Here is a 144179-nt window from a genome sequence, read left to right as displayed (position 1 = left end):
CTTTAAAATACGATAGTAAAATTATTTGGGGGGAAAATTGGTCTTTTTTAAGTCTTTTTTAAAAAGATGGGTTGATTTTTTTTAAGAGGCCCTAAAAATACCTGTGACTGTATTTATCCAGACAGAAAATAGTGAATATGGTAACCTTGATCAGGGAAACAAAATTAGATACTTCACATTCAAAATACATGTCAAATACTGCTGTTCATTTATCCTTCAAAGCATAGGATTAGAATCTTGGGAGCAGTTTTACCAAAATGAATTTGAATTATTACTCTGTGTGAACAAAAATGGGGTTTGATAACATCTTTTCTTTTATCAATCATTTCAGAATAGGTGAGAAGGGAATACTAAAATTCTCCTGTAAATTTGGAAAAAGCAGCCTCCTATTGCTTTATAACAATCACTGGTTTATATTTAGATTTATAATATATGAAGTGGAATCAGCAGGTCTTTCCTATGCAAGTTCCATGGCCCAATGTAGGTCAAATGTGGTTCTCACACCTTTAAACTACATTCTTTTAATATAAAGGAAACATTCTTTTTAAATAAGGAAAAAATATTTCTATGCACAAAATAGTGCTGAACTTGTGCATTTCAATAAAGAAACTGCTTGAAGGAGGATAGCTAGTAAGACTGCATAGTCTTTTACCTGCAATAATGTATTTAGGTTAATCATTAGCCATTTAACAGACTTTAAGTAAAGGGAGAAAGAGCTTTAACAAATCTAAGACTGGCAGAGTAGTAATGAGAAAAAATGGATTTTCCTAGTCTGTGGAAAAGAAATAATTCCTTTTTCCAGGGCTGCACAGGTTTACAAGAGAGGGAGGAATGTCAAAGACAAGGATTTTTGCACCCATGAACCTCACATCTCTATCCATTTGCAGTCATACCAACACATGAAAGCATTTAACTGGCAGCTCCAAATAGCCTTCTCACTGTAGCAATTGCTCATCTCGCCCAAACTGGAGGAACAATCCAGTCCCAGAAAACATGCTTAAATGTTTCCCTGAATTACTCAGCTTCCAGTCTATTGCACATACCTGAGAAGTATATTGGACAAACATTGGGCATTGTTTCTGTTTTTTACTTTTTGTGTGTTTGTTTTAGAGGAAGTTCAAATGTGTGTAATGATCTCTGCCTGGAGCAGTTTCTCATTTGGATTCCTGACCAATAAAGCAGTAACAATACCTCCGAAGACAAATATAACTGAAGTTGCTAGATCTATCTAGGATAAAGAGAAGAGGAAATGAGATGTTAGCACAAATGAAGGCTGAGCCAACATAACCGCCCAGTCTCTTGATTTTTCTTTTCCAGGCTATGCACCGCAGTGTAGTCAGAGAAGCTAAATCCAAAAACATTTCAAGCAAAGTAGTTTCAGACAAAAATAAAGGACATATTGGGGCAAGTCCACAGCCACAGATAAAAACTACTCTCTCTCCTTCTCAATGCCATGAGGTATCTGTTTAATTTCTCTTGCAACTGTTCCTGTGCCTAGCATTGCTTCTTTCTAGATGGAACCTGAGAACTGTGGTTTGTGTTTTTAGAAGAATTTAGGATGAAGAATTTTTGGCATATGAGTTATTTTCTTTCATTGTTTCTTAGCTGGATTGTGTGACTAAATAAGTTGTAAGTTGATTGTAAATTCAGTTGTAAGTCCTGAGTAAAAGAATTTTCAAAAGGAGCGCTTCGAGTCATAGCAAAGCTGAGATGTACTGTCTCAGGGACAGCACATATTTACAACATTCATCAGACTTTTCAAACTTTGAAGTCTTTTCACAGATTTCAGCACCTGGAATGTAAAAAACAATGTCCTAGTACCAGCAAGACACAGGATGAATTTCATGTCAAGAAAATAATTTTAAAGAATTGTTGAAAATTAAAAACGCTGGTTTCTGTAAATTTGTAATTCTACCATTCAAGCTAACATATAACTCACAAAAACACAAGGGTTAAAAAAAAATAAGACCCAGACTGTAAAATGGCTAAACAAGTAGGTCTGCTAATACAGAGATCCTGTAATTGTACTCCACATCCGATCCTTGCAAAAAAATCCTTGTAAAATTTGACCCATTTTTTGAGCCGGTATGACTAATCAAAATAAATTCACATGAAGGAAACAGCAGGAAAATTATGATCCCCAGTGAAACGAGGACCCTAACCCTTCTCTAACCCAACTGTCTATCTTCCATTGTCATAAACCCTTTAGAGGATTACCTCAAACAGTGCCTACCACACCATAAAAGTATTGCTCAGCAGGCAAGGTATCCTAAAATGACCAGCCTTACCTGAACAGCTTATTTCTTTGTATATACCTCTGCCATAAACATCTTTAGTTATCAGTTGTTCCACACTGCAGGTGTCTGTAGTGATGTATTTTGCATGAGATGTTTCATCCACAAGATTTCAACGAGAACTTTTAAGAGTAAATATTCCTATAAAGGAAAACATGCAGGGCAGTGCAGATCTTCCAAGTGAGTGTGAACGCAGTATACATGAAAAACCACGATTCTCCCCTCTGCTCCAGGGATGTGCCCAGGCTTTATTTGTCCATAAACATTCCACCCTTCTACAGCTGTAGATCGACAAATTGATGGGGGAAGTCAAAGGTCTCCACAGTCTCTTCCTTCTATGGAAAACCTGTGAAAGCAGCTGCTGTGCCCACTAGCCTGGACTATCTGGATGCACAGACACTTTGCATAGATCATAAAATGGGGAACAATGTTTTTTCCTTTCTCTCTGCAGCCCTTGAACTACTCCTCTCTTAGTAACAGAGTCACACAATCACTTAGTAGTATCAAATTTGTCATCAACTAGTTATCTGAAAGATGATAATTAGTTTTCACATTCCCTTCAAACAGTGAGGATTTGTCATGTAGCCTGCCCTTTGCACTGGCAAGGCCCTCTTTCTAAATGTCAGGTGGTTTACTTGGTGGAACAGAGCATCAGGAGTTGGGGTTTAGGGCAACTAGTAACAGACATAGTAGAGATGATCTCTAGCATGAATAAAATGGCAATTAATTTTATGAAAAGTATAAAGCACAAAATGCATTTTATAACAAAAGACACTGAGAAAGATAACTACTATTAGTGTGCAGCTTTCTAACAGGTCTATCAATTATATTTTTTTATTTTGTTGAGTGATAGATCACCATCTATGAGGGAAAACCTCTGTGGCGTTTTTATTGTGAATTTACTGTCATGAATAATCAGGCATGGGGAATGCTCTTGAGTTTACCTCCTGCCAGTAGTTTCCCACTTGGATTCTTTATTGGCAGCTAGCAGTTGAGCTAGTTCCTGACACTTTGGTCCACCTTCTGTTGCTCAAGGGGCAAAAATCAAAAAAGAAGAAAGGCTATATGAGGACAGATTGGTACATCGCCAGCATAAAGGAGCTCTGAAGTCATCTCCACCCAGTATGTGTGGCTTCCAGTCCTCATATTAGACTGCTCCCCAAAGTGTAACTGTCTTTCTACTTGCAACACCTCATGGCTTGCTCTTTTTGCTTATCTTGAAGCAGTAGTACTAAGCTGCTTTGAATTTTGCCTGAGCAGATTCAAATCTGGATTGAACCAAAGATTAAGAGAGTCAAAAATTGTTTAGAAAGTTCTTTCTTCTGCTGCTTCCTATACTCGGAATCACAGAATCATAGAATGGTTTGAGTTGGAAGAGACCTTAAATATCACCTAGTTCCAGCACCCCCCTGCCATGGGCAGGGGCATCTCCCACTAGAACAGGCTGCTCATGGCCTGGCCTTGAACACTTCCAGGGAAAGGCATCCACAACTTCCCTGGGCAACCTGTGCCAGTGCCTCACCACCCTCAGTGTAAAGAATTCCTTCCTTATGTCTAGTCTAAATCTGCCCCTCTCCAATTTATAACCATTTCTCCCAGTCCTGTCACTACATGCCCTTGTAAAAAGTCCCTCCTCAGCTTTCTTGTAGGCCCCCTTCATGTACTAGAAAGTCACAGTAAGGTCTCTTCAGAGACTTCTCCAGGCTGAACAACCCCAACTCTCTGTGGCTGAGGGAACCGGAATTGTTTAGCCTTGAGAAGAGGAGGCTGAGGGGAGGCGTTATTGCTCTCTACAACTACCTGAAAGGAGGTTGTAGAGAGGAGGATGCTGGTCTCTTCTCCCAAGTGACAGGTGATGGGACAAGGCGAAATAGCCTCAAGCTGCACCAAGGGAGGTTCAGACTGGATATCAGGAAAAAGTTTTTCACAGAAAGGGTCATCGGGTGCTGGAACAGGCTGCCCAGGGAGGTCACCGTTCCTGGAGATGTTTAAAAGACAGTTAGATGAGGTGCTCAGGGACATGGTTTAGTGGTAGATAGGAATGCTTGGACTCAATGATCTAAGAGGTCTTTTCCAACCAGGGGATTCTATGGTTCTATGAACTGGAGACAATACTCCAGGTGAGGTCTCACAAGAGAGGAAGAGAGGGGCAGAATCACTTCCCTCAACCTGCCAACTACACTTCTTTTGAAACAGCCCAAGATACAGCTGGGCTTCTGGGCTGCGAGGGCACATTGCCAGCTCATGTGGAGCTTCTCATCAACCAGCAGCCTCAAGTCATTCTCTGCAAGTCTGCTTTCAATCATGTCATCCCCAAACCTGTAATGAAAGCACAGATTGCCCCATCCCAGGTGTAGAACCTTGCACTTGGCCTTGTTGAACCTCATGACATTCACAAAAGCCCATTTCTCCTGCTTGTCCAGGTCCCGCTTGATGACATTGCATCCCTCCGGTATGACAACTGTACCACTCATCTTGGTGTGATCTGCAAACTTGCTGAGGGTGCACTCAATCTGGCCGTCAATATCATTGATGAAGATAGTAAATAGCACTGGTCTGAGTATGGGCCCCTGTGGGACACCACTTGTCACAGATCTCCAACTGGATATCAAACCATTGACCACTACTTTCAGAATATGATCGTCGTACCAATTTCTTATTCACCGAGTAGTACACCCATCAATTCCGCATCTCTCCAATTAAGAAAAAAGGATGTTATGGGGGATCATGTCAAAGCCTTTACAGAAGTCTAGATAGATCGCATCTGCAGGTTTTCCCATGTCCACTGCTGTGGTTACCCCATCATGGAAAGCCACTAGGCTGGTCGTACAGGACTCAGCCCTGGTGAAGCCATGCTGGCTGCCGCTAATCACATCCCCATTCTCGATGTGCTTTATCATAGCTTCTAGGAGAAACTGTTCCATGATCTTCCCAGGCACAGAGGTGGGGTTGACAGGTCAGTAGTTCACCAGGTCATCTTTTCTACCTTTTTTTAAAATGGGCACAATGTTACTCTTCTTCCAGTCACCGGGGTCTTCTCCTGACTGCCATGACTTTTCAGATATCATGGAGAATGTCTTGGCCACCACATCTGCCAATTCCCTCAGGACTCTGTAATGCATCTCATCAGGCCCCTTAGACTTATGTATGTTCGTGTTCCTAAGATGGTCACAAACCTGATCCTTCCCTACAGTGAGAGGGGCTTTATTCACCCTAGTCACCATCTTGTTGCCTATTGACCCTGTAGAAGCCCTTCTTGCTAGTCTTCATTTCCCTTGCGAAGTTCAGCTCCAGCTGAGTATTGGCCTTCCTGAACCCATCCCTACGCAGCCAGGCAGCATCCCTATGCTGTTCCCAGGTTCCCTATCTCTGCTTGTACTGCCTGTACAGTTCTGTCTTGCAATGTATTGTTCTGATAGAAACAATAATGAAACCATCAAGAAATAATGCAGCCAGCAGCTTTTTTCAATGTCTTTCCTGGGGACAGGGTTCAAGGTAGGGTCTTTATTACCAGACTTTGCCACCTGACTAGGCCATCTTTTTTCTCTCTTGAAGAGAATGCTAGCACTGACAGCTAAAGAAACATGATGCTCTTTTAATACCTGAAATTCACTTGCCGAAGAGATCAGCATCCCTTTACACCCCTGCTGCCTAAAACAGGCATTTGGATGAACATACGCCACTGGAGAATAATTTATTGCTTCATTTTTACACAGATTTTTTCTTCTCTGACTGTATTTGCAGCCACTGCTGTATTTCAGATTCATAATCTGTAAAAAAAAAAATTGATTCTCTGACTTTTACACAACACATCAATCCTAAGTACTTGTGCTTCTGCAAGGCATATTCAGTGAGTTGCCTTGCACAAGCAGCAGGTTCAAAGGTGGTCTTTACATCACCTTTTAGGTGTGCACATAAAGGCCACACTCCAAAGCACCCTGCAAGCACTGGGTGTGAGGTGAAGGGCCTTCAATAGGCATGGGTACTATGAGCAGTCTACCATACATCCCCTTGAGGGAAGCACATTGGAATTATTCCCAGAGACACTACAATGCATACAGATACAATGCCTTCGCATTTCCAGGGAAGTATTCCCTAGACTTCTTGAACACTTAGTACAGTGCTTCCTGCATCTGTTATACAAAATACTTGCAAACATTCTACTGTGCTTAGGTAATCTCTTTTTCTCATGTTTCCTAAAATTAAAATGTTGATTGTTTTTTCCAGTCTAGAATCTGAAGGCAGATGCACAAAATTAATGCTTTTTTCACAAAACTAGGAATTCCCAACTGGGATGATTTGGAGAGAGGGGGGCAGTTTTTCTTTGTGACATCGGGGCATTTTAAAAAAATACCCCAACTACTCATTTAAAAATGTAAAGAGAAAGCACCTGTTCAGGTGAGCAAGAAAAGGATAGACTTGTGGAGTGACTTCTCTCATGTCGTGGGAATCATGCTTAGTTCCCAGTTCAGACTTGCATCTGAAACTTGGATTTTGGCAGCTGAGCTACAGGCAATTGCCTGCCTTCATTAGATGGTTTCAGCAGCTGTCAAAAAAGGATTTGTGCTGTCAGTGTTTCAGGATAACTAAAACACATGAAAGGCAAGCAACTTTGTCAAGTACAAAAGAAAATTGCTCTTTTTTAATTTCTGCCTTTATTGAAAATAAAATGGCAAGAACTTGCAATTGTATCAATGTGTGTACATATATATAGAACATTTTATGTATGTGTGTGTGTACATATATATGTATATTAAGTCAGAATGTGCAACTTCCAAGAAGAGTTAATGGGTAAACACCCAGCACTCCTTAACTAAAGATACTTTCACTGAAGAGAAATAGCAAAGAACCTTTCTAGCTTCAGAGCTGCTGCAAGTTACCTGTAGGAATCCTTACTGTCCTGAGCACCCTCAGTTAAAGAATGCAATAACAAGTTACAGCTGCATGGGAGGTAGAAGTATTTGATCAGGAAGTTGAAGAGGAAGGTTTTTATCATTTCTGGAAATGCTGACAGCACCAGAGAAGAGTATAGCACTGTTCCTAGATGCTGAAAGGACACAGCAGCAGGATGGTTGCTCTTGTAATTAAAGAGATGTAGCAAAGAGAATCTTTCAATTGTTCCCTTGTGGAAAAACTTGGCCTTTGTAAGATGTGGTTGCCAGGAACCAGGGCTCCATCAGTGTGAATCCTTACCCTTGCCAGCATGACTCAGCATTAGAACAGGCATAATTGAGTACTCATGGTATTAAAAGTGAAAAAAAAAGAAATCATCTGGGATCTGATCTAAAGCACATTTAAGTTAATGGATAAAAATGTCTCTGATTCCAATGAGATTTTGGTCCTACCATAGTTCTCTTAGACAAGATTATTTTTTTAATTCTTTAACTGTGGAATTTTCCATTTACAACAAAAGACAGATCAAGGAACTAAGCAGAAGTGAAGCAGTATACAGGTTACGTTTTTAGTCCAGAGATACTAACACTAAAAAAACAGCTTGGTCTTCTAATGCTTGTGTTCATCCAGGTAATAAACTCACAGGGAAAACTGGTGAATCTTGTAACAGTGGTCTCTTCTGTTGATAAAAGAGCCATTAAGTGACTTATAAACACAGAATTCTTGTCAAGACTAGAGAATCTCCCATGGACCAAAGGGTGGGGGAGCAGAAAAAGGTTGTCAAGGTACACTTACGATCAAAATGAGACATCAATGAGTAGACAGGAAGATGAGAATAGAAAAATGTATTATTTGAGAATAGAGAACTGTATTATTTGAGAATGAAAAAAGAGAACAAAAAGGAAATTCTACAGAAATAAAAATGCATATGACATGCTTAGAGGAAAAGAAGGAAAAATGCCATGGAAAATTTTCCTCACATATAGTAAGGCTTTATAGGACCAGAAAAAGAAAAGAAAGCAATGTAGGTTGAAACAGCTGATCAACACTATCACAACATCATTAAGGAGATTACAGAAGATGGGAACACTATTAGCAGGGAAAATTCCACTAGATGAGGTGTTATGGATAAAATAAAGGCTTGATATAACAAAGCAAAACCTGTGCTGGCAAATGAGAAGATTGTAAGAGTTGTTATACTCAAAATTTCTTTTAGGCTCCTCTTAATTAAAGGAGACATTACCAAACTAGAAGTTCAGTGGTTTAAAGCTAAAGCTAAGTGGACACCTCGCTGTGCAGTGACATTATAATGCATCTAGTTTCAAGAATGCAGAAAGTAATATTTCAGCAGGATTGCTGAGGTGAAATCAAAACCAGGCACTACTTTACCCAGCTTGTTTGACACCTTTACAGTTATGAAACAGTCGATTGACCTATCAACAAAAATTGATCTAGGTCTAAGCCTTCTGTAACACCTTAGTTGCTAAGAGCCATGAACTGGTTCTACAATAACTGTACCCATCAATTGGCCAGCACAACTATGACAAATGCAAATAGAATATTCCTCTATGCCAATCTCTTTATCCAAGCTTAAGAAGGGAAATTGTCATCAGGTCCCTGTTACTGGGTGATTGCAGAAAATCTGCCTAATGCTACATTTTTTTCATAAATTTTCTGGGTCTCTGAATGGAAAAATGAGATGAAGGATAATATTTCACATATTGTCTTCAAGATTATTTTAGTATTTCTGTGAGATGTGAATTTCTTTACATAGCAAGAAGTAAACACGTGGCTGACTGCTGCTTTTACAAAGTGAAAGAATATCTCTTGTAAAAGGCTACTAAGTCAGAATAGATGCCCGAAAGGCACTGACTGCCAAGAGGCACAGAGTAATGTTAGGAGGTATTGAGTAAACATTCTTGTCATTACTTTTTCAGTCCTCTCTCTTGATCTCTTTGAAACTCACCTGTTTATAATTACTTTTTGGTTTTGACCAATGATTATGAAGTCCAGATTATTATCTGGACTTCAGCAAAGCCTTTGACACAGTTTCTCACAGCATTCTGCTTGAGAAACTGTCAGCCTCTGGGCTGGACAGGCGCACACTCTCCTGGGTGGAAAACTGGTTGGATGGCCGGGCCCAGAGAGTGGTGGGAAATGGTGTGAAATCCAGCTGGAGGCCAGTGACAAGTGGGGTTCCCCAGGGCTCAGTGCTGGGTCCAGCCCTGTTCAATGTCTTCATCAATGACCTGGATGAAGGCATCGAATGCAGCCTTAGCAAGTTTGCGGACGACCCTAAGCTGGGTGGAAGTGTTGATCTGCTGGAGGGTAGGGAGGCTCTGCAAAGGGATCTGAACAGGCTGGACCGCTGGGCTGAGTCCAATGGCATGAGGTTTAACAAGGCCAAATGCCGGGTCCTTCACTTGGGGCACAACAACCCTATGCAGTGCTACAGACTGGGAGAAGTCTGTCTAGAAAGCTGCCTGGAGGAGAGGGACCTGGGGGTGTTGGTTGACAGCGACTGAATATGAGCCAGCAGTGTGCCCAGGTGGCCAAGAAGGCCAATGGCATCTTGGCTTGTATCAGAAACGGCGTGACCAGCAGGTCCAGGGAGGTTATCCTCCCTCTGTACTCGGCACTGGTGAGACCGCTCCTCGAATACTGTGTTCAGTTCTGGGCCCCTCACCACAAGAAGGATGTTGAGGCTCTGGAGAGAGTCCAGAGAAGAGCAATGAAGCTGGTGAAAGGGCTGGAGAACAGGCCTTATGAGGAGCGGCTGAGAGAGCTGGGGTTGTTTAGCCTGGAGAAGAGGAGGCTGAGGGGTGACCTCATTGCTCTCTACAACTACCTGAAAGGACGTTGTAGAGAGGAGGGTGCTGGCCTCTTCTCCCAAGTGACAGGGGACAGGACAAGAGGGAATGGCCTCAAGCTCCGCCAGGGGAGGTTTAGGCTAGACGTTAGGAAAAAGTTCTTTACAGAAAGGGTCATTGGGCACTGGAACAGGCTGCCCAGGGAGGTGGTTGAGTCACCTTCCCTGGAGGTGTTTAAGGCACGGGTGGACGAGGTGCTGAGGGATATGGTTTAGTGTTTGATAGGAACGGTTGGACTCGGTGATCCGGTGGGTCTCTTCCAACCTGGTTATTCTGTGATTCTGTGATTATAATCCTGTTCCAAAACTTAGGATACAGGTAGTGTGTTAGAGTGCACCAAATTTCTAGTCTTTCAACTAACCCTTATCTACCTGCCATTTTCAAAGAAACAAGAAGCCATAAACACTGCGGGACCTTGCAGTAACGAAGCAGGGCTTGTTAGTAATATGGGGGCAGCCTTGTCAGCAGTGACTATAAGATGGTGGAGTTCAGGATCCTGTGTGGATGAAAAACAATAAGCAAGTTTACAACCCTGGGCTTCAGGAGAGATAACTTTAGCCTATTCAAAAACCTACTTGTTGGAATCCCAGGGATTTGGGCACTAGAAGGTAGGGGAGGTCCAAGAGAGCTGGTTACCATTCAGTCACCACTTCCCTCAAGCTCAAGGCTATATGGTATAAGAGTAAGAAAATACACCACCCAGTAGACATTATAGCTTCTTGTAACCTAAGTCATTCAGGAATCTGCCTTCCTAAAAGCTTTTCAAAAAGCAGTAACTGGGCCACTGTTCAATCTGCTTATTTATCTGCCTACTCATTCTTACATTAACCTGCATTTAACTTATAAGTCCGGTTTATCTTTTATTCATTCATCCTGAAAACAAACAATCTCTTTCTAAAATTGGTTCCTTGAAAATCCTAACTATATTATTTCTATTATTATTCAAGATGGTTTAGAAACAGGCAGGTAATTCACAATTTTAAAGTTTGCTTCTATTATTTACAGAGTGTATAAAAGAAATCCTTAGCCTTTAGCAGTTATGTTATTTTCATTAAGTCTACTTACATGGTTCTTAGAGAAATAAATGTTCATCACAGAAAAACTGAGAGTCTCAGTGGAAGGAGTGGTGAAAGCTTGAAGTTACAGATCATAAATTACTTGTTTTAACAAAGTGGAGGGTATATGTAGTAAACATCTTCAACTATTTCATATAACACTCTACAATACTCCCTAAACCTCTGTTGCTTCTCCTTAGATAAACCAAACATATCAAAAAAGACCATACAAAATTATTTTTATGCTATGAATTGTGCTAAGCATGAGTAGGTAGAAACACTATGGAATGTTCCTAATGGTCAAGACCTCAAAAAAACTGCCATCACAACTGACACTAATTGATGCCCTTACTGGCAGCTTTAGTAAAGAGACCATGGCTTAGTCAAGTGTAGCTACTGATCCTAGTCTCTGGAGAAAGTATCCTTGAGTCAATGTCGCTATGTTTCTGTTGAACCACATGGACAGGCTTGCACTGCCACTGCCTGTTTTACATCTCTACTTCCAGCATGTTCCTTTCTTGTACTTTTTAAAGAGCATTTATCTACTCCACTGAAAGTGAAAGCGTGCCCTAATCACATAAATAGTACTGAAACAGGAAGAGAGCAGGAATTTTTGAGACCATAACATTTAGAAAGATTAAATACTATTACTAAACATGACATACTCCAATAAGTAAGCAAACACTTTTCTGAAAATCAGAAGCCAAAGACTAGGTTAGTGTTGCGCAAAGAGTCAGGTATGACAGACAGGCATGGGAAATAAACTCCACTGGATGACTGGAATATACAAGTCGGGTTGCTGAAGTTTAATTTAGTAAAAACATCTGGAAATTCCTGTTATCCTGTAAGTCTCTAAAACTGCAATTTAAATAGGAACAGTTCAGGCACAAGGATTAAAATTGCGTTGTATATGTCTTTCAGCCACTAAGATGTCACCCACAGGAGATAGCACAACGCTGTCAGGAAGCTGCTTTACAATCTAATGCAGAGCATCTTTATGGACATTTTCTTTAATTTCTAACTCCATGTAAAGACAAGCATCTTAATAAACATTAGAATCCTCCATTCTACATTAAATAAAGCCCACTAAAATAAATCAGTTTGAGAGAACTGGGAAAAAACAGTTCAGGCTTTGCTAAGTTACAGTGAGATCAGATGTTACTTGAGATTTTCAAACATGTCAACACAGACTTTACCAAATTAATATTACATCTGACTAACAAGACCTGTGACATTCATCTCCTGAGCCTCTGGTGACATTCATTAGCTAAAGAGTGGATGCTGCTCTGGAGAAGCTTTGTGAGACAGCACAAAACCCCACACCACCCTGAAAGGAGTACATCATTCCAATATCCTGCAGACAACTCTCGTGCTCCAAGGCCAACCTTAATTTCTGTTTAAAGCAACTGATAAAACATTTACTTAATATAACGGAAGATATTATAATAAGCCTATTCTGCTTCTCATTATCGAAAAATATTTAGTGATGGAATCCCAATTATCTTAGATATGCAACGGATCCCACAAGGAATTTTAAATAATTGCTTCTTCGGTCATCCTCTCTCTCTACTAGCCCTTTAGGCATCATTTTTATTAAGATATTTACCAAAAACTGCAAAGAATTTCTGCTATTAGACAGCTTTCAGCTACATTAAGCCTCCATAGTTTAGCTTATAACTTTTAACAATAAAGATGTTGCATCTCTAAATGATGTTTGTATTTAGCCTTCTCATGCTTTAGCATCTTAATTTGGGCGTTCCTTTTTCTTTTTTTTTCCCCCTCCTTTTCTTTAAACAACACTTGCTCCACCTAGTGGCACTTTCTCAAGGCAGAAAAAAAATGTGAAAAGGCCATACAAAGACAATGACTATAAAATGCAGCATGTAGGAACAGAAATCTCACATCAAAATCAGAAATGTTTCCATTTAGATAATTTAGCCTGTTTCATAGCTTTTCCTCTGAACAACTGCACAGAAAGAAGTAAAAAACATGACAATTTTTATCCTTACCACAAAATAAAGATAAATCACTATGGAGTAAAAATTCACTGTAGTTTTTTGTACAGCATCATTAGCAAATACATGAAAACAAATACTTCAGTCTTTAACTCTGCAAGGATTTATTGTAGCTATCTTTAAAGAATTGTTTAGCATCTTAAAATAATCTGTTTAATCAACAAAGAACCTTGCCTTGCTGACCCATACTGCTCTAATCTGCTGGTAGTTTCTATTTAGCTGGGTCTATTGCCTGATAGCACTTTTCGAGATACACATTCTTAAACTAACTACACTGACTGCATGATAAGAAAAACCTCTCCTGGCCCAGCTTTGTCTCACAAAAATCTCTTCTTAAGTGGCTGCCAGATCTGTAAATTATTTTTTATAGTAATAACTGAAATGTTAATGCCTGGAGATTATTTTTTCAGCAAAATTTAATTTATTTTTTGAAAGAAAATGTCTTCCATATTAGTTATAATATGTGCTTTTTTCCCGTGTGATAAAAGTAGTCATTCTTATCAAAAAATTATCAAATGCTGAGGGCAGAGTCAGTATTTTTTTAGTATTTTTTGCAACAGCCCTCTCTGAAGAAACACAGGTTCACACTAGCATGTCTGTACTCTTCTCGGTCCATTGATTCTCTCATTTTCTCTGCTTCAAAAGCCAGAGAAATATTACCTACAATTCTAAACTTGAAATCAGGCACTGCATGTTATGTATTTTGACAAATTATATTTGTCGTTAAATTTCTCCATATCTCCTTTCGCATTTCTAATACACGCCAGCCATTGTAGAAATTAATGTTTGAACAACTGTTGCAACTAACTGCTATCAAGGCAACCTCTAGATTTCCTAAAGTAAGTCAGGATACAAGTTTGCCTAACCAAAGCTTTAAAAAAAATGAGAAAAGCTAATTATTCTAAGTAAAAACGGGATTTGCTTTAAGTTGGTTTCAAATAACGCCATTTTAATTTTACTTGTTCATAGGATATATTAAGTGAAAACCAAAACAAATCAGTTGAATAAACAGACTATTGAGGAATGTATACGTACACAATATACTGTTTTACAGATGTGATCACGACACTTCCTTATCACTCTCCACGTAAGCAAAATGTATTTTTCAGTGGGATTCAGTATCCTCACCCCACCAGGATGTAGGCAAGGACTTAAAGGGAAGCAGCAAGTGGAAGCAAGTCCACCAAAAGAGCAGAAAACTATACTCCTCCTTCCCAAACCTCTTTATGTGCCTCTGCACAATAAATATGAGACACTAGCTGTGGAAGGCCGACCAGAGGACAACATGGGCGCTGATCTGTTTACACCAGAGGAGGGTCCAAGACCAGAATGACACCCCCCCATATTACTACAACCACCACAAGGAATGAAAGATAAATTATAGATGTAGGAGACTCCCTGCTGAGGGGAACAGAGGTTCCAATATGTCGAGTAGACCCTACTGATAGGAAAGTCTGATGCCTCCCAGCAGCCCTTCTGATTCTCTCTGCCATCCCACCAGAGAAGAGGAGGGAGGGAGCAGATATGTGGTGCTTACTTTATGTCTGGAGTGCTAGAGGTATTGAGTGTTTAGCTGAAGTTTTTCCACATGATATAAAAAATAAAGTGAAAGATACTACATTCTCTAAACTCATTTCTTTATCATTTCAAAACTCACATCTCATTAACCAACATATACTCTTCCAGTTTCAGCTAAGATTTTATAGTTCAAAATAACATTTGTTTAAGTTTCAATATTAGTTGGGAACACGGTTGCAGGGAATAATAATGATGTTGGACTTGGGGATATATGCTGCTCCTATAACAAAAAAGCATAACAAAAACCTTCTTGAATTTAGTGGAATTCTTCACTTCAACAAGGCAAATTGTGTCACAGTATATCCAAAGCAGACAATTTTCAGTAACAAAACAAAATGATACTTATATTGTTTCTACTGCCCTACCCTGTGACTACATTACAGCACCAGGCTCATTAACAGGTTAAAAGTAAATAAATTATGTACATAATAAATCTAACTTAATGCTCAAACAAAATGATGATATAGGTTGGAAAAAACTTGGGATTATTTATTTTTTAGTACATTTGTGTGTGTTTATGTATGTTGAAGGCAAGAGAGAATTCTGTCATGTAAATGCCAGTAGAAGTATCAAATGAACAGGTGCCTGATCATATGTTCCATTTACTTAGGCTGTGTTTTGGAAAAGTTTAGTTAATAAATGCAGTAATACTCATGCTCAAACATTCTTGTTATACAAAGTTGGGTTTTTTTCAAATCTGTGTCATCTAGTAATATTTCAACTCTATTAATAAATACTGGTATATTAGAACTGCTAAAACAAAACCTTTTGTCATAAAGGAAACAAAGTGGTCCAATATATCACAACAAAGGACAGAAACAAACATTATTAGCACTAGAAAAATCTAGATCCTAGCTTTTCAATGCAAACATTTCTAACACTGATCAGCTGTGTAACACACAATAAAAGGAACTCTAGAGCCAATTGTGCTCAACACCAGACTAAGACTGATAAAATCTGGTGATGCTAGAAGCTAACAATAACTTTTGGAGATCATTCTTTACAGCAGATCTTCTATGTTCAAAATAAATTAAAAAAAAATTTCAGAGAAATTCAGAGGTTTTCTTTTTTGTGACTACAAAATATTTCCAGCACAGATGTAATTATCAGCAATGGTGTTGAATACCAACAATTTCCAAGCAGTATATTCTGTCACCATGGACACTAGGCAATCTATTATTGGCATAGTTTTCATGAATATGTGTATCAACAGGTAATAACAACTAACAGAAGCAGAAAATAGTGCACATGAGATTCACAATTAAAATAATAGCATTTATGTAGGAAGTGCCATACCTTGTAGCACTGTTGACTGCAGACAGAATATTGATGTGCAAAGGAGTAGAGTTTTCAGAATAATTAGAGGTAGAAGCAGAGATAATTGGCTGAGTTACAACAGAAACAGAAGAAAAATCACTGTGAAGTGGAAACCAAGAATATAGACTAAAGATTTATTCAAAAAGAAGAGATCAAACCAAAATCCTCTTAAATATCTTCTGCAGAGAGATGTTTTAAAGCATATGTTAGCAGGAGTTTTAGCTATATTAAATTGGAGAAAACTATTTTTACTTAACAGCCACAAAAACTCACCAAACCCACACATAGCTATACACCTTTTCTTGATTAAAATTATTTGATGTGCTTTTCCTCACTGTTTTTACATTCAACACAAGAAATGTAAGAAGCAGTGTAGAAACTTCTTTTTTTTAGACTGAATCGAAAATAAATGTAAGAATGTAAGAACTCAAGTATCCTTTCTAAAATTCTGTTTAAAAAAGGTTCTTTTTCTACCGTTGTAACACTAAGGCTTGCCATACTTCTCCTCTCATTATGAAGGACAGACTTAAAAAAAATACATCACACAGTAGTGGTATTGCTAATAGTTCCCACACTACTTTTTCCAGGGAGAGGCTCTAGGCTGGATTTCCCTTTAAAAGAGTTAAAATTAATTTCAGGGTCAGAGACAGCAATCCTACCATTCATAGGACTGAATCATATTATTCATAAACTTGTCACAAATATTCCTCAGCCCATCACTTTTTAAGGCACATTTATATCACAATAGTACTCTCAGAAAAGATCTCATTAGATGACCTCCTGTGTCCTGAAAGAACAGGTTCAGTCAAGTAAATTGTCTAAGCAGCAAAGGACATTACCCAGAACATCATGCTTGCTAGAACCCAGTTGTGATATTCCCATTTCCAAGACTTTAGATTAGAAGAATCTTTTCTTACTTTTACCCCTTCCCTGTAAAGGCAACAACTGGTTGGTATCAGAATTGTTAAAATAATTTCTTCTAGAACCAAAAGCAGCCGCTATCTTTAAAACATTACTGATTCGGGGATCTAAGTGGTTTCTGAAGTAGACAATATACTGATAAGTGCCTGCAGCCCAGCAAGGCTTCACTTTGAAACGGAGCAGGAAGAATCACACCTGAGGTAGCTTAACATGGCACTTACCAGGAAAAAGCACTTGAAAGAACTCTAAGAGCCTGAAAGAACTTTAAGAAATTGTAATAAATCAAATTTCTTGAACAAACAAGGTCTCTACAGAACAACATATCAAAGCCTTTATCCAAACTAACATTTTGGATAAAGCAAAATACACTCAAACTTGGGATAGAGTCACTCACAGTGTTGGAAACAATTTGTAAATAGTCAGGAAAAAAATACAGAAAAAGATAAGGCATTGTTGACAGTCACAAACTCCGAAGGATTATAGTTTCAAAAATATTCCTTCAGGAAATTAAATTTCAGGGCCACAGAGGACCTTACAATAGTTATAATACCCTCACATTCAGAAACACAAGTCTAAGAAGTCTTACCCAGTCTCATGAGAATCTGATTTTATGAGACAGATTCCACAGACAGCAGAAGTTCTGCTCAGGCTCTGTTTTGTTAGTGAGGAGTAGATCTCCTGAGATTCACAGAACAGACCCTTCCCATTAATGCTTCCCAAGACAGTAGGTATGCTTGTCTGTGGTGAAACACACACATAAGTCACAGCAGGTGGCTTTGTAATCCATCTTCAGGGTGAAGTGGCTTTTCTCCCTTTATATAAATTTTAGCAATAGGAACATAGATTTGTAATGTTATTCACTCTACTCAGATATAAGCACTGGAGCCTACTGTTCCCAGAAGTATCATCCCAAGTCACAGGCTACTGTAAAATCCTGGGAACAAAACATGAGTCCTTGGCCATGTTATTTGTTTTAGTACAGAACAGTTCAAATGTCTGCAACAGGGTAAAAGAGCTCTGTATCCTCCCAATATTGATTTCAATGCCAGTTAGGGTATTAAAAGAACAGCACTTGCAACTGAGCTTCACTGAGCTATTTCAGTGATGCAACAGTGTAATAAATTCAGCTTAATTTATTGCTTACATTTGGCTTGCAGCTAACACTTGTTACTGACAAAAGCTCAGTTTGTACTGCTCTACAAAGCTAGAGTCTATCTTTTCTACTACATATTTTTAATGTGCAGGACAAAAAGCTTGAGCTCCAACAGAAATGACTGCAATAACAGCAGACAGAGCCTACTTCTGAATCAGCTTGATATTTGCTCAAGACAGCTGTTTCAGAGAACTGCCATTCTGTTTTAGGCCACATGATTGGACTCACAATAAGTATTTGCAGAGGAAGCCTCTGTTAGCTTTACATCATGTCCAGAGCAGATAAGTGACAAGTATTTCTGCATCAAATTTGCCAATGAAATATTTTCACAGTCTTTGGAATGACAAGGGGAAAAATGAACGTGCCCATTCCCAACCAGTATCTCCAATCTTGCTCTCAATCATTTTTGAGAGTTCAACAGTTCATTATCAAATATGCCAACTATGATTTTATTAGTCAGCAAAGCTTCAGACAGGAAAATCAGTCTGGCAAGCTTGGCATTGTGAAGAGTGCTTCACCTTATGGAGCTATAAATATCACTACTATTCTTGCCAGTCTTTTCTAAAATGACTATGACAGATTTGATTCTTCATATGAAGTATAATACAATGTTAGATTGAGCACCTGGGTAGGCTAGAGCTTCAAATGCTTACAAGGTTTCATGAAATATTAAATCAGAAACTTATTTTCAATATACACTATTTTCTTTCCTGTTGTAGTCAAAAATGTAAAACCTTAAATAGAACTCAATTTAAAAATAAATATATATGTCTGCATGTGAGTGTTGTGTACGTATGTGTATACTCATTTATAACATATGAGGGAGGGAGTATTACATGTATCCATACATACCCGAGTGTGTGTGTTCGTGCACATATAACCTTTCTTGAACACATACACAGAAATTACTGAATGGGGTTGTTGCTGGGTTTTTTAACTTCTGCTAGGATTCTGGGTGCCCATTAAACTGCTGGCTCAGCAGTTCCATAACTTTCTATAAATTATTCTCAAGTTACATCCTGTCTGAAATCAAACACAGAACAGAGCGGAATGGAATGGAATGGAATGGAATGGAATGGAATGGAAAAAATTAGATATGAGCTGCTAATGTGTACTTGCAGCCCAGAGAGTCAGCCGTGTCCTGAGCTGCATCAAAAGGATTGTGCCTAGCATGTTGAGGCAGCTTATTCTTCCTTTCTGCTCTCAAGACCCTCATCTGCAGAGAGCCATGAAAATTATCAGAGGGCTGGAACATCTCTCCAAGGAATAAGGGCTGAGAAAGTAGGATTGTTCAGCCTGGAGAAGAGAAGTGCCTGGGGAGACCCTATTGCAGCTTTCTAATATGTAAAGGATGCTATGGGAAAGATGGAGAAAAACTGTTTACCAGGGCCTGTGAGAGGACAAGGGGTAATGATTTAAAACTGAAAGAAGATAGAGTTAGAATTTTTTTTTTTTTTTTTTTACGGTTATGCTTGTGAGACACTGGAACAGGCTGTCTAGAGAATTCATGGGTGCCCCATCACTGAAAGTGCTCAAGATTAGGCTGAAAGGTACTTTGAACAAGCTGATCAAGTGAAAGATGACCCTGCCTGTGGCAAACTGGTTAGATTGGATGATGTTTGAAGGTGCTTTCCAGCTGTGATTCAAAAGCAAACTTTTAAGAAAGAGTTTTGAAATTCAAGAACACTAACATAAATAATTTTCCAATCAACTAGTGAAACTGCAAAAATCTATACTATTACAAATTTTCTATTCATTTTCCTCTTCTCTCCAATATGAAATTAGTCAGCCTAAAGAAAACAATTTAACGTGTAACTCTGGCCTAAACAGGCCAGGGCTAATTTTGCCTGTGCCCAAAGTCCAAGTAAATTTTGCCTAGATCTTCTAGGTCTGCAAAGACTCCTCCACATCCTTCAGGAAATGTATTTCTTTTCATTCCTTTGGGCCCAGAGGGACCTGCTCTCACAACTGGGAAGGCATCACATGATGCATTTGGAGGAGTGGCAGCCTGCAATTTCCGTCCCACTGAGCTGGATTCAACAGAAGTTATAGAACCATAGAATCATAGAATAACCAGGTTGGAAGAGACCCACCGGATCATCTAGTCCAACCATTCCTATCAAACACTAAACCATGCCCCTTAGCACCTCATCCACCTGTGCCTTACACACCTCCAGGGAAGGTGACTCAACCACCTCCCTGGGCAGCCTGTTCCAGTGCCCAATGACCCTTCCTGTGAAAAATTTTTTCCTAATGTCCAGCCTAAATCTCCCCTGGCGGAGCTTGAGGCCATTCCCTCTTGTCCTGTCCCCTGTCACTTGGGAGAAGAGGCCAGCACCCTCCTCTGTACAACCTCCTTTCAGGTAGTTATAGAGAGCAATGAGGTCTCCCCTCATCTTCCTCTTCTCCAGGCTAAACAACCCCAGCTCTCTCAGCTGCTCCTCATAAGACCTGCTCTCCAGCCCCCTCACCAGCTTTGTTGCTCTTCGCTGGACTCGCTCCAGAGCCTCAACATCCTTCTTGTGGTGAGGGGCCCAGAACTGAACACAGTATTCGAGCAGCGGTCTCACCAGTGCCAAGTACAGAGGGAGAATAACCTCCCTGGACCTGCTGGTCACGCCGTTTCTGATACAAGCCAAGATGCCATTGGCCTTCTTGGCCACCTGGCCACACTGCTGGCTCATGTTCAGTCGCTGTCAACCAACACCCCCAGGTCCTTCTCCTCCAGGCAGATTTCTAGCCAGACTTCTCCTAGTCTGTAGCACTGCACAGGGTTGTTGTGCCCCATGTGCAGGACCCGGCATTTGGCCTTGTTAAACCTCATGCCATTGGACTCTGCCCAGCGGTCCAGCCTGTTCAGATCCCTTTGCAGAGCCTCCCTACCCTCCAGCAGATCAACACTTCCACCCAGCTTAGTGTCGTCCGCAAACTTGCTAAGGGTGCCCTCAATGCCTTCATCCAGGTCATTGATAAAGACATTGAACAGGGCTGGACCCAGCACTGAGCCCTGGGGGACTCCACTTGTCACTGGCCTCCAGCTGGATTTCACACCATTTCCCACCACTCTCTGGGCCCGGCCAGACAACCAGTTTTCCACCCAGGAGAGTGTGCGCCTGTCCAGGCCAGAGGCTGACAGTTTCTCAAGCAAAATGCTGTGAGAAACTGTGTCAAAGGCTTTACTGAAGTCCAGGAAGATACATCCACAGCCTTTCCCTCATCCAGCAGCCGAGTCACTTTGTCATAGAAGGCGATCAGGTTAGTTTGGCAAGACCTGCCTTTTGTGAACCCGTGTTGACTGGGCCTGATCACCCGGTTCTCTTGCATGTGCTTCATGATAGCACTCAAGATCACCTGCTCCATGACTTTCCCTGGCACTGAGGTCAGACTGACAGGCCTGTAGTTGCCTGGGTCCTCCCTGTGACCCTTCTTGTAGATGGGCACAACATCAGCCAGCCTCCAATCCAGAACAGATTTCAACAGATTCAGCCTGCCACAGGAAACACACATAGGTCACTTGGACAGTCTATTCTTAACATTTTTGTTGAGGGATAGGGTTATTGAAAACAAAGAGAATGACCAAAGCTGTAGACAACTTCCTCTTCTACAAGGCAAAGCAGCACATCTTTATGCCAATGCTGCATCATGGAAGCCCTGTATGTATCATAAGAGCTAAGTAATGCATGATCTCACCATCAAAAAACCTACACAAGGTGTCTGCAGGGAAAATAGAATCTGTATTGCACTCATAAAAAAATTCACTGCTTATAGGAATCTTGCACAGAGGTATAATCTTTTACCAAACATCTGTACACCCTGCTAATCTTAGTCACATTTACCAAGGATGATCATCATACGCACCTCATAAATGTTTACATTATGTATAGAAATGTGCCTATTCACACCTCATCAGTAGGTTGGAAAGTTTAAGCATAGCCAGTCCTGTAATTAACAAGCACAGCAATCATCCTGCTTTTCATATTTGTTAGAAGATACATTCCAGATGGGCTCAAAATTAATGAAACACTAGTTAGTAAGTATACATCAATGAACCCTTCTAGACTATTTTTTTTATAATATCTCAGCCTTTTGCTGTATTCTTGCATCTTCCACTGAGCTACTGGGACCTATTTTCACAGTACAAGCTGTCAATATCATCTTAAGACTTTTTTCTTTGGGCTGTGAATATTATTCACAGTTTCAGTTCAGTGCCATCTGCTATGCACCTTAGAACTCCCAAACAAAAGCCATTTCCTTCGAAAAAAAACAATCATTTGGAGGCATAAAATCCCCTGCTGCATTAGTCTAATTTGGAAAACATCACACAATCACAAATTTCATTTACTGTTTCTCCACTGCCTATTTTACTTACTTTTTTTCCTTCATTTTTATTAGTATTTTGAGCCAAAGCACACTAGATAGAACTGCTCTCTCTTTTCCTGCTGATTTGAAAGTTATAAAAGGTGAAGAAGAGATAGCATAATGACAACATGCTAGATTTTCTGCACCATTGATACTCTGTTTTCAGAAGTCTATGAAGAATGTCCTCTTTTCTGGAAACTGTGGTCTCCAGTTCTCCACTTTTTAAGGACAATGAAAGAGGTAAAGGTAAATTCTGGTGCTGAACTGGCAACTGGTTTGAAGACAACTAGTGAAGACAAGGCTGGATAAATTATTTTTCACATCCTTTGAAATATTTAAAAATATACTAAGGTTTGATTTGATTAATGTGAAAGGAAATTAGTTGTTTTGGGAAATTTCCCTGAAGTTTTAGAAAGACATTTCAGAGGCCTCTAAATATTCTAAATTGAAGAAATAAATTATAGTCATACTTTCAAAAATGCCTCCAAGACAGCTTTATCTTGGCTCTGGGCTAAGATAACACTAAGCCTTGAGATGTGTGTACTTTAGACAGTTGTAAAGATACATAAATTAAATCTAAGCAAGTGAGTTTGCACCAGAAACATGTAGCAGTGATGGCACAGAGCTTCATGTGATAATCAAGGCAATCCAGCCTATAAAGGTAAATTAGACTGTGAAAGAACTGATCCCAGTATCCAAGGTGCCTCAGCTAGCTTTTTTTTCTTCTACATTCTGCACTGTAATTCATCTGCAGACAAACTGAGGACTTGGGAGCAATGTTCAGTTTTTGTTAATACCTAGTGTTGTATCTGTGTGCATACAGAGTTTTTGCCTGTTCCACAGTTCAACACGACAAACTACAAATACTAGACCAGACTGTACTGCTGCTGAATTAGCATTGTTGCCAGTGTATGACAATTTAGTGTGGCCAAATATCCCATGCACTCACAAAATTTCATTTTCTTATTTATGCAGGAAATCACTAAATAAAAAAATTAAAATAAAATTGGATCAAGCCTAAGTTGAAAACATAGCTGGATTCCTGACTGTTTTGTCATTTCCTGACTGAAAGTACTCTGTACAGTTTGTACATTTTAAAAAAGGAACAGCATAACCTGGTTATGAATTAACATGCTGTTTGAGGAGACACAGCTGACTAAGGTTACCTTGTCTACTTGAAAATAACCAGAGAAGTGTTTATGATCCAGCAAACATACTTCCAAAAAACCAACAGGAGTCAAGTATATTTGGATACAAAATACATAAAATTGCAATAGTGTAATGTACATCAGGCCTTTTATTGTTTTTTTTAATAGGTACTATAGAGGAAGGATGCTTAACTGAAAAAGTCAATTAAATAAAATTCCAGAAATCAATACATAGTAACTAAACCTCCAATAAGGTTAAACAGCTCTGTTTGAAATGATTGTTTTAGATTTCCCAAAGTGTCATGGTGTAGAAAAAACAAAGATATTCTTCACTGTTTTTTGTCCTTTTTTTGGTTGGTTGGTTGGTCAGTTTTTTTTTTAAACAACATTGCTACAACACAGAATTAAGAGTTTTGTACCTCATCTTGATCTGTGCCATGTTACATAAAGGCAAGTAAGTTCGAATAAGAATTGTAGAATTACAGAATCATAGAATGGTTTCATTTGGAAAGGACCTTCAAGATCATCTATTTCTATACCTGCCTTCCATGGGCAGGGACACACATGCTGCTAGATTAGGTTGCTAAAAGCCCCATGCAACATCTTGAACACTTCCAGGGATGGAACACAACCTCTGCCACAACCTCTCCAGAAAGCCTGTTCCAGTGTCTCACCACCCTCACAGTGAAGAATTTATTCCTATTTTTTAACCTAAATCTAACTTCTTTCCATTTGAAACCATTACCTCTCATCCTATCACTACACTCCCTGATCAAAAGTCTCTACTCATCTCTCCTGTAGGCCCACTTTAGGGGCTGGAAGGCTGCTATACGGTCCCCTGGAGCCTTCTCTCTTTCATTTTTCTAAATGCCAGAAACTTAAACACAGCAAAGCAGAAATTCTCTGGGTTAGACATGCACACATAGCAATACGTTATACGACCAGTTCTGAAAACAAAAAGCCATTTTAATTTCAGCTAGGTTAGAAGTAAAATAAAGATCCTTTTGACTAATGGCTCAATTTTTATCAGGAAATTTTAAGGCTTAAGAAAAGTAATTTTGTAGCAAACTAATGAATTTGACAGCTTAGCCTTCACAAGAAATATGACAAGTGTTTCCCTTTATCCTTTCCAAAGGAGGCAGAAGTACAAACAAGAAAACATTTTGTTGTCTGCCTTTTCTCTGCCTTTCCTGTGCAGGACATCTCTAGCATATAATCATGAAGAGGAAGAAGAAAGATCTCTAATAGTATTGAAACATGACTTACCTGAAAGCACCACAGGAGTAGTTTCTGTCGTCCCATTTTTTCTAAATTTTCTGTACGTACGAACATTGACATTCCTGGATTTTCTTTTCTTCTTTTTGCTAAAGATCCTGCTACATGCCAAACTGTTCCACAGAGCGTCCTCACTTACACCCAATATTTTTATACTGATTGAATTATCTCTGTATATTCTAGCTTAATTTTTCCTGTTAAAAGTTTCAATCTATAAAACAAGAGCATAATGGACTACAGACTTGTTTCACTAACAAAATTTACCCAGCACCCTTCCAGAAATTACTTCCAGAAATTTTCTGGACATACATATTTCACTGCTATTTCAGGCTTTCCAGTTTGGATTTATTCTTTTTCTAGCTTGTTTTTTTCCCAGGAGATTCTTCCGGACTTTTCTGAAAGGAAACTTTGGGCTAATGACAAGGAAATAAAAATATAAACACTGAAATATAGCACTATCAACAACTGAAAGCTTGTGGAATCAACAATAAAAGATAAAGAATTTAGTTCCTAATTCATTGTTTCGCTTGCAAAATCCTAGTCCTCAGCAAGCCAGGAAAAACTGCAAGAAATAAGCTTATATTAATTGTACATGGGTTACACAGACTGTTTCCGCACAATCTAGTCAGTGCACAGTAGACAATACGCCTATGTGGTACCCTAACTGAAATGTGTACCCTTACTGCAGCTTGAGAAAGATTGCTGGGCAGCAATGAAGGATGGCCACTGCTAGAGCTCGATTCTCTGTGACAGAGTCAAGATCCTACAGAAGCTTGTGGTCTGTACATTTTGTGTTAAAAGGAAGACATGGGGGAAGGAATTATTTTAGATTTCTTATAGCTTTCAACAGAAGAGGGAAAATCAAACATTGAGGGGATTAATCGCACGGGCTTCAATCTGATGGATCAAAGACATTTTATTGAGTCAGCTGTTTCTTTATATACACTTTTTAGTTACATAACTGGGTGGCCACAAGGGTATCTATAGCGTATTATTGGCTAAAGGTAACTGTCCATAAAGCTATTACTAACATATTATTGGCTAAACTACCGCACATGCTAAAAAACCAAGTTACACTAAAATTAACTATGTTGATAGTTCTCTTCCGTTGTTTTTCTTTCAGTTGGTACTTGTTCCCACTGAACTAGCTCTTGTATTCCTTTTGGCTGGCCTTTTTTTATCAGAAGGCTGTCTTTTCTCCTCACTGAACTGGCCTTTGTTTACCTTTCAGTTCTCTATTTCAAGGCCTGGTTAGAATTGCTCGGTATCAATCGGTCCCACAGCATCCAGGCCTTCTTCTCTGTAAAATGTCTCCACAAAACATGGCTACATTTGTATTATTGGTGTTTGCCTTTTGAAGTTGAGCTCAAGTCTGTAAAAGACGAATTCGAATTCAGCATTCATAAACTAAAATTTCCAGAAATAGGTGTGTATTTTTTATTTGACGGAAGAGCTCTAAGTGTGTGTTTAGGTATCATGACTTTTCAAAACTTGTTTTCCTTCAGCAGTGAGTTTTACAAAAAGCTTCAGGACTTAACAATTCAGAATTTACCTTAAAGACTCTTGAGAAAGTGAATTGCTGCCTTATGCTCCTGAAATAACTTGCAGGTTTTTTCTCTTGGGCAATTTCATAGGCATTTATAGCCATTAACATCACTTTCTTCTTCCAGGCCATTAATACGCATCGTATTGGCTTGTATCAGAAACGGCACGACCAGCAGCTCCAGGGAGGTTATTCTCCCTCTGTATTCGGCACTGGTGAGACTGCTTCTCGAATACTGTGTTCAGTTCTGGGCCCCTCACCACAAGAAGGATGTTGAGGCTCTGGAGCGAGTCCAGTGAAGAGCAACAATGATGGTGAAGGGGCTGGAGAACAGGTCTTACAAGAAGCAGCTGAGAAAGCTGGGATTGTTTAGCCTGGAGAAGAGGAAGCTGAGGGGAGACCTCATTGCTCTCTATAACTACCTGAAAGGAGGTTGTACAGAGGAGGGTGCTGGCCTCTTCTCCCAAGTGACAGGGGACAGGACAAGAGGGAATGGCCTCAAGCTCTGCCAGGGGAGATTTAGGCTGGACGTTAGGAAAAAATTTTTCACAGGAAGGGTCATTGGGCACTGGAACAGGCTGCCCAGGGAGGTGGTTGAGTCACCTTCCCTGGAGGTGTTTAAGGCACGTGTGGACGAGGTGCTAAGGGGCATGGTTTAGTGTTTGATAGGAAAGGTTGGACTAGATGATCCGGTGGGTCTCTTCCAACCTGGTTATTCTATGATTCTATGATTCTATGTTGATTCAGTAGTTCTTTCTTTTAATGTCATGAATAAATTTTATTCTCTGAAGAGAAATACTTCTTGTTCAACATTGTGATGTTCATATTAAATAAAGACACAGCAGAATATAATAGAGAAACAGTGAAGCTGCATGTTAGAATCAACAACAAAACAAATTTTCTTTGGTGTCTGCAGTTGAAAACAATTTCCCCATAACACGTTAACCTTTGTCAGGTTCAGATGAAACTTCATAAAACTGCATCTTACTTTCAGCCACAATGCTAGGAAGAAACACGGGATGCTTCAGCAATGCAAGTTGTCAGTTTAAAGCAATAAACAGACTTATTATCTATAATTCTTCCCTGGAATATATGATGTTCTCATATTTAGCATCTGAAAGCCACTTCATAAAGCAAATATGCTAAAGTCAATTTTAATTTATCTGAAATGGAATAAGTGTTAATCTTTTAATCTCTTTATAAATAAAACAGCCATGTTTATAAAACAGTCGTGTTTTAGGTGGTAATTCTCCCTGACCTCAGAGATCACAATCACCCTTGCATGAAAAATGTACATGCAGAATCCTGTACAGAATAAGGCAAATCATCATGCTGATAAAGAACCGGTTTCATCATTGCATTGATGGAGACCATAGGAGCTGGCTACCTGATGAGAAAATTGCACAGAAGAGTTTGAAGAACACTTTGGAAACAAAAATTAAAAAAAAAAAAGAAAACCTAACAAATTACAAATGATAGCTATGTTAACCTATGACTGTAATTAATGCTTGGAAGTATCAATTACCTTTTCTAGGATGATAAAAACATGGAAATCTTTTCTAAAAAGAGGGTCACCAGCAGAATAACCAATTAATTTTATCAATGAATTCTGCTAAAGAAGTAATACTTAAAGCAGGAAATATTTACTTTGTGTCACCTTCAGAATAAAACTGCTCTGTCACATGCCATTTGTTAGTCTAAGTCCCAGTACAAATAATCATTTGTTGAAAGTGGAAAGAGGAGGGAAAAAAAAATCCTCTTACTAATTGCAAACAAGTTTCTCTCTCTGCTCAGTTAAAATTTAAATTAAGTGGAATAATTGTATATATGGCATGCATAATAATGACAGCGATAACATACTGTCAGTTCACTGTAATGGAAATCTGCTACTGTTGCTAATGGTATGTAATAGCATCAAATTAGAATAATTTAATTAAATAACAGTTTAAAAAAGGCAGTCCTTCAAGAAATCTGATGCAAGCAGAGAATTAGTACCCAACAGGACCTCAGAAAATAAGCTTATGACTGTAAAATAGGTAAAGGTTTAACAAATAAGGACAACATTAATTGCACAGGCCTCCTTACTAGTCTTTGCAATAAACTTCTCCCAACACTTAGAACCCAATTACAACACTGCCAGATTCTAAACTTCATTCTTTCATGACACCAACACTGTAGGAAAGAACTACAAATTTTGAGTCATACCAGATTACATTGAGTATCATGAACTCTATGATTAGAAGACACATAATTCAAAAGGGCTTCGTATGAGAATCTGAGACCCTTGTTGACTGGCTAGCAAAGATAGCTGTAATTCTGCAACAGATAATATAATGGTTTTGATTATTCAGAACATCAGTATGTATATCAAAAATTTCAACCTATTTTGCAAACCTGGGCAGTTAATTTCCCTACAAAAGATTTTAATTCCTTGTCAATTAAAATGAGCTGAAATGATACTCACTATAAAATTAATGGATGTCATCAATGGACACCTCATTCTTTAGTATATGATAAGCTGACTAGCATGATAATGTATCCTTTGCCATTAGGACTAGGGATGTCAATATAGTCTTCCTTGTTGCCCATTCTCTCTGATTTTTTTAATACACGATTCAAAAAAAATCCCTGACAGTCTTTACCTCTTAAAACAAGTTTCAACTGATTTAAAACCTACTTGACTGTGTTTTTTAACAGAAAAAAAATATTCTAAGCTACCAAGACACTATCCTATCCATAAGACAATTGAGACAACGATGATCATTATAGTCAATGTTAGATGGACTATGAAAAACTATGAGTTTAAGCTTAGCTAGATGTGAAAAAGAATAAACCATTTATACAGTATTTTTATTAGATTTTCCTATCATTTTTTTCACGATGTGACCAAAACCTTTTTATCTGTTTGGTGGTTTCAAATGCTCAGGCTTACAATCACATCAAAATTAAAGACTTCATCTTCTGTGAAAACGATTTTGTTACAGCTCATAGCCAGATAGCATCCCTCCTGTAATTTGTCAGTTTAACAGAGTCCTATTTTTAATACTGATTATATAACCTTGATTCTCTATGTACAAAAACTGTTGCCCTAGATTTCTTTTTCTTCTTATTGCCTTAGAGAATTTGTTCTAAAAATCATTTTTTATTTTATTTGATACCTTTGACATAGAAAGCAGTTGTGTTTCATCAATGGAGAGGAGAGGAGAGGAGAGGAGAGGAGAGGAGAGGAGAGGAGAGGAGAGGAGAGGAGAGGAGAGGAGAGGAGAGGAGAGGAGAGGAGAGGAGAGGAGAGGAGAGGAGAGGAGAGGAGAGGAGAGGAGAGGAGAGGAGAGGAGAGGAGAGGAGAGGAGAGGAGAGGAGAGGAGAGGAGAGGAGAGGAGAGGAGAGGAGAGGAGAGGAGAGGAGAGGAGAGGAGAGGAGAGGAGAGGAGAGGAGAGGAGAGGAGAGGAGAGGAGAGGAGAGGAGAGGAGAGGAGAGGAGAGGAGAGGAGAGGAGAGGAGAGGAGAGGAGAGGAGAGGAGAGGAGAGGAGAGGAGAGGAGAGGAGAGGAGAGGAGAGGAGAGGAGAGGAGAGGAGAGGAGAGGAGAGGAGAGGAGAGGAGAGGAGAGGAGAGGAGAGGAGAGGAGAGGAGAGGAGAGGAGAGGAGAGGAGAGGAGAGGAGAGGAGAGGAGAGGAGAGGAGAGGAGAGGAGAGGAGAGGAGAGGAGAGGAGAGGAGAGGAGAGGAGAGGAGAGGAGAGGAGAGGAGAGGAGAGGAGAGGAGAGGAGAGGAGAGGAGAGAGGAGAGGAGTTAACCAATCAGTCTGAATTCATTTCTTCTTCCTCTACTAACATAACTATTTCTTATTGAAAATAAGTTGCATTTAAATTTTTAAGGCAAAGAAACACATAGTAGGCATGGAAACAAAAGGTTTTGGCCTGGCTTCAGAGGAAAGACTGTCTTATGGCTGTGGCCGTTAAATGTGGACAGACAACTCATGGTTATTTTGAAATAACTATCTAATAATTATGCAAATCAAACCTTCTTTAGTCAGAGTGCAGAGATTTGCATAACTGAGAAATAAACATACAGTAACGGGTCAGCGATGGCCTAGCATCAGGGTATTTGAGAGGAAGTATTTCAGTATCAACTGTATTTAAACTGAAACTGTGGACTAATTAAAGAGAATAAATGCTGCCTTTTAAGCTTAAGTCTACAGCAATATAAATGCTATGTAAAATTTAATTCTATACATCAGAATAAAGTACCAGTCCTCCACTGCAGACAGCCTGCATGACTACACTGATTTCTATAGCTAGAAACAGAACACTGGTAGAATAAGTCAGTGTGCTGTAAATCAAGAAGATAAGCATGTGAAACCAAGGAAAGAATTCTTAGATAATTACAGATTTTTTTTATTTTTATTTTTTTACTTCCCCTGCAGTATGAAATGTGTTTGGAATTGGGATTACCTTTGATCTTATGGAGACATGATCAGTTCCCTACCAGAATCAAAACTGCAAGCACTGGCAGCATCCTGACCTCTCCAGTTCCCTGCTTGTGCTCTACACCAGCATCCACAGGACTTGTATGGTTTGGGCTTACTGGCATATGTTTGGGCAAATTTTTTTGTCTTCAGAAGACAGCATAAATCATTTTAATGGTGCTTTCTGGTATAATATTTTTCCAGTTACAGTTTTATTTTAAGTTTCACAAATGCATAAAAAGAAAGTTTGAAAGATAACTTTTTTTAACTGCATATTGGTATCCTTTCATTAACAATAAAAAAGAAAATGAAAAAGCACAATAAGCATGCCAAACTTGTCTCAACAGTAATTCACTTTTTTTTAAGAGACTAAAACATTCCTTGGTACAGGTCTTACAAAACTGCATGAGATAATTTTCGATGAACTGCTAAAGGATTGTATGATCTTCTACATATTTCTTCAGACCCTGAAAGTTTGGACCTCAGTTCCTGCACATGACATTCAGATTTGTCTTTTCTTTCAGCAAGATCTTCATTAATTTTTTGCAACTCAGATATCCTACTTTCTAAATTACAAACATTGTTTCTATCTCTCTTTTGATTTTCATGCTGGAACTGATGCTACCCCTTGAATGTCAAGCAGGAAGAAGGCACTAATGAAGTCACATAAACACATCAGGTTTTGCAAGCAGTTTTTAAACCATCTAGCAAAAATAAAGGAAAGCATGCAAGACCCAAGACAGAAACAAGATTTAAGAAACACACATACAGTTTCTATTTATTCAATCGGACAAGGATCTGACAAGACAGGGAAAGATCTCCTTGAATGAAAGATGACAATTAACCTTTTTTGGCACCTCATACAACATATCGCAGAAGATATAGGGATTCCCTGCATGATAAAAGTGACTTTGTCCTTACCATCAACATTTTCTACTTTTCTGTTGAAATTTCTTCATTGTACTTAGCCAATAAAGAGGCCTAACGTTTTGATCATTTGTTTACTTCTTTGTTTGCTTGTTTGCTTTGCAAATCCTAAATAAACACACAGAATTATGTCTGTTTACAAAATTGAAATAGTTTAAGGGCAACTGAAATAACATTATCTGTCAATTAACAACATAATGTCAGCTTAACCTTGTTTATTTACTCTATGAAGGCTGTTTCCTACCTGTTGGTTTACAAGAAATTATTTGAAAGTCTTTACTCTGCGCTGTGCATTCTCTCCTCTAATACACTGTTATTACACCAGCATTTGAAAACGCAACATAAAAGCATGACAGAATCTACATTTGTTGAACAATTCAACAAAAATGTCTGAGTGTTCTTGTTTCTCAATATATGACTCATACACTTCACAATTATTAAGTATTTGTTATAATACAAATCCACTATATCAAAATATATCTGTAAGTCATGCTTAGAAAATATAGCAAGTGTAAATCACAGGAATGGTATCATAAACAGTGCCACAGAATGTGAACTGTACGCCATATAAGTTATACTTTATATCAGCTCTGATTTTGAAATAAATACATTTTCTTTTTTTAAAATGAAACAACTGGTTTTTAATAGAAGAATTTAAATACAAAAAAAATATTGATCCCTATTACTTAGTACTGTCATAGCATCTTAATTTCTCACTGGCCTCATACTTGCATTTTCCACTTCATGTTTTCATTATACTAATAAATCCTACTATGTGAAATGTTCCTATAGTAAATTCAGCAGAAGCACTAAAATCTGCTTTCAGAGTTATCTGTAAGCTACTACAAAGCACTGGGCCATGGTTTCCTTTCATTTAAGTTGGTTACAAAACCAAACAAGCATAAAAATAAGAACTAAATAGAAAATACCTCCCTTCTTAGTCTGGTGACTTGCATGCAGTGGCATACAAACTCTGTAGTTCACATATAACCACACTAGCAATGGCAATGTAACAACATGGCTTAGCTGCTATGCTAATTAAAAGCTGTAAACATTCTTCTCCTTTTGCTTTTAACATTGCAGCAGATTTTGCACCCACCTCTATAGTAAGTATACTTCATTAGCATCAGACTGCCAGACAAAAGGAAGGAGAAAACCTCCACAACTCCAACATTAGAACCAATCCAGACCTTGACAGTAACATATGGCAGAAACAAGCGCAAGTGCTGGAAGCTAACCCTAACAAAGGGGCTTTGAATCACATGGACAATAAATGAAAAGGGCAAGCTGCTTTTCTACTGTGGCTTCCTGGCTGAAGATTTCAAGACAAGCAAAGTGTGTGAGTGTCTAGGTTTTACCACATTTAAACATGCTTACCTGTTATTCAAAACAGGCAGTTCTATAAGCTGAATTAAGAACCCACAGCACAGCAATAAAAGATAAGAATTAAGTGCACATTATTAAATGCTCTTAAAGATATTAAGATAATCTCTGGAGACAGAATGTCACATTTTGAACAGTAAAGCAGAGGTGTCTGCACAATGAGTGTCTGAAGTCTCACAAAAAAACTCTCAGTTTTCCACCTGCAAATATTCTGCAGTAGCTGCTGTTTGTACAAATCCAGGGCTGTTTAGACAAGCTAAATTCTAAGTGTCTCTTCTTATTAGTAGGAGACGTTTTTCCAGAAAGCACTCTACTGAGGCTGAGCAGGCCTGTCTTAAGTATACTTCTGTGCAGCAATTTGTTCAAAATGGACCCAGCTATGTGAAAAATAAATTCTGAGAAAAGACTATTTTACCTAGTTAAGATACTCTGAACTAACATTTGGCACATGGAGTGCATTGGGAGATGAATATTTCACTGCAAATATAAGTTTGCAGCCCTTGCTTCAGTAATTAGGAATATTTCTTAAAGTTTAGGAAATAAACACTGGACCATGCACAAATGAAGGCAAGGCAAACTACATCAAACGTCACAGGGTAATGAGATGTAAACAGACAGAACCAGTTTCACAAGTGCAGTGCACAGCTCCACATGTGTGTATTAGGGATGACTTGAGAGTCTCGAGCCTACAAGGAGTATTTTAGCAGTGGCTGAAATAGGAGAGGCTTTATTTTGGTGAAAGCAGAAGGACAGATGAACCCTCAGATCTTTCCTAAGTATTTTTGTTAACCATTAACTCAAAATCATTAGGACAAGCATAAGAGTTCTTCCTAAACATCATAATTATGACACTCAGCATCCAATTGTTGTACATCTACGATAGAAGCAACTATCAATTAATATAAATTAATTGATAATTTATATAAATTAATATAAACAATAAATTAACATAAAACATTTGTATAAATTAATATAAACTATTAAACAATTAATATAAACAGGTCACCTGAAGAGAATACAAATTCATCTGTCAACTGACAAAGAAGTGTTACGGAAAACTGCAGTGGTTGCAAAATAAAAGCAAAAGCCTTCAACCTTTGGACTTCAAGAAAAAAATAGCTTTATACTTCATTAGTAGAAAGCCTGGTTGCAATGTACAGTAAAGCACTCTCTGTACAGGCACAGACATTGCAGATGACCAAAAAATTACTGCCTGTTGCCAAAAGGGCAGAAACGAAGGAGTTGAGAAAAGAGATGTGTTAGCATATAGAAAGACAGAGAACAAAGGAAAAAAAATCAGATCTTTAGCACAGCATTAATATGAGACAGAGCAAGTCAATGCTGCAAACCTGTATTACAGGAAACTGAAAAGAGAGAGGAACACAAATGTGAGGTTGCAATAATGGATTTGCCTGCATTAACTGAGTTCTCTGTTCTACATGACCAACGTTTAAATGTGGTATCTTCAAAGAAAAAACTCCATTTCCTTTTCGATAACAATTACCAGAAAAATAATGAAAATAATCTTAACAAAGATTATTATTATCTTGTTCTAAAATGCATTGTTGTAGCAAACTGATGAATTTCTGAGAAGCAGAAAAGTGCACTAGCTGTCCTTTTAAGCTGGAAAGGAAAAAATAATCTGTGACAGACTAACGAAATTCATTCTGGATTAGTGAGAGTCCATAAAATTAATATTTCTAAATAGCATTTGTATTTATCATTGTACTGGATCTGACCATAATGAAATTAACTTTCTACACAGCAGCCCTTAGGGAGCTCTGCTTCTGTGGCTAGAACAGTGTTAATAACACACCCATGTCTTGGCTGTTCCTGAACAGTGCATGCTTGCACAGCATTAGTGCTTTTTCTCTTCTCCCCCTGTGAATAGGCTGGGTGGGCAAAAGGGGCTGGGAGGACATATAGCCAAGACAGCTGACCTGAACTAGCTGAAGAATTATCTCATTGTGCTTGGCAATAAAAGCTCAAGGAAATGAGGAAGATGCAACATTTGTGGTTCTTCCTTCCCTAGCAACTATTGGCCTTTTTCAGGCCCTGTTTCCCAGAGAGTGGCATCTGCCAGTGATGCATGAATTCCCCATCTTGTTTCCCTTACACATGTAGCTTTCACTTTTCTTTTTAAATCATCATTATTTCTGTCTGTGAGTATTCTAGTATTCCTGATATTTTCTTCCCATGCTTTAGGAGTGAGAGGGAAGTTTGGTAGGTGTTTGCTGGCTAAGGTCAACTCACTACACTTACTCTATGATTTAACATGACTTTTTTTGCACTGCTCATTTACTTTAATATCTTGTTGCTGCTGTTTACTTTCTCTGATTAAATATTCTCTGGAAAATCTTGAAGATAGGTTTTTTCCTTCCTTCCCCTTTTTAGTTCCCTGGGTAAATTTTTTTTTAAAAATTTAAAAATACATGATCATTCAATGAGACAAATGAAATTACTACATATATCTTTGCCCACACACACACACAAAAAAAACCCCACTTGAACAGAATTATAAGAAGTTTTATTTTGACATGTTTTCTGTTTTGAGTATGGAAGAAAGTATACGTTTAAGGTTTAAGAAACATTTTAAATCATCCATACAGACTCTTTACAGCATTATAAACAAGCACAAGGACTTATTGTTGACCATAATTAAAACCTTGTTAGCAATGTCATCTGGTTTTAAAGTGGAATGAGGAGAACATACTAAACATGAATAATATTTTAAAAGTGTTTTAGAGTATTTTATTTTTCATAAAAGCTTTCCTTAAGCAAAAAGAGCTCCTTCAAAATGGAAAAAGTTATTTTGCTTCATTGTAAATGAATGGATGAAGCACTTGTGGAAAGCTGAAATCAAGAAGACAGAGACTAGCACAAGTTCTGCAAGGTAAGGACTTGTTTAAAATGAGAGTCAAGTAGCTTCTTTTCAATCATTTCCAACTTGATGAGTAGAATCCAGATTCATCAGCAAGCAACAGCATGATGACAAGCAACCAGTGCAGGACAGCAAAAAGAAAACACATTTTTCTAGGTGCCTGGCAAAACATTAATGTTGCTGCAGGCAGCAGTGCAGAAACATATGTGTCATTTAAGATGTTAGTTTAGTCACCAATGCAAAAAAATAAAAAATTGTTATTCAGGTTAGTCACACAGAATAAAGCTCCTAAAACCAATGCAAATAGCTTGAAGGGAGAGCAACAACAGATTTTACCAGAGAAAATAAGAATGGTTTAAGAATGAAAAATGCTGCTCCCAGTACACATTAGACAATTACATATAATGACGGGAAAATAAATCTGTTTAAGGCCAACCTTCATACAATATCATCATACAATATCAAAAAAACTACTCACTGGACAGAAAGATAAGCAGAGAGAAGGAAGCTTCTAATTGGCAGAATACAAGGCTTGAGAACAGCATTTGAAAGCACTGATAACATGTCAAACTTAGGAAAAGGGTAAGGAAAAGATCTTCTGTAATTTTCAGCTGGAACATTCCAGTTTGTAGAAGAGCATTATAAGCATTAGTCAAGAGCAAAGTCAGACTGAACTTGAAGGATACGCTTTCCAGTCCTATGTGTCAAAACACAAGACTGCCTGCAACACAAAAACTGTAATAGTCTTCTAAAAATAACAAATATGTCAAAGTGAGTAGCACTTCACTCAATTTTTAAATAAAATAAATATAAACATTTTACTTTTGAAATTTTCCTGTGTAATTACAAATAAATATGGATATTCATTAGCTGAATATTGAAGTTATTATCAGTTAAATTCTATGCACCTGGCACTGGACAGAACACTGCCTCAGTTATATTAGAAAATTAACATGTAATAAAAAAGAAGCCTGGACTAAGAAAATATACTACAGTGTGAATAGGAGATGCTTTAATTCATATCATAGTGATAGTTTCAGCTGAAAGAAAAAAAAACATGTCATTGTAGTAATAAGGAGCACAATAGATAAACTTTAAAAGAATTAACCTGAAAATATTTCTCAAAGACTGAAGTATGAGAAAGAACATTAAAAACATAAATTTTATGTCTGTTGAATTGTGTCTATGCACTAAGATGTTATAGTATATCATACTATACTCGGCCAAGGAAAAAATGCATTCTCTGGTTTTGAAAAAAGTTGTACCAGTCAGAAGGCAAACTGATAAAGCAATTTTTATTATAAGATATATCAGTCTTCCTGCAACAAGAACGTTATTAACAAATATGTATAGTAATATGTTAGAAAAATATAATCATGTAATATTAAAAAACTATAAAGTGCAGCAATTTCAGGAGTATTTTGAATGCAATTTGTAAAATGTTAAAGATGTCACAATAGGCAAATCTTTCACAATGGTCTATGAGCAGTTAATTTATTCAACACTCAGTTAAGACCAAGAAATGGAGTCTAGAAATACAATGAAGAATACGGAGGATCAAGTTCAAACTTCATCAACACATTCTCTTAATGTCTTGAAAGTTTCAGATGTATCTTAGAGGATTTTTTTTTTAAAAAAAAAGGCATTTGGTTTTAACACCAGTGCTGGTTTACAAAAACACAGAAAAGAAAACAATTCCAATAGCTAGCCAAAGTCAAAAACAGGAAAACAACAACTGCTGACTTCGTATTAATAGGGCATTTTTTTCTGCTGCTATCCACACATCTAATTTTCTGGATGCTTTCTTTTGATATCTGCAGAATATTTCACCAAATGTATTGTTACATAGAGTATATATTAGTAATATCAAATGATCATTTCTTTTGTCAGGAAGAACTACATTGCAAACATTACAAACTGGCAAGAAAAAATAATGGATTTCTAAAATAGTTACAAATAAGCTGAAAACATCTGTGAACTTAGCAGAAACTAAAAATAGATTTGGTCTAAAAGCTATGGTTGAAGCAAAGAATATTTTAAAATAAATATTTTAAAACAATCAAGAAAACTAAAATGATAATCTTGTGAAATTTATATACCCATGACATAAATCAGGCTATATCCTATAAAGCTACATTAGCAACCACACCATACTCCCGTATCTTTTTACCATCATGCTATAATTTCTACAAAACTTTTGACATAACTGGTGTGAGGAGTCTCAGATTTGAAGTTAAATCAGCAAGCTTCAAAACCTCATGGAAAAAAAAGTCACCAAAACTAGTACTTCCAGTATTCTAACAAAAGGCAGCTTCAACAGTAGGAGGCACTCCACAGAAGCAAGAAGACACAGACAACTACCATTTGTTGGTCAGTGAGGTCTGTAAGACAGTTTGGTGGAAATCAGTCACAGGGTACTTACAGTAGAAGTTACAGTCACTATGAACCAAGAAAGAATCCAAAGTCTGCAGAATATTCATATCTTATGAATCTAAAGACATTATCCCGTAGATCTGAAGGAGACAGTAGCAACAAATGTGAAAGCTAGAGGGAAAGTGGAATATTTATCCAGCTTCAGTATGTTCTAAATTATCTGATCAATTGCATACAATGTCACAATGATACTGTGAATTTACACTTAATTTTTAATTTTGTCATTTTATATAAAAATTCTGGGGGAAAAGAAAAGCCTATTTATCATCCTACACAGTGCATTTGACAGTCTCTTTCACAGTGATGGATGTTCCATTTAGATACCTTAAACTTATTTATGTTGCCAAATAGTCCCTTTCAATCAATTTCATTCCTATAGTGTACTCACTGCTGCAGCCTTCTTCCTTCAACGGTTCCACCACAAAAGCTTGAATAAAAAAATATATGCAGACATAAAATTAATGCTATTTTATTTAACTAAACTAATCTGGACAGGGATTAAAATGCAGAGAAGTGTCTAGCTAAGGCTTGTTAAAGCAGAATAAATTAATATATATGACTGTATGTAATTTCCTGAAAATTTCTACTATAACTTCAGAAGTCAAAGTAGAGATCTTTGGAACCCTTCTCCATTGGAAAAGAGCCATTGATTTCTGAGGCATATAGAATCAGAGTAATCGCCCCAATGCCAGATAGCTTTCCTTCTGATAAGTCTTTCTGCATCTAGTGTCTGACAAGGCTTTAAATTAAATTGCTAGATATTACAGTAGTCTTCAGCTGCAGTAATACTGGACAGGAAGGCTTCTGTGATGTACAGTGTACTTATTAAACATGATTCCTAATAGTTTGATCAAAGCATGTCTCACAAGGCTGTGAATTAAGGAATTAATATACAATACAAATTTGTATATCTCTAGGTCCTAATACCAACCCTAAGTATAAAGCAGATGGTAATAGACCTAGCATGTGTGCTGCACAAGGAACTTTCAACAACTCCATGCCAGACTTTTTTTTTCTCTAGCCAGGCAAAGAAAAGACATGAAATGCCGAAGAACTGAAGTGCCAGCAACCTACTCCCCCCAGCCTGCACTACCACTAGTGCCCATTGCAGAGACTCAGCAAGCAGGATAAAACAAAAGATTTTAGGATTACTGGGTGGGCTGAAGCTCTACTTTGTGGATATGGGCAGGTGATTATGGACAGGTAGCCAGCCTTCTACAGCAAGGAGGAGACAGAGCAAGACAGAGAGTGGGATTGAGGAAAGGGGGCCAGAGCCTGCTACCTGGCTTCAATACTCGGCATCAGTTTTCAGCTCCAGCTCCTTGAGCCTCTCTTCTTTGTCCATGCCAATTGCACTGCCTATATATGTCATATTTAGGAATCTCGGGACCCAATCAAAAAGCAAGTTTCGCCTGCACTCAGCTGTTGTTTCCTCAGTGCTCCTCTGTCAGGCTGAAGACAGGAGAGCAGCCAATTTTCTTGTCACCACAGAAGTGATGCATGCACAGCATTTCTCTTACTACTTGCCCTTACAGTCAGACTCTGCACTCCCCCGTGTCTCCTACAAACCTGGAGCAGGCTGCATACAGCTGAGCTGGAAACAGTCCTGTGTTCACTGTGCACAGATGCACTCTCCTCATTGTGCATCTGTGTGTGTGGCATGGATACAGTAGTAAATGTCCTATTCACATAATGAAGAACAGAAGAACTGCACTAAGAAACTGGAACTAACTACCAACAGGTATAGTTGCCGTACTTTGTGCATACAAGTACAGCCTGTTTTAAAATTAAACTGGAAATCTTTTTCCTATAAAGATGGGACCACAGCAATTTTGGATAGATTTCCTTCCTGATGCCCAGACTGTACAACTTCATAATATAAAGATTATTGAAAGACAGTAGGCTAATACGTATCTTGAATTGACATAAAGAAGAAGTAGCAGCTGAGTCTATCTAAAACCTCAAAAAGCAAATCTTATACTAGTTTGGAGGCATGTGTTTTTATATAGACCACCAGAAAATGCTAACTTAAAAATTTTTATGCTGAATGTAGAGTTTAAGCTACTACACAACATCCCACCATTCATCCATTGATATCATTAAGGTTCAGCTTGTCCTCCATCTGCTCAGCATGGAAGTCCCAACATGTAAATTCTGGGTGGATCCTTCTCTCCTTCACATGTACTTCCTTGATCATGTTTGAATCCTTGGGGTGCTGCTGCTCCCTGTCCAGCTCAGGTGAGTAGATGGAAGACATTGACTGCTGGTTGTCATTGACCTTGGTCTGTGAGATCTGGTCAGCTGACGTGTAATCTGCTTTTTGTTCAGCGCCAGCCCAGACTTGCAGATGGGCCCTTGATGGTCTGAGAGATCTCTGTCTGACTGTGAGTGCCACAGTTTATTGTGCTACTGTTTTCTGGCCAGCAGGATCCCTTGGTATTCCTCCAGCTGCCAGATAAATCCGGGGTTGGGCTTGGTGATGATGTGGCTACGTTATGTAGTCATAAGCCCTGTCCAGGTTCCAGTCATACTTCTTCATGGCATAGGTAATCACTGCAGATGCCAAGCAGCTCACTCGAATCATGCAGTGCATCAGGCACTTAGAACCATTTTTCTTCACCTTAGAGATGAAGTTGTAGGTATCATTCCAATAAGCCAGAAGATCTGTCGCTTCTTCGTCATACACTTAAATATTCTGGTATTTGAAAAACCCAAGGAAGAAGTTATCTGTTTCTCAAGCCACATTCAAAATACACCACAGCCCTCTGTTCTGCAGGTCTTCCAGACTGGAGGCGTTCTATTCCAAGCCCAAAAATGCATGATCTAATATATGTGTTGAGCTGTCTATCTGCCCATTGATCACTATCATTTCAGTGTAAATCAGCTCCTTGAATTCCTGCAGTTTGCACAGCATCTGCACCTCCAGCTCAGTGTGTATCTCTTCTGATGTGACATTCTTCAAATCTTTCTGCATCATGATCTCCAATAACTTGGTCTTAATTAGCTGTTCCATGTGTTCCCACTCATTTGGGACTTGTGTGAAGAGGACAAGTGGTTTGGGCATTGGGACTGGACATCTTGCATGGCATTCCACTGACTGACTGAGGACTGGTTGGAGTGGATATAGCTCTTACAGTAACTGACCTACATGAGGAAGAGGCTCCCTGGGTAGTAATTGTTACACTATGACACCCCACAAGCCTTATGTAAACTCTGTGGAGCAGACCACATTGCCTGCGCAGACACAGGATTGAATATATGAACCCTGCTACCTTTTGAGCTGCTGAGCCCTCCATCCCTGTCCAGGTGAATCAAGGTGTCACTCCACAGCACCAGCACAAATCCCGTGGCACAGGTACTACTGTCAATGGAAGAGAAATCCGCCTCTAGGACAATGCTGTCTTTGTTATCTTGTCTGCCATTGGTGGACACTACCGCCACGGTACTTTCCAGTCTTACAGCCAGTCTGATGTGGTCTTCTGGGCAGAGCAGTATGAACGCAGCCTGCATATACTGCTGGAGGTCCCCTGGATGCTTGTTGCACCTGTGACTGATCCAGGGAGGATCAGTCCTCACAGGAGGAGCAGTGCTGCACCTTTCACAGCGAGGAGTCTTTTGCCGATGAGCTGCGCAATGATGCCCTGGGAGGTGACGACATTGTCAGAGAAGCAGGGAATTATCGCTGCAGGAGGTTGAGGAGAGAACTTATTACTGTATACAAGTTCCTGAAAGGAGATTGTAGAGAGATGGGTGTTGGTCTCTTTTCCCAAGTAATTAGTGATAGGATGAGGGGAAATGGCCTCAAGTTGCACCAGGGGAGGCTTAGATTAGACATCAGGAAAATTTTCTTCATCAAAAGGGTTACCGGGCACTGGAACAGTCTGCCCAGGGAAGTGGTTTAGTCACTATTCTCGGAGGTATTAAAAGATAGGTAGATGAGGCGTGCAGGGATATGGTTTAATAGTGGGCAGGAATGGTTGGTCTTAATTATCTCAAGGGTGTTTTCCAACAAAATGAGTCTATGATTCTGCTATGCCTAGAACAGATGGCATTTAGCCACAGTTCTTGCTGCATCTAGACATAGGCTTCCAGGATGCTCCTTTTGGTCAGAATGAAGACAAAACATTTACTCAGGGAGATGTTTAACAAATAGTTTTATCTCGAGTTTTGGTTTTGAAATATAGATGATGTTGCTACATTCTTTTATCATAAATTCAGCTGTATTTTAAAGCTATATAATAAACAATGTTATGCCAGAAAGGTAAAAGAAGGAAGAAAAATAGCTGATAAAGGTGTTTGATAAGGGCTAAACTTGACTGAAATAACCAGTATACCTTCAGAATATACTAGCTCCTCTAGCTTTCATTAAGCTGTTGCTTAATGAAAAACCATTTTTGTTTGATTTGATTTCCATAAAATTTACCACTGTTAGTACATTGAAAAAATAAAAGTTGTGCTTATAGTCAGAAAGACTTACGTGAGACATGAAGCTGGACAGCTAGAAAGAGAATCCATTTCTAAACATTAGTTTAACCACTTAGCCAGAGAAATTACAAGGAGGAAAGTGCATAATACACACCTAAATTCCAGCACATCTTTTAAATTAAAAAAACTTTTGTGGTATTCCAGTATGGACTGAGAACTCTTTGACTTTGGAAGAACATCTCTGTTTGTGTATTGCAACATTGACAAGAGCAGTAGGTCATAGGTTCAACAGCCTTCCAACATTCCAGGAAATGTCTCTTCTCTTTTATCAGAATAAAGAGTGAAGCATTTTCCCCATTTGCCTGAGGAAATTATATCCAAAGAGACTGAAAAAGGAAATGCTTTCAAATACAGTTTCTAGAAGCTGCAATACATTTTGAAATTAAAAGGTAGACCTGAGTAAAGATGTAAATTTCTGATACTCTCCAAAACTCCTTTCTCATGTGTCCTGCAGCAATTATTTCTCTAACACTTACAGTCACCTAAAATAACATCTGCCTACAAAACAATTTGAGACTTTGAAGCCTCAGACCCATGTAATGTCCAATATAAATTAAATCCTTTCCAAAATACTGAAGTGTACAGTCATGCTTTCCAAACAATAGAGGGATCATGCATTTTGTTCATAAACAGCAAGAGAAACACCAAGAGAAACACCTCTGTTTTGTAACCTTTTTGGACTTTTCACTCTCTTGTAGCCTCAGGCTTCCCCCTCCAGTCACATCCTATGTCCTGCAAGTACCTCATATTGCTCTGTAGAGATTTAGAAAATAAAACACCAGGAAAATGCAATAAAACTGGAAGATCTTAAGAAAGTAACCCTTGGACTTTGGATATAGTAACACATTGAACCATCATTTGAAAGTGCATATATATCAGTGTTTCCTTCCAATCAGTGCATCTTTGATGCTGTAGTAAAAATTAAAGCCTTGATTTTATCAAACAAAAATGTTGAGAACACTAGAATATTCACCAGTTTTCACCACATATAATCTACAAATTTAGTTTTGATTAAATTTGAAATTTTCATGGAAAACTTCTCCAGAAATTTTTATCTGTCTTTGAAACAAGTATAGGAACAATCACCAAATTCTATTCAGAATTATTATTGCTCAGCCAGTGGTTAGACTGCCTTAGGTTTTCTCATATTTTTATGTCTATGAGCTTTAAATAGGCCATAAAGTGTTTATAGTGAGCTTTTGAGGAAAGGAAGTAAAAGGATCAGTCAGATACGAAAACCCTCAAAATTAAGAAATGGACAGACAAAGAACAATTCCCAGAAGACTGCATGGAAAATGCAATCCTTAAGTACCACAGCTGTTGCTGACATTTTGTTTTCCAGAGTTCATTCCTATTCCTATATTACAGAGGTGCCAGTTATAATCGCCATTCTGACAGTTCGCAGCGGCACTTTCCATGCATATCTGCTGCATAGATTTTAAATATACTACATAATGTCGGGAGCCAGATCTAACTAGATAACCTACAACTCCTTCACAAGCTGGTTGCTTAATGCGGGAGATTGTAATTTGGTAAACATTTATTTCAGGGATAATGAGTTTCTTTTCAGAGGTAATGCTTTCCTAAGCCCCTTTGTGATAGCAGATACGGTCAAACAGACTGAGGATCTATTCTGAATTAAAAATAACCTGCAAAAAGCTCAACCCACACCAGCAACCTGAGGAGGCAGAAAGCAATATGAAGAACTAATTATGCTGACACCACCATGAAAAGAAATTACTGTCAAACTCTGACTTGGATATCTTATCAGTGCCTTCAGACATTTCTTCTGAAATTGTTCTCTCTCTCACTTAGTCTTTTATATTTAAAATTGCTTCACTTAATGACTTAAGCCTGTCAGTGTTCCTCACATTTCAGATTGGATTTTAACACAGCCAAACATTTCTACCATCTCCCTAGGCATCCTGTGCCAGTGATCACTAGCCCTTAGAAAAAAAAGGAATTCCTCATGTTCAGAGGGGCCCTCCTGTGTTTCAGTTTGTGCCTGCTACCTGTTGTCTTTTCACTGGGCACCACTGAGAACAGTCTAATTTCATCTTCTTTGCACCCTCCCTTCATGTATTCATACATATTAATAAGATACCACTCAGCTTTCTTTACCTCAGGCTGAGCAGCCACAAATGTCTCAGCCTTTCCTCACAGAAGGGATTAACTTTATTCACTTTAGTAGCTCATCATAGTTCCAGTGTGTCCATATCTCTCTTGTCATGGAAAGTCCCGATACAGTACTCCAGCTGTGACCTTACCAGAACCAAGGCCACGGGAAAGATGACCTCCCCTGACCTGCTGGCAACACTTCTTTTAATGCAGCCCAGGATATCATTAGCCCTTATCTCCTTATGGCAAGGAAATACTGCTGACTTATGTCCAACTTGGTGCCTACCAGTACCTCCAGGGCAGTTTCTGCAAAGCTGGCAGCCCCCAGCCTGTACTGTACAGTGCATGGGGTTATTCCTCCCCAGATGCAGACCTTTACACTTCTTCTTATTGAACTTCATGAGATTCCTGTTAGCCCATTTCTTCAACCCATCTCTCCAGCCCACTGAGGTTCCTCTGGATGGCAGCACTACTGTCTAGGTTATCAATCACTCCTAACAGTTTTGTCATTAACAAACTTGCCAAGGGTACACTTTGAACCAACATCCAGATCATTAAAGAAGATGTTAACTGGGATCAGACTCAGTGTTGGCTCCTGGACTACACTACTTGTTCCTGGCCTCCAATTAGACTTTGCACCACTGATCACCATGCTCTAGGCCTGGCCATTCAGCCAATGTTCAGCCCACCTCATCCAGCCCATATGTCAACAGCTTCATCTATAAGTATCTTGTGGGAGACAATGTCAATGATCTTATTGAAGTTTAGGTAGACAACATCCACTGCTCTCAACTCATCTACCAGGACAGTCTTTTCAATACAAAAGTTTATTAAATTGGTTAAGCATGACATCCTCTTGATGAAGCCATGCTGATGCCTCTTCATGATTTTTTGTCCTTAATGTGCCCAGAAATGGTTTCCAGGATGACCTGCTTCATCACCTTTCTAGGAGTCAACATGAGGCTGACTGGTCTGCAGTTCCCTGGGTCCTTCTTCTTGCCTTACCTGAAGATCAGAATGACATTTGTTTTCTGCTGTTCTTCAGGCATGTCTCCCAGTCACCATGATTAATCAGAGATTATTGAGAGTGGTCTTGCAACAACATTAGCCAGTTCTCTCAGCACTCGTGGGTGCAATCCATCAGTCCCAATGCACTTAGGCTTGTCATTTTTGAAGAAGTACTCCCTGACCTGATACTCATCCACCAAGGATACATCTTCCTTGCTCCACCCTTTCTCCAGGTCTCTGGGACCTGGGATAGCTGAAGGCAGTCTTGCTAGTAAAGACTGAGGCAAAGAGAGCACTCAGTACGTCAGCCTTTTCCATGTTTTGTGAGAAAGCCCCAACTCCATTCAGCAGTGGATCCTTATATTTCCCAGTCTTTCCTTTGACATTCATACTTTTACAGAAGCGCTTCCCATTACCCTTGATATTGGCCACCAGTTTCATCTGCGTGTAGGCTTTGGCTTTCCTAGCCATGCTTTCTTCTGTATGCTTGGGCAGTGTCTAGTTATTCCTCCCAGGCTATCTTTCCTTGCTTCCACTTTTTCTATACTTCTTTTTTCTCTTTTGAGTTTTACCAGGAACTCATTGTTCATCCACACAGGCCTCCTGGCACTTTTATTTGACTTCTTGCTCAGTGTTATGAACCAGTTTTGAGCTATGAGGAAATGATCCTTGGATACTAACTACTTTTCCTGACCCCTTATTTCTTCTAAGGACTTATCTCATGGGACACTTACAAACACATTCCTGAAGAAGTCAAAGTCTGCTCTTTTAAAGTCTAGAGTTGTGAACTTGCTTTTTGCTTTACTTTTTCCCCTCTCGGGGTCCCAAACTCCACCATCTCATAATTACTGCAGCCTCCAGCCTTCACATCTCTAGTAAACCCTTGCTTGTTTGTGAGTATGACATCCAGCACAACACCTTTCATGGCTGGCTCCTCTGTCATTTCTATGAGGAAGTTTTCATTTATTTTCTCCAGGAAATTCTTGGATTTCTTATGCCCTGATGTCTTGTGTGTCCAGCAGAAATTGAGGTGAAGTCTTTCACAAGGATCAAGGCACGAAATGCTGGTGTCAGGCTGTTTCTAGCTGCTTGTAGAAGGCCTCATACACTTGTTCTTCCTGACCAGGTAGCCTGTAGCAAACACCCACTACAACGTCACCCTCAGTGGTGTACTTGTTAATTCTTACCCATAAAATTTGTTAGTTCCCCATTCATCATAAGCAAGATCTTCATGACTTACAATTGTTCTTTCACATTAGGCGCAGATCCTCCTCCTCATTTTTCCAGGCTGTCCTTCCTAAAGATCCTGCATTCCTCCATTGCAGCACCCTAGTCACGCAAGCCATCCCATTATATCCCCATGGTCCCAAGAAGATCACAGCCTTGTAACTGAGCAGAGACCTCTATTTCCTTATATTTAGTCCCCAAGCTGTGTGCAGCTGCATCCCTGGTAGTATCACTGATGACCATATGGGAGAAAAGCTGGAGGTAAAAGAGGGTGGGACAAGTTCTAGCAGTCTCTCTGCATCATTCTGGATCAACATCTCCAGGAAACAGCAAAATTCTTTGGACAACAGGTCAGGTTGGCAGGTAAGTGACTCTAACACGTTTTTAACAAACCAAGGAAATGTTAAGTAGCAAATAACAGAGTGTTAATTTGGTATCATACCTAAAGCATTAAGCGACAGACAGGCATGAGGGAAAAGGCATGTAAATTAATCCACTCAGCCAGCATATAGTATTTCTCTGTTAAGAACTTCTAATCAGCATGCCAACACCTGTTGTACACATACTACGTGCCAAATGCTAATTACTGTGGCTAATTTGTGTGGCTGATTTGAGGACAACCCAGTTTAGCAGTTGATTGTTAGAACCAGGTAGCCAACAAGCTCTTGAAAATTACATGTCGGTTTTTTTAATTTGTAGGTGAGATTTCTAATAGGAACTTATGATATTTTAATTGTTTCAGAAATAGGAGAGTGGAAGAAAAAAAAGAGAGGAGAGAAAAAAAAACAGATGAAACAAAGTTTTGAATCCTTTCCTTATTTACCCTGATCCTGAAAGCTCTAGGTAGTTTGACTTAATGCAATATAATCTTATACTAGTCCAAAGAAGAAAAAGGACTATAGGATGTCTTCTAGGCAGAAGCTTTCTTATACGAAGACCTTCCAACAAATGCAAAGCCAACATATAGCACAAAAGCAGATATATCCTAATCATTTTCAGTCATATCACAGTTTTGCCAATAGTCATTTTAATTCAATTAAAATACAACTTCTTTCTTTAAACTCTCGTTCCTGAAACCATGTGCTACCTTAAAATGCCAACATGTGCTTTGACATACAGCTCCCATAGCTGTAGAGGAAGGAATCCTGGTGAGCTTTTTAAAATGTAAAAACAGATCAAGATTTACATTTTTTGAAAATTAAAAACTTAGCCTCCTTTAGCTACCTGATTATATCAAGTGTTGCCACCATGATTCCTGCAGTTGCCAATGTCTAATCACTGAACTGATGTTCTTTGAACGAATTCAGATCAGACAGCTGACCTACCCTACCTCCTGGGGGCCAGGGCAGCAACACAAAAAACTTGGAATCAACTTATTTTCAAATATTTATCTTGATAGAAAGGTATACAGATACAATAGGTGACACATCATTGCAGGTTTTAAACCAGCAAGCACAGAATAAGAATGAAACCTTGAATAACATTTCATGGCATCCATAAACCTGCAGGAAGTGTGAAATAAATAAGTTGTCATGTTTCTCCATGCAAAAAACTGCAGTTAGTATATACACAAAAACCCTGACGTGTCTCAGGCACAGACATCAGTTTCAGTAGCTTCATGTATTCACCAGCTTCAGTGTAACACATTATTTGTTCTAAACATGGTTTATGCCATTGCATAATACACAAGGCCAAAGGCTGACTCAGCCTCCACTTTACTGGATCTGTATAACAAAAGAAAAAGGAAATATAATGTTGTATATGTAAATCTGGATTCAAACATTACACTTCTGTAGCCTAAAGCCAATTTTAATTCTGTAAGCCAACATGCTTCCTTACAGATCTATTTGCCACATTTTGACAGCTAATCAAATTACTTTATAAATGTCACTGCTGATTTTAGGAAAAGGCTGTAACCTTCAGTGGAAACTAGAAGCTCTGAACACAGCATGGGCAATATTTTTAAGATGTAGTTACTAAGATTTTGCTGGAACTCAAGTAGTTACGGTGCAGTTGGCAACAATAAAACAGAAAGTTCAAGGGACAGCTAAGAGATACTAATGAATCTTTCATATTAATACCAGCTGGCACATAATGAAAACACCACACAGATCACTGTTTATGCTAAGTAACACCCATAGCTGTTCATGGATCACTGTGGTGAAGAAGAGAGTGAGCTGTAGGATAAAACATAGTCGTAGTGGGAATCAGCCTAAGTAGCAGATTCAGCTATCAAAGAGACTTTTCCTGAATTGCACGACATATAGAAGGGCTACCTGAGAGTAACATAACTGGAGTTATGCTAAATGATGATTCTTCTTTTTATTAGGATAGGTTAAATTGAGACCTCGAAAACCCTACTTTCCAATATCCCCTCATCCTTTATGAAATAGGAGCTAATCTGTATGGAAATCCTCCACAGACCAGGTCCTGGTAGCTACTATAATCAAATCATCAAGAAAAGAATGCTACCTGTTTATGATATAATTCGACGCTTCCTATGCTGATAATACAGTAGAACAGTTCCAATGGTGTGTAAATGTACAAGGGCAGGGCGCAGTATATTTTCCAGTGTTAACTGTGAACTTTAAACATATACCTGATGCAAGACTATGTTTTTCCTAGGTACTCATTAATTAAATTTCAGGTTATTTGCTTTCATTGTAAGTTTATCTTCTTAGCTTATACCTTGCTATCCTTATAAACAAGGCTAAACTGTTGCAAAACAAGGAAAAACAGCACAATGAAAAGTAATCACCTGAGTTACATTTCACATTGAGACAGTAAATAACACGTATCTCAATTGTTTTGAGTCTTGCTGCTTTTGAAAAGCAGCTACTTGCAATGCAGAAGGAAACTCTTGAGTTTTAGGAAGTGTTGCATTTGGTAGCTAGTCACAGCCAATAAATATACTGCACGCAACACATACATGATGATTTTGCAGCTCAAAAGAAAACACACATTGCTTTCTTCTAGGTAAGTATCCGATATCAGAAACTTGAAGATAGTATGAAATGCCATTAGTACACAAAATCCCTATCATTAATAAAATTATTCACTTTCAAAAATCGAAAAAGAAAGTATGCAACATGCCAGTAACAGAATTCTCTTCTCTGGAAGTGCTAGGCTTTTAGTGAAAGTCAATTTTTTCAAGTAAAACTACTAGTAAGTCAAGTTGGGTAAAAAAGTTATATAATTAGACCAAATTTTAAATGCAGTACAGAGTTTGCACTGCAACAGATGGAGCTAATAAAATTTTATTCAACAGCATGTGATAAGTATGTTCTCACAGTATTTTTGATGTGCAGGAAATAGAAGTAGAATTCAAATGCAATTATGATGAAATTAGGACTTTCAATTATAGCTGACATTACCCACTGGATGTCTTTGGTGTAATGGGCACAGTTGAACATTTACACCATTCTCCCCTTAAACATGGGTACCTGACAAATTCTGTGACAAAAATAATCCTTTCTGTAGCTAAGATTTTACGGAATAACATTCTATGAGCTAAAACCAAAAGTTGTCAGCCCTGCAGGGAAGTACTTGGAGTACTGGTTGATGAAAAATTGGACATTGAGCCCCCAATGTGCACTTGCAGTCCAGAAAGCCAGTAGCACTATACATCAAAAGTAGTATCATCAGCAGGTTGAGGGAGGGGTTTCTGCCTCTCTACTCTACTCTGGCGGGACCCCACCTGAAGTATTGCTCCCAGCTCTAGAGTCCTCAGTACAGAAAAGACATGGACCTGTTGGAGAGGTCTAGAGGAGACCTGGTGAGTGGACTGGAACACCTCTTTTATGAGGAAAGGCTAAGAGAATTTGGATCATTCAGCCTGGAGAAGAGAAGACTCTGTGGAGACCTTAGTGTAGCTTTTCAGTAAATAAAGGGGGCTTAAAAGAAAGATTATGAAAGTTTGGTTTTTTACTAGGAACTACAGTAACAACAAAAAGTGTGAATAGTTTTAAAATGAAAGAGCATAAATTTAGATTGGATATTAGGAAGAAATGTTTTACAATGAAGATGATGAGACATTGACACAGGTCACCCAGAGAAACTGTGGATTCCTCATCATAGGAAGTATTCAAGGTCAGATTGGACAGAGCTTTGGAAAAAATGATCTAATGCAAGTTATCACTGCCTGTGGCACAAGGGTTCTGTCTTTGAAGTTCCCTTCCAACCAGAACTAATAAGCTAAGTAAGTACTAGCACAATTTCTCTCTTCAAATACCTCCTGTTTGTATGTCCAACAATTCTGAAACTAGAATTAACACTGGGTACTTTACTTTAGTGCATTAATTTTGTACCCCTAGTTTTTCTTAAAGTTGCAACTCCCATAATGGGTATATCCATTCTATAAACACAGCAGTTGTGATTTCCATTGCTATTATTTTCAGTGGATCATACTAGACTACAATAGAACTCTAGAAATAGAATTTCAAGCAGTGTCAAATCATGTATCTTACAGAAGTTTATTACCTCAATACCAATACCTAATCAACCAAATTTTTAACAGCAGTGAAGAAGGTTTGATAAGGTAGTTTCAAATAGCCTGATTTCTATATGCCCTCTTTGACTGTCTCTGTTTTATCATATTTCAAAATCTCTGTAATAAAAAAAAACAAACCAGATCTTCCATTATTCTGCTTCAGAACAATGACAAGTTTTCTTGGAGTTTTTTTAACTCTCTTTGCTCCAAGACTTGCTTAAAATCAGCATTAACACCCAGAGACTGACTCAAGAGAATTTCATTTTGGGTAGTAATATAACCACAGGAGTTTGAGATTGGAATAAATAACATACCTAGTATTCACAAAATCTCTTCTTTCAAAAGAAAGAATGCCAAAATGTTAAAAATGAAAGAACATTAAAAGTAGTGGGTTTTATGTGGAAGTCTTGAGGAGCACATCTTTTGTTGCTTTGCTTTTTAAATATGAATGAATCTCTCTACCTACGGCACAAAACTGGACATAACTCACCTATAATAAGAAAGCAAGATGTAAATATCGTTTTCCCTAATGTGTTCATAAGTTTAGGACTGTTTGAATTCTGTAATATTAGTCTAATTCGAGTCTAAATTCTCAAAGTCTTGAGTCTTTTTAGATTAAAAAATATTGATTTATTAAACAAAATATGTGTAGAACTAGATTTCTGAAACCCTACAGTATATACACTAATGTATAAACAGATTCTTAAATAGCAAGCAATATAACTTTTTGTCCATCAAACTCACCATTAAACAATTTGGAAAACTTTAATAAAAGTCCACAAATTCTGTAATGAGAAAGTATTAGTAGAAGATCTTTATGATCATTCTGCTGACAGTATTTTTCCATACTGCTTAATCCTTAAAGTGTAACTACATACACTCTTATATTATAAGACTGGTTAGTTCATAAATTCCAGCTATGTTGATATTTAAATTTGTGAACAGGTAAAAACTTACAAGAATCTTGAAAAAAAGCAACAGAATTGCTACAGTTTCCCTATAGATAAAGCTGTTGAAATTTATCTAGACTGAAAATCCTGAGGAGGACAATTTCCTTGAAGAACAGAAAGTAAATGCAAATGATCAAGTATATGTTCACACTTTCAAATAACTAAATATGCTATTTGGTTTTAACAACACAACAGATCATATTCTTTTCTAAGTTAATCCTTCTCCTCTTAAAAATCAGATCTCTCTTTAAGATGATGATTTATATTGCACTATTTCAATTACAATGTACAATGCCTTCATCCTGAGGGCATCTATCCCCATGTAATACTTCACTACAGTGAATATCTAGTTTCAGAAGGTCTACATGTAAATTAATAGCTGTTGCTGCGGACTTGAAAATAAATGTGATGATTTAAAATGTCCAAGAGCATCTTATAAAGGCTCTACTGCTCTTTGTTTTATCTATAGTTACTGGTAGTAACTACAGTAACAAATAAAAAAATTCATAATGACTTTGAAGTGCTTATGGCCGTCTATGTTTTCCAGAGTTGTCTATTCAGAGGAATAAAAATAATTGTTCTGATATTTAGTAGCGATTTAGAGATTTTTGATCTTCAAAGCTGAAGACTGAGTAGTACTTTCGTAGTATAGGAAGGAGTAGAATCTGTGGAAAGAGGAAAAAATATACAACTCAGCACAAATAAATTCAGCACAAATAAACAGATCCCTTAGCTAAAACCAGCCAGGTTTGGTTTTATTACAAAGATGCTCCAATACATGACCTCTGTGCTATCTTTCAGAAATTCTTTTGCCTCATTTACATAAGAATAGAGAATATTATATATAATACATAAGAATAGAATATTCCTTCTCCAGTCTGTTTTTCAAAAGCAAGTATTGACATAAGCTATAGCATAAGAGTTCAGATCCAGGAAATCCAGGAGTCATTCATGACCCAGCCTCATCATAAAAAGCATACATGGAAATAAGTTTTCTCTAAGAACACAGAAAAGTGTATCCCTAAGCTGCTTTGCCCCGAAGAAGTACAAAGCTGACCTATGCCTGGCAGGGCAAAATGCAGATTTCAGGCAGCTTGGCCACCGTTATTTCCCAAGTATTTAAATACAACTTCATTAAGAGGTATTTCATGAACATCTTTAGAACCAAATTACCATAGAATCATCGAATCGTTTTCTTGGAAAAGACCTTTGAGATCATTGAGTTCAACCATATCTGTCCACTACTATTGATCATTGTCTCAGCTTATGATCTCAGTTTTTCCTCCATTTCTGCTCTCCATTTTAACCACTGTTGCTACCATTATCAGAATTATCTGTCACTTTTATAGCAGCCTTCACTTTAGAAGCAGATGACTGGAATACTCAATTGTGCAGCTTATGGGCATTAAGGAACAGAAGTCCAGAATCAGAACATGAAAAATATTCTGCAGCCAGATCAGGTTGCCTTTCTTTACATTTGTTCTATAGGTGATCTTGTAGGACCACTACATAGACTGATTAAATGAAATGGAAGGAATGAAAAGATACCATAGAATTCGTTCCACAAAATGTCACTTATACACGCAAACTTTCAAAAAGATTTAAACAGACCCTATAGGGTATTTTGGCTCACAGGAAATTTTCCCTTTGTTTCCTAACATGTTTTACTAAACAAGACTCAAGAGATGGACAGTTACTTACTCAGGCAGAGCAAACTAAAGTCACATGTAAATTTTCAGGTGCTGTGCAGTAAAGGCAACAGCAGTGACTTTACTACAAGAATTTTACTGTGGTTAACCAGTTAGAACAATTAGTTCATTGCTACAGATACACTGTTAAAGAATGTCCCATCAATGTAAAAAGCATTTCATATATATACTACATTTCTTCTTAAGGAGCAGAAGCAGTTCTGCAGGAATACAAATTCACTAACAGTAATCCCAAGAGTTGTAAATAAATCTGGAGAATGAGTATAATCTTTGCATACATTATCATTGAACTAACTTAAGGAATGTAGAAACACTCTATTAATTTTTTTATACATTTGTTCAATATCAAGTGTTTTAGTTAGGGTCCAAATTATTATTTATTTTTTTTACATTTTCACTTTTGGTCCTATTCAGTATCATGACAGACAATTACAGTTTAAGCGTATACTGCTTGTGCTCATAAAAATTAATATTTTCAATGTATGTATGCATTTCTATCTAAGATAGCAAGAATTTTACTGCAAGTTAATACACACCCCTTTCCTTTAGGTCTTCAATGTATGCTTTCATAAACTCTTTCTCAAACTGCTCCCGTTCACGTTCACTTTCTATAATTTCTTCAGTGTCTCCACATACAATAGTTTCAACTGGGCTGTCCTTGAGGCTTATGAATCTAGAGAGAGATTAACACAAGAATACATGCAACAGGCTACTGAACATCACTGGCCAACAGGAATGACATTTCAGAAGTTGCTACCAAATGGGGAAATTGAAAGAATATTTGCTCAATTTTAGCATTACAGCATTGTTAGGATCCATTTATTAATAGAGATGGATAAACAATAAAGATTTCAAATTGCACATTCTCTATACTCCACTTTCCATATAACAGTGATGAGATTTATCGCTTTCTTTTCACCAATCTATGTAAATCATTCTTTGCATTAACAGGTATAACTCTTTGTTATGGAAATTCTGATAGACTACATTGCAATTTTACATCTGCTAATGAGTAGCATGATCTCCCTGCCCACAACACTGCCTAGCAATCTGGAACTTTGCCAATATCACCAGGCTGACAATACGCACCTTCATTTTTTGGTTGTTGTTACGTTACTTCTTTTTTACAATGCACAGCTAGATGCACATTATGTTGTATTTGCAAAGTTCTTAATTCTGCTTGCTACAGGTGAAAACTAGATGGTTACACAAACAACTTACATAATGTGCAAATTAACTGGCCAGCATTCCAAAAATCTCTAATGATTTTCCCACTCCAATAAAGAAAAAAAATCAATACAATTTTTACTTGTAAAAGAACAAAATTTCTATCAAGTCATATGGCTTTTGAAGTCTCATGAATTACTGCGAATCTGTGGTTGGTTGACCTTGGTTGGCCAGGTGCCCTCTAAGCAACACTATCACTCCCCCTTCTCAGCAGGACAGGATGAGGGCTTAAGATTATAAAACTTATAGGCTGAGATAAAGAGAGTCTAATGAAAAAAAGCAAAAGCCATGTATGGAAGTAAAGCAAAGCAATAAAAATTATTCTGTGCTTCTTTCTAAGAGGTGATGTCCAGCTACTTCCTGGGAAGCAGAAACTCAGTAGCAGTTGCTTTGGAAGACAAATACCTTAAGAAGAAACTACATACCTCCTTTCTCCTTTCTCTTAACTTTCATTACTGAGTATGACATCGTATGATATGGAATATCCCTGTGTCAGTTTGAGTCAGCTGTCCCAGCTATGTCGTCTCCCAACCTCTTGCTCATCCTCAGCCCATTGGTATTTTTAGGGTAGAGATAGACTTGATGCTGCGGGAGCACTGCTCAACAGTAGTCAAAAATCTTGGTGTATTATCAACACCATTCTAGCTACAAATGTAAAGCCCAGAACTCCTTAAGGAAAGTTAACTCCAAGCCAGCCAGAGCCAGTATAGAGTCTCAAGTGGTTGCATAATCAAAGATCTGAACGTTGCCTGTAGATGTGTAAGATCATTAGAATTGCAGGCTAAAAGACCTCCTAGTCTTAGCCTGCATGCAGCAACAGGGTACTGTTTCACAACGAAGAATATATTAACTACTCAATTTATGTCTCACTATTTAGCCTTTTAAATACCTATGCCTCCCACTTCCAGCAGCATACTTTTGACAGCACTGAGCTTATCAACAGCTAACAGATAGACTACTGGTCCCACCTCGAGACATGGATTTGTTTCTCTGCAGTTAGAGTTTCTGTGACCAAGTCTACACGGGAGTAGCAGTTTAGGCATACAGATGCACAATACTGGGAACCAGCAGATGAATATCAGAAAGCGGTGGGTCCCCTGCAATTTCCAACCTTTCTAGTGCCTCCTTAAAGGCTCTGATATAAATTGGGTCAGAATTTGACCATAAGGTATGACAGAAACTGATGCTTGTGAAAGCATTTTTTCTGAATGAATCTACCTTATCTTCTTAAGAACATATTCCTTAGTCTCCAACTTTTACTTACTTCAAACCTGTAGTTGACTCACAGACAGCTGTGGGTATCTCAACCAGGTCATCACCACTGACAACTAACAAACTGAGCTTTGGCATATTGACTAAAGCTCGTGGAAGATAAGTCAACTTGTTTTTCTGTAGGAGAAGAGTCTGCAGTTGATCTAATCTGTAAAAATGCAAAAGATAAAGATAACTTTAAATATTTATTTCAGACAGGAGCATCTAACCCGAACAGCAATACAAACTTAATCTTGTGTAAAAGAAAGACAATTACATGCACATCTTTTGCTTCTCAAAAAATACTCGTACCACACTTTGATGAATTATCTTCAACTTTAATGGGAATTTCCAGTCATGGTTCAACATTATAGTTATTAATAGCATGCCTCTGACAAGTACTCAGAAGCATACCCAAGATAAAAGACTATGAAAATTGCTGTGCTTTTACACAAAAGATGTTGACAGAATGTAATATAAATCCCTGCCAAGTGTACCCCAGAACTAATGAAAAATATGGGTCACCAGCTCACGCCTTTTCCTATATACTGGTTTCTATGAACTAGATCTATTTGTGCTAGGCAATATTTTCCCATCTACCTTTTTTCCCTAGTGATTAGTACTGTAGAGAGCAAGAGAAAGACCAGCTCCTGGTCATGCCTTTTGCAAGTTATCCCACAGAAATTAATTTAATGATAATGTTTGTGGAAAAAGGCATGGGGCTTATTTTGCTATTATTTGCCCTGGCTTTGCCAAATGCAATAGTAATTTATGGCTAAGCATTTATTCCTGGGATTAGATAGAAGATGAAAAGCATAGCAAATTGATGAAACAAGTTTGTCGCATTTCACAGAATCACGGAATCATTTAGATTGGAAAAGATCTTTAAGATCAAGTCCAAGTGTAAAGCTAATACTGCCAAGTTTACCAATGGTTCATTCCTAAAACAGTGTTACAGGGTGCTGTTTATCAGTCCCATTAGTTTATTTGAATTCAGGGAAAGATATTAAGATTTCACTTTACTACAAGCTCATTATTTTTAACCACAGGCTTCATGGTAGTTCATTAAGGTTCTTCAACACTATAGGCATTGAAATCATGAGTCATGAGTCAGTTTGCTGAGAGGTGGATATCCTGACATTTTCTTGTCTTTAGAATGTAGATGAGCACAAGACATCTCCAAATTCAAAACTCAAAGTCAAACAAAGAAAATCTTTTTTTGTGCTGTCTGATTATGATGCTTTAGTACTGCGGCTGGCAACTCAGTACAAAATAGAGAAGATGAAATATAGAAAAGGAATATTTTAAAGACAGGGAAATATATATATATAGGCTACAGGGAAAAAATAACTCTTAATTTGTGTAAGTATCCTTCCATAAAATAAAAATATGCTCTTAGAAGCTCTTCAAAGTTAATCAAATCTCTACTCATTCCTCTTGGAAAAAAAATGACAGATTTATGCTGTTCTGACAAGAACTTTGCTGTCAGAGAAATCTGTGATTACCCAATTTCCAGAAAAGTCTTTGCAACATAGGTGTTGAAAAAGATGAATTTAAATGAGTTTTATGTGAAGTTCCTTCTGCTTTTATTCCCCAATCAATAAACAATTCATATTATTTTTAATAAAATTTAGTTAATATGTGTTTTGGCTTACATATGGCTGTGTAAAGTTTTGTAAACCAGGTTATAACAGCACTCCAGAGTGAATAAATAGGCCCAGGGCTAAGAAAAGTACTTTCTCAGCCTAGTAAATCTCTTCAAAGGGATGAGCATGATTCTATTTTAAATTACTTCTAGTGAATCTCTAAATTGAGGGTGTCTGTGTGTACAGGCACATACACTTAGAGTAGGAGGGGAGGATTTTTTTTATCTTACTAATAGTTTTCTGCTTTACTGACAAAGAAGTCTTCGTTCATCTTTTCCCTCTAACTCACCTAAACTCCAGAGAGAGATACTGCTGCCAACTTCATATGATGAGCCCCTTTGCTAGAACCAGTGCACAGTATGCCCTGTGAACTTTCCTAATAGCAATGCCTGTGTATAATGACAAATTATCACGTATACAGCAGAAACTGAACTTGGGTAACTGAACAGTAGAGACACTGACTGTGCAATCTGCCATCAAGGGCCATAAAATTTATTTTTTGTTCTGAACCAAGGCCATCAATAATTACGGTAAAGCTTACATATGAAACTATCTGATACATTTCCAAATAAGATTTTTTATATGATTTTTCATGAATGGTATCCCTTAGAAGCTTGTTACTTTCTAGATCTGCTTGATAGTTCACAATTCTGTCAATGAATTAAAACATACATTACCTGTCTATGTCTTCTGGGAGATCTTTCAGGTTGTTGCTGCTAATATCCAACCACTGCAAATTAGACATCCGGAGTACACAAATTGGGATAGAATGAAACTTGTTTGCTGACACATCCACAACGGTGACTTGTTTCAGGTTACTTAGCTAGAAGAAGTGGTGTTTTATTTTAGATACATTTTGAAAATACAAGAAGACATTTCATTTATCAAACATTCTTATTCCACTCAAAGCACTTAGAGAAATAAGAATTGAATGGGGTTTTTTTTACCGAACATGTCTTTCGACAAAGGTACAAAGAGCTTTGTCTCTTTGCCATCATTTTATAGGCAAAAGGAATTTCAGAAATAACCTCCCAAAATGTTCATAGCCTTTCCAACATTGTCACAGTATTGGATGAAATTTTCATTCTAAAAAAAAATATACTTTCAGACCACGCCAAGGCTGGAAACAGACAAGTACTTGATTCCTTCCTAGGTTACATATGAACTTTGTTCTGAAGTGACAAAACACAGTTTTAATAATTAATAGATGCCAAGTTACAATTCTCAAAATCAGAGACTTTATAACTGCCACCAAAAATACATAGAATTCCTTTGCTGTAACTCTGTTATGCACAGACAACACATCGCTAGGATACCCTTAGAAAATTAATCTGCCAATTCTAGCCCATGTTGAGTCCAATATTTTTCAACTATCTTTCAAAAAATCATCTTCCACAGTACAAATTAAATATTTAATAAGGTGAACTAGAGCTTTTTATTTGAATACTATTCAAAGGAATTACATTTTTAAGTAACAAACCTATAGTGGGAGGTTAAGTACAAATGTAAACTACATCTGTTAAGAAATAAATGTTTTAAATAAGGCTCTCTGTGTATTGAATCAATTATTCACACTAGCAGTCTTCATAAAGCCATGCAGCTAACTAACGCAGATTTCAAAGTAGTAAAAGTATTAAACGAAAAAAAGCACTTTACAATGGATATTACATCTCTGAGTTTCTAAACATATGTCACCAGCATGATCTGGCTCTATATGTCCTGATACAGAAGAGAAAGTAGCAAAAAAATTTTGTTGGTCTTTGCCTGAGGGTTCCATTACAATGTAGAAAATAATTGTGAAGCAAAAACCTCAAAGCAAATATATTTTCCATCTCCAAAGTGAGAAAAGTACTAGTAATAGGATAAATTATGAAAAAAAAAAATAGACAGTAATAAAATACTGAGGGGTTTTATTATTATTTATTAACAATCAAGTCCTAATTTATTATAGTTTATGGCCAAACTACTTCTTACTGCAATGCTACCAGACTTTCATCTTAATTTGACTCTTGCCATTTAAAGTGCTCACATTCACAGTTTGGTGCTGTCTCAGAGTGAGTTTCTTTTGGGATAGTTAGGTGGTGGCTTTTTTGGCTTTTTTTTTTTTTTTTGGTGGCATATGGGTTTTTTCTTGGTTGTTCTTTTTTGTTTGCTTGCTTGTTTCTAGATACAACTTCATATTGCTGACAGACCTTAAAATTTGAGGAAATCTTTTTAGGGAGGTTTACTGAAGTTGCCACATTACAAACAAACATACAATTAAGTCTACCTTTCAAAAACACTATAAAACCTCAGAGTTTCTCAAGTCAAATATGTGGTTTTGAAATCTGCCCATCATTGCTTTAAAACAGCCTTTGTAAGGCATTACCATAGAAATGTCTCACTCCTGATTCAGAACAGGCAAGCACACATTTTATTCTGACACTTCTCACTTGCACACAATTTTGTCATTTTGAGGATTGACTACTATCTATGAATACTTACACCTACGCTATAAATTTTCCAGATACTTAATCTTTTTTCCAACTAAACACAACCTCCTCTTGAACAAGGCAAGCAAAGACACTCTTTTAGATCATAGCAATGAGAGAATAAAGAATATAACTGGCATTGAATTTACATTGCATGTGCTTTATGGTTTCAAATTATTGCCACGATTTTATAACCCAAATAAATGTTTTAAGTTTTTCTGCACTCAGAACAATTTGTCAACACTGTTTATACATTTCATTCAACCAACTCCCCCCAAATGGAATTTAGCAGGCACAGTATTAAAACAATACCCTACAGTCTTGAAGGCCACCCTGAGTATTCTCAAACCATCCTCAAAGAAGAAATGCTACAGTCTTTAAGCAGCAAGTAGCAGGTTATTTTAAAATAAAATTTTAAAAGTCACTGTTCACCCAAGTTCCCAAACACTTTACTTTCACATGCAGTTATCTGTCATGCCAAAACAACTTGGTAACATTAACAGTACATGGTAAAATCATATTTCTTCAACAGCTGAGATTAACGTGGTAAGTATTTCTGGAAGTGCTTTACTGTGTTAAATATTAAAAATAACATTAATATACCAGTATTTTTTTAATAAACAATGTTGTTTCTGTCATTTTTCATATAGCATTGAAAATAAATTATTTTAGTTCTTGATTAGATGAAAATCTACATTTTTCTGGAGTTTGTACTCCTACAAAAATGTACCAACAAAATATAAAACCATGGACTGTCTTGATATAAAATTTGGTTCAGCATGCCACAGAATACATGCAGGTAAAATTGCATTGTGTAAGCTGCAAGCACTTGTTCTTTTAAGGCAATGTTTAACAAAACCTGAACATTTTCTACAGTACGTTGAAACTTAATGGAGTTTTTATATAATATGTCTCTGATATGTTATCAACAAACATCTCTGATATACAATCCATTGGAAATTATAGCAGCCATGTATTATATTTTCTGAAGAAAACATTGAGTATTTTAATGCTTCTTGAAGGACTGATGCTTTTTTTGCACCTTTTATAATATGTCATTTTCCAAAAAGCATGGCTCCCTCATCACTTTCACATTATAATTTCTTTTTGCTAGAGTTTGATTTTTTCTGCTTCCCTTTATTATGTGACTTTGACTCAATCAGTATATAGGCTTTATGCAAGTTCCATTTTTAAAAGTAGATATATTTGATAGTCTAGCTACCTGGACTCACTTATTGTGGTCCTTATGTTTAATTACTCTCGTCATTTTCATAAGACAAACTGCCTCATTTTGCCTATCTTAATAATTTTGATCCTAGAAATAATCCAGATGACACTGTAGAAATCCACTGCTGTTTTTTCCCTCTAATGGTTAAACCTTCAGCTGAAAGAAAATGACACTATGTCCTGGGCTGAAAAGTCAGTTGATTAATGGGTGTATTTTTTATTTCTGTTCTATTCTTTGCCATGAAAGAGATTTACTGATAAAGTTGTATGCAAGTTTATCATGAGTTGCCTACTAATTAGCACCAACAAATGAAAAGGTGTAAAGTCATATCAAGCCTTATCAGAAAAATAGCATATTTTTCAATGACATGTAAACATCCTGGGTGTGGAACAGCATCCCAACAAAGTCAATGTATGACAAGACACACAAAGAATTAACTCAGAAATGTCTATCAATCTATTACAAACCTGCTTTTGCCCAGAAATTTCCTTTGAATTCATTGAGTCTGAAATTTGTACCACTTCATTAGGATCAGGTTATCACATGTTTTCTGCCAAAACAGCTAGATTGGCACTCAGCATCTTATTAACTTGCTGAAAGCAACGCAGTATATATGACAAAGGAGCATCCTGGGTGCAAACTACACTGTTAACCATTTAGATCTCACGCATTCAAATGAAATCTCTAGGTTTTCCTTCACAGAGCTGTAAGAGTAACCACTTCTAGAATCTCACTGACAGTCTTGGAGAAAAGTACCAAATCAAGAAACAGGATAAAAGCATCTTCAGAGGCAGAAGATATCTTACATCAAGATATAGTTGTATATTTATAACACAGTCTGCCATCAGACTTCCAAAATCAAGTCTTAAAATTGAAGAGGTAAAGTCATTTAATAGTCAAGTCCACCCATCACCAAAGTGGTACTAATTCACTTATTTTGTGAATGGCAATTATAGGAACTTCCAACAACATTTCATTTAGTGGTAGCATGATAAGCTAAATCCCAGAAACCCAAGTTTAAGCAAGTCTTCAGCCAAATAGCATTATTCTGGTTTCACAATCAAAAATTCCATTTCTTTTGCAGAGTTAATACACAAAGACTTCACATTATTCTGATGCCAGACTGTTTACTATGAAATTTAATATTATCCCCTTTCATTTTGGAGAATTACCATCATTTAAGCACCTTATGTTCAAAGTTTAATAGAGTGCTTATAGCTGTGATGACCTAAAGATAAAAAGTCAATAGAAAGGGTCTTTACATTTTATTAGAGCAGTTTTTTGTATGCACAAATCTTTCATCAGATCTACAGAGAATGAGAAAGCTGGTTGCACATGCAATATTCACAAAAATATTCATAGGTGATTGCTGAACTATATATCGATAAGAGCAGAACTATCTTCATACAGTTAAAATCCCTAAGAATGCAGATCATGTGTTTAAATTTAAGTATAGGATTTGTTCCAAAGCAATAGATGTCACATACATTAAGTTAAGTACCTGACTAGTGATTCTCTGAGCTGAAGCCAAAACAACTCTGCTACCTCAAAAATAATAAATTCATATTGATTAGTTACATTAAATTTTCATTACTGCTGCAGCTAGATGTAGTCTGCATATATTATTGCACTTTGCCATTATAAAGTCATCTCATCTTCAAATCTCCAAAACTTGGAAAAAAAGAACACACATCAGAAGGGAAAATTAGGCTCTACCAAAAGTTAATTACAGGTTGCTTATAATCTTAAATGGATCCAGTAGTTCACTTCAGGAATATAGTGATAATATGTTTACAGTAAAACCATCAGAAAAGAAAGAGCAGCAATGTCAGTAGCATATGGTGACCTCTTCAGAATTGTTTAATAGGAAGGAACTTGTGATTATAACACAGAATCACAGAATCAGAGAATCACTGGGTTGGAAAAGACCCACAGGATTGAGTCCAACCATTACTATCAACCATTAAACCATGCCCCTCAGCACCTCATCCACCTGTCTTTTAAATAACCTCCAGAGATGATGACTCAACCACCTCCCTGAGCAGCCTGTTCCAGTGCCCAATTACCCTTTCCGTATATATTTTTTTCCTGTGTCCAGCCTGAACCTCCCCTGGCAGAGCTTGAGGCCATTCCCTCTTGTCCTGTCCCCTGTCACTTGGGAGAAGGGGCCAGCTCCCTCCTCTCCACAACCTCCTTTCAGGTAGTTACAGAGAGCAATAAGGTCTCTCCTCAGCATCTTCTTCTCAAGATTAAACAATCCCAGCTCTCTCATCCACTCCTTGTAAGACTTGTTCTCCAGCCCCTTCACCAGCTTCATTGCTCTTCTCTAGACTCACTCCAGAACCTCAACATCCTTCTTGTGGTGAGGGTCCAAGAACCAAATACAGTATTCAAGGAGCAGTCTCACCAGTGCCGGGTACAGAGGGAGAATAACCTCCCTGGATCTGCTCATCACGCCGCTTCTGATAAAAGCCAAGATGCCATTGGCCTCCTTGGCCACCTGGGCACACTGCTGGCTCATGTTCAGTCGCTGTCAACCAACACCCCCAGGTCCTTCTCCCCCAGGCAGATTTCTAGCCAGACTTCTCCTAGTCTGTAGCACTACCTAGGGTTGTTTTGCCCCAAGTGCAGAACCCAGCATTTGACCTTTTTAAACCTCATTCCATTGGTCTCAGCCCAGCAGTCCAGCCTGTTCAGATCCCTTTGAAGAGCCTCCCTACCCTCCAGCAGATTGACACTTCCACCCAGCTTAATGTCATCCACAAAAGACTTTCCTAAGACATAATCTGTTCCTTCACCGAGAGATGTCCAAAATCGCTCACTTTCACTAAAGAGTAAAGACAAACCAAAAAGACTTTTCCATCTGTGCTCCAAAATATAACAGCAATTGAAGTGGTATTATTCAGGTGGTGCCATCTTGATTATGATTTAAACTTATACAACAATTCTAGTTTTCCATGACAATACACTATAGCCTGAGATTTTAAAAAAGGCATGTGTCCATTTGAGCTCATTCTGAAACCCCAAGACAATCACCATTTCCCAGAGTGAGGCAAAGTGAAAACACCAAAAAGAGAAAGCTAATTTCATTCTGTAGCAACTAAAAAAAAGATATTAATAACAAAGATGACAGCAAAAATGAAGAATTATAACACACTTTTTGATGGTTTAGTTTTACATTGATAAAGTAGTAACAGCTCACCTGAAAGGAAAAAATGCCTACAATATTTGAACATCTAATATCAGTAGAAGAGAATCAAGTGTGTAATATTGACAGAAGCAAAATAAATTATAAAAGAAATGATGTGAGAGAAACATTCAAGTGAAACTTAGAATGTAGTCCTATGGCTCTAACTTATTACAGTAGCCCCATTTTGATGACTGATGATGAAATTATTTTACCTTTTGTATATTGGTGCCTGATAAACTTGGAAATAAGATTTTCATGGAATGTCAGCCACAAATCAACTTGCTTATAAATGTAAGTGGAGGACAGAATATTAAGGGGAAAAAGGCATTCTTACTTCAGCAGAGGCAATCAGTTTGTGACCTCTGAGCTGCCTATCACACCAAGAATTAGCATCTTCATGTTCCTTTACCTTACAAACAGAAATGTTACTACTTGTTTTTCCTTTGCACAGAGTAAATTCACTAAAATGCACAAGATTCTGGCCAGCACCAGCGCAGTTCGACAAATAATACTAATTGGCTACCAAGCAGGAGAACACTGCATCTTGGAGCTGGATTTATTGAAGCAGGAGTTTCATAAAGACAATCCCCAAATACACAAAAGTCACAACAGAGATAAATCTGTTTAGCACCCTGTGGCATATCTGGTCTGGAAATAGACCTTATCTACTTGAGAAAACTGCTGCAAAATGTCTATAATAAAGATTATTTTTCTTTTAATGTTACAGACAGCAAATGCACGACACTGACAGTATACAAACCTACAATTGAGAATACTGTCAGCAATTGAACCCTACAGTTCACAGCTAGCCAGGATTATTGTGAATTTCTCCCTCCTCTTCTTTCCTTTCACATAGTACTGTTAGATACATGTACATACTTTCTTTGAGGTGGTGACAAACCTAAAAGAAACTATTTTGAGTCCATTTTTTCCCAAAGGATTCTTTTCTTTCTACATTATAGTAATATTTCTAGGAGACTTAATATCTAGCTCTGATACAAAAATGTAAAATTTGGAAATATGTCTAGCATCATTAAATGATGATGACGGAGAGATCTTTCCCCAACCTGGACAAGAAAGCTAAGTAATGGCACATATATTGTATGCACAGTGGGTGGGTTCACACCAAGCCATGTGATCTTTGATATCATTCCATGGAGGAGAACACAGTAAGCCTACAGTCTTCATCTGCTTTTTACTGCAAATTCTTTAACATTTCTTTTAGTCCTTTTTTTTTCCTGGCGCACTTTTTAAGCACTTTTTGAAACTGGCTTTTTGAAAAAAAAAGAAAAATATTACCTGCATAGAAAATATCTAGCTACGTCCTCAGTGTAGACAAAAGGCTCCTACATTTCAGGCAAGTTTCTAGGCCTAAATTAGAGCAGGATCTCTTTTATCAACTCAGTATTTCAGGAAGAGGTAGACATAAATATAGCTGAAGGCTTGGTCTGTAATTGTTGTAATTAGCTCCTTGTATTGCTAAATTTTGCCCTGTGGCTCTTAAACAACAATGAAAAGATGTCCAATAAAGTCAGCGATCTGGCATCTCCCAGAATAGTTAACCTAGAATTTAAATTGTATAGAACATGGTTTCATGGTACTGAAACACTATAAGCTCAGATAACTATTTACACTTTTTCCTCTATGTCCTGTGTCAAAATAAGCAGCTTTGAAACAAGTATTCTACTACCCAGTCCCCTACAAATCATGTCCAAGCAACTTATCTTTGCTTAGCTACGTATTGCTTCTGGAGGCAGGTAATTTTTTAATAGTAAAAAACAAAAAAATTTCTTTGTGTTTTCATATATCATATGCAATGCCAGATAATATTTTCTGTGAACCTGACATTTTACAAATACCTGTGCAAAGCTTTGAGCATATAAAAGTACGAATATAACAAAGGAAACTATGACTACTGAACAAATACTTAGAAGTAACATTTATCATTAATAGCATGCACCTAAAACTAAGATTTTCACAGCTGTAAATAAAATCTAATATGGAGAAGTACAAGCTAATACAAGAACAACGAAATACACACATTTCTTAAACTGACTGAAACATGGGAAAGATTAAAAAAGTAGCTGCATATGACTCACTGCAAGTCTTGTGTTCCATATGCACAAGTGGTCAAAAAAAGAAAATACGTAGCTGGATGCATATGTAATGTCATAAGTGATAATTAACTCCAGAATTACTTGCCACTAAATAAAATAATTGTGCGCCTATGTACAAATCACAATACTTCTCGTTAGGTTTCCTCAAACAGAAATACAACAGTAGATGGGATTCAGAGATGAGCAACTGTCATTAACAGAATGGAAATATTTCATTATTTTGTGTGGTGTATTTTTTTTTGTTTTGCAGTAGTTCTGAAAGAGCTAAATCAATATTGGGAAAGACTGGAAAGATTAGACCAACTGAGAAAGAAATGGTAAATTCATGGTGCATTCTTCCTTCACAATAAAAAAACAACACAACTAAAAGCACTGCACTTCCTGATAAAATGAAACTTCAATACGATTAGACTATAGGATTTGCAACAACAACACGTGTTTTACTTGATAAATTTTGCAGAATTCAGAGGAAGTTGACATTTACACAAGTAATGAAGACCTCCATTTCTGTGTCATGGTTCAAAGAAGCACAGTTCAGATCTTTTGAATTTCAGAATATGACACAAACAGCTCACTGAAGTTCCGGTAAAATAATACTGAACTCTGTATTCAGCTTGCATACTGAGATTTAAAAGGTGAAATCTGCAAAAAGTTAAATTCTTTGGAAAGCAGATCAGCAACTTAGCAGTGTATGACAACACTAGCATGATTATTATATAATATATAATATTATATAGCATACAGAACTGCAAATAAAGCTCCATGAAGCCGAGCTGTAAAAACATGTATTGAGAAACGTTTACTATGTAGTTTTAATATCTTTACTAGCCATGACAAGCAAATGGGAGAAAGTGAACAGAAACACAGCGGTAATAAGTCACTTAACAAGGTCAAAAAATACATCAGAAAAAGTATAACAAAGGTTTCCTGGTTTCTAGTCATGAGCCACTAAGAAGGACTCCAAGCATGGAGGACAGTGGTTGAAATGTAAATGGGGAGGCCTGGCAAATTGACTCTAGCACACTCCCTCACGACCTCCAAGGTAAGCATTACATGTTTACACAACCACTAGATGGTTGGAATCAGTCAGGCTTCTACATACAGTACAAGCAGAGAGAGTCCCTGTGATGCATGAAAGGAATTTATGGGGAAAATCTGTTTGGGTCTTTCCTATTCTGGGCAAAGTCAAACCCATTCATGGGATTGCTTTCACTCAAGGCCCTAGGCATAGTTGGTGGGTAATAATGAAGGATGATGAAATCCCACATGTACATCAAGGAAATCTGACTCTGGACTAGAACCCTCAGTTTAAACTATATTATGTTAATTGCTACATAATGCTAACAGCATTTACTAAGTGTTTTTCAGGAAAATGAGCTAGTTTCATCACCAACAACCTTCTTGTCCTTTATGAGGACAAGGCTGAGGTATTTAATGCCTTCTTTGCCTCAGTCTTTAATAGTAAGGAAAGTTGTTCCCTCTGTGTACATACCCAGGAGTTAGAGGAGCAGAGCAAAGCTCCCGTGATCCAAGAGAAGGTGGTTTGAGACTTGTTTGCCCGGCTAGACACCCACAAGTCTATGAGGCAGGATGGGATCCACCCAAGAGTATTGAGGGAGCTGGCAGATGTGCTGGCCAAATCCCTTTCCATTATCTTCCAACAGTCTCGGGAGACTGGGGAAGTTCCACTGGACTGGAGGCTGCCTGATGTTGTGCCCATCTACAAGAAGGGTCGCAGGGAGGACCCAGGAAACTACAGGCCTGTGAATCTGACCTCAGTGCCAGGGAAAGTCATGGAACAGGTGATCTTGAGTGTTATCATGAAGCACATGCAAGAGAACCGGGTGATCAGGCCCAGTCAACACGGGTTCACAAAAGGCAGGTCTTGCCAAACTAACCTGATCACCTTCTATGACAAAGTGACTCAACTACTGGATGAGGGAAAGGCTGTGGATGTATCTTCCTGGACTTCAGTAAAGCCTTTGACATAGTTTCTCACAGCATTTTGCTTGAGAAACTGTCAGCCTCTGGCCTGGCCAGGCGCACACTCTCCTGGGTGGAAAACTGGTTGTCTGGCCGGGCCCAGAGAGTGGTGGGAAACGGTGTGAAATCCAGCTGGAGGCCAGTGACAAGTGGAGTCCCCCAGGGCTCAGTGCTGGGTCCAGCCCTGTTCAATGTCTTTATCAATGACCTGGATGAAGGCATTGAGTGCACCCTGAGCAAGTTTGCGGACGACACTAAGCTGGGTGGAAGTGTTGATCTGCTGGAGGGTCGGGAGGCTCTGCAAAGGGATCTGAACAGGCTGGACCGTTGGGCAGAGTCCAATGGCATGAGGTTTAACAAGGCCAAATGCCGGGTCCTGCACATGGGGCACAACAACCCTGTGCAGTGCTACAGACTGGGAGAAGTCTGTCTAGAAAGCTGCCTGGAGGAGAGGGACCTGGGGGTGTTGGTTGACAGCGACTGAACGTGAGCCAGCAGTGTGCCCAGGTGGCCAAGAAGGCCAGTGGCGTCTTGGTTTGTATCAGAAACAGCGTGACGAGCAGATCCAGGGAGTTTATTCTCCCCCTGTATTCGGCACTGGTGAGACCGCTGCTTGAATCCTGTGTTCAGTTCTGGGCTGCTCGCTACAAGAAGGATGTTGAGGCTCTGGAGTGAGTCCAGAGAAGAGCAATGAAGCTGGTGAAGGGGCTGGAGAACAAGTCTTATGAGGAGTAGCTGAGGGAGCTGGGGTTGTTTAGCGTGAAGAAGAGGAGGCTGAGAGGATCATTGGATTCAATGATCCTGTGGGATTTTTTCCAACCCAGTGATTCTCTGATTCTGTGATCTCTGACCTGCTACAAGTGGGTACAAACTGCAAGGAATCCTAACACCATCCCTCCTGCCTTGAGAGATTGCTATCATGGATAGAGATCCACAATCAATGATGCAATGAACTACTGTAGATAAATAATAGATTTGTAGTCGATATGTAGCATATATGTATATATGTGTATACTTGTATTTGAAGGTATAAGCACTGGAGTCCTGAGCATGATGTAAGTGATATGGAATAAGGGGTGGAATGTACTGGTTTGGGATAAAGCAGAACACTTTCTCTGACTTTTCAGCCTGATAGCTTCCACCAAGGTAGCTGGCCATTGCTGTGTAGGAAGACCACTACTCACACTTGTTCCTGTATAAATTAAGGCCAGTCCAGAGTCGGTGGCTAGCAGGGTTGCAACTGCTGGGAGGGGTGAATAGGACAGGTGAGCCAGCCTGAACAACGAAGTATTCCATGCCATACATGTCATACTCGGTATGAAAACTTAAGGATCACAAGGGTCAGGCACTCTTCTTTGGCTGACATTCTGGGATGACGCTGCCTGCCTGCCTGTTTTCAAACCCATTCATGTGTTCCTGGATCCAGCTCCGGAGTCTAAGCTCCCACCTGCTGCTAAGTCCAGTCTGGGACCTTCTCTGCATATACTTAGAATCATAGAATGCTTTGAGTTGGAAGGCTTCTTTACATATCCTCTAGTCCAAGCCCCCAGGGGGAAGGGGAACATCTTCAAATAGATCAGGTTGCTCAGAATCGCATCCAACCTGACCTTGAAAACATCCAGGGACAAGGCCTACGCTACCACTGTGGGCAACCTGTTCCAGTGTTTTACCACTCTCATTGTAAAAAATGTCTTCTAGATCTACCTTCCCTCAATTTAAAGCCATTACCTGTCATCCTAATACTACATTCCTTGAAAAAGAGACCCTCTCCTTCTTTCCCTTTAAGTACTGGAAGGCCGCAGTATTTGTATATATTTTATTATTTTATTATCAATATTGTTATCTTCTTTTTATTATTGTTCTTTCATTGAAGCTGCTTTAGTGTTAGTTTCCAGCTTGCAAATCTTTCTCTCTCATTTCACTTTTCCCTTTCTCTGTGAGAAGGTATTGGGACTAAAAGCTGCCTAGTTTAAGCCACAGACCTGGCTGGGGTCAGGAGGGCAGTTAAACCAGGATGGTCGGTTCTCCAATGAAGTGAACCGTTATTATTAGATACTGGCTTGCTGTGTTAGACGGGTGGTGTTGAAGTGACACTGTATTAATTAGTACACTTGGAAGCACAGTGTCAAGAACAGGATCAACTGACACAGTTTCCTGTACTTAACTGCATAATCCTGTTTCCTAATATAGATCCATGCCATTCCTTAGCCGCTTGTCTATTAAAACATTTATGAGAGCTCCTGCAGCATTAAGGAGTTCATGAATCTCCTCTGACACTTTACACCTTTGCACCTGCTCTTTTTGGTTTCACAGCCCTCCTGCTATTGTTTAATGTTACATCCACAAAGCAGCTGTTGCTTTGCATGGATTGATGACACTTTGGCCAGCTGTATTAGAAAGCAACTCATCACAAGTGCTAAGCAAATTCAAAGAAAATGCAAGCACTGAGTAAGATGAAATCCTGTGTAACAGAAATGCACCCAAGCTAAGCAACTGGAAAAATAATTCTGAGACTAAGAAATGTATGCACAGAAATACTGGTCCTATTACAGTCAATCGGACTTTTGCCAGTGATATAAAATAAAGAATTTCACCAGAGATTGGTTTAATGTTTCCAGTTTCACAGTGCCAAGTTAAACCCATTTTTACAACACTCTTCTCTGCTTTGTGGTTCTGAAAAACCCACACAAATAAAATTCAGTTTTTGACAAATTAAACAATTTTGTAACTTACTAAAAATTCTACAAATTGTGAAGATTTTACAGGTCCTTTATAATCCCATTTAATGAGAGAAGAAGGAGCTAATGGTGAGTTTTTCCCCTGAAAAATAATGCCCTGTACATCTCTCTGATTGTGTTTTTCATTTCATAATTTTACACATGTAAAAAAACAAATGGCAAGGGAAACAAGCAGGTTAGGAAGCCTACAGCTTTGAAGAATGACATGATGTTAAAACAAAATGTCAATTTACATTTCTGTTGAGATGTTGGTGTCCTGCCTGCATAACCGGGATATAGCTTTGGGAGATGTGAGTCACGGATCACAAAGATGACAAGTTACATGGAAATGCCCAGTGGGGAATTATTTGAAGTCTCTCCACACTTGCACAAGCTTACGCCTCTGCTCGTCCTGTTAAATGCTTTCCTTTGCTGAATAGGACTGGTCATAGAAAGAGAATCAAACCAAAAGAGACTGAAAATTTTCCAGCTGTTAAAGGTCAGTTTTAAAATATCCTTTTGAAATTGTATTAATGTATAAAAAGTTATTTATGTCTGTTCTGGATACTGCTGGGTTTGAAAACCTTAAGAGGCTAATATTAGTGCTTAATGAATCTCTAGTCACATCTGGTTTCTGGCTTTTTTCAGTCACACATGTTTGTATTGTTGAAAGATGCAAGAGACAACTAAATATAATTATATTTTTTCAGGTACATAAAGCAGACACATGGTGCCAGCTATAATATCTAATTCTATACAGGCTTAGCAGAGAAGATGAGTTACTAGACCTATTGGTGATCAATGCAAGTAAGCTAACTTGTGGTGTCAAGATTGGAGGCAGCCTGGGCTGCAGTGGGTGAAGTTAACAGTCCTGAAGTGCAAAGGTCAGTGAAGAGTAAAGTCAGGACCTTGAATTTTAAGAAAGCTAACTTCCAGCTGTTTAAAGAGTTAATCAATAGGACTCCCTGAGAAACTGCCATCAGGGGCAAAGGGGCAGAGCAGAGTGGGCAGATCTTTAAGGACACTTTCCATAGGTCATGATAGGTCTTGATTCCAGGTGTAAGAAATCAGAAAAAGGAGGCAAGAGACCAACAAGGATGAGTTGTGACAAGCTGGTCAACCAAAAGAATAAAAGGAAACACAGAGGCAGTGAAAACAGTGAAAGGTATACTGGGAAGAGTGTAGGAATGGTGCCCAGTTGTGTAAGGATGGGGTCAGGAAGGCCAAGGAGCGGCTGGAGCTGAACTCAGCAAAAGGTGCAAAGAATATTAAGAAGGGCTTCTATAGGTATGTCAGTCAGAAAAGAAAGGTCAAAGAAAGCATTTGCCCCTGGTGAAAATAATTGGCAAACTGGTAACAATGGACAAGGACAAGTCTGTAGTACTCAACATTTTTGCCTCACTCCTCACTGGCAAGCTCTCTTCCCACACCTCTCAAGTGGATGGATTGAAAGGCAGAGACTGCAGGAGCAAAGTCCTGTCCACTATAAGAGAAGATCAGGTTTGTGACTACCTGCAGAACCTGAACATACACAAGTCTATGGGACCTGATGAGATGCATCCTAGAGTCCTGAGGGAATTGCTTGATGTAGCTGCCAAGAAGCTCTCCGTGATATTTAAAAATTCATGGCAGCTGGGAGAAGTCCCTGGTGGTGACTGGAAGAAGAGTAACATTATCCCCATATTTAAAAAGGAGAGAATAATTACCCTGGGAATCACCGACCTGTCAGTCTCATTTCTGTGCCTGGGAAAATCATGGAACAGATCCTCCTGGAATCTATGCCAGGGCACATGGACAATGTCAAGGTCATTTGAGGCAGCCAGCATGGCTTTATGAAAGACAAGTCCTGCCTGACTAACCTGGTAGGCTTCTATGATGGAGTGATTATGTGAACAAGGGAAGAGCTACAAATGTGATTTATTTGGACTTCTGCAAGGCCTTTGTTACCATATCCCACAACATCCTTCTCTCCAAATTGGAAAGATATGGATTTGATGGGTGGACTGTTCAGTGGATAGGGAATTGGTTAGATGGTGGCATTCAGAGATCAGCAATCTATGGCCAAATATCCAGATGGAGATCCATGACATGTGGTGTCCCTCAGAGGTCCATACTGGGACAAGTATTGTTTAATAGTTTCATTGATGATTATATAGACAATGAGGTTGAATGCACCCTCAGCAAGTTTGCAGATAACACCAAGCTGAGTGGTGCAGTTGGCATGCATGAGGGACAGAATGCCAACCAGAGGTATCTGAACAAGCTTGAAAAGTAGGCTTATATGAACTTCAAAAGATTCCACAATATCAACTGCAATGTCCTTCATCTGGGTTAGGGCAACCCTTGGCATCAATAAAGGCTGGGGGATGAAGGGATTGAGAGCAGCCCTGCAGAGAAAGACTTGGTACCACTGGGTGAAAAGCTGGACATGAACCAGCAATCTGCACTCACAGACTAAAAGGCCAACTGTATCCTGGGCTGCAGCAAAAGAAGCATGACTAGCAGGTCAAAGGAAACGATTATCCTACTCTCCTTTGCATCTGATGAGACCTCACCTTGAGTACTCCATCCAGCTCTGTCCAGCTCTCTTTTCTTAGTACAGGAAAGATATGTACCTGTTAGATAAGGTTCAGAGGAGGGTCACAAAAGTGATCAGAGTGATGGAACACTCCTCCCATGAGTAAAGGCTGAGAGAGCTGAGGTTGTTCAGCCTGGAGAAAAGAAGGCACCAGGGACACTTTATTTTGGCCTTCCAATACTTAAAGGAAACCTGTAAGAAAGATGTGGACAGACTTTTTTGGTAGGGCGAGTTGCAAACAGGATAATCGGTAATGTTTTTAAACTAAAAGAGAGTAGATTCAGACTAGATATAAGGAAGAATTTTTTTTATCATGAGAGCAGTGAAATACTGAAACAAGTTGCCCAGAGATGTGGTAGATACCCCATCTCTGGAAATACACATTGTCTGATCTACTTGAAGATGTCCCCTGGAAGGGATTGGACTAGATGACTTTTAAACCCAAAGTAGTCTATGATTCTATGGGTTTGAAAGTTCCTCAGGTGTGCACTTGCTTACATAAGGACTTAGCTAAAACCTTCTGTGCACTAGAAATAAAAAACAAGATTTTATTTAAGCTATTGAAAAGGCATTGTGCTAAAAAAATAAAGCCAGAAAGCATAACCTTGCCATTTCTCTGAACTTCAAACATCAGTTTATACAGAAGTGACATGGAAATACAGGCATACATACATATGATTTTTCTCTGACAAAGTATTCATTTGCTTTAACAGCTTCTGTCTGGTTCCTTCCCTTTGCACTACTCAGACCACACAAATGATACAGAAAGCATTTCAGATCATTTGCTGGGACTACACAGATACTGAACATTGTTCAAAGCAGAACAAATTTGCAAAGCTCCTTTTTAATTTATTTTCAACATCAGAACATCTGTTTGTAAGCATATCTCCCTTGCTGTTGATAGTGTGGAATGACTTGCCTGTCCTGTTACTAAGAGCATGTGCCCCACTAGATGGTACAGATGGAGGAAATGAGAATTTCTTCATGTTCTCACTCTTCTCATTAAAGTTCCTTCAGGTTAAATCTATAGATACTTTTGACTGATGCATTACTATTAGCAGAATTTTACAGTTTGGAAGAAGAACTGGACCTTCAACACAACAAAGCTGTCTCTCTGTAATATCAACACAATATACGTGGTATTCTGCCATGTGCAGGAAATGTTAATTGGGTGATTCAGTAAATAACTGTAGAAAGCAATACTTCCTGAAGGAAACACACCTCAAAATAAGGTCAGAGCAGTTTTTCTGCTAACATATAGCAGAAAACACATTTATAATACCATTTTTATTCCTAGAAAAAAACAAATCAGTTTCATAATATGTGTGCAAATAGCAATAGGAACACTATCCTATAGTTAACATACAAATATCAGCATCATAGTGATTCTAAAATTCATACACAGAGGGTGTATCCATCCTTCCCATTCACTTTGCAACTACAGAGTATGAGTATAGTACACAGAATAATCCCACTATGCAGGGAAAGGGACTGGATAATGTATAGGGCATGCCTTTTCTAATCACAGCTAGAGGAGAAAATTCACCTCCACATGGGAGTCTTATCAGCTAATTGTCATCCCAGAGAAGACTACGCCCTAGACTTTATAGTGCACCTTCTGCTGCTGAGCCTGGTTACTGGGGTCTAGAAATATCTGTTATAAACTGGCTGCATAAATGTAATCCCGTGTAGGTAGCCTTTTCTAATATTTACATTTTATTTCAATTTATATATTCACTCACGTCCAGAGAAAGCATTCTTAATTTGCAAGTGTAGCCAAAACAGATTTTCATTCAATTGCAGATCCATAAACCTTTTCTGCCAAAGGACTTACTTTGCAACTAATGTTAATCTAATATTGAAGTTAAACTAAGATCTGAAGAAAAAAAATGTTAGATATCTAACAGTAGAAGAGAGAAAAATAAATTGACATGTAGACATTGAACCAACTTGCTCTTCCTTAGGCATAGTATGGAATAGTATGAAATCCTAAGCCTTAATAAAGGAAGAGATGAGAGCACATACCCTCAACATCTTTTTTTTTCCTAATGGAGCATCAGATTACTTTATTTTAAGATTCATTAAAATGACATACAGAGTGCTGGAGGTAGCCTTTGAAAACAAGGGAAGAGCTTTCTATGAGAAGTTAACAGAGAAGTGAGAAAAGTGCTTGCCTGCTGATGCTGTGGCACAGGGCGTGTATCACTCAAGGCATGGCTTCAAAACATATCCAAACAGAGATATTGATAACAGTCCAGGCAGAGAACATATATGTTCCTAGTAGGCTGATACAGCTACTCCATGATACAGGTTGTGTTAGGCCAAGCAGAATGCTGTGGTTTGGGGTTTTTGTCCCCCACACATCGAAAAATGTGAAAGTGTTAGTATCAGATATTGAATCAATTAAAAGAGAATTATGACCTACAAAATTTCAGTTGTGGTAGGATATCACAATCACCATATAGTCCAGCTTAAACCACCTGCATTGGAAAATTATATTGGTAGATTAAAAAGGCAAGAAGTATAGTCAGTCTACATGCTAGAAATGTCCTTAACAATTGTAGTTCCCTGAAAAGTAGTAAAAGATAAAGATATTTAGCATCTTGTCTTTCCTGAAGTTTTCCTATTTACAAAACAAATTAACAGACTTAACAGACATCATAAGAGTCTGTGAGGTTTTTTTATGCAGCAGACTGACAAATTCAGGCAGAGAAACAACCAACAGGCCAGCAAAAATTTATATACATATATGATGAATGTCCTTAGAAATTACAAACTTCAATTCAAGACAGGTATTTGGTGACACTGTGTGGGTTTTTGTAATAAACTATGTTCACCTTCAGCCACTTCTGGGTAGCAACTACAGACAAGTTATAAGATCTATCTCATTGAGAATTCTGTCACTGATTACTCTCCTCATAAGTTCATCATGTAAAATTTTGTGTCTACTGAAAAAAAAACCAAAACCAAAATAAACCTGAACTCTTTTCATAAGAAAGCAAACAACCAAATAAATAAACTAAAAGCTTTAAGACTTCTCCATAAGCAGCTCTTATAAAGAAAATGGATCGAAAGGTAACAGGAAGACTGATTACTGAAGATGTAATTCAGTCTCAGAGTTTTGATGATTTTATAGACCTTTATGGGTCTGTCAAATATTCTTGGCTAAATTATAGGCATGTTACAATCTCTTTGAATCCATTTTTATATAAAGTATCAATGCCTCTCTGCTTGTTGTCCTATGAACAAAATCATAGTAAAATTAGACTCTTATAATTTCTGCTGGCCTGAGGTTTGCCTTTATTTCTTTTTAATTAGTTTTACACCAAAGAATATTGTTGGTATCCTCATGCATTTCTTTAACCTTCCTAGACAAAACTTTTAAGGATTTGAAAGCCGAATCAAAATTGAACTTCCTAAAATATAAACCCAACACATTTTTAGCAATTCTCTACCTTGTTTCATGTATTGGTTGCCAAGTTTTCTCAAAAGAAACCTACTTACCTACTAAAACCAAATTTGCATGTACTTGCTTGCTTACATTCTCCAGTTCCCAGTACTCATACCACAGGAAAGAATGGTTACCAACACTTAACGGCATTTGACTGGATTAATAGATGTTAGCAACAGTTGTATTAGGTACTAATTCATCTAATCTGTCTAGCTTGGGGTTATAAATACTTATATTGAATATCCATGACAAGCTGCTGGCAGTGTGGGCTCATCAGAGTGGCCTTTGTGGGAAGAAACTGGTCCTGCCTCATGGTGGACACAGACAGTTCCAGTTGGCTCAAATGGACTCGCCAAAGGATAGAATTGAACCTCTCAGCTCAGTGTGTGGTGCCACTCTAAAAACTTATTTAGCAAAGAAAAAAAAACCCAACAGAGATAAAGGAGAAGAAAACAGAAAGAGAGTAACAGCAGAGGGAATACCAAGGTCTGAGCAGGAGGAGGTGCTCGGTGGTGGAGCAGATCTCTACACCACAGCTCACGGAAAACTCATGCTCCTGAAGGAAGAACAGCCCATGGAGGCACAACACTGAAGAGGTGAAAAATTGTGAGAAGGAAGGAAGGAGAAGCAGCAAGAAACCACTGTGTACTGGGTATAACTTCCACCACCTCTCTGCACCACTTAGGGCTGGGACAGGATTCTAGAGTGAAGGAGAGAAGTTGGTCTTGGGAGGGTGGAAAAACGTTTTAATGTCTTTGTTTCTCACTATATAAATTCCCACAAATACGTATTGACAAATATTTATTTAATCTTCCAAAATTATAGTCTCTTTTGCCCACAATAGCAAATGGCAAACAATCTCCCTATCATTTTTCTTGACCTATGAGCTTTCTTATCCTATTTCCTCCTGATGTCGTGATGACGAGGGGAAGGAAGTGCACAACAGGGTTGACATTTGAGTATTAGCAAATGTTGGCCCACTACATCACCTCACAATGTCTTTCTGTTTTCCTTTTTTGGACTGTTCAGACTAATTCAATGTTTTAACTCATCAAATAGTTACCTGTCAGTGACTACCGCCTTTGCCCAACTGACACTCAAACATTAGACATTTATTACATTAGTAAGGATACTTCTGCAATTGCTCCCAATAACATCAGCCATATTGAGTACACTGAAGGCTAAACACTTTGCAGCATTCTAAAGCCTTTGACAAAAGTGTTCCTTTAATTCTATGTTAAGCTTCCAAAATTGCCCTTGAGATGTTGATTCTGGGGAACTAATATTATAAACTAAATTAGAAGAGTTTTTGTAGGCTACCTACAAGGTCACTGCAAGTATAAATTAAGAGGTGGCCTCCAGAGAAACACAGAAATACAGAAGATAATGCCAATATTTTTCTTCTTGACCTTTTAGACCATGCTGACATGATGCTCCTTTTAAGTCTTACTGTTATATAAAGTCTTTTGCACAGCTCCAAATTTTTTCCGTATATTCTAAGTAAATTATCACCCAGTAGCCTACACTCAGTTTCAGAGTCTCTCAATCCCATTGAATACAAGACAGAAGGGAATAACTTTTTTTAGCTTTCCAAGAGAAACACTGGTGTAGTAGGACTCAGGCCTGGAAAGACTTACACACACAGTCAGGTTTACATGCAAATGCTACCCGAAATGCATAGACAGAGGTAAGCCTTTGCACTAGAATGTCTTTAGAAGCAACCAGGAAAACACTATCTGATATGAATGCTTTGGGCTAAATTCACTGTTTTAGTCCAGAGGTTTGAAAATATTCCTTTTCCTAGATGTTTATATTTCATTCCTTTGCCTGTTTAGAATATACGTTTTTCTTTATGGTTCCTTTTTACCACTTAATTTTGATCTGGTTTGTCTCCTATCCTTGTTATATGAAAGACGAGGAGAATGAAGTGAAGGAAGGCCTGCAGTATTTGTATTGTTGCTATGCATTTCTATGATATGAATCTAGTTTTCATCCCTCGTTTCTGTTTCCTTGACATCATTTTTTGACAAGTCTTTTCATCTAAACTACCTCACAATGAAAAGTCAGAGGGGAAAGTTAATTACTGTTTGCATTTCCTCAGAACAGAACATAGCATGCTCACACCAGATCTAACATAAGCTTAATCCATTCTAGCATTGCCTGTGAAGTTCCAGTAACAGATGTTTGGAGAAAAAGTATGAATCAGTAAGAAGTGTCTGACACTTTTCTCTAATTCTCTCTCCATTCATCCTCTAGATATCAGGATATAAAGAACTGGAGAAATACAGATGGCATCTGAAACTGTGGTAGTGGTTCCAGCCAGTGGTTCCATTTCTCCCTAAATAAGAAGTTCAGCAGCTGTGGCAGAGAGCACTTAAATATCCAGTGTAAGAAACAATGTTGGTGTATGGCTGGGAGTCCTTTTCTCAGTCTTCATTATATAGTCACACCATGCCTCACATGTAATATCCCTTTCAGACAGATATTTATGCTCATAGCAACATGCAGTGTTTACAGAACTCTCCATACTCTTTTTAAAAGAAAATAGTCACCGCGAAAAAACAAATGTTAGTATGTGAATTTGGCTGTCAAGATGTACTTCATTTTCACAGAAATAGCTACTTGTAGCCTTCTCCTTATCACCATCAGCCAAATCCCCTTTGGGATCATGTCTTCTTTCATATATCAAAATAAATACAAGTGAAATTTAGCTATTCGAAAACCGAAACAAAGAAGCTTTCTGTTAAGTACTACTAAGACACCTTCAATGATGTTACTACTAAAACATTGTTGCTAAAAACTAAAGGAATGTGATTTTATCTGTTAAGAAAAGACTTTAAGACTGTGATAAAACACCTTAAAGCCAAATAAAAACAATGGAAGAAACATAGTTTGTTATCTTACTTCAAATGGGAGCTCTGATATTTCCATATTCCCAGACAAATCCAGTTTTTCCAGATTCTCACAATCACCCAGTTCTGGAGGGACTGACTTCAAATTATTGAAACTCACATTGAGCACTTTGAGATTTTTTAAGCAGCCTGTGAGGGAAAGATCATTAAAGTCAGTACATTAAAGAAAAAAAAAAAAGGAAAAACAAAAGAAGAAGAAGAAGAGAGAAAAATATAAAAAATAAAATAAAAATAAAATATAAAAGGCATACTCAGTTTAGCAAAGAATAAACTCTTCAGAAAGAGATTAACAAATATTTTGTGCATCAGTCACTGCCATTGGAAGGGGGAGGGGCAATAGCACTGTGTTGTGCTCAAATGGACTTCCCCTAATTAGCAGTGGTTTTGGCAGGAATTTGAAAGCAGGCAGCAAAGACTTGCTAAGGTCTTAATTCTAGCAGGGATGAGATATCCATTGACCTCTGCTGAAGCTAGAGAACTTGGCTTTTGATTTCTCCACTTCAAAAACTTGCCTGCTAACTGAAAAATTTCTAAGCATTTTTTATAAAACCTCTTCATTGGGAACAATTGCCTCTGCTAAATTTACTATATCGAGAATTCTGTCTTTGGTATCCAGCTTTACACACTTTTTATTATAAAAGATAATGGACCCCTGCAATTTTTTCACAATTTTCTTTATTGCAATTTGTCATCCTTGTCAGCTTAATTTTAAGGCCCTTATAATATTCTAGGCTACATTTTGCCACACTGTATTTTCTGCTTCTTCAATTTATAGAATAACATAATCTTCATTGAAAAAAGATTTAGAGAAATCATTAAAATGCAAATTATACTGTCACAAAATCAAGAAGGATGGAAGTAAGTAATTTGAATGTATCAAATAACCAATGTGTTAGCAAAGGGATCCCTACATACATCCATAACAAAATAAGAATATCCTATGGACAGCTGTCTGGATGATCTCAGAATCACAGAATCACAGAGTTACAAAATGGTTGCAGTTGGAAGGAACCTGACTTGAAACACTTCCCATGATGAGGCATGTACAACTTCTCTAGGAAAAATGTTCCAGTGTCTGATCACTCTCGTCATAAAAAATTTCTCTTTTCTCATCTAAATATATCCTTTTTCAGTTTAAAATCATTGCCTTTTGCAATGCAGGCCCTGGTAAAAGTCTTAAGGTGTCCACAGAGCCTTCTCCATAGTAGTGAGCTTATCCCTCAGGCAGTAACACGTAAGTTCAACTCCTTCAAAGTAAAAGTTGTTTTAGAGCTGTTCAACTTCTGCAATGTGTGGAAATTCTAACCATGCGCCAGATGAAGTTTCCATAGAAAAAGATTGTGAAACATAAGGAATTGAAAGACCCACTTTTTTCCTCCAAGAAATTGCTGTTGTCAGAGACAAAGGCATGCAGTTTGATGACCAGTACCAGTAGCAACTGAATCATACAGCATTTCACATAAACCCCTGAGCCTCCCTTGGACACAACATTGTCTTTGAATAATGGCTGGACCAAGCAAATCTTTCTCACAGGTGGCACACAAGCCATACATGGAAAGAAGTCCATTGTATTAGTCTTCACAAGTTGCAACCTCTATGTAGAAAATGCAAAAGCTTCCACTTAGCTTCCTCCCAATTTTAGCTCTGTGAGAAATAGAAACCGAGGTGATATTTCAAAATTCATCCGTCCTCCTAGAAGAGTAACTTTGTCTTTCCTATCAGCTGTGAAGTGCTGGTTTACTTAAAAAAAAAGCAGAAGCAAAGTTTTCTGTAAGACTAGAACAGGCATTCTTTTATAGTACACTACTGTCCCTCAAAATTGGTGCCGGTGCAGGAGAGTAATAGAAGCAGCTTAAGAGTTTAAGTGTGTGAATCACTTTCTTTCTGGATTTTTAAGTACATAAAAGTAGTAAAAGTTTAGTCTACCTGTGATGAAGCCTCACGAGGTTTAGTATCATGTTGTAGACAAAAGAAGGCTTTACATCGCACATTTAATGGCATAAACATCAACTTACCATCTCATTACAACAAAATAATATTTGAAGCAGAAATGCATTAAAATAAAATAGAGAATCAGAGAGTTGAAAATTAATTGTTTATCTAGTTAATGCTTCAGTGAAGGAGAGCAAGTCCCATTGGAATGAAAAAGGAACTACTTACTTATTAGCACTGGAATATTTTGTCTTTTATTTTGTATGTTGTATTGAGTTTGTCCAGAATAGAGCTTATTTTCTTCATAGCAGCCCACGCTATGTTTTGGGTTTTTGACCAAACACTGGTGATAATACACCAATGTTTTCATTATCACTGAACTGTGCTTACACAACATGAAGGTATTCTCTTGTTTCTTGCCTCCCCCAGTAAGTCATGTATGGGAGAGCAGGGGGCTGAGAGGGGACAGGGTCAAGACACTGGAGCCGAATTGACCAAAGAAATATACTACAGTAAATATCATCACATTTACCATTAAAAGCTGCAGGCAGGGAAAGATAAGGGAGACTTTTCCAAGATGGCTATTGCCTAGGGACTGGATGGGCGTCAGTTGTGTGTTTGTTTTCTTGTTTGTTTTTCTTCGCTTATTACACTGTCTTCAACTTGACACATGAGTTTTCTCACTTTTGCCCTTCCAGTTCTTCCCCCATCCTGCTGTGGGAGACTGAACAAGCAGCTGGACAGTGCTGAGCACACTGTGTGAGGTTTAACTGTCTGTGAGTGTTAACCCACAACAGATGTATTTTCTAACTTTTCAGCTACTGAAATTTCTTTTTCTCTGTTCCATTAGTTTCATTTGCATTGAATGGGATCTTTAGATAATAAAGGCTCTGTGTAACCTCATCTGTATTTTATCTCTGACACCTTGTCAGGAACACTCAAGTAGGCTTATCTAAATGATGAAACTGCATTACCATTATTACTTTCCTGTGTTGCCCATCAGAAATTATAGAGTTTAATTACTTGTTTAAATTTTGTATGAAATGGAGTAAAACACAAAGCAAATTTTTGCATTCCTCTACCATGAACTAATAGCAGCTTCCTATGGCCCAAAACAAATTGTCTCCCATTTCCACTTTTCTCTGCTGACCTGAAAGGAGATGTTGATGTTCAAGCTTCCAGATAAGAACTAGATTTTTTTTTTTTTACTTCTGCTCAAAGCATCCAAGTGAAGGAAGGATGAATACTTCCTGAACTTGCATAACAAACTTGTAAATCTTTTCTTTGCCACTGGAGTTTATAAAAGCTCTAGCACAGTAACAGATTGACCTTGGGCTACTAAAATTTCATTCTTTAAAAGGCATTCATGTGTTTAATTAAAAAAAATTCCAACATAACTGAGAGAAATAGCAACTGACTACTACAAACAAAAAATAAAAAAGATAAAGCTTGGGATTTCAGTCTGAGTTCAGAAGAGTGGCAAAACCAAGTTAGGTAAACACAAATAAGTTCATATTGGCTGAATAGTAGAGAGAGGAAATAAATGTAGAGTGAAGGTTGAAAAGAAAATTTAGTGAGAAAAACAGTACAAGTAGCTGCACTGAAGACATTCTGGTACATCAGAAATCCAGACAAAAATTATGTAATTTCCTTTTTTCATGTGATCACATAAGCTAAAACATACTCTTTGATCTCCTTGGGTATCACCAAAAAGAGGTATATCTCCCAAGGGCAAACTAAACTACAAACTCAATCTCCAGGCTGGAAAACACTTTCTGAGCATCAGAAGTAAACATGGAATAAACTATTTGGGAAGGATAGGACAATAAATTTTGATCACCTAGGAAACTGAAATAGCTTATTCTTGGATGAAACAAATAGTGTGTATAGTCTCCAGTATTCCCACTGTGACACAAGTGAAGACTGAGAAATAAGCTGGAGTTTGCTGTATGGAGAAGGAGTGTCTTCTGACATTGTTATAGATAATGTAGCTATATAAAACAATATGACAAAGTCAATAGATAGGAAAATTTTGGCAAAAATAATTTATGTAATTAGTTGTTTCTGTAGCAGCACCTAGAATCTGAGCTTGGTACACAATGGTACTGTTTAAAGTTCTTTCAAGAAATTCAGCTGAATAAAGCACTGGCTTTTGCAAGATCTAATGATGCTGAAATTTGTTAGAGCAGCACATACGTTTGTATTACATATTAATACAATACTCCCCAACATAAGAAGGTTATGGAACTGTTGGAATGAGTCCTAGAGGAGGGTCATGAAGGTGATCAGAGGAATGGTGCACTTCTGCTATGAGGACAGGCTGAGAGAGTTGAGATTGTTCAGTATGGAGAAGAGAAGGCTCTGGGGAGACGTTACAGCTACCTTCCAGCACCTATCTGAAAATGGGGGGAAATGGCTTTAAATTGGAAGAGGGAAAATGGAGATTAGACATTAGGAAGAAATTCTTCATGATGACGGTGGTGAGGCACTGGAACAGGTCGCCCAGGGAAGTTTTGGATGCCCTACCCTGGAGGTATTCAAGAGTTTGGAAGGGACTTTGAGCAGCCTATTCTAGTGGGAGGTGTCCCTGCCCATTGCAGGGGGTGTTTGGAACTAGGTGATTTTTAAGGTTGCTTCCAACCCAAACTATCCTATGATTCTATGATTCTCATTTTTGATAGTCTAAGCATATGAGCAAGAAAGACAATTTCCTGTCTAGTTGGTCTAATAAAAAGTACAATTGTACTTTCCTGATGATCTAACCAAGGGTTAAATTTTGATGAGCTTACCACCTCTTCCAGTACAAGCAAAGCACCATTTGAGCAGCTAGGCTTAAAATATCTGGCATCCTCCCATCAACAGGCAACTTGCAACAGAGGTTGTGATGATTTTGACTGAGATGATAGAGTTAATTTTCTTCACAGTAGCTACTATGGGGCTATGTTTTAGATTTTTACTGGAAACAGTGTTGGTAAAACTGGAATGTTTTTGTTATTGCTGAACAGTGTACACAATGTCAAGGCCTTTTCTGCTTCTCACATCACCCCACTAGCAAGTATACTAGTAGGTGGCGGATGCACAAGAAGCTGGAAGGGGACATAGCTGGGACAGCTGAACCCAACTGATTGAAGGAATATTCCATATCATGTGATGTCAAGCTTAGCATTAAAAGCTGGGGGAAGAAGAACAAAATAGGGTGTGTTTGGAGTTACAATGTTCTTCCCAAGTTACCATTACATATGATGGAGTGCTGCTTTCCTCAACATTCCTTGTTTTGATTTGCTTGTGTGAGAGGCTTTTGCGAGATGCTTTTGCTTTACCTTTTAAGCTGTCTTTATCTCAGCCCATTAGTTTTCTCACTTTTAGTCTTCTGATTGTCTACCTCATCCCAACAAGGGAGAATGAGCAAGCAGCTGCATTAGGCTTAGTTGCTATCTGGGGTTAAACCACAACAAAGAGGTTAAATACTTCCCTTTCAGGTGGGAAATACAAACAAAATTTTCCTTGGAAAATAGAAGACTGAGTTGTTGGACAGATAATATTCAATAGCGAATAAAGTGTTGAATGTCAAAGGTAAGAGAAGATCCTGCATTCATTAGAACCAGACTGCATTTAGATTATGTATTTTTTTCTTGAAAACTCACATATCAGCACACAGGGACTCTTATTAATAGAAAAAGATATTTTAGGTATCTAGAAGGCATTTAAACTATATTATTTATAGTTTTCTCCTCTGAGTTATAGTAAATTTGATTAATGATACGTATAAATAAAATTTTATACTGTGAGGCAGGGACGAGATCAAAAAAATCCCTGTGCTTTCTTGTTAAATTATATCTCAAAACCACAATTCCTTTTTCTCTTAAACGTTTTACATATCAAAAATATGAGAGGATGTAATGAGATACAAAGATTTTATTAACAGCTCTTTGAGATATTTCACGAGAAATTGTAGGACTAAGAATGCTGACATAGCCTCACTAACCCACCTGAGCACGAAAACTTCAAGATTGTATAAAATGAAGTTCACTGCTTTGGATTTGAATATGGGAATAAATTCTACTGGATATTTTCAATTACAGCAATTAGTAATGTACTAGGACTAGGTGATATACAGTGATTGCACTGCAGCCATGCAGCCAGAGCCAGAACTGCAAATTCATCCAGAAACCATTGCCAAAGAATATCTCCCCAGCTACACCCCTGCTCACAATTTTTTTCTGTTATTCCTAGGAAAACCAGACCTGACAGCTTTGACACAGACAACAACTCTATTTTGCAGTTTTCTGCATTTTTGTTTACTTGCTTCCCATGAAAATATTTGCTATTCCACAAAAAAAAATCAAATCAAAACTATTCTCATCTGTCTTCTGATCCAAATTTGATCTGTTCGCATGCATAAGTGATTATAGATATGAAATATCTGAGAACGTATTTACATCATTCTTCTTTCTGATTTGGGCAGAGCATTCCTTTCTAAATCAGATAAAACAGGAATGTGAATTTAAGCTCCTGCAGATATTTTAGCCCAGAAAATGCTACTGCAGCAATATTTTCCTTCACTGGAAATATACTTATCATCTGTTTTCTCACACCTTTAAAGCCCTCTTGTGAGAATCAAAAGTAGTTCAAACGTGGCTCACCAGTTTACCTTCTGCTGGGTGATTTGTTGGTCTAAACTTGGCTTCAATTCTGCCTGAGGAATAAAGACTCAACAGCACACATATCATTGCCAACTTCAACCATCTGTCATTATTTCAAGTATGTTTCAGCTATGATATTTACTTACTTGCTGATGTTTTGTAAACAGAAAAAAAATGATGAATACCTTAGCTCTTAACCTTTCCAAATACCTTATCTTCTGATTTAACATCCAGTCCTCAATACTTGCCTCAACAGAGCTCTCAACCCAAACCTACATTGATTCTTTTCCCTGTGATAATTTAGCAGCTAGATGACTAAAGTATGAAACATTTCACCTCAAAGTAGCATTCAAAAACTTCAAAATACCTCAGGACTCGCATAATAATTTTTTATTAAAATAATTAATATTTCCAATACATATCAGCATCTATGTCTCTATGTATATATAGCACATAAAATAAGAGAACAGGCATTTGCAATCATACCACTTTCCATGTCAACAAAGAGAGCTCTAAAAATTGAAGTTAAAACTTCTCTATAATTTCTGCCTTAAAAACAAGGGGTAAATCCATTGCATTATTATAGGGCCTATCAACAGAAGATCATAGAATCACAGAATGACTAGGTTGGAAAAGACCCAGAGGATCATGGAGTCCTATCAGTTATTGAACCATGGCCTTCAGCACCTCAGTAGATCTAGAAGACATTTTTTACAATGAGAGTGGTAAAACACTGGAACAGGTTGCCCACAGTGGTAGCGTAGGCCTTGTCCCTGGATGTTTTCAAGGTCAGGTTGGATGCGATTCTGAGCAACCTGATCTATTTGAAGATGTTCCCCTTCCCCCTGGGGGCTTGGACTACAGGATATGTAAAGAAGCCTTCCAACTCAAAGCATTCTATGATTCTAAGTATATGCAGAGAAGGTCCCAGACTGGACTTAGCAGCAGGTGGGAGCTTAGACTCCGGAGCTGGATCCAGGAACACATGAATGGGTTTGAAAACAGGCAGGCAGGCAGCGTCATCCCAGAATGTCAGCCAAAGAAGAGTGCCTGACCCTTGTGATCCTTAAGTTTTCATACGAAGTATGACATGTATGGCATGGAATACTTCATTGTTCAGGCTGGCTCACCTGTCCTATTCACCCCTCCCAGCAGTTGCAACCCTGCTAGCCACCGACTCTGGACTGGCCTTAATTTATACAGGAACAAGTGTGAGTAGTGGTCTTCCTACACAGCAATGGCCAGCTACCTTGGTGGAAGCTATCAGGCTGAAAAGTCAGAGAAAGTGTTCTGCTTTATCCCAAACCAGTACATTCCAGAGAATCATTGGGTTGGAAAAAATCCCACAGGATCATTGAGTCCAACCATTCCTATCAATCACTAAACCATACCCCTCAACACCTCATCCACCCATCTTTTAAATACCTCCAGGGATCGTGACTCAACCACCTGCCTGGGCAGCCTGTTCCAGTGCCCAGTTACCCTTTCTGTGAAAAATTTTTTTCCTGATGTTCAGCCTGAACCTCCCCTGGCAGAGCTTGAGGCCATTTCCCCTTGTCCTGTCCCCTGTCACTTGGGAGAAGACCAGCTCCCTCCTCTCCACAATAAGGTCTCCTCTCAGCCTCCTCTTCTTCACACTAAACAACCCCAGCTCCCTCAGCTACTCCTCATAAGACTTGTTCTCCAGCCCCTTCACCAGCTTCATTGCTCTTCTCTGGACTCACTCCAGAGCCTCAACATCCTTCTTGTAGCGAGCAGCCCAGAACTCAACATAATACTCAAGGTGTGTTCTCACGAGTGCTGAGTACAGAGGGAGAATAAAATCCCTGGACCTGCTGGTCACGCTGTTTCTGATACAAGCCAAGACACCACTGGCCTTCTTGGCCACCTGGGCACACTGCTGGCTCATGTTCAGTCGCTGTCAACCAACTCCTCCTCCAGGCAGCTTTCTAGACAGTCTTCTCCTAGTCTGTAGCACTGCACAGGGTTGTTCTGCCCAAGTGCAGAACGTGGCACTTGGCCTTGTTAAACCTCATCCCACTGGTCTCAGCCCAGCAGTCCAGCCTGTTCAGATCCCTTTGCAGAGCCTCCCTACCCTCCAGCAGATCCACACTTCCACCCAGCTTAGTGTCATCCGCAAATTTGCTGAGGGTGCACTCAATGCCTTCATCCAGGTCATTGATAAAGACATTGAACAGGGCTGGACCCAGCACTGAGCCCTGGGGAACAACACTTGTAACTGGCCTCTGGCTGGAGTTAACTCCATTTCCCACCACTCTCTGGGCCCGGCCAGACAACCAGTTTTCCACCCAGGAGAGTGTGCGCCTGTCCGGGCCAGAGGCTGACAGTTTCCAAAGCAGAATGCTGTGAGAAACTGTGTCACAGGCTTTACTGAAGTCCAGGAAGATACATCCACAGCCTTTCCCTCATCCAGTAGTCAAGTCACTTTGTCATAGAAGGTGATCAGGTTAGTTTGGCAAGACCTGCCTTTCATGAACCCGTTTTGGGCCTGGTCACTCAGTTCTCTTGCATGTGCTTCATGATAGCACTCAAGATCACCTGTTCCATGACTTTTCCCAGCACTGAGGTCATACTGACAGGTCTATAGTTCCCTGGATCCTCCCTGTGACCCTTCTTGTAGATGGGCACAACATCAGGCAGCCTCCAGTCCAGTGGAACTTCCCCAGTCTTCCAGGACTGTTGGAAGATGATGGAAAGGGGTTTGGCCAGCACATCCACCAGCTCCCTCAATACCCTTGGGTGGATCCCATCCTGCCTCATAGACTTGTGGGTGTCTAGCCGGGCAAACAGGTCTCTAACCACCTCCTCTTGGATTATGGGGTATTCATTAAGACTGAAAATCATCAGGTAGTTTTTGTGAAAAAGGGCTGAACCATTCATTTGCACAGTCCTGGAGTTACTTTTTTGTATTATTTCTTTGTACACTCCATCAATGAATCTGTCTTTGTCTGGATGCACTAGAATTATTGTTGTGATGTAGAATTATTGTATAAATAGCATCTATGGCTAACCAAATTTGTTAATCTGGTTCTGCAGTGTCTCAAAATGAATGGTTCAAATTCATATTTCTCCTGGTGAGTATTTAATATCATCATGCCTGTTTACATTTAATGAATCTTGAGAAAAAAAAAACCTAAACAAGAGTTCACTGTTAAAAGGAGGATAGTGAACACAGTTACATTGTGCCTAAGTATGGACCTACAGCAAACTGTTTTCCAGTATTCACTGGTCCTTCCAGTGAATGTAACATAACATACCATAAAAAAAAGGCAGAAGAAAAAACATTGGAAGGAAGAAAGCAATACCTTGAATATAAGGTGGAAGAATGATTATGTTGGAGGAAAGTGAATAAAGGGGAATAACATGAATTATATTGATGAATGAAATCACATCATTTCAATGCAGGTTAAACAACCGTGACTGATGCTAGAAGTATTTGAAACTTTCTTCTTTGTTTCCCAAGAAAGATCTTACATGAACTCTACCTTACACTCTACAGAAAACTGATTATGCTGGACAAAAATATCTGCTTTTATGTTTTTATTCTGTAAACAGACCTTGTTAGCATCCATTATCACTTTTTCTTGGGAATCATTTTCATCAACAATGAACAATATTACAAGGAGACAGGAAAGTTTTCTTAGACTTTACCTGTTGTTAAGCAGCAACCCATTAAAAGCTTGCATTCAATGGTTTTTGGTAGACTCTCAGAAGGAACTACATCCTTTCTCCTTATTTCCACACTACCTGGTAGAAGGTGTTTGTCCATTAAATCCACCAACCCATTTGAGTTCCACAGTCAAAGCACTGACTAAAGAGTTAGCATCTATTTTATGTCCATTATTTCCTGCTTGCACCTTAGTTTATGATGTGTTAATGCATTTAGCATTACAATAAAACAATAAAACAATAAAACAATAAAACATATCTTGACATCAGTGGGAAATTTTCTCTGTAAAATATAGTATTAGAAAATAAATCAAAAGCATTAGTGTTACCCTACTAATAGAGTAATCTTCATAACTTATTTTTGCAAGTTGTTAGCTCTTCATACACATAAGGAATACCAGTCATGGGTATTTAAGAACACTTAAGAACAAAGGCTGAAGCATTGGTACGCCTGGGTGCATATATTCGATTATGGGAGCCTCATAGGGGATTCAGTTTCTTCAGCTGTCAAAGATACTACCAGTTACAGCAACACTATTCCTTTTAAGAGTAGTAAGTCCCTCACAAACCATTACAGTCTTTCAAGGAAGATTTCCATATTGTAAAATCAGAAAACAAAGGAGAACCAAATACTAAGATTTTTGTTATTAAGAAGCTTAAAATAGCAAAGGCTAAAATATGTAAGCATTAAGAATTTGTTTCTCTGGCAACCCTAATGTCATCTTGGATATACCACTTGATTAAACTCTGATCACTACTGAACTCGTTATAAAACTGAAAAGATGGATTTCATGGAACATTACATATTTTATTCCTTTTTACCATAATCTTTTGTTTCAATTCATCTTGTTTGAGGTTTACAGTTCCTTAATACTCCTCTTTTTCTAAACCTGTAAGGAATATCAAACAACACCTGTTCTCATGAAGAACTATCTACAAGAAATAAATGCCTTATAGCCAGACAACAAAAACGTGTCAGTTTCTTCCCCATATTTGAGCCATACTATACACATAATATTGCATAAAATTTTTCAAATATAGTTATGGAGAAAGACCTGTAACAATTTAGAGGTGACTCTTCACTGAAAATAAGCGAGAAGACAGCTAGCAGTAAATGAGTAAGAACATCCACTGATACTTTTACTCTGTAAAATAGTTAAATGGCATGAGTGTAAACAACTAGATATCTTGAATTGACTTACCAATTTCCACTGGGAGATGGTTGATTTGATTTTTTGACAACTCTAGCACTCTCAGATCTTTGAATAATCCAATGTAGGCTGGAATGCTTTGTATCAATGTATTGTACACATGCCATTCTTTCAGATAGACCTGTTCTTTCAGAGAATCTGGTAATTCCTATAAATGAAATAAGAATAGGTAAATAGAAAGTATAAGGTTAGAATTTTGTTCTACCATGTTTCTAAGTACAGGGTGTGGCCAAACCTCAACACTTTACCTTAATTATCTTGATGTAGAACAGCAGTTTGCCAAAACATTATAGGAGCTCTTTCCTTTTGAAGAACTCTGCAGCTATCTGTCATCATGTACTTGTTTTTTAACTGCTAATGCAATCATTTTGTTCTAAAACTGAAACCTATCTAAAGCACTCAACCTGCTTAGCATATCCCATTTTATTTCCTTTTCCCAACTGGAGGATTTTTTTTAAACACATTTCAGTGCTTTAATTACCACATCAGGATGTAGTGAAATGTAACAGAACAAAACAGTGGGTTTATGGAGTCTATCTAAACAAATGTGACTATGTTCTTAATACTTGCCAATGCTTCAAAATTTGTTTGCCAGAATGGAACACAATCCAAGAAACAGAAGCATTTCAGATAGGATACACACTTGCAACCTTCTGAAAGTCTTTTTTCATGAAAGTGACTTAATCTCCTGTGTTATTTAAACACTGCTTGAAAATTTTTACTGGATTTGTTTAGGAAGAATAAAAATATTCAATTTTTAAATCAGTCCACAACTGTAATTAATTCTTGCTTTAGTCATGCAGAATCTTTTTTCTAAGAATTTTAGTTTTTTCAAAATACATAGCAAATAAATTTGCTTCTAAGTAATTTTCAGACTATTCTATTTGTCAAAAATCTCCAATATATAATAGTCATTGAAACTAAAAGTTTTAAAGACTTTAATTCTTACAAAATTGCTTTAGTCAATCAATATTCTGTTCAGATGTACACATCTTTGTTTGCATTATGTCATCAAATTCCTTGAAGTTGAAATATACAAAAATCAATTCATAAAGTTGAAGGTCAGATACATAATTTAAAATCCGCTCTCTAAAGCAGCACATAATTTACTTGTCTGTCATAGTTTTTATATTGCTTTACATTGGTAACATCTGGAAGAAATAATCTGGAAGAGGTGCTATCACTAACTTCGCTCCATAAAAAGAAGCAGGAGTTTAAGCCTTTAATTCCTTTATAACTTCCAAATTTGTTTCCTGCATATGAAGACTACTACTAGCAGGAATTACTGGGTTTTATACTTAGGACATTGCCCACTTTTACTTTTTCTTCTCAATTTCATAGGTCCCACAAGACATTTATAAGAATGATGTATTTTGGTTGTTTTTTAATAATTCAGAACTTCTGAACTAGGAATAGTGCTATTTAACTCTTATCTAAATTAAAATGTCCAACTGTGTTTAAAGATATATTGGACTGTTGATTTTAAGCTGTTCTTTGTTTGCTTGTTTCTGCCTCTAATTTCAGTCCTTTTCAAATTTGCATGTGCAGGCACTTAGCCCATATATGTAGTTCTGCCTTGCTACCTGCCTTCCCATATTTGATATGGATCATTTCATTTCCTGTTTCATTTTCGTACAAGTTGTATATTGTGTTGTGATCTATCTTCTACGTTTTTAAGTTTATGGCAGTTAAAAAATAAAATGCCTGAAATGCCTCAGGGCTGGTAAGTTTCTGGAATAGGCTTCCACTCCTCCACCTTCAGTGCTGCATGCACATTATTCTGCAGCATAATAAAAGGACACCAATAGCAAATTCAAGTAGTATTGTCTTTACCACCTTCACAGAACTGAAAATAGGGGATACCGTTTAGCTGGAACTTCATAGGTGATACCATAGGGAAGAACCATAATTGACAGAGAATGTAAATGCAGAATAGTTACACTTCAGTGAAAAAGATGTTTGAGTAACAGATACCATTTGTCACTATTTCTCCGCAGTCTAAGTCTCTCTTTGTCTTTCTGCTGACCAACGGGACTTTTTCACCTTCTTCTCACAACTGACCATCTCCAGCTCCTTACTGGCAGATACAGAAGGGAGCAAAGGAGAACGCTTGCCCCTGTGAAGCCAATAGCCTCACTGTTCTCCCAGACTGAAAGAAGCATCCTACAAACTTTTTGATACATTGAAAACAGTGCAGCATACAAACTACTCATTTTTTAATAAAATAAAACAAAACTCCTTCATAATTTGACAAAAATTAAGCCAAAATATTTTTTAAAATACTTATTATTTATGAGAAAAATATTTTTTAAATCTTTACTTCCATACTAAGGGTAGTTTAAAGTAGCAAGATATTCTTGTGAAACAATTGAAATAAATTCAGACAAGACTTCCAAAGAATGGAAGGAGTTTCTATTTTTCTACCAATTGGCCTGACTTACTTTTCTTTTTTGAGATTATTTCTTTATATTTCATAACATATTCACCATTTGCAAGGGTCAGATTATAATTTGCAAATGGCAGTTTACAAATAAGTTGCTATAATGTTGGTATTTAGCATTTTCCATCTAGCAATACATTTTATTAATGTTGCTGAAACATAAATTATTGTGATATTTTACTCCATTGACAAACTACACAAGGATAGAAACTGAAATTTGCACAAGCTTTCCATTTGCTTTACTCTCCGATTCCCTTGTGTTCTTTTGTAATCTGCTGCTGCCATGATAAAGCTGGCAGTCTGCTGATAAATTGCTCCACAAAGAATTACACTGGCAGCGTAGCCAGTCTTTTGCCTTTAACAGCAAAACTATACCTCAAACTCCTTTGATTTTTGGGAGGGAAAACAGTTTTAAAAGGAAATGAATAGCAAACTTACAACCATTGCTGATTGTACCATTTCCAATTAAGACAAAATTTACCTACTAGATATGCACCGGAACTAAAACTGTGATCAAATCTCTCAGAAGTTTCAATTCTATTTCTTTTCCAGCTCTGTAACCTTATCTGTCACAGGCCAAACCAAAAACTTGGACCAAATATCTCTAATCTTTGAGAAAGTTTCAAGGTAGTTTCTAAACTAGTATGTCTCAGGGGATATCTGTATTACCTGACTGAGTTAGGAATTTTATAGCTTTTCTTAGGGAAAAAAAAATCTCTGGAAGTTAAACAAGCAAGCACAAGAAAGATTGTCTCTGTCCACCAGGTGCAGCAAGCAATTCCACTTGACCCTTCATGGCAAATAAGTACTTCACTGCCACTAGAAGTTGGGAATAATAGAAATTTTCTGTTCTCTGTGAAAATTCACAGCATGTTAGACATGCCTTTTTCTGTGGAGAAATTATATGCAAGGAGGTCATTATTTATGAATAAAGAATTTTCCATCACTCATTCATTTACTTGTGCACACTTGACATTAAAGTTGCTTAAAGTACTGTGCATCCAGATCCTCTGCATATGTAAAGCAGCATAGCCAAGAAAAGTCCTGGTCTGTATTTGAGTAAACATCATGCTTTCCTTTGTCAATATTGATACCACAAATTCAAAAATTTGTTTTTCTGAAAAACATTTGCAATTCACTGATCAACTAGAGAATAAACCTTAATTAGTGAGGGGCAGAAAGTGAACACTCTGAGGGGAAAAGCAGAGACTAAGTGAATTCAATGAAAAATTTATATGAATATTCATGGCATTATTTTGCCAGTTTTCATTCTGCTCTAATAGCAGTGTTATTTCTCTGAAGAACTAATTTAATTCAGTAGATACATGTTTACTTATACAAAGGATCTCAATTAAGTTTTTCATCAACTCTCCATCATTCTCTCCTAGGCAACAGATTCAAACACACGATTCAAGAGTCCAGTCCTTATACAGTTTCTTTTCATGGTGGGTTTGGCTGGAAAACTTTCAGATAAATAAAAAGTTTTTCTGAAACACACTTTGGAACCTCAAACTACTTATGGCACCGTATACTATTCTTGTGCTGTCAAGTACCAAGGGTTTTGCAAAAACATAGAGAGAAGTAGGACACTCACCGCTGAGTAATCCTACTTACAGTGTAGTAGTTCAGAAGATTAACTTACTGTGACTGTGTTGTCAGAAAACAGTTGTGACTCAAAAAATTAGGCTAGAAGTGAATGATAACTAGTAAGAACTAATGTTCTACAAAGATCTGCGGATGTACATAAGCAGAATACTATTCTGTAGAATTTATATAGTGTAAAATTAAGCCCTACTCTAGTACGGCTAGTATTCTCTACCTATTATCTACCATAATTTTTGTTATACAAGCTTTACTTTTCCTCAGATGTGTTAAAATAGCTACTTCATAAGTACAAGGAACAGTGGGCCTCCATGTAATGAAATTTCATTGTCATTTCAGTGACTTTTGAGAGGAGGAAAAGAGTGGCACAGAGGTCTTGAAGGAAGGAATTCCTATTAGGAATTCAAAATGCGTGATCTGCTCTGACTTCTTTCCTTACAAAAGCTCTCAGAAAGAGATTGGAAATTATTTTCAAAAAAGTGCTACCCAGTTGATTTTCAAAAGAATTGCTCAAGCTATCCTAGTGTATTATAGATTGTTTTATAAAACTCATTTTTAACAACTTACTTAATAATATATAATCAGTGGGCCAGATTCGCTGCTTAGCTGAGCATGAGACAATAGCATGTATGTAATACTCCTACATCTTTACCAGCCAGATAGCCTAGGCACTGATTAGTGCCCAACGCAACCTACCATTCTACTCGACTGACACATTGTAAATAACACTGTTATTTACAATAACAGTGAATAAAGATTCGTCTGCTTAGTTCATTTGCTGCCAAAGTTTCCAGTGAGAGCACTTCCATTGATACCTATGGGAAGGATGTAGTAAAGTCATTTGCTTTGATCTTGAAAAATCCCTGTGCTGGGGTTTAATATTCTGTGAGACTTAGCTTCACAGTGTCCAGAAAGAGAACTGGAAGAGCCCAGAAGCAAGCCCAGTTCTCAAAATTAAATCTGTAAGTCATCCCAGCAACCTACTCAAATTCAGCTGTCCAGAGGATATATTAGTGCTTCATTGATGAGAGGAAAGGGGAAACATAATAGAAATACTTACCAGCTAATAGCAAATGAGCTGGAGGATTCAGCAGTTAGTTCCCAAAGGAGCACTTTACAGGGCTGTGCCATTTGATGCTGCCAACTGTACATGGCCAGCTAACAGCAAACCAAGCTGGTTATGTAAAAGTGTACAGGCAATCTCAGTTCTGACTTCTCCTGAGTGCTTAATCTTCCAAATTTCAATTTATAGATGTATTAGTGTGCAAAATACATTACAGAAACTGAACCACAATTGGCACCACATCCCCCAGCTGCATAATATACAGGCTTACTCCAAGAAAATTTTCTAATGTCCACAGATCTTTTCAGATTGCCACTCTGTATAGCTTTGATTGAATAGCCTGCAAACTCATTCTGCCTAAATGAACATTTTCGTGCAAGAGTAATAGGGGTAAAGAGTGTAATGTCTGATACTGTCTTTGGTGTAGAAGCAGCAGCCGAGATTTTAAAAACCAAAATAAGTGGTATAATTTGTGTAAACATTATAACTGCAATAAGGGGAAAGAAACTTCTTTCAGAACTTTATCAAGTGTTTTTTCACATTTAGAAATAATTTTCTGTTGTTATAGACTGGCAATGTTTGATTTTGAAGAAATATTAGTCTTCTCTAAATAAAGCAGCTCTGTTTTTATCTTTGTCTACAGATGCCTGAACTATGTCAGAGTATCCTGCTGAACTGGGCATCCCACTTTAACCAGGCTAGAACTGGACAGGGAGGCACAGTGGTTGTGTCAAATGGACACGGTAAGCATATGATACATAAACAAAAACAAAGTACATAGTGGTTAAAAGTGTACTGCTCAAGGTGGCACAATGTACATAACAGTGCGCTGATAGCTCTTATGAAATCTTTCAGCATGTCAAATCAAAATTAAATGCTCTGGAAAACAGAAAAAAATATGTATGTCTGTTTTGCCACCTAATGTAATGCCTTGTTTATAGTGACAAAATATTAACGATTTGGCAAAAGACATTAAGAAACAAAAGCTTAGTTTTGCAGTTGTCTCCTCTGTGATACACTGAAATTATCTGCAGTTGCTACTATATCTCAATGTGTCTCAATGTCTATAAATAGCTATAAGTGTCTCAATGTCTGAAAATATCTATAACATCTCCTTTATTTCCTCTAACATACCTACAAAGTTTACAACACAGGAATGCATGCAGCATAAGACTACATAGCTTTAATATAATTTTCAATATCCAAGGTTTTTAAAAGATGAGACATGATAGCTCGCTGGCTGTGAGTCCTACCACCTGAATGACTGGCATCAGTTGAAGAAGTCTCTTTACTAGTGCACAGTGAGAACTAGAGTTTTCCATTTTCAGAAGATTTATCTACTTCACGTTTATCCAGAAAACAGCTAAAGCCAGAAAAAAATGAAAGCTGAAAAAGAAAATACCTTCATATTCAAGATTAAATCTGGAATGAAGTTATGTTTCAGGACAATCAAAATAATTGTTTCAATAAAATTAACTTAATGTACTGATCGACCTTTAAAAACTTGCTTTTTTTGTAATAAATATCTCAAAAATATATTACTAAATTATGAAATACACAAAAGTCAAAATTCTAATTTCACTCTCCTTCATAAAGTAGTTTGTATTCAAAATACTTTTCAGTCAAAGCTTAAACAACTCTAGAAAACTTCAGACCAACCCTAATCCATCTTTTCCTGAATTGCATTAATTCAGAGATTACTTCCGAACTGCTGTTTCACATCAAAAACAACTGCAAGAAAAAAATGCCTTTTCCATCAAGATCACTGTGGATTGACGTTTTTTATTTAGTTTTGATTTGAACAGAACTTGAGAAAAATGTTATCCCACCATTAGAGTAAGAAGACAGGTCTCTGACTACTGGAAGACATAAACAAGCCAACAAAGCTGAGCATTATTTTCATCTCATGCCAGCCATTGGAGACTTCCAGAGAAAGATACCTTACTGTAATATGATTGCTTATACCAAAATTTTTGAGAGGACTAAATTACATGTATTAGTAGAGTATTTAAAAGAAGCTCATTTGAAAACTAGACCACTGCTTCAGTGTAAGATAGGAAATGCTTTTGTCAGTTCCAACATTGTGAAAAAGCACCAATTTCATATGCATTGGCAAAAAAAATTTTTGGAGGGATTAAAAGTTACAGTGCTGTGCTACCCAAATTTTTAAACACTAGAAATGTATTTTCCATTATATTTACCGTCCACTGCTCTCCAGAAAGCTGAAAAATATACTTGTTTCTTTCCTTATTTGCTTCATCTGACAAAGGATGCCTCTTCTGAACCTGAGAAGCCTTTCCATATGTGTCCAAGATCTTCTTATCGGTGTCTACAAAGCCATTCTTGAGGTACTTTGATTGAGGAATGCCTTTCTTCCGGCACTCGAGTATGAAATTCCATTCCTGTTTTATCCTGAAAAAGTGCCAAGAAGGTTTTATATGAATCAGCTGAAACGATATGACAAATAAGTCTTAAATCTTGATTTTTGTTTGCACCATGACTTAACAAAAGATAATTACGCACCTAATATATTGACCATTTTCAAAAAAACAAGGCCTTCCTGGAGTCACACTTAGATTTCCTAGACTTACATACAGATATCAGATGAGCAGGATTTCATTTACTGACCATAAAACAGTGACACTCAGGCAATAACAGAAAAGTGGAGGCCAAGCGTGCTGTCACAGAAAACAGCCTGAACGATGCCCTTTATTTCAACAGGGTAGGAAATATCTCTTCACAGAATACGTTTTGTATATAAACTTAAACAAGCATCTGGTAATATATGCAAACTTCTTCAGCTGGGGAAAAAAAAGTCATTTTAGAAAGTAAGAAGTTCCCTTTTCCCTGCCCTTTCTTGGTCAAGTATAATGATCTATTTTCATTTTTTACACATTGTCATCAAATATCATAATAGAAGATGGAGGTAAATGTCAAAGTTATCACATGCCAAGTAATTTCAAATTCCATTTCAATGTAACTTTAGGCTCACACCCAGGGCAAACCTTTATCTATGTAACTTCAGGTGCAAATTCAATCTGATACAATTAAGCACTGCCAAAATCAAGTGCTTTGATTTAAGAAAGATTTATTTCAGCCTAGTCAATTAGGGAACAATTTGATTAACAGAAGCAAGCCTTCCTTATGCCAAAATAAGACACTGCAAAGCCCTTTGCATCATAAATCTGATCTCACATTTTGAATGCTACATTCTTGTGATACATGAGATTCATTTATGAAATCTCCGCCCTCCAACTGAAATTTTAAGCTAGAGACATGAAAACTGAGAGGTAAAGAAGGGCACAAAGTTTAAGATAATGTGCCCCCTGGAGGAAGTCACAAATGGTATGTCCTAGAAAGATAATCAAATGCAAGTTTATAAAGTTCAGGTAGAAAGTAGCAAAACTGTACAAAGTTTTCCAGATAAGTATGGGAATTTCTCTAAAATGCTAAGATGTGAAAACAATGGCATATGAAGCAGAATGGCAGGTTTTAAGTCACATACAAGAAATCAGTTATAAAATTAGGTACAAGAAGCACATTCCAAAGCTGCAAAAGTAAGTAATTTCTAGACACTCATAGCAAGGTGTGAGATAGAAACTGCAAAGCAGAGTATATTTATGGGACTATGACAGACTAAAAGTCATGTCTGACTCAATACTATCAAAATAGACCTTTAGGGATCAAAACTCCTTTGCCTGAATAGGAAAGGCATTACTGAGAGAGCTGTAAACTGTCCAGCACAAATTGTGGCACTTTACCAAAAATTTGTTAGAGAAACTTGAAAGCATAGAGCACAGCAACAGCAGGAGACTTCAGCCATTATCACAGCACTTGGGCACACTGCAGAAAATATACGCTTTTTGAAACTACATATGACTGTCTACCAGAGCAGCTAGCTGGAAAGTCTGCAAGATGATCTGATTTAGTTTCAAGGAGCAGCACACTGTATGGGTCACTGGAGAACTACAAAAAGTCCCTTCAGTAAGAATGACCACAATGTATTCCCATGCAACATCGATATTAAGAGAAAATAAGGAAAAAGATGATATTTCAGCAGGTGAGCTACATATCACAACTGAAATTGGTTAAAAGTGTAGCTCACTGGGTAAAGTGCTGGCAGACTATGTGAAGACAGCACAAACTTGGAGTAAGTACATTCTAAGTAAGTCACTGTAAGGATTTTTTTTTTCTCCTCTCAAATCCAAAAATAGAAAAAAATAAAAGAAGTAAAATGGCATTTAAGTTTAAATGAAGAACTGAGAAGGCAGTATAATCTCTAATAAATTAAATATAAAAACAAAAAATGGCAAGTGAAGTCACTGTGGGTATACGGCTGAATAGCAAAAGGTTTCCTAGCATATTAGAAGCAGAAAGACTCACAAAGAGAGTGGGAGCACTAACTTATGGTATCAGAGGAATGGTGAAGAAATATTTGAAGAAGTTATTGAGAGCTGCAGGAAAGTTACTCACCCTTAGCTTCAGTTTTCATTAGAGACATCAGTGTGCTTTTACAAGTAGATATTTGTAGGGCTTAAAGTGCTCATAGAGGACGCTTGACCAAAGAAGTAAATCTCACAGTTTCTTTGTGTTTGTTTGTGGACTGCTTTATACTATAGCAAGGTGTGATACGTAACTTAGGAAGAAAAAGACTGGAGAAACAAAAAACATGTCCAGCAACACATTCAGTTCAGGAAATCCCTAGAGGTGTACTGAAGCCACTAGTCAAGGAAGAGTCCAACACCAGCCCACATCATCTCAAAATCTTTTCTGAAGCTACTAGAGATAACCAAGACAAGAAAATAGGTTAGAGCAGACACAAGTCCTTAGCCTATTTTGTGATCCTTCAACATGCTACATCTGATATTTTTGTTCACTGAAGGAGAGACACACGAGTGTCTAATTGCATAAGGTAGCCCTACAAAATAGTACCTTCTCCACCTGCAGTCTGGAAGCACTCAGATGACAGAATTGTCCATACCAGCAAATATAACAGCTGAAACACCTCTTTCAGATGTTTTGACACTCATCACAATTCAATTTTTACTGTTGGTCTTACTTACTCAATCTGTCCTTTGTACCCTAGAGACCAACAGCACTACAGAGGCAGAAAATGCAATAACAATAGATCACTAGAAGGTAGAAAACAACAGTTTCATATACTATTAGAAAAACAAACAGGCCCAAACCATCTACTTATCTTTTTTCCAAAACTCGTCTACCAGTAAGCATAGCTAATTAGCTGTAAAAGCTCTGTATTACTGTGCAATGTGGGCAGGAGGGAAAGAAAATTGAATACCCAGTAGAACAACAGAAAGAACTGAATCATTAAAAGGCAGGAACTGCAAAGGACCAAAACCCTGGCACTCTTTTCTTCTAAAATCTAAATAATTCTAACTTTACTTACCACTGCTGTACTGCTGTTTCTCACATCTTCTTCCAGTACTCCACATACAGCTTTTCTGGCCCCTTGTGAAGCTTAACTCTACATTACTGCCCTCTCATTTCCATGGAATTCCTTCATTCTCTACCAAAGCAATAAACATTTGTTCTCAGTGTGTAATTCAGTGCACTGAAAAAGCTTGCCCCCAAGATTACTTTTTTCATTTGTTTCTCTTCACTCATGCACAAAAAATGACTCATTCTTCACTGTATAAATTCTACGAATGTTGGATCCATAACAAACAGAGAGAAAAGGTCAACAAGTCTAACTCTCAATAAAAAGTAAGGCACTGAGCTGCTCTCTTATACTTCATTCCTGGCTCTGTCAGGTAGACCCCAGGAACAGAGGGCTCGGGTATAAAATTTTACTCTTTTACAACAGGGAAAATAGAAAAGGGCAAGAAGGGAGTTAACATTAAATATAAAAGAATAAACCACTCTCTGACACTTTACTGACAACATGTACATAACATAAATCTCAGGAATTCATGACACATTGTTAGCCAAAAAAAAATAAAATGCACAGAACAAAAACTGCTGTTAACCAAATCAGTCAGTGAAATATTGACCTCAGAAGAAAGACAGGCATAAAAAAAATTAAACTCAGTTAGGAATTCAACATGCATATCGTGCAATGATGTGGAAATTCTGTGTCAAATTTTGTCTTTACTCATACATTAAATGATGGCAACACAGTCTTTAAAGCTTTTAAAAAATGTTTGTTTATGGTCACCAGGCTAAATATTATGTCTTATTCTGATGAAATGGAAAGTGAATAATGGAGCAAGAAACATGCATATTTTTGTATAGTATGTCTCAGAATGAAAACATTATATTTCCCATGTGAATAGGGTCTAACAATGTGTGTTTTGGGGAGACAGACTAACCAAATTAATCAACATAAGCATTTTTGGCCTTAGGTGTGACTTACATCGAGGCAATATGTATCATTAAGTAAAGATTACAAAGCTGTAATTTACAGGTTACATTTGAGATCAAACCAAAGGCATCTGTTCAGCTATGTGATTGTCACTCTTCTCTGCCATTGTCAAAAAATCAAAATGACAGGACTTCTTAGAGATTCTCCGTGAAAAAAAAGGCCATTGTAATTCTTCCTTTGGCCACAATCCTCAAATAAGATAGAATTACCATCATGTTTGTCATATCTGGAGGCTGTTGTGTGACTCTTCAAGGAAGACAGGAATGTCATGTAAGACAGTGTGGCAAAAAAAAATATATCCACACAATCCACTTTTAATGTGCTGATATATTTTTAGAAAAATTATATTTCTGGTCTTGGCACTTTAAAGGCTCCTAATATTCCAGGAACGTATTCTCACATACAACAAACAAATCAGTTGGTTACAATATCACAACCCTCCTGAAGTTTATATATTTATATTACTATTCAGCAATAAAGTACTATTACCTTCTTCTAGAACTTAATCAAAAAGTTGCAGTCAGATTAAAGAATCTATCACCATCTGCAATATTCAAAAAGTGGGTGTTTGTCAAACAAGCCTAATTTAAGTGGGAGTATGAACACAAAACCAAATTTTTTCTGGATTTAGGAACCAGATGAGATCTGTGGTTCCAACTGAGCTAACTACTCCAGTTTAAAAGCCCTTTAAAAAGGCTGATTGTATACTGCTTATGTTTGTCAAAAAAAGAGGGGGGTTATACCCTTATGTCTGTAACACAAAAGCACATCTGTCACTAAAATGGACTGTAAATGATAGAGAAGAAAGATTAAGCCTGGCAAGTTATTTCATAATGTATTGCTATTTTTCAGTAAGCTTTAAGGACAACACAAAATTGATATGAAACAGAAAATTGAATATTCAAGTTCATCCATTTTGGTTAGAACTGAACTTGTTTTCAGATAATTGCTTACCAAGCATTACTTCACTCTTGGAGTATATCTGCAGCAAAGAGACTTAAAAACACGTAATTTTTTTTTATATACATAAGTATTTCTTTTCAGGGATATGGGAGGTCCTTGCTTGGTATTTTAGATTCTCCAACAAAATCACAAATCTAATCAACCTAATGCACAGAATCACTGTAGAATAAATTCAGTTCTTGGACCCTTCAAAAGAGTTACCACCTTGGAAAACAAGAGGTTTGCATTAGCAAGGATTTCAGAGGAAATTGAGTGAATGAGGAGTAGGTGGGTTTCCTTAAATGGCTCTTCCTTCTGTAGTTATCCACTGCTCAGTGTCTGATTAGGAGGTCCAGAGGAAAAGCTATGCTTCTTAAGTAAAGAAATAAAGGATGTTTCATTAGGTGGCACTGTTTCCACTGAATCTGGATGGAAGATATGGCCAGAAGACTGTATGGTGACACCCAGTACTCCTTGGTGATGTTTAAATCAGAATCACTAGCCATACAGAACCATTAAATTATACTATGGAATTATTATAAAAGCAGTATAGCTATCATGGTGATAGGACAAGGGGGAATGGGTATAAACTGGAGAGGGGCAGATTTAGACTAGACATAATGAGGAATTTCTTCACCATCAGAGTGGTGAGACACTGGAACAGGCTGCCAAGGAAAGTTGTGGATTCCCTATCCCTGGAGGTGTTCAGTGATAGGTTGGATGGGGTCTTGGGCAGCCTGGTCTGGTGGGAGGTGTCCCTGCCCACGGCAGGGAGTTGGAACTAGATGATCTTTAAGGTCCCTTCCAACCCTAACTATTTTATGATTCTGTGATTCTATGATTCTATGAGTTTAAACTGGAGCTTAGCCCAGATTAATATTCTTGATTGACTAGTTACATTTGCTTCAAAATCAATTGGATTGATTTAATTGCATTCCCTCTGCTAGGCTTTTCCTTGGGTTCTAAATGATGGTGGATGAACAGCAGCTTTATCTTTCAGCCCATATTATATTAGATGCGATGTCTGTATGCCTAAGAACAAAGCCAAATAACTTAAGTGGTTAGTAATTAGTGCTACAGGCCTACTCTTAAACTTTTGCCTATAATTTGTGTCTGGGGCTAAGAACTCCCAGCTTGAGTTTTAGTCTTGTTTAGAGGAATTTCTGAATTAGATATTGAGTAGGAGAATAGAGATAAACATCACAACTAAAATCTTAGTTCACATACAAATAGAATTAGAACACTGTAGTTCGACTAAGAGATAGAGACAGATCTTTTTTATTAAAAATGTGTTGCCTTTTAGGGAAAAAAATCAATGTCTACCGCAGAATGGAAGTTTTCCTTTGACTTCTAACACTCAGGGAATACACAGTTCAGAAAAGTAACACATGCACATTCACCTAGCCAGATCTTGAGACGAAATTTTTGGAAAAGAGACACACTGGAAGATATGGCTGAACAAATCTTTGCTGCAAGTTTAGTTGGGGAAAAGGGGAGGCTGTGCTATTTCACAGTAAAGATTTAGACAGCTAAACTGGGCAAATAGCTCTGACATTTCCTCACTTGAATGCTTAATTTGTTGGCCTTCAGTTTTCACTTCACCTGCTTTTTACACAGAAGACAAACATCTTGCAATACTTCAAAAAAAAAAAAACCTAAATGTAAACTTTCACTTTCTTTTCCTTTCCAAAAAAGACAAGGAGAAATTGATGAGAAAAATCATCACACCACAAGTTAATCCGAGTGCATTCAGGATTTCAGAGTACAAAATGAGACTGTTCACCACTATCAGAATGCACTATTTGCATTTAATATAGAGGATTAATTATAAAATAGTGCTATAAAACCAAGATCCTTTCCATAACAAGCAGATAACCATAGAACAGTGCACATTTCTTTGTAACTGTTTGTGTCTCATATTCAATGGGAGATTAATTAGGTTTGTCTGGTGGGGTTAAAGCCATGAAGTAAAAGGAAATTACTCCTGCATAACATTTTACTGTTTCTTTTTCTTTTATACTCAGTTGCTGGTTTATACGTGTCCCTAGAATAGAGAGGTTCCTTAAACTGCTATACTTCCACAGCCCCACAAAACCAAAGAGGAAAGAGAAGAATGGAATAGTTCCACTCAAAGTGATCTGCTACCAGTGTATCAGACAGCCAGCTATAAGCCTCTCACAATGTTCTCAGTAAACTGTTCAGAATCGTCTTTCACTGGCCAGCTGCTTAAACATCTGTTCTAGACTTGTAAATTCCCGAAATCCTTACAAGATCTCATCATTAATGCAAACATAGTTCAAGCTTTGCATTTATTTGTGAGATTTTCCTCTTAGAAAATCTTCAGTCAAAAAAGAGAAATACCTGGCATGTAACTGCTCACTAAGGCTGTAAGTACTAAATTACCTTGCCTCAAGGCAAGCAAAGTTCCCTAGAGGTTAATTGGGAGCTTTTCCTCAAATAATAGAAACTACATTTCACTACATATTATCAGGTCATTTTACATAGCAACAGGGCTGATAAGAAACTGCACAATCTCAAGGGCATTAGGGAACAGCAACCTTTTTGAGAAAAACTGGATTTTGCTCAAAAAGAAAAAAACCTACAAAGCAGGCTCAGCAATCCAGATTCCAAACTCATCTGTTAGGTGAGTATATTTGCAAAGAAACTCTTTTAATTTCAGCCCTACTAGGGAATTCACTCTGGCTGCTGGCAAAAGTAAATATCTAGTATCTTAAATGCTAGAATGCAGTCCTCAGTTATGGAAACGGCCATCTTTTAATGTCTTTTTTGGAATTATCATTTTGAGTCTCAATCCTTTCCAAAATTCTTTCTTACTGTGATTTGACGGTAAGTGCTTGCACTGATTTCAGTAGACTTACTTGAGAGCAGTAACGTTTTACTCTCTGAATAGAGTACCAAAATTTGGTCACACACAGAACTCTCTAAAATAATGAAATGTATTTGTATAGGTAAACATTATTTCTCTTACACATTTAATTATAATTACAATTTTACCTACACTTTTGAGCTACTAATAAGCTAAGTCCTGTCTTTTTTTGACCCAGCCTTTGGTAACACATCAAAGAAATAATTTCTGATCTGACCTTTAGGATCTGAAACACAGTGGTCACTATGTACCTCATAAAACAAAGAGGATATTTCTTTTAACTGAATTTTGCATTTTATTACCAATATTTTTATGACTGTGATCATTATTCTACCAACTTTATCCATTATATGAGGCCTGTATCATAAGACTGAACATGAACTTTGTCATTCATTTTGGTGGGTAAAACACTGATTACCCACATTCAGGAGATAAAGCCTGATATATTTCCTCTTTTTTTTCCAGAAGATCTAAAAGAAGTAGGACTAACTGGAGAGAAATCTGATTTTATGAAGATATGTAACAAAACAAAGTACCGTAAGCAAATTGCAAGCTAAAGGAAGACAACAAAAATCCTTCATGAGTGCTGAAAGTGCACTCAGAACTTTCTAGTTCTCAGCATCATATTCCAAATTCCCCATCTCCTTTGGAGCAGGAAGATAGCAGGATGATTTTGGACCTCATTATTGGAAAAGAGCAGAGCAAGTACTCAGGCTCCACTTTTTCAGCTGGAGGGCTGGCTATGGACAAGCAACCATAGGCAAAAATGGCAGGGAGAAAGCATTGGCTTTATGGAAAACAGAAGTCACAGTAAGAAATCAGGCTTAACAAATGCTACTGATAAAAAGACATAGGAACTGAAATTGCCAACCTTGGACCACACAAGTTATCCTCTCTCCCTCTTCCACACAGAAATTCCCCATGCCTGGAACTTCCTGTTTGCCTTTGTACCATTGAACTCAGAAGTTATCTTCTGCACCACAGAAAACCAAAAAACAAACAAAACAAGGCAGGGCGATGTTGACATTTAGGTCCACATTGGGACTGACATTCCAGCAGTTCTGAAGATGACTGCATGCACCAACAGAAGCTACAGGTGTGAATTCCTACTCATAATATACTTTTTATGAAGAAGATGGGAGTGGCACGCCCCAAGAGCCATTAGCTGACATAGACAGAAGTGAAATAGAGGGTCATCTGCCTTATCTGCATTAGGATTACACAAAGCCACCTCATAATTTAGCATCTGGGACAGAAATAGGTTTTGATCAACTTTTACCCCAAATTCTTTCACTTCTCTTTTCCACCAAAAGGATAACACTCACAAAAGCAGACCCTTGCCATCCCTCCTAATTCTTCTTGCTACAGAATTTAATCTGAAAGACAGGCATAATTTTCCTTTTCTTTATGGTTTTTAATGCAGGCTCTGGGTATAGAGATAGGAGAATCAAGACTGTGATTACGGATGTTTTGAAGAGGAAAGTCCTGCAGAAAGGACAGTGAGACTTTGTATTATCCCAGTCTCCTCTTAGCCCAGGTACTCTGTTGCCAGTGAAGCTACATCAACAGCAAAAATCTGTGAACGGAGTTCTCCAGAGATGGCCAAAACACCACACAAAGGTTCAATGCTATAATTTTCTTTAATGAGGGCACTGTTTAACCCTGTGTATTTTATTTTTAAAGCAAAAAGTTATTTTTATTGCTTATTCTCTTCTCAGAAGGGAAAAATGCTAAGTCACATGCTTCCAAAATTGCTAGCACAGTACAATATTTCACTGTCTCTAATGGGAATGAACAGAAAGAAATCAAAATATTATTTAAAGAAACCATAAATTAAGTATTGTAAAATGATAACATAATTAGTAGGTGTAAGGATAATCAAACCTGTATTCAATATTTGAACAAGAAAAAAAAAAATCTGATAAATTTTTTATTCTGTCCTCTCTTAGTCAGAAGCAATTGTAGGACTGTTTATTTAACTCCTTTTCATTCTTCTTTCAATTCAACAAGAAGACTTAAACTATTTCTTAGACCTGAGTTTTATGGTAATATCTTTATTAATTCCATAATTAAAAGCCTTACTTCTATAAAGAATATAAGCAATGGAAAGGGACAAAATGTGTTATTTTTCTCTTCAAATTAAACCCACACAGTAGACAATAATTAGTAAATCACAATCTGCATAGGACAGAGCAGGGATGAATGAAATATAAGCACAGTTTGTGCTGCATTTCCCTCACAGACATCTGAGAGAAGGAGGTGAGAAACCATTAAAATCAAACCACCCTCAAAAAAAACCACTGAATCATCTGATCATGCACAGTACACAGTAGTGTTAGTGGGTAATAATTAGGGATTCAATTAAGATGAACAACAGAAAAGTTGGCTTACTTCTCCAATGAGCTTTTTTCTAATCTTTCTTTCTCTTTCCTCTGACGTTCTTTATTCTTCTTAACTCGAGTTTCCCACAGTCCTCTTATGGCAGAAAAGTCAAATATTATCACCTGATGCCCCATATTGTCTACATTAAGCTTCTCCTGCAAGAACAAGCCATCATGAACACTTCCAAAGATGAAAAGTTTGTGAACACATAGTCCTCATTTATTAGTAAGTGTAGAATTACCTTCTGACAACTGAAGGCAATATATAAGGTCCTGTGCAGTTGAGAACTGACCTGAACTGGACCCTAACTTACCAAGTTTTCTATAATCAGTTAAAAACACAGAAAATTCTTGCACGTACCTTGCCCCTACTGAAGTTCATGACAAAATTGTCATTCCCTTTATGAGGCCTGATGCTTAAGCTTGACATAATATGAATGTTCCATTCATTTTACTTGAGGGAAAAAAATCACACTGTAGTATATTTAATAACCACAAGAGATGACAACCTGAATTTACATCATCTGAAACACTGTGTGACTGGCAGCATGGTGTTCCTTTCTGAACTGTACCTAGGGTTCAGTACCAACAAAGGAAACAAAACACCTACTAAAATACTAGCACAAAATCAGATACAAATCTTGATAAAATGGGTGTACTCTCTTGCTTGGAGTCACTGGTGAGGGTATAATCATCACAGTATACTGGTTTTCATGAAATGCAGCTAGATTGTCTACAGAGGACTTTTGTCATGCTTATTTTTTTTATAAAATTGTTTGCTAAACAGCAGCAAATGAGTCTTATAAAACAGAAGTTCAAAGTGTTTTACAAATAATTGCTTCCACAAAGATAAAAGGAACCTCACTTTGCTTGAGGTTTCATTACATACCACATTTACTATACCATTTATAAGCTTACAAAAAAAAATAAAGAAGAAAACCCTGCTGAACTATTTACTAATAATTTAAAAATTTTTCTACCCTTCCCTTTACTGTGTGTTTCCAAGCTTGTATCTATTACTTTTTCCTCAAAACATACTGTGATCAATTTTTCCAAGCTCTACATCCTTCAATTGGGAGTCTTTATTATCTGTCTTCCTGTTGTAATACTGAGGAGGAAGAGGAAATCATTCTCCCCTCTGCATTTTCTCTCTTGTAAATTTGTAACTGTCCTTTTTCTCTTTCACCGTGTTTCACCTATACATCTCTCTGTGATATATAACACATAAAGGAATAATTTCTTCTGAGCCAGCAAACCACCCTCATGTCCTCTGGCAAATGTATAATGTGGACTGGAAATGATTACGCATAGCTATACAAAGAGGAAAAGTTCCCACCCATCAACTTTATTTGTCATCCCAGTAAAAAACACCATTAAAAATCCCAGTTCTCACACAGAGACTGGTCAGAGACCGATAATTTTCTATGACATAGTCTTCTGTATCTTAGGAGATTTACATTAACTGCTATCTTTGCTAGTCATAAAGCCGCTCCTGTTGCTTGTTTATCATTATGAGCATTAACAGTGAGGCAAAAATAGTTCCCAACCTATCCAGAACTGACTGCTGACAACAACTGAGTCAAAATCCCATTAATGGCAGTGTAATGAGAATGGTGACCTTATTCTCAGTGGAAAAGTTTATCTATAATCAGCTGCACCCTTCTAAAATGTATTCCCTAATAATTTACAGGAAACTGTTTACTGGATAAAATAAAACATTCTTCTCTCCTGCCCAAATCAAGAAACCCAGTGACAAGGACTTCTCCTTCACAGTAGCTGCAGGCAAACAGTCACTCTGCAGGATCTAATTCATTTTAATAGACCAGTTCATAGCAGTGTGTTTTGGTAGAAGGGCTATTGCAGGAGCTGAATTGCTGAGAGACAGTGAAGTGGCAGCCGAACACTTGACCTCTGCTGGAACTAGATGGCCTTAATCATCACAAAGTCTGAATAAACTCTGAAAGTACTCTATTTCCTTCACTTTTTCCCCACCTTCCTGTCTCCCAGGTTAAGTCATATGTTCTTTATTGAGACATTGATCTATTAGACACTCAGGTTGGAAAAGTTCATGCAGCTTTCATCCACATATAGGATTAGGCTACAACACATCAGGGCTTTTCTTCAATGGAAAAACAAAGCACAGGACATGGGTGGGAGGAGGCAGAATTCTTTGTGTCCTAACACCTCAGGATTCATCTCTTCAGAAGGAGGAAGCCCTCAAATCCTGATCACAGCACAGGGTGGCTAAGGCTTTAGAAGTACCCATTAGGACAAATGTGAAACTTTGTAACTATCCACAACTCTGAAAAAGACACTGAACAACCTTCACCTGTTGCTTTACTCCACTCCTAGTCCAAAAAATGAACATGAACTATCAAGCGTGATGGCACAATACGTATTTCCCAAAGTTCAGACGCCACCATTTTCCTGATGGCAAGATGTTGTCCAGAAAAGAAAGCCTGGCAAGCTGGCAGAAATTGGACTTCTCTGATCTGAAGTGTAGGTTCCTCAGGATGCTTACTCACACATGGCAAGGATTTGTAACAGAAGTAACTACCAATAATAATTTCCATCTCTAGAGATACATAGGACTGTACCTGTTCAAGTTCATATACAGCAGTTGCTGTTTTCTAATCATCAGGTTACACCTGCACCAGAAAAAAATAAAACTGCCACCTATTAGTCACAGATGGGAAGTTACATTTATGTAGAGAAATGCCTCATTATAGAGTTCATTCTAACTTCTTCTGTTCAATTGGCATTCCATACTTATGTTCTTTCCCATACTTGGTATCTTCACAGGAAATCATATTATCATTTTACCTCTTGTCAGAAATCACAGAACCAGTGAGGTTGGAAAGGGCCTCTGGAGGTCACCTAGTCCAACTGCCCTGCTCAAAACATTCTCATGGTGATTCACACAGACATACACATACTTCATCCTCCTTTCTCTTCTAGTTTCCTCATTCTTTTTTGATAATTCAGCATTACTCCTTTCACACCCCATACTTACACATGTTTGTTAAGGACAATCTTTGGTTAAAAACAAAAGTTATACTCAAGTTATTTCTTACCCAAGAAATAGATAATGTTGTTTTCGTTAAGGACAAGTCCCAACCACAAAAGTAACAATCACCCACATCTGCAGGGCCATACATTGTAACTACACTGAATTTGCAGCTTAATCCCATCTTCTTTGGGTGACATCTATATCTAAATTATGCTGTAGATCATCAGCACACAGTTCTTAGAGGATACATGACTATAATGTCCATTTAGTCTTACAAGTTATTAGTGACATAGATCACAAAAGCAAAACTCTTCATTAATGTATGATAGTGAGAGTGCAGTGTTTTCCAGGGAAAAAGGGATTCAGAAACATAAAGAGAATGCAAAAATGTCATTTACAGAAGAAACATTTGTGGAGAAAATAGTTCTATCTATGTATCTACATAAGCAAATAATTGTATGCCTATCCATTTACACCTCCCAAGAAGTAGTCTACAAAGCATTAATCAATTTTCTTAAAAGGCAATATCCTGGGAATTCAGTTAGATTTCTTATCTTTCTCATAACAATTAACTCAGAAACAAAGCTGGACATTCAAGATACATTTCTTTTTTAATGACTGTAAGATTTTCACTTCATAAGCAGCTACACATTGCATTTAATGAAATAGTTTTAAGTCTAATATATTTTAAGGAATTAACTTTAAAACAAAAATGCTTTTTTGATAATAAGAATTTACATTATTTGGCAAACTGATAGTAGAGTTTCTAGCTGGAGAAACTTGTATTATTGTAGAGGAAAGAAGTTACCCTTTGCTTCACTCCTTCTCTGTTTATTTGTCTCAAGAAGAGGGTGAAGAAAAAAATTACACCTATATTTGAAAAAAAGTAAACCTTTGAACAAAATGGCTTTTGCAACACCTTCTCTTCTTCAGCTAGCAGGCTAGGTCATTTACAACCTTGTCCCAGTTTTCATCAATAAGGGACTCACAAGAATCCTTATGAATACCATTTGCTTTCTCTACATTCTAAAACACAATTCAGATTTGTCCCCTTAGGGCTGTATTTTAATTCCAAATACAAGACGTACAAGCTTTTCCCAATTTCATCATTCAAGAGCTGTATGCCTTCACTGAACCTTTTTACTAAGTCCTTCTCATTAGCAACTTTCAACCTTGCCTTACTGCAGACCCCACCTCAACACTGAAACCCATCTGTACTTCTTTGCAGGCTAATTTAATAATCCAGGTAAGGTAAGAAGAAGTGCTTGCTCACATATTAGTACTCTTACTATCAATATTTGATTTTACTTCTCTGATTGCTATGAGCTATCCCTGCATGCATGGAACAGAACAAATGCCTTTAGAGACACTTATTTGAGTTTTCTGGGGTTAAATCGAAGACAACACTGTTGCTGTACAACCTTACAGAAATATTATTCTTTTAACTGTATATAGAAATAGCCCTATTAAAATCAAACACAGTCTTTCTGTGTATAAGAATATTGACACTCAAGCATCTGGAGGATTAGGTGGCAAAAAAGAAAAATCTTAGCGATGATACTTATGATACGTTTTCATTTAAATGATGCAACATTAAGGTCAAATGTTATAGCTAGTAAAAACTTCTGCTTAAACATCATCTTGGATTGTTTTTATTTTATCATTTATTTTATTGTATAAATTTACCTAAAGCTGCGCAGACAGTTCTCTAGCATCTACGTCAGACTTTCTTCTTGAAGTAGTAGGCATACCCAGGAGCTCTAAACTAGAATCTATTAAGGTGTTGAAAAACTACAGAATTGAAAAGAAGATATCTGTCTTGTAAGGTCTGTAATCTTTATTATTTTCAACTTATTGTTATTGGCATTGTAACAAAGATATGCACACTTCAGGCCATGCCAACCCACCAACTACTCCTTAAACGTCCTTGTTCCTTTCAGCCAATGGTATCTCCACTCCTTGTTTACAGCTCTGCCACAGTAATGCCAGATGTTCCCACAGTCTTCTTTGACAGTCAGTGACCTTTTATTTGTATTGGTTCTCACTCAGCTTCTGAACCGAAAGCAGGCATTTTGATTCTTTTTTTTTTTTCCTCTCTCCCTGGGATTAATAAAAAGACGGGGGGAAAGATTGCTTGCAATATGTCTGGAAGTGTAACCAACCTGAGATAGGGACAGACATTCAGGCAACTGGTTTACTTGTGACAAGTTACCTGTTATCTCAGTTACTTGTCACAAGAAGCCACAGGCTCTTCAAGAAGCAAACTGTTTAAAGATATGTTAAGGTAAAAGTTAACACTGAATTCCAGACAGGAGGCATTCCACTGAGAAGTGCTCTTCAAACCAGCAGCTTCATTGAATGAACAGTCTGCAGCCTTTCTGCACTCATCTCATCATCTGAAATGCATAAATGCACTGAGGAGTATACTATAACAAATTATGGACACAGCAAGCTCTTCTATGGAAAAGAAAATAGTGGGGGAAAGGTATTTTTAGGTATGATGACTGTGTGGCTTTCCAGGACTAACTGTACTAACCCTTCTACATCTCCTCTCTGTTTACCAACATTATTTCTGTCTTGTCTGGAGTGGGAATACAGCCAGTCTAAAGCCAAAGTCCTACTGGTTTTATTGTACTACAGTCTAGCCTCCCCTAAACATATCTGCCATCAATTAGTGTTAATGCCAATCTGCCTGTAGCGTATTCCATAGAACAAGACCTGTGTATTCTCTTGAGTCTTCAAGGTATCCAACATAGTTTTGATGCTACAGATGCAGCTAATATTAATTTCTGTTATAGTCCTGAGTTCATATGGAATCTGGTTGCCCTCAATAACAGCACTGTGTATACTTTTCTCTGCTGCTTTACTCGAGTTATCAAATTATTAATGCTTTGGTTTCTTCAATTTAATAGCCTTCTTGCTTGGGTTCTTTTTCTTTCAGATAATCACTACGGGAAATCTGCTGCACTCTTGTGAGCACTACTGGCAGAATTACATAGAGGAAAAAGTGGATGAATGTATTTCCTACCAATCCTGCAAATAGTTTCTTAGGAAATAAGCTCACTCATACTGCACTTCAGAATGATCAAGTAGTTTATCTCACAAGTCTTTAAATAATTTAAGGGAAACTTGACATTTGGATAGCAACTGAACACATTTTTTCTGTTATTAAGGAAAGATTAAATTACAGAGACATGCTGTCATTGAAAGAGCAATAGAAATAGTGTCAATGTTTATAATATACAACTATTTTGTGATAACTGTGCACAGCTTGTAAGTGGAGTAGTGCTTCCCTGTTCCACTCAAGGAGTGGGAGAGGACTGCAAAGCAGGAAGCTGCTCTTCACTACCTAGTCTTGCTGCCAGTAACAATCTCTTGTTGCTCTACACCAGCAAGGAGTTATCCTCGCTGCTAGTCTGGGTGCTTTATCTGTCACTAGACTTGCTGAATGTATAGAGTTGACAGAGTTTCTGTTAAGGATCTAAGTTACATTGTGCTTCAGATACTATATGCATACATTTGATGGCTGGGTCTTGGGGACCATGTGGGCAGGGCAATGCTATGGATCACAGCTAGTGCCCCTCTGAATGCCTGAGTCCACAGAGACCCAGCAAATGCAGCTGCACTGTGGAATAAATAGAAGAGGAGAGGGACAAGCTGCTCCAGGACTGGAGAAAGCAGTCCTGACACTTGGATGTGAGCCCAGATGTTTTGAGAGTTTGAAATATTCCCTCTTGCTCTCTCAAGAGCACAGTCTTAGCCAGACGGCTCCTAAATAAACAGACACAGACAGGCAGTGACACCTTCAAGCTATTAATTAGATCAGCTTTCATTGAAGTTAATTTCAGAAATTAGTGTCTTTTCGTATCATGGGTCTTAGTCCCAAATGCTCTCACAGATCAAGTTCTTTTTGTGCTTTCTGTTTTAGCTATTTCATAAAAGAAGCATTTAAGAACAGAATCTGACATCAGCCTCTCACACAAAAATAAATTACTTTTGCATTGTTTACATACCACAGCTAAGAGAGAAGAAGCTTTTTCTTAACCTATTCTTTATACTTCAGGTAAAAATTACTAGGAACATCATAAAACTAAAAAGATATGGAATATAGATGTGCAAAGGCTGAGCTTGATTTCCAGATATTTTTATGTGCATATTTCTCTTTGTCCAGTGCTGCAGCACATCTTACTGACAGTTTTCATTAATCAGTTCCTATTCTAGATGTAAACTAACTATTCTCACAAACAAGATTGCTCTTTATCACTGCAATCTTCACATCTTGATTTTTAGACAATTTTTCACAGGGTTAGTAATTAATTAGGTCTTTAATTATGGAATAATTAGCAGCTGAATTACAATATTCCTTATACTTCCTCAACTCTTGTAGCACTAATATGTTTGCCATCAAGCATGATAGATGTTACACATGCAAGGGGATTTATTACAGATGTATTCCTCTAGCACTTCAGTGAGCTGGCTAATTATTCAGAGAGATTCTTCCAATGACAATGAAGATAATGAAACACTGGACTGACATCTGTGACATAAATCCATTCTTTTTTTTCCACTGTGTATTGCTGAAGAGACATCTAATTCTTGTAAGATTGAGAGAGGGGCTGATGTTGTTGAAATAGACATGTATGTGAAGGCAGTTTCTTGTTAAATGAAAAAGAGTAAGCTCAAAAGTGTATTACATATTTTTAAAGGTGAATGATTTTATAAATGTAGCTGTAGTTAGCAGTTGAAAATAATTACCTTAGCGGGTAGTCAACAGAGTCCTGGGAAAGCTAGATCATGTGCTAAGAACTGACTAGAAAGACCCCACTTAATTACTTATATAAAGACCTATCATAAATAAATTGTATGCATTGCCGCTGAACAAAACATAGAGGCTTTCATGTACAATTAGATTATTTTATTTAAGCATAAAATTATAGTGTCATGTTTCTCAGCCCTGATTTATGCCATCTGGTTTTTTTGCACAACATTTCATTGACTTTTTGTCTTTTGTGTTAAGATTAATGGACCTAGACCATCCCTAGGAAGTGAGGTTACTAACACTAGCTTTCATGTACAGTTTTTCACGTACATACTCTAGCCTCTGAAGTTCTCTACGTGGGTGACAGCACCAAAAGTGTCATTTTCAGTTCCCTGTCCTAACTGGGACAGGCCAAAAAAATTTTAAAATCCTTATTCTTAGATTTTGCTCCTAGGGGTCTGTTTTCCATGTGTTGATCTAGAAATCCAATCCTATCAACCACCTGTGTCTTCTTCTGATGTAGAAGGAGAGAAAAAACCTACGTCTGACCTTCGGCATCAACCCTGTTAGCCCTATTTCCAGTAGTAGATACAAGCTCATTTTACTCATATTGTGATTAAAATACCCATAACCATTTCCTAAGCAGTCAAATTCTGTGATATCACGACAATTTAGATAAGCAAGAGAAGGTGTTACTTTTACCTACTCCAGCAGCCAAGTTATTTGAACTCAAATGTTCCAAACCCCACCACACAGTCATCAGGAGGCAGCGATATTTTATGAGCACTCTTCCCTCAACACAACTATGTCTTTAGCCTTTCCCATAAAATCTTCCCATGCCCATGGACAAGAGACACAGGTAGCATGGACAGATATACATCCTTTAAATAATTCTCCACCTTCATGTTCTGTCTGAGAAAAGCAAAGTGGGTGACACTCTTTGGTAGGATCTATGTTTCTGGCTAATGGGCATTATCATCCATCCTGGATCCTTGAAATGGTGCTCAGGTAACTTGTATTGAGAAGAAAAGAGCTGATCAGTACCTTTTAGCATACAGAAAGAAACGTGTTAGTGATAAACAGCACCTAAGTACTTATGGTAGCAACAACAGCAATGACAATATTTGACTTGTTGATAGGAATGTTTGGACACGATCCTGGAGGTCTTTTCCAACCTAGTGATTCTGTGATTCTGTGATTCTGTGACTTTAAATTATAGTCTTTGTTCACAAAAGATTTAGCAGGGTAGATTTCCTATATCTGTTAGATTAGCTGTAAGTAGCCTTCAGAAATTGGATTTCTATAACTCTTTTTAAATTCTACTCTAAATTTTGACAGACAACAAAGACAGATGACCAGCTACCAACTATTTATATTGAAAATCATTCTCACACCAACATACGTTCTTCAGATGTAATAGCAAGAGTTTATTACAACTGAGTCATAGAGTGAGTCTTGAAAGCTTTCTTAAATTGCAAAGTTTGCTTTTGTCATGGGTGTACATCTACTTAGAGGAACTATATGTGGGATGAATCTTGCTGTTGTTAAAGGTCTCCAGCAAAACCACAGTTTGGACTAGCGTTCCATGATTCCCCATATACATTAGCATTTGAAAATGCACAACACAGTAGCTGCAACAAGGACTTCTCACTTTTCCTGCCATTTCCCACGTCGACTACACACGTGAAGGAACACAATAATCAGCAAAACCGTCACTTACCTACCACTAAAGAACACAAGTGTTTCCAGCTCCTGAGTGTGCTCTGTGGTTATTCAATTTGGGACACTGAGGTTGTTTATAGCAGCAGCACAGCTCATGGACAGCCAGATCTGTTTGAACTCCACAGCGTGACTAGCCTTCCAGATGTACTAATATGCTATATTTGTAAAGTGATAACATGATCTGTGGTCTTACAGCAGAGAAATGGGCAGCATAAAGTATCTACACTGCATGACTCAACACAGGACAAGAAACAAGAGCTCTAGGGCAGCATCTCATTTTCACCAAGGGAAGTATGACAGCGCTGATATTACTCATGCTTATGTATTTTCCTTGGAAAAGGGCAAGGAGATTAAAAAAACAAGCATAGTCTGCATTCCTCTGGTTGGACTATCTCTTCTTCCCCATATTTGTGCAAGCACAAGAGATAAATAGACATACATGCACACAGACACTGACGGTGAAGTTGCCATGAGTGATGGATTTACAGCAAATTCTGCTTTTATTTGCTAATGGTGGCTCATTTTCTTTGTAGCCACTGCTTGGTATTGATGACAATGTTTCTGCTTAGTATTGCCCTGTGGCCCATCAGGGCACAACTGTGGAGAGCTGGAGACTATCCCTGCTGTGGTGCTGGCATTGCTAGAGCAGGGACTGGTAACCCCAGGGACACGACACAAAGTCCTGGCTCATGAGTAGATGGAAAAAGCTTCAGCATCAGAACAGGGTAGGGGGAGAACAGAGCAGGGGAAAGATGCAGGCAGGAACTGGGAGGCTTTTGGGGGCCCTAAGTAACCTGAGTGTTCACCATGAACAGTTGAAATTTTGGACTGTACCTTTGATGAAAAAATCTCATTTATGCCTAATTAGAAAATATTTCTTAGTCAAAAAATAACTGATCTACACACACCCAGAGAGAGAAAAAAGCACTTTTATTGCAAGACTTTGTCTCCAATATTTTCAGAAAATAGTTTTATATGAGAAACATTTCTAAAAACTGGTTTTGATTATATTTCATTTAAAATTCAGCTTTTCAATTAAAATACTATTTAATTTTCTGATTAAAAAAGAACCAGTATTTCTCAGCCATCTCTGTTTATTATTCATTACTGCCAGTAACAATAAACATTAATTACAGCAGCTGGGCTTGGCTGAAACTTCAGGTACCAGTTTTTTTTGTGTTTTCAGTGCCTTCACTGAAATCACTTCACATTGGTATCATGGAAGGGGAAAATCAGGGAAAACTATAAACTATTTAAACATTCAATGTAGTCTTCAAGCCTACAACATCAGGATTCACTTTGATCACTTTTTGATACAGCTTGTTTCAAGGTATGGTGATATTCTTGAAGGATCTGCATCACAAGTCCTTACTGTTCCGTCATCTTCTTCACAAATTTTGGCCATAAAAAGTATATTAATCAGCACTACCATGTCTGACTTGCCTAAGATATTTGTCTTTTGATACATCGGCCCACCAATATGCATATTTTTGCCAAACAGCTATCTAGGTTTCCTGTTTACTGTTGCTGGTGAAGCAGTCAGTGAGGGAGAAAATACTTTGGAGCAGAGAAAGGTCATTCCTTGGCTGATCAATAGTATACTTCATATTTCTGGTTTCTTGTACACTGCCTGGGAAAACATGTTACTATACTTTTATTCAGACTACAATAAAATGAAATAATTCTCAAATAGCAATTATATTATATGTGAACTCTACCTCACTTTTTCAGGATCCATCAGTTCATGGACAAGTCTTGATTTTGGCTAAGGTAAGAGATCTTTTTGCTCCTTAAATGTTGAAATACTGCGATGTGACTCGGCAACAACAAGCTGACCTTGCAGTTACTTCCTATGAAGGAGAATGTAGTAATGATGGAAGAACAACAGGGGAAGGATGTGAGAGAGTCAGAGGATGTATTAAATGGTATTGAAGAGATAAGACAAAATATATGATATTATTTAGTTGTGGATCACAGCATACTTTACAAAAGAAAGATTAAGCAAAAGAAAATTGTAAGTTAAATCAACACCTACGAGTGTCTCCAAAACCAGTTTCATTCAAAGACCATCTTGCATGTAAGGCTGCACAAATCCAGTCAAAGCATAGTCCATTCTTGGAGCTAACGTGGGAGCTGCAATACTAGCAAATAGTAAAGAAAGCCTGGATATCACAGATAACACCAAGAACAAGAGAGTAGTAGACAACACATACCAGTTAACAGACAGAAGGCTTATTTGCATCCAATCAAAAGTAGCGGCAAACTAACTAATTTAAGGCATGTTTAATTGACAGAGGCTAGTTCCCTCAATGGTATTCTCTGGATGCTTCATCCCAGCAGCAGCAACAGTGTTAGTCTGCCAAAGCAAAAGTTGCCTGGGCAGAGTCTCAACCACAGCACTGCCTGCCTGCCACAGTGTTCCTCTGGCAAGTGCTCCTTACCCAGTTGATCCACCAGGCTGAGCAGAGTCTATGCATCCCTGTGACTTTGCAGTCTACTGAATCTTCTTCCTGGATGAGGAGCTCTGCCTGGGAATCAGCCTCACTGAACTGCAGCTGTCACAAAGCAGAGATGGAGGCTGCACTGAAATCCTTGGCATCCCAGTCTTGGGAATAACATGTAAAAATGCCCAGGTAGTAGCAGTGTGAAGCCAGCTGCTCCATGAGACAGCAGCTATATCACGTCCAGTGATGAACTCACCCTGAGAGCAATACAGCCTTCGTCATGAATCACATGAATTGCCTAATTCTGCTAGTATCCTAAGAGCAGATCCCTTATCCCTAACGCTAATAAATCCACAACATTATTAATCCAGCTGGAGCAACCAAGAGCTGACTTCTAACAAATAAACCAAGGAATTATTTCTTTTTTCCACTTCTGCTTTAGCAGGTACACAGTTCCTCTACCTAAACATTCTCTTCTGGTGTGTCTTTTTATAGGAAACTCACAAAGTAAAGGCAACAAAGACAGTAACAATGCAATATACTGCATAAATGCTGTAGATAATCAATTGCAATAGATAATCTTATTTTTCTGGTCTCTCTTCATTGCTCATTCTACTATGGATAATAATATGTGATTAAATCGGGGTCAGTAGAAGACTTTGGATGTTCAGGTAAGTGTCTGGGTAACGCAGCCAAGACCTAGCATGCGTAGAAGTGGAAAGTCTTTCATGTAGAAAAAGCACATTCAGACTAAAAATTCAGACATAAAAGACTGACAACAGAAGTGCTCCTGGCATAGCTATCCTCAAAGCAGATATTAGAAGGAAACATATGACAATTAACAGCTTTTTAGGGACATATTTTGGATAAATGTACCACAAAGTAAAATCCAGGAGAAGATTTACACAGTTAAGCTGAATAGGGGATAGAACATGCCATACTAATTTATCATGTGCTGAACAAAACCAGCAAAACAAAGCAGTTTTGCTTGTTGTTTATTTTTGCACTATCCATATGGCCTTCAGTCTAGAGCTGTCAGAGCTGCAGAATAACTGCAATAACACTGCAGAATCCATAAATTACATTACAAATCACTTCAGCAGGGCAGATTCTTATATCTATGACCTTTCAGTCCTGAGGGGTCAGCCCTTTCTAATACAAGCTCAGTATGCACCAAGGGAAAAATCCATTTTATAACTCCTGACAGAGCTACACCCAAGAGACGGCTGTTCTGAAATGTACACAGAACATTAGTATGATGAGCAATGTCTCAGACAAAGTTTGTAATCCTGGGCTGCGAGTTACACTATCTTGCTGTCTTACCTGTGCTATGAAAACTTTCGTGCACTTACCTCTGCTATCACACAAATGCTTCATCAGGCTCAGCTTGTAGCTTGGTTTATGGGGTTTTGGTGAGGCCACATGTGTCTACTGAAAGAAGTCCTCCTTCTGTTATTGTTCAGGGACTTCATCAGAAATCTGGTTCACAGAGTAGGTATGTTCTCAAGAGTCACACCTCCAAGTGATAATAAATAAACCACTCTCAAAGAACCACAAGACAGTCATAGAGCTGTCCCTGGTGTTCTATAAAGATCTTCAAAATAATTTCAGCTCATAGAGGCTGTTTGTCTCAAGATAAATCACATACCTTCCCACAGTAAATGTGCAAGGACATTAAAAAAGTGACAGAAAGAGTATTTAAGAGTTCCTAAGTGATTTTACAGGCACTTTGAGGGAGAAATATAGCACTTAAAATCAAAGTTGCACAAGACAACACAGACTTTGCTTGTCTCTTTGAGTACTCAACAAAGCTGTGACTGGTTGAGTTCTTCCCAGGAGGTTGTTAATGAGGTTATAAAAGATCCCAAGATGAAACCACATCAGTACTAATATTAGCATTAAAATTTCATGATCAGCCCTTTGTATGAAAGATGCACAAATATTTAAGTGGAAGCACAGCTTTATTCAACTACAGGATGCTTTTAGAGGTACTTATGTTTGTACCTGGTTTGAACTGAATGACCTCATTTAAGAAGTATTTTCTGAGGAAAATAATCAGTATGTAATCTATTGATCTCTCTCTTACTGCATCTAATTGTGCAACAAATTAAAGGCACAGTAGCCTGAGAGTGTAAATGAACAGAAATGAGATAGATGTTATATTTGATTGACCAGTAATTGCTAAGAACAAATTTTTTGTAGGAGTCAGGCTCAGTAGACAGCCTTATTAGATGTGTCATTGAAGGGAGCTAACTTAGCTATCCATCCACCCTGATCAAGCCAGTGAAGCAGCACAAGTTCTTTCCAGGGGTGTATATCTTCATAAAGGTGTAAGTGGGTGTGTCAAAGGATGCAAACTTGTTGTTTTCCAAGGATGATTAAATCTGGGAGAAAGGGTAACACAGGAAAACTCAGTTCCCTTTATAGTCACCTTTGTCCCCCTGGAGCACAGGATCAAACAGTCCACTGGGCTATCAAATGCAACACTTTGCCACGGCAGGATATCCAGTATACCCGAGTGGATGAGACAACTTGCTGGCTCTGTGAAAACCACACCAGAGATCCCCACGGATTTATGGTTCATGCCCCGTTGCACTACAGTGTAGTACAGTAATGAGAATCAAAGAAAGGTTCCAAGGCATGGAGCAGCACTCACGTTATCATCCCCCTACTGCAGACCTGGTGCTTTACAAAGCCACAGCAGAATAGGACGGTTTCAAGAATGAAACGAATAGTGCCATCTACTGTCCAAATGACATAGACTCTTAGGCTGTCGAACCTACAGGACTGAATTCCGAAGCTTTTTCTGCCTTCAACGATGCTGCTACGGAGGGATAAACACATAAATATCTCCTTTTTCCTTTATTTCTGTGTATCACACGGAGCCTCAGAGATAAATTTACTGTGGTAGTCTATTTTGCAGAATACATGGAAGAATATGTTACTAGAACATAAAATTATCTGATGTGACTGTCCTGTACCAGTAGTCCCACAGTAGTCCCACATACAAAATACAGTACAGAGGGGCCTGTGTCTCTGTTACTAGGCTGCAGGTAGGTAGCAATTTTCCTGGAGGAAAAGCATGTATGAGTACCAGCTAGAGACAGAAAAGAAAAAGGGGTGGGGGAGGGGAGGGATGGACATGCTGTCTCTGTCTCTGTCTTCTAATCCAGAAACGAGTTTTCTTCACAAAAGTAAATAAGAAAATAGGACTGGCATTTACAGAGCTCTGACTCCAAGGGCGGTGAACTTCAATTTGATTAAATAAAGGAACAGAGACACCAAAAAATTTTTTTTAAAAAATGGACTAAAGATCATTGTAGCTTCCCTATGAGAACTCACAAGGCTGTCACATGGGTCAGGTCAGCTGGTGAGATAAAACTGTAACATCAGAAAACAAATTTACCCTGGAGTGTCAGGTCCCTACTTTCATCTTTAGAGGGGAAAAGGTATAATCTAACCTTATATTGCCATTCTGACGCTTGGTTAATCAAAAGAAGCTGAACTGGAAATTCACAGTGAACTTCAGGAACAATAATGCCCACCAGGATAGCAACCACCCTTAGGCTGCCTATTGCCTGCTGTTGTAAGGACGGACCAAGAAGGGGCCTGGAAATATGTTGGCAGACGTTCTGAGGTTGGCTGTCGCCATTCTGATTTACCTAAATCCACCTGGTTATTTTAATGTTTTGCTGACTCGGGAACCACTTTTTGGACTACAAACAAAGAGTTAATTACAATAACGCTGTAACCCAGGTGGCTTAAATGGAAAATTTGCCTTGAGGGTTTTTAAAACTTGTTTCTTGCTCATGTGTAGCCAGCCACTTCTGCTGCTGCTACCTGCACGATATTTTTGCGCTTTTGCCAAATTCTCGTCATAACTTTATAAGGTAAGATAGATTCATGGACAGAAGGGGTCTTAAATGTCTATAAACTATGATTATGTTCATGTCTATAAACTATGTTCATATCTATAAACTATGAGCAGAGAAAGTGGGAATCCGGGCATGATCATCTCCAACAGACGCAACTTTCAGATCTGCAAGCAAAAAAATCGCTGAGTAACTTCTCAACTCAGCGTCATGCCATTGATTACAGATCGAATTTAGATCACAGTGGCATAACCTAATAAATATGACAACAACAGTTTAGATGAATTTCCTATACTTGCAGATGAGATGAGAGGGCTTTCAGAGAAGGATAATTTCTGGTTTCAACGTGACCCATAAGAAGCTAGCTCTAACTAGGGTAATAAAGCTTGATCAGGGTAGTAAGTAAAACTTTGGTCACTGTAGTTCTTGTGCCATCAGAGTTAAGCTAAATTTTGTAGTGCTTCTCTCTGCTTTATTTCCTGTTCTATACTGCAGATGACAGAGCTGAAAAAAAAAAATAAAACCAAAAAAAAAAAACCACAACTGGATGAAAGTTTGGCTTCAGAAGGTGCCATTTTAAGACTGCAGTTGTAAAGACTTCAAGAAAGCCCTGAAAGAAAGAGAAATAACTTAACTGTGCCAGTCTGATGAGTTGTTAATGGTTTGCATTCATACATATAGTACTGGATTTTAACTTAAAAGGAGAGAAATACAAAGACTAAGAATAGGAATGGGGTCCTGGAGGTGCATAAGGAGGAGTTCTAATTTTATGAACATTCTTAGCACACATTAATATTGATAAAGTAATTTAGCCAGAAACAGTCAGACATTTCCACTATGCATGACTCATGGGGCTAGTTAACAGAAGGAGGATGCCACTGTATTAAATATTCAGCAGGAACAGAGTACAGTCTCTGCCAAAAGAGACTATTCTGCAAGGACAGAGTCACAAATTTTGCTGACCCCACAGCTTATTAATCCTGCCATGGCAAAAAGCCTCAGATATATATCGCCATGTCATGGAGAGTGAAGGGCCTGAGCAGCTCTAGTAATAGTACACAATGTGGAGGTGACACACAGTTGCAGGAGTTCCACCACTCAGCTGCAGAAGAGCCAGGACAGGGTTTGGCAGGTGCTTTAGTCCTAGAATTCGCTACTGACAATGGCCTTAGAAAACCCTTTCTACATCTGCCCAGTCAGACACATTAATCATTTCTGTGCCCACACAGACCCACTACGAGCTGTGTACTATAGTCTCCAGATGGAAGACACACTTGAAGATCCTGTCAGCCATGCAGAGGAAATGTTCCACACTGGTCAATTTTGTACTAGCAGCACACTAACATCAGTGTTATTCATTACCAGTACAGCTTTAAGCAGCTGAGCTTTGTACTGTTGACAACAAATATTAAAGGTGTGACAACCATTAAATAGATATTACCTTTCAGTCTGTCAAGCAAACATTACAAGAAGGGGCAATTACAGAAGGCAATTACAGGTGGAGACAAAGCAGTTTATCACAGTAGATAATGAATTGCAAGAAAAGATGAAGGACTCATGTTCTATCTGGGCAATTCAGAGAGATTAAACAATAACTTTAAAATAATTAACCTAGTAGAATGTAATGATTTTTTAAAACAGTTTAAATGGTGTTTAATTTGTTTCAATGAACTATACCATTAAGACCCAAATTAATCATTTTTATTTGGAAGGGAAGTTTTAATATGACCAATCTTTATCATAGATTTATTAACTGTATTATGGAGTTATAGATTAATGTCTGAGGTGGAAAAGATTCTAATACAGAGAACTCATAAGTAAAGCTGGTAATTTCTCAGAATCTTTAAAATCAGAGAGATTGGTAATAAACGTAATGGAAATATTTTGCTATGTTTTTAACTATTTCCAACAACAAATAGATGTGCGCTTACACTAAGACTACAAGACATTATGATCTGTAGACACAAAAATACAGGCTTCCATTATAGGTATTCCAAAAGAAAGCTGATGATGTACTTCTAGTATGAATAGTCCAATAAAAGCATATGAAGTTCTTAGGCACTACAAAAGAAATAACAAAGTACACCAAAAAGAAGAGGCATTCTCAAGCAGCATAGTATAGATAGCTACTGTAGTTAAAATATCTTTTGAGAAGATCCTTTCAAATCCAGGATCTTTTTAATTTGGTCCCCTATTACTGAAGGCACCTGTCAAATGGTGTTTTTCTCCAGCTGATCAAAATCCACAAGTACTATGGAAAAAGAGGCTCTTGCATCTCATTTGTTTGGAGGTGAGGAGTCCTCTCCTTGTGCCTTCCCCGTAGATAGTCAAAGCCAGTTTGTGCTGAGACAGATTGCTGGGTTGAGCAGATACTTGCCCAGCACTGACTCATAACAACACAGAAGCTGAACAAAGGATACCTCTACTAGATTCCTGGACTCTGTGGTAATTACTAAACAACACAGGATGCCAGGACTAAAAGAACTAGGAAAAATAGATACTGTGTGGAAAACAGAGCAATTAAAACCTACATTATTACTCTGTACATGGGAAGAAGAATAGTATTTAGGCAGTACTTGACACTCTATCCACAAGTAGTGGGTGCCAAAAAGAAAGGAAGGCAATAGGTTGTTCTCTGTTCATCATTGTTTCTCAGGTAGTTCATGTTTTAAATAGTTTTTCATTAGCTCTGATAAGGCCAACCAGAAGACTGTTCTTCAGAGATTTGAGATCTGCATAACAAGCAAGTAATGAAGGAGCAAAGAAAATAAGATTGATTACTTTTAGAAAGTGAAAAGGCACTTTGTGACTGATTCAAGTTTGGAGAGGCTGGTTTTTTCAGTAGTGGAGGGCTACAGGAGTTCCTTGATAAGAGGCACAAGAAGATGGGATAAAACCTACCAGGTCTGCTTCACTGGACAGGTATATCCACCCTTCCCTTCTGCAGGCACTAGTACTTGCATTGTTCCAGACATACCAAGACTGGGGAGCTAAAGCATCTAGGGAAAACATCCATCTGTTTTTTGAAGTTTTAGTTTCTCTTTGTTTAGCTCCCCACGTGGTAAACTTCGTTTGCAAGTGACCAGCAGCAGCAAAGGGAGGTGTCCCACACAAGCATACCTCTAGGTAAGCAGGGCCAAGGCAAAGCAAACTTAACTCACCTCTTGGGGAACAGAGGTATCAGCACAGTTTACAGAAAAACACAACTCATTTGGACAAGACTAACAAGAGAGCTACTAACCTTACTGCTACTGAGCAGATTTTAAGAGAGACTTATGGGTCTTCAGAAAAAAAAACAGGAACCTCAAAAGACCTTTCTAGCATTTATCAAGAAACTGTGCATAGGCATAGACACTTGAAATTTTATATCTTTATATTGACTGTTAATTATAAGTCATGTTACTTTACTACCTAACTTAGCATCATTTAACACTCCATGTACAAATCAACCCCTAGGATTTTAATATATTTACAGTTACACAAGGGATAAATGCACAATACATTTACTGACACAGATTATTTTGCCTGGAAACATAACACATCCTGGCAGTTGTAAATACAGCTGTGGTTAAGATAAACACTGATTTGCAGGATCTCTGAGTCGCTACATGTGTGATACATTCATGGCACCCTGTCTAAACTGTTTCCTGAATAATACAGAAAAAGCGCAGAGAAAAATATAGTTTATTATATTTCAGTTTACATAGATGGAAATTTAACTTACGTAATTCCATTGACCTCAGAATGGACCCATTTTTCATGTCTATCAGGATGATGCACATACATGAACCATATTTAAAAAATACTGTTTGCTTGCTGGCCAGTGCTTGCCCCAGCATACTCACTGGAAGGTCTTAATAATTGTGGATTATCATCACATGGCAGGTGAGAGAGGCTGTGATGTTTGTGACCCAGTTTTTAGGATCCAGCATTTTATATTTTCATTATTAGCCAACTATATTCCCATGGTGAATTTCAGTGGGAATGCTGAGCTGGTGGTAAACTGACAGAGCTTGCTGACAGAAACAGAAGTCATGCTTCCGACTCCTCCCTTTTCAAAATCTCCTTCCCACCTTCCCTGCTTTTGACAAAGAAACACCTTATCTGATGTCAGTTCAGCCAATTCAAGTCACAGGCCAAAGAAAGAGAAAGACACTTTTTCTTGTTGTTCAATTTTCTTTCTGTCTGAAGCGAAGGGAGAAAGTGATCAGACTGTGAGTAGAAGCAGTTCACTGGACAGGAGCAGCTCATACATCCCCTAATAAATGGCATAACTTACTCACTCTCCCCCTCTTTCCAGAAAGAACTGCATCACCTCAATAGCAAGGAATACAAAGAGAAGAAAAACAATCTCTGCCCTCATTTGCACACCAAGGACCATAGGAACAACATTGCAACCAATAGGTTGGCTTCACTATTGAAGCATGGCCTCTTCCAGTTCCAGCGGAACAGTGAAATAGTGTGAACTGCATGCCACACAGCATAAACATGTCTAGTCCAAAACTGACTTAGCTGTTTAAAATCATGGTTCACCATGGGCATATTGGGTGCATTCAAATGTAAACCTCTCTTATGTGTTATAACTTGCAAGCCCACACAGATTGGCTCTTATATACATACACATACACATATCCATATATATATTTTATATATAGGTATAAAGAACGTTAATTCCTTTTCAATCAAACTTGGAATGCTTCACACAGGTGGAAAACTCAAGGCATTTTTGTGGAGGAGCTGATAACTGCTGTCACTGCATCTTCATTGACTCTTCATTGGCAGCTTCACACTTCTTGCAGTTCTGCAAGCATCAATTTAAAATGGCCTGTAACACTGCCAGCTCAATTTAACACCAAGAAACTGAAGCTAGTAAAAGAAAGTAAGGAAAAACTATACAAGTGCTACAATGAGAGTCTATGACTTGAAGATATTTCTCAGTATATCCTTGAAAAGACATTTTTGTTCCCCTCTTATAGATTTCTCTTTTGCTTTATATGAAAAATGGGTGAATGCATAAGCATTCAAGGAATGCTGGTATTCCAGAGTTAAATTTTGGTAATCACCTATCTATATTCAGCATTTAAAGTTCCATTTCCCCAAGTTATCTAGCAAGTCATTTCACATTTTCCTCACACAGCTTTGCCCATGAGAATAAGATATGCTTGTTTTTCTGGAAACTGCAATACAGTCTTTCTGTTGTGCACTCAGGCAACTGCAGAGATTCTATGAGATCCATCCCAAATAGCTGCCAATGATAATATACTCAAAACACCATCAGTGGTTACCCAAGGGGCCACCACTGAATTCAACAGCTGTAGAATTGGCTAATCACTAGGCCCCATATGAAATGACATTAATACTTCCTTAATGGAGGTATGGCTTCTGGCCTTTTATTATCTATTGACTTGACCTTGTGTTTTGCCCTTATGTTGCAAAATGAGCGTGTAAATCCATATTGACATACCATTTCTCCCAAAGGGCTGAGGTCTTTAACATGACAATTTCTGTATAATTTACTATGTCCACAAAGCTTCAGTGACTTGTTTGACCTAAAGAGCCTTGGCCACCTGCCTGACATTCACTGAATGATTTGTTCAAATTTAAACTTTACATGTGCAAATTTCCTTGAGGCAGGCACTCATCTGCATACAAGGAGAGGTTTGTATACAAGACTTTCCATTTTGTATTGACTTGGCAGATCCTTAAGCCTACGTAGAGACACCGTGTTTTCATGAGGATTTAACAGAACCAAAATCTTGACAGCTTGTACTGGCTTTCAGTTCCATGCCCAAGTAACAGCTAGGGCCCTGTTTGGATATGGAGGGATTGGGTCAACTTAAAAAACTGTCTGCTACTACATAACTCAAACTTAAAGATGGAAAATCATTCAACACATTGCTAAATTGCTGCAGTGTTTCAGTTTTTATTTAATTTCCTTGCATGTGTTACAGACAGAGGTTTTTATTTACAAAAATCTTTCTACATTACCTGCTGGCTTTCCAAAATATGCCTGGGGTACTTATGCCTGTATAGGTATAAAAAAAAAAAACCTCATCCCACGTGTATCAGTGAAATTTCATCTGCTTCTGACACCTGCTGCACAATGTGTGCAGTATTGAGGCAGTACATGCCAGAAAGAAGCATAGGCAACCTGGATTTGCTGTGATATATATTCGCTCTGGTGAGAGTAGTGGAGATACTCATACTGGGGCGGGGGGGCGGGGTAGGTAAGTGATAATTGGCTTTCAATTGCTTATTGACAGCTAGTCAGGAAAGCAGGAATCACAGCTTTTAAGTCTTACAAGATGCAGCTTGGAAAGCTGTTTCAAGTTCTCATAGTGATTTGTTCTTGAAACAGATTATGGTAAGCAATGGCTAGAGGGACTTGAGGACAAAATATATTGTTATTTCTTCCTTGATTTTGGAAGGCTACAGAGGTATAATGAATAAGCGCCTCTCAAGTAGGCTAGAAAGGTCAAGACCCTCTTCACAGCTCTGTCGGTGTTTTCAACTGATATTTTTGCCAAAAGAAGGAAAAACATTTCTCTGTTTTTCCAGTGGGGTGAATTTAGTTAACATGAACTTTTGCTGTTTTAAAGAAAACCCACATATATATACCTGCTTTGAGGAACTCCTCACCTTTCTCACCTATGCTGTAACTTCAACTTTCCTTCATGTCTCTGCTGAGCCCCCTTTTTTTATCTTGAATTCAGTTCTGTTTCCTTTTGTTCTCTGACACAGTGAAACTGGGGCTGGTAAGTGGTAAAAGCTTTTTCACTCGCAACATACTAGGGGAGATTTCAAAATATTTCACTTTTTTCTTACAGTATACCTTTACTTTTTTTAATTAAAGTCACAACATCCACAGAACTGGCTAGACACAGTTGTTTCAGAACAAAAACACACCTGAGATTACATTGGATTCTCCCTAGAGTCAATTAGTGGAACAAATATATTTTAAAAGGTGTAACCCCAACCACCTGTCCTTGGCTTCACAGGCAGTGAGTTCCTGTGCTATTTTATAATTAAGAAATATGCACTGGAGCAATATTTTTTTAAGTAGGAACTGTGGCAACATGGCTGATTTAATTCACACTAACTACCTTAGTGGCTTCTGCCTCTCCCTCTTCTTTTGCTGATTGTCTGTAAGCAGCTTTCATTCCTCTTCAACTAGTTATTAAACAATGAATCTCTCCATCTGTATTTAATTTCTAAAGATTTGTTTGATCAGCCTACTTGCTCTACATGTTTCCAGTCCTTAATTTAGATGAACTGCTCTTATTTTAAATCATTCTAGTATAAATGCTCAGGACTCCTGGGATCATTCTTGTAGGAAAGTATTTCTGCTGCTACTAAAATTTCTTACTTTAGAAAACTTACAATAAAGGAGGATCACCAGTTACAACAATTCAGATGTGTAACCTTTCTATGTATTCACCAACCTCGAGGTTGTTAAAAGTCTTTCATGCTGGAAGCCAGGGAGAGTTTGCTGTTTCAAAGAACCCATTTTCTGATCACTTGAAGCAAATATTTTTTAAAAAGGAGATATCCTGTGGGAAATGAACTATACATGCTGTGCTTTGAAAATAACCTTTACTGTACCAGAAGAGACTTGATCTTAATAGGGAAAGGGCAGTAATGGGTGAGGGAAACAACCTACCCTTTTCATGAGCATATTTTAAAAATTTGGCAATATCCCAAATTTCTTCTCTCAAAATCACTTTTTTTAGATGCACTCTTAATTGAAAAATTACTCACAAGTTTTCTCTCTCTCCTTGCCAAAGTGATGCGGCAATAAATGAATACAACTCCCCAACCACTGCAGACTGAGATGATTTTTTACTAAAAATGCTTTTACAGAACCATTTCCTCTTTTCACCATGACTTCAATCTGTATTAGGCAATAACACGAGGAAAATATAGTACTGAAGGACAATCCTTTTTCTCAGCTTCTGCTGAAAGAATATCAAGCAATTACAGCGTCAAGAAATACTGGGAAGGCAAGATATCAAGAGGTCATCTTATTGTCCTGCCCTGTGGTCCAGGACAGGATGAAGAATCCCTAAAAGCAATATAGACCCTGTACAACAGATATTTCCAATATTTCTTTGTTTTAATTTTTTTTCCCCTAGTTGATTGCATTTCAATACAGTTGAAAAGATACCACTACTTATAACTCTCAGATTACGGCATATGTAAAAACATGCATATTTGAAAGTGGGATTTTGGAGTGTGACACTGCTTTTAAGAAAACTTCACAGGCAACTTGTTAAATTGTTAAACTTCACTGCAAAAATTAAGAACTTGTATCTTGGGCATTTTTTTGTGAATGTTTTAAACACTTCTGTAGCTGATACTGTGATTGATGAACACAATATTTAAAAGACATTTTTAAAAAGATTCTGTATTCTACTGGGTTTACCAATGGGCTAATTTTAAAGGCACTCTATCTTTCTGTCCTTAACAGAAACTGTAATGCTGCTACTTGTTGCAGAAAGGAACTAATTCCTCTCTATATAAGTGTGTTTATGAGATTCTGCATAGCATAGCATATATTTCAAGATGACTGTAGTAAATAAATTAGCTTCGGAGGCTGAGAGAGCAGATATATAGTATGCATTTTTTTCACTAAGCATGATCCTAAACTGCTACGTTGCAGGAGGTGGCCCACATCTGCATTTTTACTAGGACATCAAATACCTCAGAAAGCACCTTGGAGAAACGTGATACCACAAGGCAACCCTCTAGTTAGTTATGTGAGGAAATGCTAAATCACAGGTCTGTGTTCCTAAAACATCGAAAGAAAGGGAAGTCTAGGCTTACTAAAGCATTGTTTTAGTAAGTTTGTACAAGTGCAAGAACCTGGCTTTTGCCTGCTAGGTATAGAACAAACTCCTGCGGTAGCTTTTCAAGATTCCACTATCTTCTGTCTTCTGAATGCAACTCTTAGCAGCTATTCACAGCTCCTTTCAAATTTCTTGTGCTCCTGAGTGCCCACCAAAAATGCATTCCAATGGCTCAAAAAGGTCTTTTTGAATAGAAGTAGAAAATATGCATGTTCACTGCTGAAAGAATTTCTACTATTGCTTGCAGAAGAAAGCAAGGATGAAGAGAAGATTCTCAAAATACCTTCCCAGTGTGTTACCAATAAAAAAAATCTGTAGTTTTTTCACACTGCTTATAGTATGCCTTACAGTATAGAAGCAGGCCAGAAAATTTCCACTTGCATTTGGGCTTACAAGTGAGGTTTCAGAGCTGGGTTTTGTTCTTTTAATGGGAATGTTTTGTAGAACCTAACTAGCAATACCTTCTCCAGACTGTTTTAACAGTCCTGAGAAAGAGGAAATTTCTGAAGTTGTGACTTCCTGTAACTACAGGGATCTGCTTCTGCTACTGTGGAAGATGTAACAGATAAATCAAGCTGACTGTAGACCTCAAGTCGCTAACAGGGGTTCTTCACACAGTTTTGTGAGTGGGGCAGGGAGAGGAAATTACAGAGATTTTGACAAAGGATGTCACGCATATATGTCTGCATACAGAATATATTTGTTCTCTCCTATGTATCTGTAGGATTCTTTATGGTCATCCAGACAAGGATACAAGTTATGTCACTAATTCCCTGAATTATCTTCCTTGAAAGGAATGGAATTTTTTAAGTAGTGTGGGATATTTTTTCTCCCAAGTACTGCTAGGTAAGAGAGAATATATTTCCACTCAGGATGTGATGTATTAGCTCCAATGACTGGTGGCAAATGAAATAATGCAGTACCCCCTTAAATACTTTTTTTCTCAGGTAAATAGGTGACTTTTCTTATGACTGTTCTTCAGATAACTGAAGTGACTATTCCTCATATCTTGGAAGGTTTCCTTTCTCTATCTCATCAGGAAGGTTAATGTGAATACCACCTAGCCTTACTTTAGACTTTTTTGTGTAATATATGTCTCCTTTTATGTTCATAAGTGTTCTTGCCATGCATGTGAGAATGTAATCAAAAATTAGAAATCTAATTGTGTTATAACCTGCTATTTTAGCTACCTCAATTTCTGTATTTCAACCATGGCAAAACAAAGAAAACCCAATATAATTTCCCAGAGCCTCTCTTTAATTATTTACCTCTTACTAGAAGCTTACACTTTTAATAAAAAAAAGGTTTAGTGTCTGTAGTGTTTTATGTTTACCTTGTTACTCCTTGAACTGTTCATAGTTTTCAAACTTCACATTTGTCTACCATTGATGCCTATTTTGTGCTTTAAGAATGTCTTCTATATAGAAGCATTTTTACAGCATAACATCTTCTTGACTTTTCACTGTGCAGCAGACTTTTAAACATGGTTATTTTGATCTCAGTGTGGCCATTTCCATATTTGTATAGTCCACATTTCTATGTGTGATCACAGGCAGTCTTTTCTAAGCAAGGTTGTAATGGGCAACAAATTGTGCTCACAACTGCTAATAAACTATGGTTTCCATGAAAAAAAAATTCTCTCCTGCTTCAGGGCTGTAGGATGGGCACTCCTGGTTTCCATCAGAGTAATGGCAAAATACAGCTATGAAGACCCATTGTGGAAGCCCTTTCATCCCCAGCTTCCAATAAGGTCCTAAACTGCTGATTTAAGGGATTCCCTGCAAATTAGAAACTACAGATTTCACATATATCTGAACCAGGAAAGTATAGCCCCTCCCACTGTAGGGAAGGATCAGGTTTGTGACCACCTGAGGAATCTGAATATATACAAGTCTACGGGACCTGACAAGGTGCATCCCAGAGTCCTAAAGGAATTGGCCAATGAGGTTGCCAAGCCACTCTCCATGATATTTGAAAAGTCATTGCAATCAGGGAAGTCCCTGGTGACCACAAGAAGGGTAACTATCTCTCAGTCTCACCTCTGTGAGGATCTGGGAAGACCCTGGAACAGATTGTCCTAGAAGTTTTGCTAAAGCATATGGAGGACAGGAAGGTGATTAGAGGTAGCCAGCATGGCTTCACCGGGGCAAGTCCTGTCTGATCAACCTAGCAGCTCACTGTGATGGGGTAACCACATTAGTGGACACAGGAAAACCAGCAAATGTGATCTCTCTGGAATTCTATACAGCCTTTGACACAATCCTTCACAACACCCTTCTCTCTAAATTGGAGAGATTTGGATTTGAAGGGTAAACTGTTTGGTGGATAAGAAATTGGTTGGATGGTTGCATTCAGGGAGTGACGGTCAATGGCTTGATGTCCAAATGGAGATCCATGACAAGTGGTGTCCCTCAAGGATCCATACGGGGAAATATTGTTTAATATCTTCATCAATTATATAGATTGTGAGGTCAAGTCTGCATTTGCAAATGACACTAAGCTGAGTGGTTCAGCTGGCACACTGAAAGGATGGGATGTCATCCAGACAGAACTGCACAAGCTGGAGAAGTGGGCCTGTGTGAACCTCATGAGGTTTAACAAAACCAAGTGCAAGGTCCTGCACCTGGGTCAAGGCAATCTGTGGCTTCAATACAGGATGGGGGATGATATGGTTGAGAGTAGCCTGGCAGAGAAGGACTTGGGGGTGCTGGTTGATGAGAAGGTCGACATGAGCCGCCAATACATTTTTACAGCCCAAAAGGCCAACTGTATCCTGGGCTGCATCAAAAGAAGCGTGGCCAGCAGATCGAGGGAGGTGATTCTCCCCCTCTGCTCCAATCTCATGAGACCCCACCTGGAATGTTGTGTCCATTTCTGGAATCCTCCATTTAAGAAAGATATGGAACTATTGGAACAGGTCCAGAGGAGGGCTATAAGGATGATCTGAGGGCTGGAGCACCTCCCACATGAGGACAGGCTGAGACAGCTGGAGTTATTCATCCTGGAGAAGAGAAGACTTTGAGAAGACCTTTTAACAGCCTTCCATTACCTTGATGGGGCATACAAGAAAGCTGCAGAGGGACTTTTTACAAAAGTATGTATTGATAGGACATGGGGAAATGGCTACAAATTGGAAAAGTCAAGATTTAGTTTAGACATTAGGAAGAAATTCTTCACAATGAGGGTGATGAGGCACTGAAAGATGTTTCCCAGGGAAGTTGTGGCTGCCCCCTCCCTGGAGGTGTTCAAGGCCAGGCTGGATGGGGGCTTGAGCAGCCTGATCTAGTGGGAGGTATCCCTGCTCATGGCAGGAGGGTTGGAGCTAGGTGACCTTTAAGGTCCCTTTCAACTCAAACCATTCTTTGATTCTATGATTCTATGATAAATGTTTCACAATAATACGTCCTTGGCTTAAAAGCAATATGAAGATCTCAAAAAGGCATTCTATGATTCTATGATAAATGTTTCACAATAATACGTCCTTGGCTTAAAAGCAATATGAAGATCTCAAAAAGGCAAGTCCAACATAAACAGAGGGAGAAACAGATCCTACTGTTGAGAAGATAACTAGTTATATCAGGCAAACCAGACAAATAAGTGATAAATAAATATTCATCATTATTTTAAAGCTATAAAACCGAGATCCAAAGACAAAAGAGGTCTGGAACAGAAGGTACTTTTGGAGAAAGCAGTACTGGATTTTCTGAGGCCCAGAACAGTGTGCTAGGGCAGTGGCTGCCAAGTCAGGAGACTGATGGAAATTCAGTTGCTGAAGAAGGCTTACGCTTAATGTCATCAGTGAAAGTCTGGGAAGTACAGCTTTTAGGTCTCTGTAATCCAGAAACATTAGTTATATTGCAAACACAGTACTCCCAAGAGCTATATTTAGTCTGTGAGAAGGTGTCACAGGGGAGAAATGTATATCATCTTCTAACCATTTTGTATTATCTAGGCATTAGCCTCCTTCAGATCTAGCTAGTATATGACCATCTTTACAGGATTATCACGTATCAGTTATCCAGACTCACTTGTGGGACAATATGACCCTTATCTCTGGTGCTTTGATCAAAAAAGTACCAAAATTTTAACCTGTTTTTGAGTTTCTTGACTTCTCTCCCTGTTTCCTTTCTAGTTGCTAATCTCATTACTACTGTAGATACCATCTAAATAGGTTAATAGACTGCTGTTGCATAGCACTGAAAATCTGTCTAGGCAACCAGTGTTCTGTTTAAAGTAGCTGAGTGAAACTTTAAATTAAACATAGTGTTGAATCAAAATGTTGGGTCTAAGCACTTTACCCAATGGGACAGACTGAGTATAGGGTCATGCTTTGTGGCCCTTTTCTGAGCTGTTCTGTTATCTCACATTGCATACAACAAACACTTGCTGTTCAAGTGTTTCTGACAGAAAAACAAGTATTCAAGAAGAGATAAAATAAAAATAACCAACTCCAACTAATTAATCAGCAGGTGAACTGAAATGTTCAACAACTTGTCTATGCATTATTACATGGATAACTAGGCCCAGATTCTTGTTGGTGACTAGGCATTGGCACCTCTTCTGTTCAGGGGGAAAAGTAAGATGTGAATGCCTTTGGATGACCCCACAAATTATGCCAAAGAAGGCCAAAAAATGCAAACTAAAAACATGTTTGAATCCCCTGTTGTTCCTAGATAGACCTTTTGTGCAGCAGACACCCTTGAACGAAGAGCAGATATACTAACATCAAGGCACTCAAATACAACTGTACATTCAGCTTCAGCTTCTATTTGTTGAATGGTAGCAGATGGAAGAGGAAAACAGCAGCACTTTTATCCAGGCAGCCTTGCACTCAATACTGAAGGATGTGGCAGTCTTGTCTGAAATGACCCAATTATTAACTGTATCACTGATTTAAACTAAAAAAAAAACATTTTCCAGGGACAAGATGATAGTAAGCGATTCCTTCCAGGAGGCATAGCTGTAGCAGGATTTTCCATCTATGATGCACCTTACAAGAGTCTTCATTAGATTGTGAGAAATTACAAAAAAAACTCAGAGGAACCCAAAATAATACTTCATACTAATTCTAATCTTTGTGAGCCCTAAACCTGAATAGGACAAAACCAGCTTAAAGCCAAAGTCTGGGTCAAAGCTGACCTCTTCTCTTCTTGCTTCAAAGAAGTATCACAGAGACAGATAACATCCACAAATGCCCAGAAGGAGCAAGAAAAAAACACAACCACCACCACAACAAGCATGATTAAGTGACTTCAAGGACATATAGTAATAGCGCAATGTGATCTTAAAGGGATTTTGGTAGTACAGGCATAGTGGAAGTAGTGGAATAAACTGTTTCAGACACTTCTCATTCTGACCTGTGTGTTTTACTGCTTGTACAAAATTACCTTCAGCATTATCTATCAGCTTTCCCACTGCAACTCTGACCTCATCATGAATTTTTTATTTCATTGTCTCTCTACTGAGGTAGCAGAAAACTGAAGTATGGATTTTGATGGCTGTTAAGGGGAAAAAAGGAGTATGTTGCTGGGTGATTATACCTACAGCAGATTTTTACCTTTTCCACATTTCTATGAAAAATCTCTGTACCAGAAGAACATTTACATAGAGAGAAAGACAGACACAAAGAGAGGGAAACAGCCTTACGGTGCTTTGATTGTGCTTACTTGGGTTTTTAGGGTAATTTCTTTTCTGGCAAAAGTGAGGATCAGCATCTCTAATACTAAATCTGTGCCTGGCTTTTTGTTGTTTTCTGTTGACTTTTTTCAGTCTCTTTTCAGGATGGATCACAATCCTCTAGGCAAAACCAGAGATAATATGTGTTCCTCAAGGAAGGACAGGGAGAAATTCTGATCCTTCTTAGTGTCTTGTGAGTATATGCTCTAGTTTGGAGGGGAAATGCCTGCTGTGCACAGCAGGTGCTGGTGCCAGGCTGCAGGCTCACAGGATAGCTCATGACAAGGTCTGGTTTTTTCTATATGTTTAAACTTAATTCCTTCCTGCAAAACCTTAGCACCTGGCTTCATAATTTTCAGGTTTTTATTCTAACTGAATGACTTGCTGAAGTAATAATTTGCTGTATGAGTGGTGCTATTTTTCTTTGTTTCTAATAGGCAGTTATATTCTTTTTTTAAATGAGTAACACCTTCTTCCAAAACCATCCTTCAGCCAATATCATCTGTCTCATGGGCTGATTGCTGCTTTCAAGAGACTGAGTGATCATTTTGAACTGCTGTTGCTGGTGTAAAGAATTAACATAAATTGTTTGCTTGACCTTTTTAAGACTGAAAGCCTTGTATTTTTGTAAGCTTATAGCAAAGCAAAGTATTTATTTTGTAAGTAGAGAGAAGGCTTTCCCTTAGATTCACTCATTGCTTCAAAATAAGTGAAAGGAATATATGCTGAGGTTTTCTATGTTGCGTGACTTTAAATACCTCATTATGGATTGCTTCATTCTTTCCAAAAAAGCAGTCCTTATGTGAATCATTATCATTTATTGTCCAGTTTTGAAAGAGGAGCTGTATTAACTACATAGCTAGCATTTACACATTACTTAGTCTAGTAGAATAAAGCAGTATCAATGACTTAAAGTAGAATAGGTTTAAGCAGTAAAAAAGGTTTTAAGTATTCCTGAGCAATTCTACAGTGTGAAAGATCTTTACCGCAGTATAAATGAGCATTCACATAAGGATTTATATCAGGAAATCACACCTCTCACCAAAATCAAAACACTTAAAAGCTTAGGCCAGTTAAAATTCTCTTGCTGGAATATTTCATATATTTCTGCTCTGTAGGAAAGTTTCCTTAAGTACTGGCAGGCTTCTCTTGTGAAGTCATGTATAATGGAATTACGATTTACTAGGCATTATCCCATGCAGTAGAATCCCAAGTGTGGAGACGCTCCACCCCTGCCATTGAGGCTGATGTAAGCTGCATTGTTCTTTTCCCTAAGTTGTGTCTTTCACACACCTCACATTTAGGGGGAAAAGAAAGATGATGCACATACTTCATGTCTCAACTGCAAAATTTGCACAGAATTAAAGAGCAAGTAAAATTGAGTTTTGTTTTGTGTTATCATAGTAGCCCCAGTCTGGGTGCCATATTTTGATATACAAATAGCTCTTCAGCTTGCCATGATTACTTCTGTTGCTCTTAGACTGAGCCAGATGTTGTGTGAAACCTTATTAATAGTCCTATCATTCACACATACTTTATTTTGTTCTGGTCATAAAAAAATTAAAAAGTTTGAATAGAGAGACACTGAGGGCCAAAGTCTCCACCCCAAAAAATGAGAGATCAACTTTTAGACATCTGCTTCTACTTTTATGCCAGTACGTCCCAGTCAGTACCTCCAGGGACCAAAAAAGCAGTTCATTCTATATTTCTGGCAGGTTTGATCATCAGGATTAAACCATTACTATAACAAGCCTTGATAATGAAGTGGTGGGAGACTTGATCTTTGAATGAATGAGACTTGACCTCTGAGCAGAACCTGTCCCTTAGAGGGACATACATAGAATAGACTAGAATAGACTAGAATAAAATAGTTCTAGTTGCAAAGGATCTACAATGATAATCTAGTCCAAACGGCTGACTACTTCAGGGCTGAATAAAAGTTAAAGTATGTTATTAAAGACATAGTCCAAATGTCTATTTTTAAGGCACTGACAGGCATGGAGCATCTACTACCTCTCTAAGAACTCTGTTCCAATGTTTGACCACTCTCTCAGTAAACAAGTGTTTCCTAATACCAAGTCTGAACTTCCTGCATTGTGTAGTCTCCAGAGAGGGCTTGTGTCTTGCAGCTGGGTTTTCCTCACTGCACAAACCTGTGACCTCTGTGCAGCCCCACAGTGGTGGACTATGGCCTGCTCTTGCTGCTTTCTGCCTGCCTGCAGAGTTTCATCCCACTCAGCTTCTTCCCAGGTTCCTGCTGCATGCTGGAGGCATGCAGGATCACCTATGGCACTGTCATTGGGACCTGGCTTTTTCTTTGGGGCCCAGCAGCAGCTCTTTGGTGCCAAACCCAGCAGTCATCCTCTGTCTCTCTTCTGTGCAGCCAGCTTGGATGCAGGAGGGGTTCTTGAGTAGGAGTAGAGGAAGAAGTCCTGGGGAACACAATGAATATACGCTGCCTTTTCTGTGAGGTTCATGTACAGATGTGAAGAGCTCCGATAAGGTAAGTCCTGCAGAGACCATGCTATTGTGTGATGGGGGGAGGTGGTGAGGGGCGCTGGGGAACCAGCAGCACCTATTTGCAAAAAATAGGTCCTTTCCAATCAAGGAAGAAGAAATGCCAGTGCCAAGACGGGATCTGGAAGAGCAGGAAGAAGGCCTGTGCTTGAGGGCAGCAGCATGGTCATCTTTCCCTGGCTGCTTTCCAGACAGGCAACATGCTACTTGGGCTAATGCCGGGGGCAGTCCTTCCCCAGGTGCAGAATTTTGCGCTTTCCCCTCTCGAATAACCTTGTGCTTGTGCCTTGGCAGGGTACAACTCTAGAGTAATGCAGAGAGCACCACCAAGTCATGACTTTCCACAGGAAGAGGTATTTGGATGCCACTGTGGTGAGGCTGCACTCTGCAGTGCAGGCTAGTAGGAAAGCAGAGGCCCAGGACATGGGGCCGGAGGGTGCAGTGAAGAGGAGGAGGGGTCTGGGCTGATAAGCAATGTGGTACAGGCTGGCCCTGGAGACTCCATAGCTGGAAGCATCTGCCCCAAGACCAGCTGCAGAAATGCAGACCTTTTGTACTGTCACATAGCAACATGGATATGCTGTTGCACATATGTCACTGTGCAGTTTTGGAAGGAGACCCCCAGCCAGTATCTAGACCAGGAACTCTTCATTCATCCTATGAATGTTCAGGTCAATGTGAACTCCGAACTTCCCCTAATGTAGCTTTGAATCGTTCCCACACATCCTATCACTGGACCCCAAGGAGAAGAGTCAGCACCTCCCTTTCCATTTTTCCTCCCCAGGAAGCTGTAGAGAGCAATAAGGTGCCTGAGTGCTCAACTGCTCCTCACAGGACATGTCTTCCAGCCCCTTCACCAACTTTGTTGCCCTCTTCTGGATGCACTCAAGTCCCT

General features: G+C 38.1%; 1 protein-coding gene and 1 pseudogene across 2 annotated transcripts; both read right to left on the bottom strand.

The window, feature by feature from the left end:
- Nucleotides 1-40462: 40462 nt before the first annotated feature.
- Nucleotides 40463-46590, bottom strand: LOC138733688 (protein phosphatase Slingshot homolog 2 pseudogene; annotated as a pseudogene).
- Nucleotides 46591-51799: 5209 nt separating this feature from the next.
- LRRC2 (leucine rich repeat containing 2) lies at nt 51800-120064 on the bottom strand. Of its 2 annotated transcripts, none has more exons than XM_069879924.1 (9): nt 119928-120064; nt 110449-110594; nt 100048-100258; nt 92733-92889; nt 81258-81394; nt 59296-59441; nt 56986-57141; nt 55031-55167; nt 51800-53450 (listed from the first exon to the last, which is right to left on the bottom strand). In XM_069879924.1, the coding sequence occupies exons 2-9, from the start codon at nt 110571-110573 to the stop codon at nt 53401-53403; spliced, it is 1119 nt and encodes a 372-aa protein (XP_069736025.1). In that variant the 5' UTR covers nt 110574-110594; nt 119928-120064; the 3' UTR covers nt 51800-53400. The 2 variants fall into 2 exon arrangements, with proteins under 2 accessions (XP_069736025.1, XP_069736026.1); XM_069879925.1 differs by having other exon boundaries at nt 119932-120033.
- Between the last annotated feature and the right edge of the window lie 24115 nt (nt 120065-144179).

This window comes from Phaenicophaeus curvirostris, chromosome Z (assembly GCF_032191515.1).
Source record: "Phaenicophaeus curvirostris isolate KB17595 chromosome Z, BPBGC_Pcur_1.0, whole genome shotgun sequence".
Taxonomy (NCBI): domain Eukaryota; kingdom Metazoa; phylum Chordata; class Aves; order Cuculiformes; family Cuculidae; genus Phaenicophaeus; species Phaenicophaeus curvirostris.
This window is presented reverse-complemented; position numbering and strand designations above follow the sequence as displayed.

Excerpts from the sequence above, each read along its gene's own strand:
- LRRC2 (XM_069879924.1), bottom strand. The coding sequence starts at position 110,573 with ATGGGGCATCAGGTGATAATATTTGACTTTTCTGCCATAAGAGGACTG. Across the intron at positions 100,259-110,448 it reads GAAAAAAGCTCATTGGAGAA|GATAAAACAGGAATGGAATT; the intron begins GTAAGCCAACTT and ends GCACTTTTTCAG. Across the intron at positions 55,168-56,985 it reads GAGTCAACTACAGGTTTGAA|ATTCATAAGCCTCAAGGACA; the intron begins GTAAGTAAAAGT and ends ATCTCTCTCTAG.